This window comes from Cydia amplana, chromosome 2 (genome assembly GCF_948474715.1).
Source record: "Cydia amplana chromosome 2, ilCydAmpl1.1, whole genome shotgun sequence".
NCBI lineage: Eukaryota > Metazoa > Arthropoda > Insecta > Lepidoptera > Tortricidae > Cydia > Cydia amplana.
This window is the reverse complement of record NC_086070.1, coordinates 15,486,534-15,603,929: the sequence shown is the minus strand read 5'-3', so window position 1 is coordinate 15,603,929 and position 117,396 is coordinate 15,486,534. Positions and strand designations below refer to the sequence as shown.

Genomic DNA, 117,396 nt, shown 5'->3' with positions numbered 1-117,396 from the left:
TCGTTCCATGTACAGTACATAAATTATCGAAATTTTGGCCTTGAAAAGCGCACCAATAATCATGGTGAAACTTAAGTAAAATGTATGCGGTTTTTAGTAATAAAAAATGCTTTTACTGGTGTTATTACAACTTATTTTTCTTTACTCTAAAACTTAAATGTACAGAACACGTAAGATAAGATTCATAAGTTTTGCAACACAAACCTACTTAGATAGTTACCCAAGCATTCATAATTTTAGCCTTTTTTTGTGTGATTCTCTTGAGCTTTGCTGACCAACAAATGCAACAATACATCACATAATAAAAATTGCGACAAGGTGGATATTTACTGATCTTTATATTCCTACAATATCAATTAACAAGACCGAAGTGATCCCATAAGTGTTCCGTGAACAAAGTTTTGTACGGAACACTAAAAAAATTAGATGTGGGTATGTAATGTCTATCTATATTACTTAACTTCTGCTTAATTTGCTTTCGGTTTTGTGTAATTTTTAATACATGTATGTACAGACATGAAATAAATGTAATTAATTATGTACAAATAGTTGTTTACAACTGTAATAGGTATATTATTTTAATTTTGATTTCATAGAAAATGTAAACAATTGCTTTTTATGTCTTATTAATAAATAATAAAATTCTATTGAAATTATCATCTTTATTTGATTTTACCTATAGTCTAATTCGTCTAATTAATAACAAGAAAATTTTACTCCCCCTTTTTTTTGCTTGTTAGTACTAGCGTAATTACAGTATACATAATTCTCTCTGTCTATAGTTGGTCAAACCAAATTGTCAGTAAATAAGAACAATTAAAACTATACTCATCCTTTTCTTTTGGGTGCTAGTACTATAAGTAGTTCGTTTTTTTAGCATTAGAAATAAGGTAATCAATCTTGATGTGTCTTTTAATTGAAAAACACATTTTAAAAATAAGTTACGGCAAATATGTAACAATTATGAATCTAATACGATCATTTATATTCTTCTGCTTTCATAAGTAATAGTTTTTGATTTTTAAAAAGCGTTTTTCAATTAAAAGACATGTCAAGATCGCATACCTTCTTGCAAGTTCTTTCTAATGCTAAAAAAACGAATTATAGTGTAAGACAAAGACAGTATGATTCTCTCTGTCTATGTTTGAAATGAGACAGTCCTTTGACAAACTATATGTTTCAAATTGACAGTTCTCTGCCAACTATAGTACAGCGATGGACGCAAATATATATGACACGTTCTTATTTTTAGGACCATAAGAGTGTGTCACATATTATTGCAGGTGACTGTAATGTTATTATTGTATATATATCTTGTCAGTAAAAAAAGGCGCCATATCTGTAATTTTCTGTACAAAACAGTCTGCCGATTTTTGCGGGGGAGGGGAACGTCAAATGTATGCGTAACGTAAAAATAGCCATGTCAGATAAACGTCAGTCCATACATTGTGTATGACCGTTGGCCGCCTATTTTCGACAGAGGGGAAAGCCTGTTAATGGCTACTCCGTTTAGTTGTATCCTCCAAGACTAATAGGCGCGAATGGTTAGCCCCCATTTCACGAGAGCTTTTTCAACGCGCGTTAGAAAAGCGCTTGAATCTGTCCGCACTCTAAATTCGATTTAACGACCAAGGCTTAAAGTCGAAAATCCAACAACGTTTGATGAAAAGCGCCACCGCTGTCGTGTGAATAAATACATTATATTCTTTGATAAATACACATGTATCCATTTGTGTCATTCAAACGCTTTTTTAACGCGCGTTGTAAAAGCGCCCGTGAGAATGGGGGCTTATCGTCCCATAGAAAATTTAAATTTCGCGCCTATTTCTACTAAACAAAGTTTGACCGGCTATATTTACCCTCCCTTTTGCATCAGTCGGGTAAAAATCGTATTTTTTCTGGCAACATTTATATTTAACTGTCAAGCAAAATGATTGTATGCTATGTTGCTATGAACGCTCTAGTTACACTATTTTACTGATAGATTGAAGATGATAACGCTCCTATTCCATTGATATACGAGTTATTTTAGTTTACATTAATGGATGGCTGTTAATTGAAGTAAGCGTTTGATTTCTGCTTCTGCCAATTTAATCTTGAGTTGAGTGTAGCGTCTACGAATGTACGGTACGAATTCATAACAAATGCAACGCTATAAGTTCTTTACGTGTAATTTAATAAGTTATGTGAAATATTAGGTGTCTTTACAAATATCAAACTAACTTCTATGTGTAATTTGAAATGTTTATTTAAGAGCAAACAAAGTGCTATCTCTTCCAAACATAACCTATAACGAGACTCTACAGCAAAAATGTTTTCTATTTGCCGACAAACGCATCCTGCCACGGGGATAGAACATGCCGTCAGCTGTTGTTTCTTCAACAATGATGAGACCTGTTTGGTTACGGCGGGCGCTAACATTATCAAAGTCTTCAGGTTGCTACCAGAAGGACCTAGCAGGGAGGTTAACGCCGGTAAGAGTTTTTACCTTTCGCGGACAAATTTCTGGTCAGACTGTACGAAAGGGGGGGCTGGGACTGGGGCGGCAGCGGCCGGCGAAGCGCCAGAACCGACGTTTTTAGGGTTCCGTAGCCAAATGGCAAAAAACGGAACCCTTATAGATTCGTCATGTCTGTCTGTCTGTCTGTCCATCTGTCCGTCTGTCTGTCCGTCCGTATGTCACAGCCACTTTTCTCCGAAACTATAAGAACTATACTGTTGAAACTTGGTAAGTAGATGTATTCTGTGAACCGCATTAAGATTTTCACACAAAAATAGAAAAAAAACAATAAATTTTTGGGGTTCCCCATACTTCGAACTGAAACTCAAAAATTTTTTTTTCATCAAACCCATACGTGTGGGGTATCTATGGATAGGTCTTCAAAAATGATATTGAGGTTTCTAATATCATTTTTTTCTAAACTGAATAGTTTGCGCGAGAGACACTTCCAAAGTGGTAAAATGTGTGTCCCCCCCCCTGTAACTTCTAAAATAAGAGAATGATAAAACTAAAAAAAATATATGATGTAGATTACCATGTAAACTTCCACCAAAAATTGGTTTGAGCGAGATCTAGTAAGTAGTTTTTTTTTTATACGTCATAAATCGCCTAAATACGGAACCCTTCATGGGCGAGTCCGACTCGCACTTGGCCGCTTTTTATAATAATACAATTTTACAAGTCCCAGCTCCCTTTAAAAACATCAATCTTTGGAGGCGTCTAACTCGGCCATTTTATTTTAGAGAAAAGTTTTTCCAATAAAAGATGCTTATTTTGACGTGATATACACATTACAATCATTTAAAAATAGTGTCATAATGACACCACTTTGTCAAAAAAAAATCTTAAGTCCCAGCCCCCCCCGTTTGCTACAGTCCAACCAAATTTCTGCCACTATTGTATTTCATGCTTAATATTAAATAAAGTATCATCATCGCTTAAGTCTACTAGCGTTAATTTAAAGCAAAAGCCTGCTGTACTATTAGGGATCATAATCTAATAGAAGGACATACTCTATAGTATTCTATTCAGTTATACCCACTGACAATCCAACCTCTAGACTGAGCTTAGGCCAATTCTTTCATGAAACCGTTGCTGCCAAAAATACGGGGGTGCGGGGGGACGAGGTGAGCGAATCCCGTGCCGTGATTGGTCCGTTCAAAGACACGGACCAATCACGGCACGGAATTGACTCGAAGATGGAGTAACGCTACCGTATGTGTGGCAGAGGGGGTAGCGTGACTATACTATGTCTAGAGGTTGGATTGTCTGTGGTTATACCTACTAAGGCTTTTTTACATTTAAATAAACAATGGTACATGGAAATTATTATTATTATTATTATTTCATTTTAGACAGGCAGCTGATGCTGGTGCGTCTAAATCATAGTTCACTTAGCACGATTTCACTGTTTTGATAGTTTGTCTAGTTTGTCGAGTCTATTTTTAAATTGATTCACACTTGTAGAGTTCACAACTTCAGAGGGTAATTTGTTCCAAGCATTTACTATACGATTTGTAATAAATTGGTTTAATAAATTGGATACTTTATTTGCAAACTTGTACCTATGTCTCTAGTGTACAGAAGTTATTATGTTACATACAGAACAATTGAAGGGATGTTTACAAAAACAACATAACTGACTACACTGGTTGGTTAACAATGTTCTTAAAAAAGTGTCAACCGCTCTAAGCAGTTATGTTGTTTTTGTAAACATACCTTCAATTATTTTTAAATCCATAATTTAGTTCAAAAAAGTTAACTGTCACTTGGTGCTCCTGTTGGTGGTCCTATTATAGTTATAGGTAAATTTTTTGAACCTTGTGTGGAATAGTTCATTAATGGTTCTTTAAGACCTGATAGACCTCAATGAATATAATGATTAATAGTACTATAACTAGATAACCATTAAAAAAAGGATCCAGCATACATATTAAGACTAAAATTCATACCATTTTTACAGCTGGCCAGCCAATACCCCCAAAAATGAAGCTAGAATGTCTTGCAACGTACACACTGTGGGGAAATGTGATGTCTTTGGCCTCAGTAAAAAACCCCAGCTCTGGACGGGATTTACTGCTTGTATCTTTCAGGGAGGCTAAGCTATCGGTTTTGCAGTATGATCCTCAGACTAATAACTTGATTACCCTGAGCATGCACTATTTTGAGGAAGAAGATATGAAGGTAGGCCATATTTGCTTATGTGTGATAAGATTGACCCATTTGATTTTGAATAAATAAGTATATTAAATCCTTAAGGGACTTACTGTACAAATTCATATTTATTATTGTAAAAAATGCAGAATGGTTGGACAACTCACCCACATATCCCCTGGATCCGAGTAGATCCAGAGGGCAGATGCGCTGTCATGCTACTGTATGGCAAAAAGCTGGCAGTACTGCCATTTCGGAAGGATGTCACTTCGGAGGAAGGTGACCCTTTGGAAGCCAAGCCACTTGCTGACTTGAAGAAGAATGTAAGTATCTATGACTTTTGTAGAGTGCTTTAGGTAGGCCACCTTACCACTTTTCTGCTTTTAATCTATTTTATTAACCACAAACAACCACACGGAAAAATACTTAAAAGCTTTTGGTATAAAAATACCATGGCTTTAAATGTAGTTAAATTATGTAGCTACAACAGTTATGATGTTATGTGAACAGACAGAGCTCTGTCTGTTTACATTTTTATGACTAAACTATTGAACCAATTTTTATGAAATTTGAAGTTTACATTTCTTGGAATATAGGCCAATTAAAACCTTACCTTGAGGGAAGGAACTAACAGTGAACAGACCAAATGCCATGCAGACAGAGCTGTAGTGTTAATTAATGTTTTCATGTCACAGGCACCAACAACCCCTGTAGTCCGGGCACCAACACTGGCGTCTTACGTAATAGTCCTAAAAGACCTGGACGAGAAGATTGACAACATACTGGACATACAGTTCTTGCATGGTTACTATGAACCTACACTACTGTTGTTGTATGAACCTGTGAGGACTTTTGCTGGGTGAGTATACTTTTTAGATAATTTCGTAAATCTTGCAGTACAGTAAGGTTTTAGGATGATGTTTAACGAAAGCAAATGTGATTGAAATGTACGCTGTTTATAGGGCGTTTCTCGTCTAGTATTAAACGCAGATCATAACTAAAGCTCAATGTATCAATATGTGAACATCCGACCTTTCGTGGCGACCCTGCCAAGGCTACTTTTACACTTTTTCTCTTTTATGCACCGTATGATTACAATAAGAGATCACACTAACTATCGCAAGGTAAGTCTCGTAATCGTCAAGCATCTACTGTTAATATGTATAAAATTTGACGTTTTCTCATGACCAGGCACTAAGATTTTGTATATAGACAAAGTACCTAAAACAATACTTATTTCAATGTTATTCTTGAACATTAAAAATGTGTATTTACCACCCTGTTTGAACATCCACAGTCGTACAGCAGTCCGCAACGACACCTGCGCCATGGCGGGGGTGAGTTTGAACATGAGCGCGCGCGTGCACCCCGTGATTTGGGCGACGTCCGGGTTGCCCTTTGACTGTCTGCGCGCCGTGCCCATTCAGCGCCCACTGGGTAAGTCATAATCATAATCATAATTCTTTATTGCAACCATGGTATTACAAGGTGTTCTTATGTTAGTTAGTACATTCATGGACCCTACTAGGGCGTGGCAACATTAATAACTATTTAATCTAAGTATAACTAATATACTAGTCTATTCAAGCCCTGGTTTTGACGGCCTTCATGTAAGGCCTTTCAGCACGCACGACGGTTGACACGTCTCTTGAAGACCTCGTTCTTCGGGTGTACGTAAGGCCCATAAGGGTGTTGATGTCACGCTGATTTTCCTATCGATTTCTCGGATTCGGCGTCAACAAATGAGTTGAGATCTTAAATATAAGATGATGATGATTATGAAAACACAATTTTCTTTATTAATTGTATGAAGAGAGACAACAAAGAACAGAACTGGGTAGAGGTACTACACGTCGAGTCGTGTATATGTCTATAGACATTTGACGGTCTGTCAGTGTCCTTTTATAAGTCTTATCTCCATCCTTATTTTACTTTTTATACAGAGAAGTAAAATAAGGATGGAGAGAAGATTTCAACCATTCATCATTCATTATCTTCGCACTATTACTTTTTGTGGTAATTTTTAAATTTGTTTTTGCGGATTGCTTTTTCGAATTTCAGGTGGTTGTTTGATAATGGCTGTGAACTCCCTGATCTACCTCAACCAATCAGTGCCGCCGTACGGCGTGTCTCTTAACAGTGTTGCCACGCACACAACTAACTTTCCTCTCAGTAAGTATCAATCATCTCTACTCCGCAAATATATGAAAGTTTCTGGTATGGTTGGTGGGTAGTTGTATTTCATGTAATCTGCGTACATCATTTTACGGCTGAAACTATGTTTTCTTTATTTTTCTTGCATTGTAAGCTTTTAATGTGCTATTTCGAACAAGCTTGACCTATTGTGACGGTCCTTCAACGCCCATTACTAAGTCCAATTTGATATAAGGAATTCCAGATTTTTGGGGCAATAATGTGTCATTGTCATAATATTAGATGTTAGAACAATGGAACTTCAACCATCTTTTTTTTTTCTCTTTTTATCTGCAATCGGCTGTTTTAGCCATAATCAGATGTTATGTCTTTTTTGAGGGTTTTGAGAGGTATTCCATTAAATACTCTCTCTTGACTTTGATAGTATTTATGTAACCATCGTAATGTATTTTTTTATAGGAATTCAAGAAGGCGTGTGTATCACGCTAGACGGGGCCTGCGTGGCCCCGCTAGGCGAGGGCCGGTTGGCGCTGTCGCTGAAGGGTGGTCAACTGTACGTGCTGACACTGCTGGCGGACTCGGTGCGCAGCGTGCGTAGCGCGCATCTCGACCGTGCAGCGGCCTCCGTGCTTACTACGACTGTGCGTATATGAGTTTCTACATAAAAAGAGACCGGCTGTCTGAGTGTTATTTAATTTCGTATTTGACCTTTCTGAAGTTACAATAGGATAGAGTCGGACCAAGCCAAGACATAGCATAGTCGCGCTACCCCGTCTGCCACACATACGGTAGCGTTACTCCATCTTCGAGTCAATACCGTGCCGTGATTGGTCCGTGTCTTTGAACGGACCAATCACGGCACGGGATTCGCTCACCTCGTCCCCCCGCACCCCCGTATTTTTGGCAGCATCGGTTTCATGAAAGAATTGGCCTAAGCTCAGTCTAGAGGTTGGATTGTCAGTGTACTGGGTCAACCAAATCTTGTCAGTAGAAAAAGGCGGCTAATTTGAAAAATGTAGGCGCGAAGGTATATCGTCCCATAGAAAATTTGAAATTCGCGTCTTTTTTTTACTGACAAGATTTGGTTGACCATCTATAAATAAGTTTTTGGCAAAAATGTCATTTTTGGTACAAGCTTTTATCGCTGACTGTACTTTTCTTACGACAGACAACTGATACTCATCGAGACAATTCTAAAAAACCCTAACACAATTAGGTTGCGTTGTTTTATTGCAGAGTTCCTATGGCCGCCTCCCGTCTCCATCATCAGATCAGCTCGATGGTGCCATAATATTGCATTGTCACCCGACTTACATGTGTATGCAAAGTTTCAGCTCAATCGGAAACCGGGAAGTGGATCAAATTTAACTTGCAAGATTCCATTACATAGTTACATACAGGTCGACCTAATAAAAGCGTGTTAAAATACCGGCTGTCTGATTGTTATTTAATTTTGTATTTAATATTTCTGAAGTTACAATAGGATAGAGTCGGACCAAGCTAACTCTGCACAGATGCAGTTTAGTCGATTTGCAGTGAAAAAATGTGGTAATGTCACCCTAAAAGTCAAATTACTATGAAAATATGACGTTTATAATGACAATTCCATACTATCTCACTTTAAAGCCGGTGCATAGTTATCTTAGACAATACCAACGTTTGCAGAAGCCGCCAATATAGTTATACTTGGTCAACCAAATCTTGACAGTAGAAAAAGGCGGGAAATTTGAAAAATGTAGGCGCGAAGGGATATCGTCCCATAGAAAATTTAAATTTCGCGCCTTTCTTTACTGACAAGATTTGGTTGACCAGCTATATTATTGTATTGGTTTCAGATGTGTGTAATAGAGGAAGACTTCCTGTTTCTCGGCTCACGGCTCGGTAATTCGCTGTTACTGAGAGTGACAGAGAGAGAGAATCGAATGTTGTTCTCTGTGGACAAACCCTTGGAAGCCACCGTCGATTTGACTATTGAGAATGGTATGTGAATCGTCTGTATTGCAAACGCAATGTTACTTGTGTAGAAAATTACTTACAGACACAGACAAGACATCCTCTAGACTGAGCATAGTAACGCTACCCCCTCTGCCACTCATACGGTAATTTTACTCCATCTTCGAGTCAATCCCGTGCCGTGATTGGTCCGTGTCTTTGAACGGACCAATCACGGCACGGGATTCGCTCATCTCGTCCCCCCGCACCCCCGTATTTTTGGCAGCATCGGTTTCATGAAATAATTGCTCTAAATTCAGTCTAGAGGATTCCTAGTCTATGCTTACAGATGTAGCGAATAATCCTTTACCATCGTATTTTTACGGAAACGCACGAACGTGTTATGCTATTTCAGTCAGTCTCAGTACAAAAAGTACTGAGGTTGACTAACCTCTAGCCGCCCAGAGACCTATAAAAAGGTCTCCTGTTCCATTCTAATTTGAACTTTGTGTTTACAAAATAAACTTTCATTTTGCTTGGCAAGGTTTGACGTATGGGCGGCTAGAGGCTAAAGTAGCATGACAACACCAACGTTTCCGAGAAAATACGATGGCAAAAGATAGTTCGCTACATCTGTACACAAAATTTGCCATCTAAATAATCAGGTTTCACAATTTATTTATTCAAATATCAAAATAGTATGTGGGGGTAGGGTTTGCGATCCGGTCCCGGAATTTATGAAATTATCCGGATCCGCGGATCTTCCCATACATTTCGGATCCGTCGTGCAAACCTTAGTCAGGGGTTTGTAAATGTATTTTTTTTATTATATTACAGAGCAAGAATATGAAAATCAAACCCAACAAAAAGATAAAGACAATGATCCCGCGGCGAAAAAACGTCGCCTGGACAGTCTGTCTGACTGCATTGCCACTAATGTCATCGAGATTAGCGACAAAGACGAGTTGGAAGTGTACGGTAGCGACATTAGGACGTCTACTCAGCTGACCAGCTATGTGTTTGAGGTACGTGAATGTGGTTGGTTTTTCAGGTCATATTAGGAGTATGCAATGTTGAGTTGCTTCACGGTAAAAGTAAAATCCAGTCATGGCCCGATAAATAGGAACAAGATTTTTTCCCATACATACATGGCTTAACTTGAGTAAGTTAAGTGTAGTTTTAAATTGGATAAACGCCCTTGATGATTTCGTACAACATTGACAATTTTGGTAAGTCATAAGTATATTGTAGGCAGTTATTGAATAAAATATCGTTCTTAATTATCGGGCACAACTGCCGCCTCAGTGCGTTCTACGTTAGGGATTCAAGTATTAAAGTTGAGCTCTGGATTTAACTTTTGATAACATTTATAGAAAAAAAAATATGTCGGTTGCACCGCACGGCCTGTTAAATCGTTCGCAAAATGTTATGTATTAGTAATTTCATAGTTCACTTTTCACTTGCTGTTTGCCGCAGATCATCTAAGGCAGTGGTTCCTAACCTTTTCAGTCCGGTCACCCCTATGACTACCTAGGGAACCGGTAATGATAATAAAAAATAAAACGTGTACGTTTGTTGTATTGTTATATTAGGTTAGCTTATTACCCCCGTAAAATACCAGTTTTACCCCCACGGGGGTAATTACCCCCAGGTTAGGAACCACTGATCTAAGGCCAACTGGCCCTCTCTAGTATGGAAAGTATGAACATTTAACGAACGTGACCTAATGATGTTATCGAATGGTTCCCAGGTATGCGACTCACTCCTCAACATCTGTCCGATCGGCGATGTGTCCATGGGCGAGCCGCAGCTACTCTCCGAGGAGTACAGTCGGACGGCGGAGATGCCCGCGGTGGAGCTGGTGGCCTGCAGCGGCCGCGGCAAGAACGGCGCGCTGACTGTACTGCAGCGCAGCGTGCGGCCGCAGCTCATCACCGCTTTTAATTTACCGGGTAATGTATTTACAAACGGGTAAAGTTAAAGAAACTTGCACCTTTTATACAGCAGTTGCGTATCATATTAAATTGCTTGGGATCAGTCAAGCCGTACGCTTACTATCCATCATCATAGATTTACCCCCTTTATTCATAAACGTCTGCTAAGTTAATCAGCTGATGATCGTCGTTTCTCCCTCTCTTTGACGTAACGACAGATACTCATACTCATTTATTTATAATTCTTTTTATTTGTATTCAAGCTTAAGTTAGGTTATTTTATAATATGGATATAAAAATAAAATACAAAAACACTTATTAAAACACTTACATATGACACGTCACAATTTTATTTACATAAGATAGATTACTACGGTTTATAGTTACAGATTAGATTATTATTACAGTTTCGGTTAGTGTCAAATAGTTAAATATGTCAGTTAATTTTACAATAGTACGCATTATATACTTAAATAAAATTAAATTTGATACATTAAATGTTATGTTGAATGTAAATTGAATCATAATAATAAATTGTAGAATTCATTCAGGCTATAAAAAGCGTGGGAGAGGAGCCATTTTTTTAATTCCCGCGTAAATGAGTTCGACGATTCTATCAAAGTAATGTCTATGGGCAATTTGTTAAATACTTTTGGGCCCAGTACCAAAGGATAGGGACAAACGACGATCAGCACCCGTTTATGAATAACCCCATTAGACTTAGTGTAAGGCCTGAGTGGACGCTCGAGTTGGGCGTGCAGCGGGGCGGGGCGTGCGGCGTGCATGTTAAACAAATGCAAGCGTGTAGGAGCGGCCTTAGTGCACGCTGCTCAAATTACTTGTGAGCCCGACGCCACGCTGCACGCCCCGCCGAACGCTCCGCTTCGAGCGTCCACTAATTTTTTACTATAGTGACATTTTGACGTTTTTAATTTAATTCTATTTGCTTTGTTTTGATTTGTATGTACTAATTTTATTTAACTTTATATGTTGATATTCAGTTCTATTCTTATTATTATTCTAAAAAAAAAAAAACGATCATCATACGACAAGTAGTACAAGCTGAAATGTATGTATATTTTACATGTATGAAAATTGTATATTGAGATAAATAAACTAAACTAAACTAAACTAAACACTCAGGCCTTACACTTATGGTAAACCCGACTGTTCCAGGCTGCATAGACATGTGGACGGTGATGGGGGAACCGGCGGAGATGAGCCGCGACGCGCACCGGGACATGGAGGGCTCGCACGCGTACATGATACTCACGCAGGAGGACTCCAGCATGGTGAGATACCATTACATACAACATTCCCCATTTTTAGGGTTCCGTAGCCAAATGGCAAAAAACGGAACCCTTATAGATTCGTCATGTCTGTCTGTCTGTCTGTCCGTCTGTCTGTCCGTCCGTATGTCACAGCCACTTTTCTCCGAAACTATAAGAACTATACTGTTGAAACTTGGTAAGTAGATGTATTCTGTAAACCGCATTAAGATTTTCCCACAAAAATAGAAAAAAAAAACAATAAATTTTTGGGGTTCCCCATACTTCGAACTGAAACTCAAAAATTTTTTTTTCATCAAACCCATACGTGTGGGGTATCTATGGATAGGTCTTCAAAAATGATATTGAGGTTTCTAATATCCCCCCCCCCCTGTAACTTCTAAAATAAGAGAATGATAAAACTAAAAAAAATATATGATGTACATTACCATGTAAACTTCCACCGAAAATTGGTTTGAACGAGATCTAGTAAGTAGTTTTTTTTTATACGTCATAAATCGCCTAAATACGGAACCCTTCATGGGCGAGTCCGACTCGCACTTGGCCGCTTTTTTGATACTTTGACGAGGAAACTTTTGCATCCAATACTATTTTTGGAAAGAAGTTCCTTATCGGACGGTTGGCGGATGGGAGCTAGGCGTAGAGCAGAACCTAAGGTTGTAATTTTATTTAATTTTTTTTTTTTTATGGACTTGAGGGCGGTGATTGTAAATCTTCTTTCAATGATGGTTATTTGCACCCATAGATTAGGAATTCTGTAGACGGAGTTTAGAGCAATTATTTCATGAAACCGATGCTGACAAAAATACGGTGGTGCGGGGGGACGAGGTGAGCGAATCCCTTGCCGTGATTGGTCCGTTCAAAGATACGGACCAATCACGGCACGGGATTCTGACACTGACTCGAAGATGGAGTAAAACTACCGTATATAGTGGCAGAGGGGGTAGCGTTACTATGCTCAGTCTAGATTTGCACCTCCATAAAACCAATTTGTTAGAATGCAACCTCAGTAATCCTCTGAACCTCTATGATTGACACAACGATTTTTTGAACCTCGTTAATTGGCACGACCTGCTTAAATGAAAAACCTGGTTAATTGACAAAAAATTGCCGGTCCCTTGAGATTTCAATTATCCAGATTTCAATGTATTGCGAAATATATAAGAGACTAATGAGAATGAAAATGAGGATGAGGATGACGGACACGGACACGGAAAACAACATAACATAACATATCATGAGCATGAACATGAACACGTCACCAGCCTTTCTTAACTTCGTTCCAACCGAGTGTTCCACAACACTCACCATTTTTTTATTACGAAGGTAAAGCGGTATTTGTTACATTCACAGAAATTGAAATTGAATGATTCTATCTAGAAATTATCAATGAGTTAACAAATTATAAAACAAATGAAGAATATATTAATTACGCTTTCTTCAGATCCTACAAACCGGACAGGAGATCAACGAGGTGGACAACAGCGGGTTCATGACGGGCGCGCCGACCGTGTTCGCCGGCAACCTCGGCAACAACAAGTTCATGGTGCAGGTCACCACCACGGCCATCCGGCTCATCAAGAGTGAGTACACGGTGCCTACAGCCCACATACACATAACCTGGCTTGTCGCATGTTGCAAACCGAGGTGGACAACAGGACCGTGTTCGCCGGCAACCTCGGCAACAACAAGTTCATGGTGCAGGTCACCACCACGGCCATCCGGCTCATCAAGAGTGAGTACACGGTGCCTACAGCCCACATACACACAACCTGGCTTGTCGCATGTTGCGAACCGAGGCGGACAACAGGACCGTGGTGCCGGCAACCTCGGCAACAACAAGTTCATGGTGCAGGTCACCACCACGGCCATCCGGCTCATCAAGAGTGAGTACACGGTGCCTACAGCCCACATACACACAACCTGGCTTGTCACATGTTGCGAACCGAGGTGGACAACAGGACCGTGGTGCCGGCAACCTCGGCAACAACAAGTTCATGGTGCAGGTCACCACCACGGCCATCCGGCTCATCAAGAGTGAGTACACGGTGCCTACAGCCCACATACACAAACTGGCTTGTCACATGTTGCGAACCGAGGTGGACAACAGGACCGTGGTGCCGGCAACCTCGGCAACAACAAGTTCATGGTGCAGGTCACCACCACGGCCATCCGGCTCATCAAGAGTGAGTACACGGTGCCTACAGCCCACATACACACAACCTGGCTTGTCGCATGTTGCGAACCGAGGCGGACAACAGGACCGTGGTGCCGGCAACCTCGGCAACAACAAGTTCATGGTGCAGGTCACCACCACGGCCATCCGGCTCATAAAGAGTGAGTACACGGTGCCTTCAGCCCACATACATAACCTGGCTTGTCGCATGTTGCGAACCGAGGCGGACAACAGGACCGTGGTGCTGGCAACCTCGGCAACAACAAGTTCATGGTGCAGGTCACCACCACGGCCATCCGGCTCATCAAGAGTGAGTACACGGTGCCTTCTGCCCACGTACACAAACTGGCTTGTCACATGTTGCGAACCGAGGTGGACAACAGGACCGTGGTGCCGGCAACCTCGGCAACAACAAGTTCATGGTGCAGGTCACCACCACGGCCATCCGGCTCATCAAGAGTGAGCACACGGTGCCTACAGCCCACATACACAACCTGGCTTGTCACATGTTGCGAACCGAGGTGGACAACAGGACCGTGTTCGCCGGCAACCTCGGCAACAACAAGTTCATGGTGCAGGTCACCACCACGGCCATCCGGCTCATCAAGAGTGAGTACACGGTGCCTTCTGCCCTCATACACAACCTGGCTTGTAACATGTTGCGAACCGAGGTGGACAACAGGGCATTGGTCGATGGCAACCTCGGCAACCAGCAACAACAAGTTCATGGTGCAGGTCACCACCACGGCCATCCGGCTCATCAAGAGTGAGTACACGGTGCCTACACCCCACATACACAAACTGGCTTGTCACATGTTGCGAACCGAGGTGGACAACAGGACCGTGGTGCCGGCAACCTCGGCAACAACAAGTTCATGGTGCAGGTCACCACCACGGCCATCCGGCTCATCAAGAGTGAGTACACGGTGCCTACAGCCCACATACACACAACCTGGCTTGTCGCATGTTGCGAACCGAGGTGGACAACAGGACCGTGGTGCCGGCAACCTCGGCAACAACAAGTTCATGGTGCAGGTCACCACCACGGCCATCCGGCTCATCAAGAGTGAGTACACGGTGCCTACAGCCCACATACACACAACCTGGCTTGTCGCATGTTGCGAACCGAGGTGGACAACAGGACCGTGGTGCCGGCAACCTCGGCAACAACAAGTTCATGGTGCAGGTCACCACCACGGCCATCCGGCTCATCAAGAGTGAGTACACGGTGCCTACAGCCCACATACACACAACCTGGCTTGTCGCATGTTGCGAACCGAGGTGGACAACAGGACCGTGGTGCCGGCAACCTGGGCAACAACAAGTTCATGGTGCAGGTCACCACCACGGCCATCCGGCTCATCAAGAGTGAGTACACGGTGCCTACAGCCCACATACACACAACCTGGCTTGTCGCATGTTGCGAACCGAGGTGGACAACAGGACCGTGGTGCCGGCAACCTCGGCAACAACAAGTTCATGGTGCAGGTCACCACCACGGCCATCCGGCTCATCAAGAGTGAGTACACGGTGCCTACAGCCCACATACACACAACCTGGCTTGTCGCATGTTGCGAACCGAGGTGGACAACAGGACCGTGGTGCCGGCAACCTCGGCAACAACAAGTTCATGGTGCAGGTCACCACCACGGCCATCCGGCTCATCAAGAGTGAGTACACGGTGCCTACAGCCCACATACACACAACCTGGCTTGTCGCATGTTGCGAACCGAGGTGGACAACAGGACCGTGGTGCCGGCAACCTGGGCAACAACAAGTTCATGGTGCAGGTCACCACCACGGCCATCCGGCTCATCAAGAGTGGGTACACGGTGCCCTCAGCCCACATACACATAACCTGGCGTATCACATTTTCATCACATGGGACTTATTTAATCGTGGCTGTATGTCGAATGGGTATATTTGTTTTCTATGCCTCACGTCACAAATTAACAAAATTTTGTATGGTTTTTTTATGTTACTACCAACATTTGGATCGTTAACAATTTAGGTAATCTTCTTCAGTCGGTCCGTCAATGCTGAGGATCGTGAGTTCGTGACATCATGTCCTTCTGTTGTAGACCAGGTTCCTCCATAAGCTTCTATTAGGTAATATCTCTCATATATGATTTTCTCGCGTGATTTTAACGCAGACTGAGATCCGCAAGACTTCGTCATTTGTTGTCACGTATAGTTGCGTCACTTTCGTTCATGGAAAGAGCAACCTATATATATGAGTAAATACGGTCAGGTTTCTTGTCATTAAAAGCAGGGATATTGCGAATATCCGCATCCGCAACCGCGGAACTTCCGCATTATTTTCAACATCCGCATCCGCATCCGCATAAAATCGATGCGGATTTAATGCGGATGCGGATGTGGAACAGGTCGGTACAGGAACGTCTTAGCATCGGCGTAAGTGCTAGACTGCCAGGTAATTTAGTCATTAACCAAAAAACCTATTAGAAATGAGCCGGAACCCTTGGAACGCGAGTCCGACTCGCACTTGGCCGGTTTTTTGAAATAAAAATTACTAAAATGTAATATTTGACGTTTTTTATGTACCTATCTTGACATCCGCGCCCGCGGATGTGAGCCTTTAAAAATCCGCATCCGCTTCCGCGGATGTCAAAAAATCGGTATCCGCAACATCCCTGATTAAAAGTACTCGCTGAATATTTGCAGATGGTGTTCAACTGCAGTCGTTCCAGTTGGAGTGGACGGCGCAGTACGCGGCCACGGCGGACCCCTACGTGTGCGTCGTGTCAACCTGCGGCCGCGCGCTCGTGCTCGCGCTCCGCGAGTTCCGCACCAACCAGGCCATGGTAACTTTCATTGTGAATTGACAAACACATCACTTTCTTACACAACATTTATTGAAATAACAGGTTTCGAATCTGAGTTCTTAGCGGCGGTCAATCTCTGAGTAGAAAAAAAAATTATACAACGCAAGGCCAACGCAACGTAAGGTAAGGTACATTTCGACGAGGCACAAAAGCGTAATAGTGAATGGCGCTACACGATGTAAGTGCTCAATGGCTAAGGGCCCGTAACAATTCAAGTTCCAAAACTATCTTTATATTGAATACGAGAATAAAACTTAAAACGTGAGCTCTCAGGCCGGGCAAACAAAGTCTTGGCCCGGCCTGAGAGCTCACGTGAGTCACGCAGTGAGTTCATTTGCCCCAGGCCCAAGAAAGAGCGACATACACTGCTTTATGCGTAAAGCTTTAAGTATGCAACAGCAGGACATATCAACGATGTTCAATCCCTTCTTCATATTCACTCGATTCAATACAAATGTTGTCACATTAGTATAAAATGGAGACCGAGCTTTGCTAGGAAAACATATATAAACTCATCTAGATCGATTTTTCGCCCCCGAAAACCCCCATATAGCAAATCTTACGCCGGTTCTCATTAATTAAAGTCCTGCTTGATATCAATGTATATACTGTGCGTTAACAATTTTTTTTATTGTTTACAGTCCGCCCGCCTGGCGCCGACCAGACAGCCAGTGCCACACAGACCAGCGCTCGTCAAAGCGGTCCCATACAGGGATCTCAGCGGGCTGTTTACGTCCGCGGACTTGGATAGCGTTCAGGTGAGATTGGTTCAAATATCTCTACTAACATCACTTTGAAAAATATATCCGTCATAATGTATAATTGTATACCCCTGGGTTTTGGGTGCGACAATGTTTTACACTAGCCAAAAAATTAGTTGGTAAAAATTGTAAAATCATAAAGTAAGTACCTAGGTACTTAAAAGTAGGTTTCATAGTTTGATCAATATTTTACAGTAATCATAGTAGGGTCGTTCTACAAAAATCTCATTCCCCTGGCCATACCTATTCGCAAATTCCCAAGAAATTTCGCTTTATTAGCATCTCATTTTTGGTGACTGTGTAACTCGTGCCAAGTTTCACCTACGACCTTGTATTTGTATTTGTATAGCCAGGGGAATGAGATTCCAGGGGAATGGGAGTAGAATGACCAAGTTATGAATATACGAAGTCTTTCCTGCAGCCAAAACCCCGGGGTATGGTCACAATATGGCGCAGTATTTTGAATAAGTTTAATCTCAACTTGATCTCAACAAAATAAAATAAGGTACATATCTTATTTATTATTATTATGGCCTTATACTTAAAAATAATAATACATACATATATTATTTATCTTTTTAACATATTTAAGTTTTTAACCGGCTATGTTGTAATTTAGAGTGGCAAAACAACTGAAAAAGAGTTTTAAGCATATTAGATAATATCAAAATTTTAATGCGATGTAATTTTTTTTATAAATAAGTAAACATTCAAATGTTATACTTAGTAGCGCCTTTGCTATGAAGCGGATTTATACCGCAATTCGCCGTATCTACCTTGCTAGCTCTACACTTGTTTACAGGGTGCATCAAAAGATGGCGCCACAAGCAACGCGTACAATGTTTTTCTCAGTTTTCTCAAATATCTTCTAATGTATCGCAAATTGTGACCCAAAAATTACATTATGATGAATTGATTAGGTTTATTAGTAATCTTGACATGCTTTTACTTAATATTATTAAAAAAAAATACAATTTTCATACAAAATTTTACCCGTGTTCTACAACGCGCTTTAGACATTTTTACGATCACTGAGTATATATACCGTGGCGGTGCAATATCTGTCGGAGGTGTGTTCTTTAGTGTGATGCCACTACTGTCCGTATAGATCACTACTAGTTAGAAGATCTACAACAGCTCGTGACGTCACGCGCTCGTTGCCTGGCTTCGCTCCTTGTAACGTGCGCTGCGGACGGTCGCCCGCGCGGCTGCGACGTCTTAGCGGCGCATGTTCCTCGGGCGGCCTTAAGTCACGCGGTATTAGTTACACGTTAGCTTAGCTCCGGTTAAATTTCGAGCACTTCCATAACTATGGCGGCGAGGATACTCGATTGCCAGCTTTTTGCCAAATTTATAGTACCTATTACGATTTATTACAGACTATTTGGTGCAACCTTAGTTTTGTTTTATCTAATTAGATTGTTACTTGTCGTTAATACTCGATTGCCAAATTTATAGTACCTATTACGATTTATTACAGACTATTTGGTGCAACCTTAGTTTTGTTTTATCTAATTAGATTGTTACTTGTCGTTAAAGTGACTATTAACCCGTCAGAAATTGATAAGTTGATAACCTACTCCTTTTGTGAAGTCGGTTATAAATAAGTCACATGGTCATTTATAATTCAATAGGTATGTAAGTGCTCGCTTGTAATTTGGATTGTTAGGTGCGCCTTGTCCGTGTCGAGGAGAAAAAGACAGAAGTTGATTTTTCATTGTTCGAAATTCAAAGACGTCAGTGACTTTTTTGATGTATCATTTGATAATACATATTTATATTGAGCTTGCTGACACGTCCATGGCACGGCCGCAGTCATGATACGGGCATGACATCCCGGTCCACGGTGAGAAAATAAAGGCAACCTGCAAAGTCCGTGCTTCACGGTGAACGGCCAAGCTTCCGACGGTCTAAGGCCACCCTGACTGGTCACGAGTCATGGCGCAATACAAATTGACAGCAAACCACCGTTTACGCGGTTGGAAACCAGGTAGCTGTGTAAAACGCAATCACTCCCAACCCGAGCTACGCTTGTACCCGATAACGTGTATTTCCGCTTTGTAGTGAAAATCGTCTAAAAACAAAGAACCCGTCGTGCGCCGAGCGGATCGCTGGCGGTGAATGTATGTGTTAACATTTCGATTTAGACTGACATACATTTTTGTTCAGTCTTTTATTTGCCATACTTTAACAAATTTATGAAGTCCTATATTATGGAAGGACTACCCAAAAAAAGGTAAATATATGATGGTACGGAACCCTAAGTCCGTCCGTCTGTCAAAGGTTTATAGTAACCCTGAAATTACAAGTACTTTCTACGATGAACTAACGTTGGCGAGATGTAACTTGCTCACAGCGCCATCTACCGAGTTATTGGAACATCTATTTTTAACCCTCCCTACGAATATTGCGAAATGTGAAAGTAACTCTTGTCGACGAATTAATGAACTAGTGGATATGAAATGACAACTCACATATTCATAGTTAAGTTACAACACGGCATACAATTACAAAAATGTTTTGATTGGTAACTTTCGATACTAATAGGGTGTTACCGGTTGATTTGATCGCTTTTTTTATACAAATTTTTATCAAGCAGAAACATCTGCGAGCGATACTACCATAGTTATTTTCGAATTTCCTCTTTTTCGCACTTGTATCGAAATAGTTATTTTCGATACAAGTGCGAAAAAGAGGAAATTCGATACGAGTGGCGATAAATTAAAACACGACCGAAGGGAGTGTTTTAAATCGACACGAGTTGCGAATTACCTATTCGCACGTGTATCGAACAACGTTTTACAGTACATATGGCACTTTAAAGTTTCGACATACGCACGAAAAGTGCAATTTTACGCACTAGTGCGGAAAAGTAGCCCCATATGTACTGTAAATAACTATTACAGTACATATGGTGCTACTTTTACGCACTAGTGCGTAAAATAGCACTTTTCGTTCGTATGTCGTAACAAATTTATGAAGTCCTATCTTATGGAAGGACTACCCAAAAAAAGGTAAATATATGATGGTACGGAACCCTAAGTCCGTCCGTCTGTCAAAGGTTCATAGTAACCCTGAATTTACAAGTACTTTCTACGATGAACTAACGTTGGCGAGATGTAACTTGCTCACAGCGCCATCTACCGAGTTATTGGAACATCTATTTTTAACCCTCCCTACGAATATTGCGAAATGTGAAAGTAACTCTTGTCGACGAATTAATGAACTAGTGGATATGAAATGACAACTCACATATTCATAGTTAAGTTACAACACGGCATACAATTACAAAAATGTTTTGACTGGTAACTTTCCATACTAATAGGGTGTTACCGGTTGATTTGATCGCTTTTTTTATACAAATTTTTATCAAGCAGAAACATCTGCGAGCGATACTACCAAATGTTTTACAGTACATATGGGGCTACTTTTCCGCACTAGTGCGTAAAATAGCACTTTTCGTGCGTATGTCGAAACTTTAAAGTGCCATATGTACTGTAAAACGTTGTTCGATACACGTGCGAATAGGTAATTCGCAACTCGTGTCGATTTAAAACACTCCCTTCGGTCGTGTTTTAATTTTTCGCCACTCGTTTCGAATTTCCTCTTTTTCGCACTTGTATCGAAAATAACTATTACAGTACATATGGTGCTCTTTTCGTTCGTATGTCGTAACAAATTTATGAAGTCCTATCTTATGGAAGGACTACCCAAAAAAAGGTAAATATATGATGTACGGAACCCTAAGTCCGTCCGTTTGTCAAAGGTTCATAGTAACCCTGAAATTACAAGTACTTTCTACGATGAACTAACGTTGGCGATATGTAACTTGCTCACAGCGCCATCTACCGAGTTATTGGAACATCTATTTTTAACCCTCCCTACGAATATTGCGAAATGTGAAAGTAACTCTTGTCGACGAATTAATGAACTAGTGGATATGAAATGACAACTCACATATTCATAGTTAAGTTACAACACGGCATACAATTACAAAAATGTTTTGATTGGTAACTTTCCATACTAATAGGGTGTTACCGGTTGATTTGATCGCTTTTTAGGGTTCCGTAGCCAAATGGCAAAAACGGAACCCTTATAGATTCGTCATGTCTGTCTGTCTGTCTGTCTGTCTGTCCGTCTGTCTGTCCGTCCGTATGTCACAGCCACTTTTCTCCGAAACTATAAGAACTATACTGTTGAAACTTGGTAAGTAGATGTATTCTGTGAACCGCATTAAGATTTTCACACAAAAATAGAAAAAAAACAATAAATTTTTGGGGTTCCCCATACTTCGAACTGAAACTCAAAATTTTTTTTTTCATCAAACCCATACGTGTGGGGTATCTATGGATAGGTCTTCAAAAATGATATTGAGGTTTCTAATATCATTTTTTTCTAAACTGAATAGTTTGCGCGAGAGACACTTCCAAAGTGGTAAAATGTGTGTCCCCCCCCCCCTAACTTCTAAAATAAGAGAATGATAAAACTAAAAAAAATATATGATGTACATTACCATGTAAACTTCCACCGAAAATTGGTTTGAACGAGATCTAGCAAGTAGTTTTTTTTTAATACGTCATAAATCGCCTAAATACGGAACCCTTCATGGGCGAGTCCGACTCGCACTTGGCCGCTTTTTTATACAAATTTTTATCAAGCAGAAACATCTGCGAGCGATACTACCAAATGTTTTACAGTACATATGGTGCTACTTTTCCGCACTAGTGCGTAAAATAGCACTTTTCGTTCGTATGTCGAAACTTTAAAGTGCCATATGTACTGTAAAACGTTGTTCGATAGACGTGCGAATAGGTAATTCGCAACTCGTGTCGATTTAAAACACTCCCTTCGGTCGTGTTTTAATTTATCGCCACTCGTTTCGAATTTCCTCTTTTTCGCACTTGTATCGAAAATAACTATTACAGTACATATGGTGCTACTTTTCCGCACTAGTGTGGGAATGAGCACTTTCCGTGCCTATGTCGAAAGGGCCATATGTACCTAAAGATTTGCACGCTTCGTAGCTTATTTGGTAGTAAGGTCGTGGTGAATTTTTCTTTTTTCCTTCACTACATAGTATAAAACAAAGTCGCTTCCCTGTCTGTCTGTATGTATGCTTAGATCTTAAAAACTACGCAACGGATTTTGATGCGTTTTTTTTTAAATAGATAGAGTGATTCAAGAGGAAGGTAACTTAATAAGTAGACCATTCTATAACTTGGACGAATACTTTGGTAAGATATTTGATTAACATAGACCTTGAACACACTCATTTACTTTAAATTTTAATTGTTTTAGACTTATTATTATTATTTGTAGAATTTTCTGATGTCTTGTATTAATCTGTGTAACGTCATAAACTAATTATGTGTTATTTATTACTCATATTTTTGACATGTTCTGTTTAAATTGGTCTGATACTGTGTATCCACTACTGCATGGACTCTTCCTTATTTGCAATAAAGAATTTGAGTGTTTGAGTATAATTTGTTAACCCGTGCGAAGCCGGGGCGGGTCGCTAGTTACCTAATATAAAAAGCGGCCAAGTGCGAGTCGGACTCGCCCATGAAGGGTTCCGTATTTAGGCGATTTAAGACGTATAAAAAAAAACTACTTACTAGATCTCGTTCAAACCAATTTTCGGTGGAAGTTTACATGGTAATGTACATCATATATTTTTTTTAGTTTTATCATTCTCTTATTTTAGAAGTTACAGGGGGGGGGACACACATTTTACCACTTTGGAAGTGTCTCTCGCGCAAACTATTCAGTTTAGAAAAAAATGATATTAGAAACCTTAATATCATTTTTGAAGACCTATCCATAGATACCCCACACGTATGGGTTTGATGAAAAAAAAATTTTCGAGTTTCAGTTCGAAGTATGGGGAACCCCAAAAATTTATTGTTTTTTTTTTTATTTTTGTATGAAAATGTTAATGCGGTTCACAGAATACATCTACTTACCAAGTTTCAACAGTATAGTTCTTATAGTTTCGGAGAAAAGTGGCTGTGACATACGGACGGACAGACAGACGGACAGACAGACAGACATGACGAATCTATAAGGGTTCCGTTTTTTGCCATTTGGCTACGGAACCCTAAAAATGAGATCGCTTCTGATGTTCCAGGTGAAAGGCGAGTTCACGGGCAAGATGAAAGGCAAGAAGAACGTGAAGGCCGAGGGCTTCCAGCCGGGCGCGGTGTACGAGCTGAACGACGAGGACGAGCTGCTGTACGGCGGCGACCAGACGCCCGCCTCCATGGCTAGCGTAAGTCTGCTTTCTACATTTACCTGTTTATGTTCACGGGCCAGATGAAAGGCAAGATGAACGTGAAGGCCGAGGGCTTCCAGCCGGGCGCGGTGTACGAGCTGAACGACGAGGACGAGCTGCTGTACGGCGGCGACCAGACGCCCGCCTCCATGGCTAGCGTAAGTCTGCTTTCTACATTTACCTGTTTATGTTCACGGGCAAGATGAAAGGCAAGATGAACGTGAAGGCCGAGGGCTTCCAGCCGGGCGCGGTGTACGAGCTGAACGACGAGGACGAGCTGCTGTACGGCGGCGACCAGACGCCCGCCTCCATGGCTAGCGTAAGTCTGCTTTCTACATTTACCTGTTTATGTTCACGGGCAAGATGAAAGGCAAGATGAACGTGAAGGCCGAGGGCTTCCAGCCGGGCGCGGTGTACGAGCTGAACGACGAGGACGAGCTGCTGTACGGCGGCGACCAGACGCCCGCCTCCATGGCTAGCGTAAGTCTGCTTTCTACATTTACCTGTTTATGTTCACGGGCAAGATGAAAGGCAAGATGAACGTGAAGGCCGAGGGCTTCCAGCCGGGCGCGGTGTACGAGCTGAACGACGAGGACGAGCTGCTGTACGGCGGCGACCAGACGCCCGCCTCCATGGCTAGCGTAAGTCTGCTTTCTACATTTACCTGTTTATGTTCACGGGCAAGATGAAAGGCAAGATGAACGTGAAGGCCGAGGGCTTCCAGCCGGGCGCGGTGTACGAGCTGAACGACGAGGACGAGCTGCTGTACGGCGGCGACCAGACGCCCGCCTCCATGGCTAGCGTAAGTCTGCTTTCTACATTTACCTGTTTATGTTCACGGGCAAGATGAAAGGCAAGATGAACGTGAAGGCCGAGGGCTTCCAGCCGGGCGCGGTGTACGAGCTGAACGACGAGGACGAGCTGCTGTACGGCGGCGACCAGACGCCCGCCTCCATGGCTAGCGTAAGTCTGCTTTCTACATTTACCTGTTTATGTTCACGGGCAAGATGAAAGGCAAGATGAACGTGAAGGCCGAGGGCTTCCAGCCGGGCGCGGTGTACGAGCTGAACGACGAGGACGAGCTGCTGTACGGCGGCGACCAGACGCCCGCCTCCATGGCTAGCGTAAGTCTGCTTTCTACATTTACCTGTTTATGTTCACGGGCAAGATGAAAGGCAAGATGAACGTGAAGGCCGAGGGCTTCCAGCCGGGCGCGGTGTACGAGCTGAACGACGAGGACGAGCTGCTGTACGGCGGCGACCAGACGCCCGCCTCCATGGCTAGCGTACGTTTGCTTTATACATTTACCTATTTTTTCTACTCCAGGGTCGTGCACACATCTTTGAAACCCTACCTTATAGTTGTCAAGACAAGTCTTTAGGCTGGTTTTAGTGTCACGCGGACTGTCCGTGCGGATCGCTCCGCACCGCCAAATTGTATGAGAAAGCTTTCCACGCGGACCCGTCAGCATGACTCTAAAACGCTCCCTGAACGTACACAATATTGTTCCGGTGCGGAGCGATCCGCACGGACGGTCCGCGTGACACTAAAACCAGCCTTAGTCTATTCCCCAAAAAAGCATTAAGTGCTTACACGCAGTATCTTTTTGGAACTTTTTCGATACTTCGTGTAATGGCCACTTAAAAAATATTGTATGAAATTCATTGTTGCCAACCTTATTTTAAATGTCATCTCTGACAAATAAGTGAACCATAGACATGTTTTTAAATTTCATTCATCATTTTAGGTAGATACCGTGGGTAGAAGTCCACTAGATGACATGAAAAATATTTGTTAAATTTACAATTTTATTTCAAAGTAAGTGCTTGGTCGTAGAAAAAGTATTACACTTATTTTCACAATTATTTCATCAAAAAACAACGCGAGTTAAATACTTCCTTATTAAAAATACAAATAATGTACCTATTGTATGCAAGTTAGTGTTATAAATGATAATTTGTTGTAATTCCGAGAGAAGGCGTTAACCTTTATGATATTCAGTATTTTACCGAAATACCTGCCCAACTCACGACTTGTGCGATTCTATGCGACTTTTTATTTTAATTGTAAGTTTATAATTTTTATGAATACATAGTGAACATTATTGTCGCTGGGCTTCAGAGCCTCGTTCTTAACACGTGTGTAGTTACGACGTCAAGTGTTTTAAAAATACTTCATTTGTCGGACGTCGCTGTATCTCTCCACGTACCGCTTACAGATAATGTTGGCGGAGCAGTCAAAGAACCCGGGCGTGCCGCGGCGCGTGTCGCGCTGGTGGAAGCGCCACCTGGCGGAGCTGAAGCCCACCTACTGGCTGTTCGTGGTGCGCAACAACGGCAACCTCGAGATATACTCGCTGCCCGAGATGCGGCTCAGCTTCCTGGTGCGCGACGTGTGCGCCGGCGAGAGGGTTAGTTCATACGATACCACTGTTTCTGCTTCTCAAAGTTATCTGTGCTTCGGCGCGTTGAATGAATAACATTGCAATGAGGTTTTAAGAGTGCTATTACATTTCGGGGATGAGCGAGTTTAGGTATTTTACGCGCTGCGGCAGGCCCCGCGATCTCAGGTCGCCGAACCCTTCCACCGCATTTTCCCTCGGTCGCACTACAATGATGGATTAAACATTCTTGATCCGATCGTGAAGCACATTGAAATCAATCATAACAACACTAACTGTACTTTAATATCAAAGTCCTAAAAATGTTATTTGGTACGAAAATACTAAATCCAGTGCAAATATACATACTTATGTAGGTCATTATTACTAGAAACAAATTATACGTACTTACTTAGGTACTCGCTTATTTTCATTTTTAGTCATTGCATATGGTATAGGTTGTATAGTGAAACTATTTTAGCTATATAATAAAACCTTTAATTTGTATCTTAAGTTTAGAAACGAGCTGATACTAAGCATCTGATGATGAAGCCTGATGATGATGATGAAGGTGGTCACGGATACCAATCAACCATGTAGTAACATGATTAGGCTCGTTTGATTCGTCTCAACAAGATCTTTGGCACTAGGTGACACTCAGGGTCTGATAATGGAGCTGGAAGGTGGCAGCTGGTACCAGTCAACTATGCAATTAAACCACTTCGTGTTTGAGCTCGTTTGATTCGTCTCAACAAGACCTTTGGCACCAGGTGATACTCAGGGTCTGATGATGGAGCTGGAAGGTGGTCACCGGTACCAGTAAACCATGCAACTAAACCACTTCGTGTTTGGGCTAGTTTTATTCATTTCAACAAGATCTTTGACACAAGATAGGACTCAGGGTCTGATGATGAAGCTGGAAGGTGGTCACCGGTACCAGTCAACCATGCAACTAAACCACTTCGTGTTTGAGCTCGTTTGATTCGTCTCAACAAGATCTTAGACTCTAGGTGATACTCAGGGTCTGATGATGGAGCTGGAAGGTGGTCACCGGTACCAGTCAACTATGCAACTAAACCACTTCGTGTTTTAGCTCGTTTGATTCGTCTCAACAAGATCTTTGACACAAGATAGTACTGAGGGTCTGATGATGAAGCTGGAAGGTGGTCACCGGTACCAGTCAACCATGCAACTAAACCACTTCGTGTTTGAGCTCGTTTGATTCGTCTCAACAAGATCTTTGACACTAGGTGATACTCAGGGTCTGATGATGGAGCTGGAAGGTGGTCACCGGTACCAGTCAACCATGCAACTAAACCACTTCGTGTTTGTGCTCGTTTGATTCGTCTCAACAAGATCTTGGACACTAGGTGATACTCAGGGTCTGATGATGGAGCTGAATGGTGGTCACCGGTACCAGTCAACCATGCAACTAAATTACTTCGTGTCTGGGATGACAACCTTCCAGCTGCACATAAGACCCTGTGAGTACTATGTTGTGTCAAAGATCTTGTTGAGACAAATCAAACGAACCCAAACACGAAGTGGTTTAGTTGCATGATTGACTGGTACCAGTGACCACCTTCCAACTCCATCATCAGACCCTCAGTACTATCTTGTGTCAAAGATCTCGTTGAGAGGAATCAAACGAGCCCAAACACGAAGTGGTTTAGTTGCATGGTTGACTGGTACTGGTGACCACCGTCCAGCTCCATCATCAGACCCTCAGTACTATCTTGTGTCAAAGATCTTGTTGAGACGAATCAAACGAGCCCAAACACGAAGTGGTTTAGGTGCATGGTTGACTGGTACCGTTGACCACGTTCCAGCTTCATCGTCAGACCCTGAGTTCTATCTTGTGTCAAAGATCTCGTTGAGTGGAATAAAACGAGCCCAAACACGAAGTGGTTTAGTTGCGTGGTTGACTGGTACCGGTGCCAACCTTCCAGCTCCATTATCAGACCCTCAGTACTATCTTGTGTCAAAGATCTTGTTGAGACGAATCAAACGAGCCGAAACACGAAGTGGTTTAGTTGCATGGTTGACTGGTACCGTTGACCACCTTCCAGCTCCATCATCAGACCATGAGTCCTATCTTGTGACAAAGATCTTGTGGAGACGAATCAAACGAGCCGAAACACGAAGTGGTTTAGTTGCATGGTTGACTGGTACCGTTGACCACCTTCCAGCTCCATCATCAGACCCTCAGTACTATCTTGTGTCAAAGATCTCGTTGAGAGGAATCAAACGAGCCCAAACACTAAGTGGTTTAGTTGCATGGTTGACTGGTACTGGTGACCACCGTCCAGCTCCATCATCAGACCCTCAGTACTATCTTGTGTCAAAGATCTTGTTGAGACGAATCAAACGAGCCCAAACACGAAGTGGTTTAGGTGCATGGTTGACTGGTACCGTTGACCACGTTCCAGCTTCATCGTCAGACCCTGAGTTCTATCTTGTGTCAAAGATCTCGTTGAGAGGAATAAAACGAGCCCAAACACGAAGTGGTTTAGTTGCGTGGTTGACTGGTACCGGTGCCAACCTTCCAGCTCCATCATCAGACCCTCAGTACTATCTTGTGTCAAAGATCTTGTTGAGACGAATCAAACGAGCCGAAACACGAAGTGGTTTAGTTGCATGGTTGACTGGTACCGTTGACCACCTTCCAGCTTCATCATCAGACCCTGAGTTCCATCTTGTGTCAAAGATCTCGTTGAGAGGAATCAAACGAGCCCAAACACGAAGTGGTTTAGTTGCGTGGTTGACTGGTACCGGTGACCACCTTCCAGCTCCATCATCAGACCCTGAGTCCTATCTTGTGTCAAAGATCTTGTTGAGACGAATCAAACGAGCCGAAACACGAAGTGGTTTAGTGGCATGGTTGACTGGTACCGTTGACCACCTTCCAGCTTCATCATCAGACCCTGAGTTCTATCTTGTGTCAAAGATCTCGTTGAGAGAAATCAAACGAGCCCAAACACGAAGTGGATTAGTTGCATGGTTGACTGGTACTGGTGACCACCTTCCAGCTTCATCATCAGACCCTGAGTTCTATCTTGTGTCAAAGATCTTGTTGAGACGAATCAAACGAGCCCAAACACGAAGTGGTTTAGTTGCGTGGTTGACTGGTACCGTTGACCACGTTCCAGCTTCATCGTCAGACCCTGAGTTCTATCTTGTGTCAAAGATCTCGTTGAGAGGAATAAAACGAGCCTAAACACGAAGTGGTTTAGTTGCGTGGTTGACTGGTACCGTTGACCACCTTCCAGCTCCATCATCAGACCCTGAGTCCTATCTTGTGACAAAGATCTTGTTGAGACGAATCAAACGAGCCGAAACACGAAGTGGTTTAGTTGCATGGTTGACTGGTACCGTTGACCACCTTCCAGCTTCATCATCAGACCCTGAGTTCTATCTTGTGTCAAAGATCTCGTTGAGAGGAATCAAACGAGCCCAAACACGAAGTGGTTTAGTTGCGTGGTTGACTGGTACCGGTGACCACCTTCCAGCTCCATCATCAGACCCTGAGTCCTATCTTGTGTCAAAGATCTTGTTGAGACGAATCAAACGAGCCGAAACACGAAGTGGTTTAGTGGCATGGTTGACTGGTACCGTTGACCACCTTCCAGCTTCATCATCAGACCCTGAGTTCTATCTTGTGTCAAAGATCTCGTTGAGAGAAATCAAACGAGCCCAAACACGAAGTGGATTAGTTGCATGGTTGACTGGTACTGGTGACCACCTTCCAGCTTCATCATCAGACCCTGAGTTCTATCTTGTGTCAAAGATCTTGTTGAGACGAATCAAACGAGCCCAAACACGAAGTGGTTTAGTTGCGTGGTTGACTGGTACCGTTGACCACGTTCCAGCTTCATCGTCAGACCCTGAGTTCTATCTTGTGTCAAAGATCTCGTTGAGAGGAATAAAACGAGCCTAAACACGAAGTGGTTTAGTTGCGTGGTTGACTGGTACCGTTGACCACCTTCCAGCTCCATCATCAGACCCTGAGTCCTATCTTGTGACAAAGATCTTGTTGAGACGAATCAAACGAGCCGAAACACGAAGTGGTTTAGTTGCATGGTTGACTGGTACCGTTGACCACCTTCCAGCTTCATCATCAGACCCTGAGTTCTATCTTGTGTCAAAGATCTCGTTGAGAGGAATCAAACGAGCCCAAACACGAAGTGGTTTAGTTGCGTGGTTGACTGGTACCGGTGACCACCTTCCAGCTCCATCATCAGACCCTGAGTCCTATCTTGTGTCAAAGATCTTGTTGAGACGAATCAAACGAGCCCAAACACGAAGTGGTTTAGTTGCGTGGTTGACTGGTACCGGTGACCACCTTCCAGCTCCATCATCAGACCCTGAGTCCTATCTTGTGTCAAAGATCTTGTTGAGACGAATCAAACGAGCCGAAACACGAAGTGGTTTAGTTGCATGGTTGATTGGTACCGGTGACCACCTCCCAGCTCCATCATCAGACCTATATATTCTGATTCTGACATGTCATCAAAAGCATTTGTATTCAGCCATTTTTTAATTTAGTACCTATAAAATATCAGATCATTTCAAATATCTTTAATGCTGTCCGGTAGTTACATACTATACTACAAAACCAAATCCACAGTACTAGGATCAAAGTTTCTCAGTCGCCGTTTACACGCACTGTCACGCACACAGTATAGCATTTTACACGGCGCCTGCCGCACACAATGATAAAAAACCTCGTCGTCGCCGTTGAAAACGTGCGGAGCCGACCGACACACGTCCTACCTCTACAAGCTCTGCCGCGGCACTGAGCTCACGACCGCGCGTCATCGGTAATATTAGAGTCGTTTTCAAAAAATTGCCAAAAAATTATAGTAGAATTTCATAAACACTAATGTATACCATCAGTATAAGCAAACGCTGCAGATTACTTGAGTATGAAAATGACTTCGATATTAAGTAGAATTTCGTAGGAATTGACACTTGTTTCGGAGAGAAAAATGAGTTTGTTTTTCTTCGATTTTCTCTTTCTCAAAGGTATTTAGGAAAAATGTCAAAAGTAATTCCTAATGTACAGGGTATTAGTAATACAAAATAGCCAGCTTTACCAGAGTAAACTTCTCAACATTTACAAATACGAGCTCACAATTTAGTGCTTCACGTGGTTTTTCGGAAACAACCATCAGAAAAAAAATCATTACTAATTTAATAAGCCCTTTTTCCAATATTTAAAAAGTAATTCCTAAAGATAAGAAGACGCTTTTACCGTAACAAGTACTCATTGTTTCTAATAATGACCCTAAAGTACTGAATGTCATCGAGGAATATCATCAATTTTGCATTATTTTGACTTTTCTTGTTGGAGCGCTCTTAAACCCACAGATTATAATGCTTCCAACTAGAACCTTAGATATGTACCGACATATAACTAGTGATGTGCCGCCGAGAAATTACGCACTTACCGTAATTCTCATCAGTGAAAATTACCGTAAATTACCGAGAATTTACGGTAACTTACCCATGTAGTATATTAAATTAGGCTTGAATTTTGCTTACAAGTTTTGTGGTTTTAAAGTACTTAAATGTTTTTTACATTATTATTATTCTGTGTTATTATTATTTTTATGTTATCTGACACGTGGTTGATTGGTATAATAATTTCTAGTCTTATTTCTCCTTATATTAGTCCCAGCTCTATCTGGGCTTCTGTGTACGGCGGCGGAGCCAAACCGCTTTATTCTGGGTTACCAATGTTACCATAGGGTTTAGGTTCTGGGCTTTCATCTCCCTCTTGATATTGAACTACCATGTGCCGGGAGGTCTTCGTCTTCCCAGGAATGTTGTGAGGATATTGTATTGTAGCACGGGCAGATTTCCGTAACTCGACGACGGGCGCCTTTTTTTCATGACGGGGGGTGGGGGCTAGTCCAGCCAACCCAACCCCTCAAGAGGAAGGGTCACCCTTCCTCCTGCTGGATCCTGAAAGAGCGACTTCGTGAGTCTTTTATTGATACCAGGCATGGCCTTTCGGCCTCCAGCCTGGTTTAGCCAGTGTGTTGTTTCTTTGTACGTTCTAGCAGCAGTGAGCGTACCTTGCTAAAGTGGATAGGGAGAATCGTTTCCGGGCCAATCGCTTCCGCACCTGATGCGTTTTGATATAAATATATGGCTCAGGGCGATTAAGAGTGCTCTACTGTCGGATAGCATTTGGATGGAGGATCCTACTACCCTCCTTGCAGTGATGGCAGCCGCCGTATTGATGACGCCCATGCACTCAGCTTGGAATATGAGTTATGGGCTCCTAGCGGAGTGGTAATGGACTCGTTCAGGTCTTCTGAGAAGGTTCCAGAGCCCGACTCACTGTCTGTTTTGGACCCATCAGTGAAGATTTTCAGTTCACGGGTATTAAGTCCTTCGTGATTGTAGTCCTCGTATAATTGTATTTTGTACCTTTTGTCAAAGATAGTTTGTTTATGAATCCGATCCGTGCCTGGTCTGAGCATTGGAAAGTCATCGTAAACCTTTTCCAGGCATATTGTGTACCGAGCTCCGAGGTTAGACCATATGTTGAGGTCGTTGAGGTGTGGCAACCTTAACCGCTGAGGGGGATGGCCTCTTGCTGTATGTGTAGGTGAAGCGATGGAAGGTTTAGTATGCCCTGAAGGGCATGAATGGATACTCTGTGTGGACTTCGTGTTTTGTAGGGATGTTTAAGAGATTTAACTGGCAAACTATCAAACGTTTCATGTGGCCGGACCGGACCATCCTATGCCTTCTTTTAGTTTGTCATAAATAAAGGACCACTCTGAAAGATCCTCTCACGTGCTCATTGCGCTATCGAGACAAGTAACAGGACATAGAAGTCGAGCGCTATAAATGCAGGATCTTGAGGGCCATCAGGAACTATTTTAATCCGTTAGTACCCACACAGTACAAAAATGCACTTTCCACGTGTTTTTTACTGCGGTAACTGGGTACATTGTAAACCCAGCTGATAAGCGTTTACCTGTTTACAATATAACAGCCTACTTAAAATAAACACGCGACGTAATAAAATTGTATCTTAAAACACACTTGTTGTAATGGCCGTCATTACAAATCAAACTTTACCTTACACATCAATGCTTGCTTACATATGATATTGAAATATAATATCTGGGAGACCGAGCAGCTTTGCTCGGAAAACATATAAAAGCTCGATTTTTCGCCCCTGAAAACCCCCATATAGCAAATTTCATCGAAATCGTTAGAGCCGTTTCCGAGATCCCCGAAATATATATAAATAGATATATATACAAGAATTGCTCGTTTAAAGGTATAAGATATGTTTTTTTAGATTACACATTTTGAATTATTTAAAACCACTGTCTTATTTATGAGATGGATTTTATACATTTGAGCTAAAATAATAAAGATTCACTTTATTTTTCGTTAGGCAAGTTTGATTCAACCTACTTTCATTAAAAACACTTAAATCTCACATCAAATGAAACTTATTAAACATTAGTAAAATAATTTAGTATTATTGTGTATTTAATCTCTAACATCTAATTCCATACATCATTGATAAAAGTTAAAATTTCTCTTAGAAAAATTACCCGAGAACATTCGCGGGGAAGGTTGCCCGTAATTTACGGCGGTAATTTACGGTAATTTTGGTAATAAACTAGTTCCTCTTGACAGATTATTTTGAAAATTTCTATACAGATTGTATTACCTAAATAAGAATCAATTCTGTAAAAAAAAGTTAAAAAAAATGTAAACTTAGACCACTTTCTCGATAATTACCCGTACGGAGAACGTTACCGCGAAAGTTACCCGACGATTCTCTCTGTTCTCGTAATTTACGGTAACGGCACATCACTACATATAACACACGGAGCGAAAGGCATGTCATATACTACAGAGTCTATGATATACCTTTCGCAACACGTTGTACACAGCTGCAAAAGTGTATACCAACTTTGTTAATGAAAAGCATTCATAAGTGGGTGTGCACTTATGCAGCTCGTTGTACAAATTTTCAGAGATTTTTATAGCCGTGAGCTATAAATTTCACAATTAATTAATCTTTTTTTTTTCTTTTTTATGATTGCGGCGACATCTGAACTTAGTTTTGCATGTTTATTCTCCTCAATAATAATAATAAAATGGGGCATTATCAATGAAAAGGGACTTTATTGTCGATGGCGCTTACGCCGCACAGCGTCGCGCAGCCACAGATTAATAAATAGTTACAGATGCATCATTCCCATACAAAAGCGAAAATACCTACGCTATAATAGCCTACAAAATCTTAATTATAATACCTGCTGCTCAGGACGAGAAGAAATGTACCATAAGTACGCGCACAAAGAGTCGAGACTGTGTTGCCCGCCGTGGGAGTCACGTGCCAACGCGTCATCGTAAGAATGCGCTAGGGTTGTAGGTACCTATTGTACCTAATACGATGATTATTGTAATAAAACGAATGTTGCGAATCAACCATATTTTTTATTAGTCAGTGAAATATGTTTTACTTTTATATAATGATTTATAATATTTTATCCTTCTCGGAATTCTCTGTTATTAAATTTTATAGTTGAAAATATCCTAAATCGCGTAAATAATTTTAATAAATACTCATACGGAAAACAGGAGCAAAGCGAAGTTTTTTAAAAGTTGTAATACGGTGCTACCAGGCCGATTCATTATGACTTTGTCAAAATTATTTAAAAATTACGTGGTTTGGTGGTGGTGGTTTACAATAATTACGTGTTTTCGGCATTTCGAAGCGTAAGCGCGGAAAACGTGCGGCGCAGTGCGGTGCGAGCGCTCAGGCGGGCGTTCGCCGGCCCTCTGTCGGTTGTATCGTCGACGATACGCCGAGCGGTAGGCATATAGCGCGTGGCCGTGAGCGAGTGACGGAGGCCTGGCGCAGCATTGTATTTATATCGGAGCATCGTTAATAATGGCGTAACCGCCATCGACAATAAGGTCCCTTTTCATAGATAACGTCACAAATAAAGAGCCATTTATCCCCAGATATTAGCCGACAGCCTCGAGTCCGTCCCGCAGCCGTCCCAAGCCGAGGACGACGAGATGACCGTCCCTCAGAACACGGAAGTGGACAAGCTGAAGGAGATGCTCGTGGTCGGCGTCGGGCACAAGGGCTCGCGCGTGCTGCTGCTCATGCGGTGCGACGGAGACACGCTCATGATATACCAGGTGAGCTTATATCAATAAAATAATGATATATCCCCAGATATTAGCCGACAGCCTCGAGTCCGTCCCAAGCCGAGGACGAGATGACCGTCCCTCAGAACACGGAAGTGGACAAACTGAAGGAGATGCTCGTGGTCGGCGTCGGGCACAAGGGCTCGCGCGTGCTGCTGCTCATGCGGTGCGACGGAGACACGCTCATGATATACCAGGTGGGCTTATATCAATAAAATAATGATATATCCCCAGATATTAGCCGACAGCCTCGAGTCCGAGTAAAAATGAGCGTTTTCCCAGAGAGATAAGACCTAAAGTCTATTTTTTTATTCGGTTGACTAAAATGACATTTCATAGTATGAAATGACACATGATGTTCATACTATGAAATGTCATTTTAGTCTACCGAATAAAAAAATAGACTTTAGCTAGATCGATTTTTCGCCCCCCAATACCCCCATATGGCAAAAAGAATTGCTCGTTTAAAGGTATAAGAATAAGATATTTATAAGCGCTTTCTTCACTTTTTATTCAATTAAAATATGACATACTAATAAGGTCACCACATAAAGACGATACTTTAAGGTAATTTTTGTCTATGAGCGTTTCTTATAGAAATAAAATGGATATTTTGCATATATACAGTATAATGGTCGCCAAACTTATTATTGGCATTTGATTTTACTCTCCAAACAATCTTTTGGTCATGGAATCAAATGGAGAAAATGGTATAAAATAATGTTTTGTCAAAACTAGCCTTTTTCTTACAAACAATGTTAACTGAATTGTAAGTAGATGGTATTTATAATTACAGGCTTACAAATACCCTCGCGGCAACCTAAAGCTACGTTTCTCGCGGATCAACGTGTCGTTCCCGTTCGGTTACCAGAGCGCCACGGTCACATCCAGCGAAGACAGCTATGAGGCGTCTATCCTACGCGACAATGTCCGGCAGATGAGGTATTTCGGTATGTAGACATGATTTTTAAATCTACGGTACTCCAAAAGAACAGATCAAATGTAAATGTTTTAATAAAGTTGAGCAACAAACCGATTTTATAAACAGTTTTAACATTATTAATTTGTACAACGGGACTTAATCGCGTATGTAAGTTCTACATACTTACATAAGTTTTAGTTTTCATCAGCAGTTCCCTTTCTAAATATTCCTCCGAAAACGGTGCCATCATATGACGGCCGTCATATAGCGGCCGCAAAAGACGGCCGTCTTTACGGTGGCGACATGTGGAAAGTACCACGGCGTCATAACACACCGCGGCAAAGCGGCAAATTTGAAAAATGTAGGCGCGATGGGATAACGTCCCATAGAAAATTTGAATTTCGCGCCTTTTCCTACTGACAAGATTTGCTTGATCATCTATAATTTACTTGGAGGATGAAATATCATCAGAAGAAGAAAATAATCGTAGTACGGAATCATTTATTCAAATCTCGTGTCATTTAATCAAAATGGCGTCACCGCTATCTAATAAAACGTTCACGAAACTATCGACACCGTCATGACGGCCGTCATCTTACGTTACGTTGGCAATCAACGTAACGTAACGCCGTCTAGGAAACCGCGCCATCTTGTTTACATAGACAACGTTCTAGTGACGTCAGTCAACGCTATATAGCGGCCGTAATATGACGGCACCGTTTTCGGAGGAATCCAAAGCTACACTTATTGAAATGAGTTGTCACTTGGTTTGTCACATGGCAGGCAACGTGGGTGGCTACAACGGCGTGTTCCTGTGCGGGCGCACGCCGCACCTGCTCGTGCTGACGGCGCGCGGCGAGTTGCGCGTGCACCCGCTGTGCCCCGAGGAGGCGCCTGTGTCGACGTTCGCACCCTTCAACAACACCAACTGCCCGCAGGGCCTGCTCTACTTCAATGCTAAGGTAATTTACACGGTTAACTCATTCAACGAACCATAATACTGCCCTCCTAAGCCAAGTAGCGCTATCTCAAAAACAAATTATTTTGAAAATGGAATTCTCAGCTATAGAAACTAAAGTATAAGTTAGCAATGAATTTTCTTTTGAGATAGCGCTTTTCGGCTTAGCAGGGCAGAATAGGCTACATGACAAATTTTCATTTATGGTATCAATCAATCAGGTTTGTTTTTAGGATCAAATGTCTATATGGGACCCATTGCATTAAAGCAATACCAAAGTCAGAAATGATAGTCAAAGTCCGACAGTCGTACTTCACTCGCGAAACGTCCCTAACAAATCGCTATATGAACGTGACGTCAAGGTCACTGAGAGCGCATCTTGAAGTATGAACAAAACAAGAAAATTGCATTTTTGTCGGTGAAATATTGCGTTATGTATATAGTTGCTATACAATCTTTTTTTAGTTAAAATGTGAGGAATCGAATGGTATCCCTACTTAATTCGTTTTATAAAGTTAAAAAAAAAACATAATTTTGAAACTTTCAGGTGTTGTATTTTTGTATTATTCCCATATATTTTTTTAATACTTATCTACAATATTGTGATAAATTGCTCATTTGCTATCTATTTTACTAGATTTTATTATAAAATTCAACATGTGTCATCATCCCTATTCGGAACGAAAATTAAACGCATGGTTTTGCCCGACACTACGAGTATATGTGAGTTGGAACTCTATTGTAAATTAGACGCTCGGCAAGCAGTAGAACCCAGTACCAAGAGTACCGCACTCAGTGTGCGTGGGAAACTAGTAGCGTGCCCTGATGAATTGACATGAATTTCGCCAAACTACGAAATAGTTTGACAAATGAAATAAATGCGTACGTCGGATGCACCGCGATCCTGCTTCCATGAATCGGAGTCTTATTAAAATCGCATTTGTACATATGTAAACAAAATTTCATGATTTTTTTTAAAGTAATATGAAAGGAAACACGTGTTTTGAGTTTTAGACTGAACCATTTAGTTTTTTTTTTCCACCAAAGTTGCCACCACCGATTGGAGCCGTCAACTGTTAGTACAAAATTGAAATACAATGTTTTTTGTTCCGTCCAGTCCGAGCTCCGGATCTGCGCGTTGCCGACTCACTTGTCATACGACGCGCCGTGGCCGGTGCGAAAGGTCCCGATCAGAATGTCGCCGCATTTCGTCACCTACCACATGGAGTCCAAGACCTACTGTCTGGTGGCCAGCACGGCTCAGTCCACGCAGACGTATTACAAGTTCAATGGCGAGGATAAGGAGCAATCTCAGGAGAATAAGGGAGACAGGTAATACTTGGTCAACCAGATCTTGACTGTAGAAAAAGGCGGCAAATTTGAAAAATGTAGGCGCGAAGGGATATAGTCCCATAGAAAATTTGAATTTCGCGCCTTTTTTACTGACAAGATTTGGTTGACCAGCTATATATTATTAATTCGAAGACGATCTAATTTCAGTGTTGTGTCCATATTTTTTGTTTCCAGGTAGTTTCTCCGATTTTTAAGCTAGATGTCGCTAGTAGTAGTAGACCATAGTTTTCTTTAGTTTATTTACTTGCTAAAATTTATAAATGATATAAAATTTAGCATTAGGTACCAGGGATGTTGCGGATGCAGATTTTTTGACATCCGCGGACGCGGATGCGGATGTCAAGATTAGGTACTTAGAAAACGTCAAATATTACATTTTTAGTATTGTTTTATTAAAAAAAAACGAAACGTTTAGTATTTGAGCAAGAATATAGGTGCGTTATATTTAATAAACAGTAACTTCGCCGACTTTTCTGGATCTAGACGATTTCGTTATAGGTAATGACGAAGTTACCTAGCACTTATGCCGCCGCTAAGACTTTCCTGTACCGACTTGTTCGACATCCGCATCCGCATAAGCTCCGCATCGATTTTATGCGGATGCGATTGCAGATGCAGATATTGAAAATAATGCGAAAGTTCCGCGGTTGCGGATGCGGATGCGGATGTTCGCAACATCCGTGTTAGGTACGTGACCTAATGCTAAATTTTATAATTATAACGTGTCGGTACTCGATTCTCTATTTATTATAATTTATAATTACACTTGCTTTTGTATGAAAAAAAAGTGCGTCTGTATAGTTGACCTACTCGCCACAAGATGTCGCTAGTAGTCACCGTTAACTAAATGTTTCAGGTTCCCGTATCCGATGTTAGAGCGTTTCAGCGTGTGTCTGTTCTCGCCTGTGTCGTGGGAGATCATCCCCAACACCAACATCGAGCTAGACGAGTGGGAGCATGTTACTTGCCTTAAAAATGTGGCGCTGTCTTACGAAGGAACCAGGTAAATCAATCAAATATGTACCTTCGGAAAGCTTAGCAAAAAAATATATTTCTATGAAATGATATAGAAACCGTGCGTGTTGGAGATCCCCAACACCAACATAGAGCTGGACGAGTGGGAGCATGTTACTTGCCTTAAAAATGTGGCGCTGTCTTACGAAGGAACCAGGTACACCAATCAAATATGTACCTTCGGAAAGCTTAGTAAAAAAAATATATTTCTATGAAATGATATACAAACCGTGGGTGTTGAAGGGTCTGCCATCTCGTGACCTGAATCGAAAGCGAAAACAGTTCATGCTTCTAAGTAGGTGACGGTGCCTCTATTTCGCATAGGAGGATCGGCCGTCTGGTGGCTTAAATCTAATAATTTATGACGTATTAAAAGAAAACTACTTATCTCGTTCAAACCAATTTTCGGTGGAAGTTTGCATGGTAATGTACATCATATATTTTTTTAGTTTTATCATTCTCTTATTTTAGAAGTTACAGGGGGGGGGGGGGGACTATTCAGTATAGAAAAAAATTATATTGGAAACCTCAATATCATTTTTGAAGACCTATCCATAGATACCCCACACACAGGTATGAGTTTGATGAAAAAAAAAAATTGAGTTTCAGTTCTAAGTATGGCGAACCCCCAAAATTTATTGTTTTTTTTTTCTATTTTTGTGTGAAAATCTTAATGCGGTTCACAGAATAAAACTTACCAAGTTTCAACAGTATAGTTCTTATAGTTTCGGAAAAAAGTGGCTGTGACATACGTAAGGGCAGACAGACAGACATGACAAATCCATAAGGGTTCCGTTTTTTGCCATTTGGCTACGGAACCCTAAAAATGGAAACTTGACATAATGCGTCCCACTAATGAATAGGGAGCTTCTGTGCTGTCTACAGTTCATGCACGCTCCCTATTGTAGTGTACCTATCCGCCATCGGATGGCGTTAGTTGTTCCTTAGTAGGTTCAAAGGATTTCATTTTTCATCATGAATTATTGACAAAATTATACTACGTGGTGTTACATTCTATCTAAGTAATATGCCCAATAAGGGTTGTATATTTATGCTAAATTTGTTACAAGCAGAAAACTGTCCATTATTCGTATAAATAATAATGTCAGCTGGCTGACTAGATGGCGCTAGTGGTGTCCATGATTTAGTATCTTTACATGGTATTAATTTGTTGATTTCGTATTTACTACCGTTTAAATAATTTTAGGTCGGGCTTGCGCGGGTACATAGCAATAGGAACAAATTACAACTACAGTGAAGATATTACGTCACGAGGAAGGGTAAGTACATCTATTATAGGATATAACATGTTTATTCTTGTTTTTTTTTGTCGAGTTAAGAACACTGGATACACTCTCACCAGTGGCAGTCTTTATTGCCATGACAGGCACTCGTAATCCCTGCTAACAAAGATAACTACCAAAATTAAAAATGTAGATACTCCATCTTAGATCCCAAGTACAGTCATCGAATTTAAACTAACATTGAATAATTTTACGGTTTAGACTCACTTGTTTTAAGTCACTCGCGCGACAACAACAACAACAACAACAAACAAACAAAACAAGTGAGTCTAAACCGTAAAATTATTCAATCCAAGTACAGTCGCCATCAGATATATCGGAGCGGCCAAGGTGTTCACAAATATCTGAACACGCACTCTAACGCCTTGATAATAGAGGTGTGTTCAGATATTTGTGAGCACTTTAGGCGCTCCGATATATCTGATATATTGAATGATTGTTTCAGATAATAATCTACGATATTATCGACGTGGTGCCCGAGCCGGGGCAGCCCCTGACCAAGAATCGTTTCAAGGAGCTGTACGCCAAAGAACAGAAGGGCCCTGTGACAGCCCTCACACAAGTGCTGGGCTACCTCATATCTGCCGTTGGACAAAAGGTTATACGCAAAAGGGATAATATTTGTTCTTGTCTCTTGAGCTCATAAACATACCCCGGATTTTTGGGTGCGACCTTTGTTTATTGTAAAATAGTTACCAAACTATGAATAATAATTAGTAAGCTTAGTAGGCTTAGAAATGTTCAATCAGTTTCTTTTGTACCTAGTTTTTGGCTAGTGTAAAACATTCATGCACCCAAAAATCCGGGGTATGCTATAAATGAGCAGCGTAAAAATCTTCCCAGCCTAAAATGAAATCAGTTGCACCTGTTAAGTATGCTTCTTGTTTTTTCCACTTGTAACATAACCGTTACAATTTTTTTTTTGGACCGTTACCTCTTCTTTTTATATACTTATTTTAAATCTCCCCCCCCCACCCAGTTATTTACCGTTTTGCCTTTTCCATATAAATATTACACTTGCTACTTTTGTAGGTATACTCAAGGAAATTTTTTTCGTTAGAAACATTCCTTTTTTGTTATCAGATTTCCTTACACAAAAAAGGAATGTACTTAGAAACTTTCTGGGACATTTTGGGAAATATGGTGGAAGTTGTTCGGCTTCATGTACTTTACCAGCATTCCAATTTTTATAGAAATCCAAGATGTGATCGAAATGTACAAACTTTTTGAGAATTGCTTGCATATTTCTTCTTGCAAGGATGTACAATACGGTTATGTTTACACAGATCTACATCTGGCAACTAAAGGACAACGACCTAGTGGGCGTGGCGTTCATCGACACGCAGATATACGTACACCGCATGTTGGCCGTGAAGAACCTGGTGCTGGTGGCAGATGTGTACAAGTCCGTGTCGCTGCTGCGGTACCAGGCCCAGCATCGCACGCTCAGCTTAGTTTCCAGAGATCTCAGGACTGCTCAGGTATACCCACAGACAAGACATCCTCCACTGAGCATAGTAGCGCTACCCCCTCTGCCACAAATATACGGTAGTTTTACTCCATTTTCGAGTCATAGTGTCTTTGTGTGACGTCCGGGCTCGCTCGCCTCGTTCCTCGCACCCCAGTATTTTTGGCAGCATCGGTTTCATTAAATAATTGCTCTAAACTCCGTCTAGAGGATTCCTAGTCTATGGGTATGCCATAACACGTAAATACAGCGAAATTTGACTGATTCTATTGTCTCCTAAACATGTCGCGCGAGTGACTTAAAACAAGTGAGTCTAAACCGTAAAATTATTCAATGTTAGCATGTCTCACAACAGTTTAAATTCGATGATATTCTATTATTACTAGCTTTGTGGCCACGCGACCCCCCATGGCTCCGTTATTATGAAAAGTTTCCGAAACTGAACGTACAAAATACATATTCGATCTCGATACACTCGTACATTATCGATCTTGCTTACAAAATTTCATGAGAATCGGGTGAGAAATGCGACCTGTAGATGAGAACAGTTGGACTGCTGGACAGACATACGAAAGCATTTTCCCAAGCGGGAATGGAGACGCCTCGCTCGCTCAAATTATTCTTATGTCATGGCACAGTAATTACCAGGCTACGGAGTGTTTGTATCACGGTAAAACTAAATTCAAGTACCTATGGAGTCGATGTTTACGTTAAAATTAAAGTCGTACTGATACAGTAATTACACACCAGTTTTATGTTGAGTAGTTTTGCTACTCACCGCTAGGTGGCGCGAGTAGGTGTGAAAACAGCTCTATGGTTGGTTCCGAATAAAAAAGTTACACAAGTACTAAAAACTAGCACAGTGTTGGCGGACTAAAATAACAGTCTGAAGTCTTGTATCTCCCCTTTAGGGTCGGTTGCACCAAACCGCCTGTCACCGTTAAAGCGTTTGCTAAATTTGATTGTATGGGAATTTTCATAGTTCTCTTCCGAGTGATGTTGATCAGTCTGTCAAATGTGGTTGGTGCAACTGGCCCTTAGTCTGTTTGTTAACCGAACGTTATAGTAAAATACCCATCTTGTCGTTAGATTTTATATATCTTTCTATACAAGGCATATTGGTTTCAGATTTATGAGATGGAGTTTATGGTGGACAACACTAACCTGGGTTTCCTCGTGTCCGAGGCGGAAGGCAACTTCGTCATCTTCATGTACCAGCCGCAAGCGCGCGAGAGCTACGGAGGTACTAAATGACAAAGTCAAAAACCTTAAGATAAAACATTTATTTATTTGACGACTGGTCTGGCCTAGTGGGTAGTGACCCTGCCTGTTAAGCCGCGGTCCTGGGTTCGAATCCTGGTAAGGGCATTTATTTGTGTGATTAACACAGATATTTGTTCCTGAGTCTTGGGTGTTTTCTATGTATTTATGTATTTGTATATTATATATATCGTTGTCTGAGTACCCACAACACAAGCCATCTTGAGCTTACTGTGGGACTTAGTCAATCTGTGTAAAACAGTCCTATAATATTTATTTATTTATCTTCATCAGATAGCATTAGAAATAAGGTACCTAAACAATCTTGATGTGTCTTTTAATTGAAAAACACGTTTTAAAAATAAGTTACGGTAAATATGTAACAATTATGAATCTAATACGATCTTTTATAGTCTTCTGCTTTCATAAGTAATAGTTATTGGTTTTTTAAAAGTGTTTTTCAATTAAAAGACATGTCAAAATTGCTTACCTTCTTTCAAGTTCTTTCTAATGCCAAAAAAAATGAACTATAGCGCCACCGCTACATAATCGTGATTATTTAAATTTAACGAAAGATATTTTAAAAAAGGAGGCCGCTACGTACTGTATCTTGTATTAAAGTACCTTTTGAATACATCAAACTAGTTTCTATGTTCCTGGATTCGCCGATCTATGAACTCAAAACAAAAACGGCCGTTTTAACTTTGGACGCATAGATTGACGAATCCAGCAACATAAAAGCTAGTTTGATGTATTGAAAAGGTACTTTAATATAAGATACAGTACGTAGCGGCCTCCTTTTTTAAATATCTTTCTTTAAATTTAAATAATCACGATTATTTAGCAGTGGCGCTAGTGTGCACGTTGAAGACCTCTTAACAAATAAAAATAGAGCACGTATTAACTCACATATATAGACGGGACGGTATTTTTTTGCTGGGACATCAGTTAGCCGCGACCACGACCAGTGAAACCTGTGTCGAAACGTCGGTAAATAAAGGTAATAAAATAAATTTCGCGATAGACCCGTCTATAAATGTGAGTTAATATGTGTTCAGAACGCGAAAGTTTTAAATATTAAAAATAGAGCCAACATTTTAGGAAAACCGCTAAAAAACAATATAAAAATAATTCTGACGAATCGTTATTGACATTTCGCAAAGAACCCTATTTGAGGTCTAAACTTTGGGACAGCTAATTTGTTGACATAGAGAATAGAGATATAGTCACAAGAAAAATTACTGTATTATTTTATCGCAAACCAAAAACTGTGCTAAGACACATTGTGTCCACAATTATTTTAGTTTTACGTTAAAGAAAACATGAAAATCTTCTTCCTAAATTAAATGTAGGCCTATTTTGTAAAGTCACTAATGTCACAGTACTATAGGAAATAAATCAAATAATGGTTTAACGGAATATAATAACAATGATGGTAACTCTTCTACTATTAATTATGCATATCTGGCGGTCTAGCATGAGTAGGAGTCGCGCGCGAGAACGCAACTCATGCTAGACCGCCTGGGAGACATACAAAAACATACAAAAACTCAAAAATCCGCGTTTTCCCAGAGGTAAGACCTAGCTAGATCGGCTTTTCGCCCCCGAAAACCACCATATAGCAAATTTCATCGTAATCGTTAGAGCCGTTTCCGAGATCCTCAAAATATATTTATATATACATATCTAATACCTTTAAACGAGCAATTCTTGCATATTTATATATATTTCAGTGATCTAAGAAACGGCTCTAACGATTTCGATGAAATTTGGTATATGGGGGTTTTCGGGGGCGAAAAACCGATCTAGCTAGGTCTTATCTCTGGGAAAACGCTAATTCTTGAGATTTTATATGTTATCCGAGCAAAGCTCGGTCTCCCAGAGATTAAATAAATATACAAGAATTGCTCGTTTAAAGGTATAAGATAAGATCGTCATGTGACAAGCAAAAGTCACTAATTACTATAAAATATTTAAACAAAAATCAACCTTCTTTTCGTACTAATATGGTTCACTATGGCTAGGAACTTGTGGCGGTACTTGGTGACCTTTGTTTGTCACCTGACGAGATAGATAAGATTTCAGATTTCTAAAGTCCTGGTATATTAGGACTTTCCAAAAAAATGCTTAAATACGGAACCCTAATTCCGTCTGTCTGTCAAAGTGAAGTGACTACATTAAAACTACTAGTACTTTCCGTGATAACCAATCGTTTGCGACATGTAATTTGATCCCAGCGCCATCTACCGGGTTTTTGGAAAAACTTTGACTTCTCATTGCGTTGTAGCATTACATTTGTCCTTTATTTAATAGATCCAATGACTTGAAATCGTGTGGGAATAAAATGGGGCATTATCTATGAAAAGGGACCTTATTGTCGATGGCGCTTACGCCGCACAGCGTCGCGCGGCATTGTATATATCGGAGCATCGTTAATAACGGCGTCCGCCATCGACAATAAGGTCCCTTTTCATAGATAACGTCACAAATAATGTTTCATGGGTCAACATCTTCATACTATCCGACAGATGTCAACTGTCAGATAATTTGTCCCATATTTCTACAGGGTGTAATCTAAAACGTGATACAAGATAATCAAACCTGAATCTTTTCATGATTTTGAACAACTTTTACTATGGGGTCAACTTTGTAAATTAACAATAAAAAACTCTCCTTGACCATTTCTATGGAACAGCTCAATTTTTTTTTAGTATTACAAAATTGACCCCATAGTAAAAGTTGTTCAAAATCATGAAAAGATTCAGGTTTGATTATCTTGTATCACGTTTTAGATTACACCCTGTATATCTGTTTGTAGGTCAGCGGCTGATCAGGAAATGCGACTACCACCTCGGGCAGCAGGTGCACGCCATGTTCCGGATCAACGCGCGCTCCATCCCCAACAGCGTGCACCGGCGACACGTCACCATGTACAGTGAGTACCTTACCTATTTAAACTATAGTTCGTTTTTTTTTTGCATCAGAAAAAACAATACACTCTTTTTGTTTGGGCAGTCGTGTAATAAGGTAAACCATCTTGATGTGTCTTTGAAAAACACATTTTAAAAATAAGTTACGGCAAATATGTAACAATTATGAATCTAATACGATCATTTATATTCTTCTGCTTTCATAAGTAATAGTTACTAGATCGCTTACCTTCTTTCAAGTTCTTTCTAACGCTAAAAAAAAAACGAACTGACTGATTTTGACATGTCTTTTAATTGAAAAACACTTTTTAAAAATCAATAACTATTACTTATGAAAGCAGAAGACTATAAAAGATCGTATTAGGTTCATAATTGTTACATATTTACCGTAACTTATTTTTAAAATGTGTTTTTCAATTAAAAGACACATCAAGATTGTTTACCTTATTTCTAATGCTAAAAAAACGAACTATTGCCATAAGCCGCGCGTGGCGTTGTCGCCACCTAGCGGCCATATCTGTGCTGATCGTAACAGACGCGTTTTGTTAGAGAGTGAGTCTTCTGTACCTAGTACTATTATTTATTCTGTGCTAGGGTACACCTAAGCTAACTCTGCACCCCTAGCACATGATTGGCGCGACAGTATCTCGCGGCGACATAGACTACCCGTCTTTTTATAACTGTGTTAATAATAAAAGAAGGACGGGTGACGGGTACTGACGCGAGATACTGTCGCGCCAATCATGTGCTAGCCCGGGTCACAGACAATCCAACCTCTAGACATAGCATAGTCGCGCTACCCCCTCTGCCACACATACGGTAGCGTTATGCTTTGGTTTCCTCCGAAAGCGGTGCCGTCATATAGCGGCCGTCTCCATACAAATACGACGACATGCATATTTAGCCATATTATTTAGTATGGAGACGGGCGCTATATGACGGCACCGCTATCCTAGGAAAACCGATCTTCACTCCATCTTCGAGTCAATCCCGTGCTGTGATTGGTCCGTGTCTTTGAACGGACCAATCACGGCACGGGATTCGCTCACCTCGTCCCCCCGCACCCCCGTATTTTTGGCAGCATCGGTTTCATGAAATAATTGGCCTAAGCTCAGTCTTGGTTGGATTGTCAGTGGCCCGGGTGCTCAGATTTTGATGTGACAAAGAGTGAATAAATGTTATACTCTCATATAAATTTGACGTTATGATGACACTTCTGCACTTTAGTATTTACCTACTATGATGAAAACTTATTTTACTATGATTTGATGAAATTACAGTAAAAACATTTTATAGGTAATAAAGATATATGTATTTGTATTTAGGCTTTTGTATATCTGAGGTTTACCTTTGGGTTAAAAGAAGATGGCGATGCATTATAATAAACTTGCATCTAAAACTGGCATTTAGTTGTTTCTAAAACCCCGGATCCCTTGTTTATATTAGATTTTTTTTACGATGATTTACGATTTTTATTTGTTTTCACACAGCCACACTAGATGGCGGCGTCGGATATGTGCTGCCGTTGTCGGAGAAAATGTACAGACGGCTTCTCATGTTGCAAAACGTTATGAACAACTACTGCTGCCATCTGGCGGGGCTCAACCCGCGCGCTTTCAGGTAAGGATATCGATAAATTAGAGTTGTTTTGTGTATGACCGACATGACCGTACCTATAGTTTGGCAAGAGTCGCCTTGGAGTGAAGCACAATGATATTGTATAACCATAGATAGGTTATACTCGTACTTGAGGAGCACAAAAAATACTTCCATATTTATTTCTGTGCCTACGAAGAAATCTGTTATTTTTGATTAATTTCCTCATTCCATCCATCTTTGTCACACTCGTTGTTAAACATAAGGTCGTCTCTTTCTCTTTCGGTGTGCCGGAGCTCGTTAGCACGTGCACATTTCTCGCTTGTCCAGCCGCGACTAAAGGCAACTTGTCCAATTTGTCACAAGTTACGCGCTTCAATTTTGGAACGCCTATAACCTATCTTGAGTTATAAATCATTGGTGGAGCATAGGAAAAGAGAATCATACTGTATTTTTCTTTTTATGCTAGTATTGTGACACCAAAAAATTATGAATATAGTTTTTTTTCTACCGTTACTGAGAGAGCTTGTTTAGCAGAGTACAGCAATAAAATACAGGACGGTTACCGCTAATGAAAAAAAAAAGCCACGTGCAGATTTTTTTCGTATTTTGTAGAGTCGTTTTATAGATTATCGCTGTGGTCGGTTGTATAATGTAAGGCCTGAGTGGACGCTCATGTTGGGCGTGCAGCGGGGCGGGGCGTGCGGCTTGCATGTTAAACAAATGCAAGCGTATAAGCGTAGCGTACGCTTGCATTTGTTTAACATGCAAGCCGCGCGCCCCGCCCCGCTGCACGCCCAACATGAGCGTCCACTCAGGCTATACACTTATTGAGTGGCATGTGTTGTGTGTACAGGACGTACAAGTCAGCGCGCAAGCCGGCGGGCGGCGGCGCGGCGCGCGGCGTGCTGGACGGGGACCTGGTGGCGCTCTACACCGGCCTGCCGCAGGCCGACAAGCACGACGTGAGTACCCCTAGCACAGAACAGATACAGTACAGAAATCAATCTACATACAAAGTGCGCTCGAGCGACGCACACATAGACACTGCTCACGGACACGATATCTCGGACCGGTTGAGACCAGTCCGAGCGCGAGTGCCATCCGCTTGAGACACGCGTCTGTGAACTTTTTTGTGCAATAATGGAGAAACAAAAAAAAAGTTATTATAACTGTTCAGTGGACGGTTGTTTAAATTCAACATTAAACGGTGAATTGTCGTTTTTTAAGCTACTAGTGGTTTCAGAGAGGTAAGTAGGTATCTGCTTGTATTTTGATTGTTTTAACGTTAAACAGAACAGTTAGGTAGGTAGGTAAGCACCCCGCCCCGGCCACTACTAGATACGAGTGCCACTACCACGATAGTTTTTTGTGCATAAGTCATAGTTAACAACCCTAGAGCGACCGCCGAGCGTAGGTATGAAAAGTGAAGTACATACATGTGATTGACTTCTGTACTGTATCTGTTTTGTGCCCCTAGTCGCTTCATGTCAGCCAAGGCAGGCGTGTCTCACTCCGCGATCGCGCTTTGCTACAGGTACCTAAAAGTACATCCGTTCGGCCCCAATTTTGGGGAAAGCCATAAGCCGCGCGTGGCGCTGTCGCCACCTAGCGGCCATATCTGTGCTGATCGTAACAGACGCGTTTTGCTAGAGAGTGAGTCTTTGTACTTAGTACTATTATTTATTCTGTGAGCACTAATAGATTTTTTTTTTGGATTTTATGGCCTGGTTACGCGGCCTTTAAGCCAAAGAGCATTACTAGTGAGCGGCGATTGGGTTGACATGTCAACTGCAATGTATTTTTTTATCGTATTCAATATTTTTTTGGGTATTTTATCGTAAAAAACTTTTTTACTCTTCCTAAATTGTGATTTGTCCCTGTTTTGATTAAGCTTGTTATTATAATAAAACATTTTATTTAGTACTAGATACTTCTTAGAAAACCAAAACTTCAGCGTAGGATGTAATTCAATTTAGTATTGTTTTTAATCTGACTCCGCAAGACAGGCATAACCTAGTGTGGCAGTCATAGGTTAAGAAAACCTAGTACACTTTTTGACAAATAAAACTATTTTATTTTTAACCGTTTATTTGATTATTAATAATTTGTTTCAGATTGCGAAGAAAATCGGCACCAAAGTTGAAGAGATAATGTCCGACCTCTTCGAGATTGACAGACTGACGGCTCACTTCTAACTACTACTGTACATAGCTTTAGCAATAAACTAATAAGTAGTATTATTACCTATCCGTTGGTTTAATGTTCGAACAACCTCTTATTTTCTTGAGGTCTTTTCTGCAACCCAAAATGAAATTGTCGGTGATTTTATGTAATTTGTAATTTATAGTTTGTCAAAGGACTGTCTCATTTCAAACATAGACAGAGATAATCATACTATCTTTGTCTTACACTAGTGCTAGCGCCCAAAAGAAAAGGATGAGTATAGTTTTCCTGGTTCTTACTGACTGACAAATTGGTTTGACCAACTATACTTATTTGCTAGAATCGTGGTTAACACAGATGTTACATCGAAATATAAGTCCAGCACAATTCTGCCGACTTACGGCGTGCAAATTTTACTAAATACATCATTCCTAACAATTAATATGCATTTACTCTATATTTACATTTCATATTTATAAATTGTTAATTACCAAAATTATTATAAGTAATTATATTAACGGATGTCCTACAGAATACTTGCATTAATTAATTGTATATTATACACCGTGTGGTTTTCAAACTCCGTTAACTTCAAGGATGCATTCTTGAGCTTAAATAACTTTCTCAAAGACACCGGTATTCTAATTAACTCCATTCTGGAGATAATCAATAATTAATTATTTTCTCATAAGGCCCCTTCGAGCAGGCACACTTGCCTTGTGCCTGTTTACATATTGTTTAGTGTTTAGTATGAGTTACTACATCCTCAGACGATCGATGTTCGAAATTATATGTCGAAGTTTTTAGTTACCTATGCATGTTAGTTAGCATGTACTTTTTTATGAAAAATATTTATTTTATTTTATTAACTAGGTACCTACGCCATTTAATTTTAGTCCTTAAATGTAAGTACATATATTGGGACTTTCCAAAAAAAATGTATCTACGGAACCTTAATTCCGTCCGTCTGTCAAGTGAAGTGACTACATTTAAACTACTAGTACTTTCCGTGATAACCAATCGTTTGCGGCATGTAATTTGATCCCAGCGCCACCTACCGGGTTTTTGGAAAAACTTTGACTTCTCATTGTGTTGTATCATTACATTTGTCAGTAGCTAAGTAGCTATACCCCGAAGTTAACGGAGATTAAAAAAAGCGGCCAAGTGCGAGTCGGACTCGCCCATGAAGGGTTCCGTATTTAGGCGATTTATGACGTATAAAAAAAAAACTACTTACTAGATCTCGTTCAAACCAATTTTCGGTGGAAGTTTACATGGTAATGTACATCATATATTTTTTTTAGTTTTATCATTCTCTTATTTTAGAAGTTACAGGGGGGGGGGACACACATTTTACCACTTTGGAAGTGTCTCTCGCGCAAACTATTCAGTTTAGAAAAAAATGATATTAGAAACCTCAATATCATTTTTGAAGACCTATCCATAGATACCCCACACGTATGGGTTTGATGAAAAAAAAAATTTTGAGTTTCAGTTCGAAGTATGGGGAACCCCAAAAATTTATTGTTTTTTTTCTATTTTTGTGTGAAAATCTTAATGCGGTTCACAGAATACATCTACTTACCAAGTTTCAACAGTATAGTTCTTATAGTTTCGGAGAAAAGTGGCTGTGACATACGGACGGACAGACGGACAGACGGACAGACGGACAGACGGACAGACAGACAGACATGACGAATCTATAAGGGTTCCGTTTTTTGCCATTTGGCTACGGAACCCTAAAAAGCACAGTGTATGGATCGAATCCTAAATTCAATTAGACATTTAATATTTGAGAACAGGTTTTTTTGTATGTAGTCCTTTCTACTGCGAAATCCTACGTGTAGTTTGCTTGTTTACCGAAAAATTGTAGATGATTTTGAAGTATTTGGATTTACCTATAACACCATACTGTAATTTCACAGGTAAATGTATACCTAGGTTTAAATATAAACTGAGACCTGTTAAAAGTGAAATCTAAATTTAAGTATTTTTTTAGTTTAGTTTAGTTCCTTTATTGGTAAAAAATATTTTACAAGTCACACATTGAAATAAGATAGTTATTTTACACAAATACAATTAGTCGTATTGTAACGTTCTTTTACCCGACAGCGCATCACAAAGAAGGGTATTATCAGTCTATGTATGTATGTGTTTATTTTATGTATGTTTGTATATATGTATGAAATAATTTAAATATTGTGAGATGGCACGAAACTCTCGAGGCGCAAGTCCGACTCCGACTCGTAAGTACTTGGGCGGTTTTTAGGGTTCCGTAGGCAAATGGCAAAAAACGGAACCCTTATGGATTCGTCATGTCTGTCTGTCTGTCTGACTGTCCGTCTGTCCGTCCGTATGTCACAGCCACTTTTCTCCGAAACTATAAGAACTATACTGTTGAAACTTGGTAAGTAGATGTATTCTGTGAACCGCATTAAGATTTTTACACAAAAATAGAAAAAAAACAATAAATTTTGGGGGTTCCCCATACTTAGAACTGAAACTCAAAAGATGTTTTTTCACCAAACCCATACGTGTGGGGTATCTATGGATAGGTCTTCAAAAATGATATTGAGGTTTCTAATATATTTTTTTTCTAAACTGAATAGTTTGCGCGAGAGACACTTCCAAAGTGGTAAAATGTGTGCCCCCCCCCTGTAATAATAAATAAGATAAGTAATGATAAAACTAAAAAAAAATATATGATGTACATTACCATGCAAACTTCCACCGAAAATTGGTTTGAACGAGATCTAGTAAATCCCCTAAATACGGAACCCTTCATGGGCGAGTCCGACTCGCACTTGGCCGCTTTTTTCATTTAGTTTCCGCTTTGTATCAACGCTATAAGACCCTATTGTCTTAACACAATTAATTAGTTGGCTATACATTCAGGCTTGTATTAGACGGTAGTTCATTGAATGGAACGGGCCATGAATGCCTATAGTAAGGTAGGTATTGTGGGTAGGGACCTGTCGGGGCGGGCACGGGCGTGCTATAATCAACTACAAAGAAACCTGCCTCTATTCATAACTCTTGTTTTCTGTAAACAGTGTAGACACATTGCTGTATAATAATATAAGCGAGATAGTAGGTTAGCGTGTAGGCGTCTAAGTAGTGGCTATGAAATAATTTACGTAGACATACTCGTCTAGGTAAATCTTTTACTGATTTTATTTACATTGTGTATATAAAGCTATTGTACGCATTAAGAGGACTGTGGATGGCCACGTCTCCATAAAAACGTCAAAAAAACAAACTTAAATGCTCCTATCTCTGATAATAAAATGAAAAATAGAACGAATGGGCATATTAAATTTGTGGTTAAATACTTGACACACTAGAGCTACACGAGCTTATTCCAGCGTCCCCATTCTACCATCGGAGTTTTAGACGCACGGCCGGTTTCCATCCTTACTTAGTAGATATTCCACCAATTCGCACGAAGCGCTTTGCTTCCTCTTGTCTTATGCGCACTGCCAAGGAATGGAATTCCTTGCCGGCGTCTATATTTCTGAGCTCATATAACCCGACAACCTTCAAATCAAGGGTGAAAAGGCACCTTCTGGGCAGGCTCGCTCCATCGTAGGCCACTTCGCCTCGGCTAGTCTGTGGCCATGAGTAAGCCCATTTATAATAAAAATAAAAACCGGCCAAGTGCGAGTCGGACTCGCGCACGGAGGGTTCCGCACCATCAACAAAAAATAGAGCAAAACAAGCAAAAAAACGGTCACCCATCCAAGTACTGACCCCGCCCGACGTTGCTTAACTTCGGTCAAAAATCACGTTTGTTGTATGGAAGCCCCACTTAAATCTTTATTTTATTCTGTTTTTAGTATTTGTTGTTATAGGCGTTATAGCGGCAACAGAAATACATCATTTGTGAAAATTTCAACTGTCTAGCTATCACGGTTCGTGAGATACAGCCTGGTGACGGACGGACGGACGGACGGACGGACGGGCGGACGGACGGACGGACGGACAGCGGAGTCTTAGTAATAGGGTCCTGTTTTTACCCTTTGGGTACGGGACCCTAAAAAAGATCAAAATGGTGTAATAATATTTTGTATGATGTTCATAACCAGAGAGGAAAATGGGCCTACATTTGTATGGAAAAGCCGATCTCGCGCCGCCGTCTTCCCCTTTCGTCTTGTGTGCCCTCGCACAATAAGTTTTTGTTTTGTGCAAGGAGTAAAAAACTCCTATCGTATTGCCACCTTTTGTTGTCAGAAATGTGCTGAATGCAGCTAGAGGCTATAGATATAAAGTCTGCGATCTAGCGCGGGGGTGTGAGGGGCAAGCGAGGCAGTCTTATAATTCATCGGAGCTAGTGAGCAAGGGCCCGATTCGGATTTAGAACTAGATATCTGTTAGATATTTATTAGACATCACCAAGATACGAGACAACATTTTTAAGATCTAGCCTGTCAAACTTGACATTTCCGCGATTCTGGAGATACTCTTGAACGATTTCCACAATGTCTATAACGTCTCGTTATGTATTTTTAAACCTCAATACGATTTCGAAATGATCTTAATACGATAATTTAACGTAAAACAAACATTGGTTGCCCGAATTGAGCTGCAAAATATATCTAGTTGAAATCTAAACTACCAGGTATCTAGTACATATCGTTATGTACATATCGTATCGTTCTCTTCTCTAGAACGGATCTTGTTTTCCGAATACCGCTGCAAGACTGTATCTATATTAGGTTACGTTACGTAACGTTTATTTAGGCATAGTACGATTTATCGACCACATACCACGTGCCAATAAAATTTTAACTTTATAGCATGCCGATTTAAGGTTCTAATTAGATTGCACTTTCGGGAAATGTGACTTGTCCTTTAATTAATCATCAAAGCTGGATTAATTTAATAACATATTATGTATTTGGATTTTTTGGGAAAACCTAGCAGATTGGTGCGGCCTGAAAAAGGGTTCATTAACGATTAAATAGGCAGAGCTGCTGAGCAGGGGTTTTAGATCTTTAAAATTAAACATTAATACTAATGTTTAGTTTGAATGGCACTTATCTAAAATAAAAGGCGATTTTATATAAAAATATAAACCTTTATTTAATGAAAATATGTAGGTACAAAACTCTGACCTTAAAACTACAATTAATAGTACATACACAGGTGACATTAACAAAATCATTTTGAATACGATCCTTGAATGCCATCAGCCCACTTAACGTCTACTAAGTAACGCTATTGAAAAATCTTACCATACAATTCTTGAAGAGAAGCGTAATAGCGAAATGCGAGTAATTTTTCACTCAAAAGCAATTCGACGTAACGCAATGCATTCAAATTATACCAGATTTCAGAAGTAGATAGAAACGATTTAGACGTTAGGTAGAAAGTTCTAGCTCGATTTATCTAAATTCTAAATAATTTACATAGTATTCGAAATAACGATCCTGTTAAGACATAAGGTATTATACTTACTCTACATAAACACAAACAACGTGTGTTGTTTATGTACAATCGATAGCAATGAAAATGGGTCATTTTCATGGAAATGTCTATTGAAAGTGACCCGTATTTACTGCTCTTGATTATTACGAATACTAGTACCTAAGTATAATCATATTCCAATAATTTTTAATTGCCGTAACTTAAAATACATTCGACAAGTCATAGCTGTCATACTTATAATTTTCTTTAAGATATCGATATTTATACTTACTAAGAGATATATTAACGTCACTATTTACAACTATCTAAAATCACAGGATAGACGAGTATATGCCTTAACAATACATTGAGCAAATCTAAATAGATCTTATACACGTTTCCGTTACATAAAACAACATTAAAGTAATACAAAATGTTTTTCATAAGTATAAGAGTATATCTTCTATAGAGATGGTAGTAATAAACTGAATGAGAGACATAACCTATTACTTTTCATGAAAAGAGATAGGTACTAATTGCTAAAGTCTTGGCAAGCTTACTAAGGAGCCACAAATGTTTGAGCGAAGACATTTAAACATAAGCATCTATTACGTAAAAATAAATACGATTTACTTATATGTTCACGTAAATAATAAAACGCCTGGAAATAAATCGGTGATGTTTTTAAATCCTCTCTTTGTATCGTCGCATTATTGGCCTAAATATAAGGTAAATGTCAAACTTGAGCTACAAACGACGAGAAGGGAAAGGCCATTTCATGAAAGTACACATTTTATAAATCATGTCTATCAGTAAAATAACGTTTAAAAATATGTTCATTTTGTAAAGTTTCTCGTGATGTATTTAGAATATTCTAAACTTACTTTTATTTCACTTAGATAAACTCTTAAAAACTTAATTTCACCCAGTAAAATCTACTCAGACTTAAATATGCGTGGACACAGTGGAGACGGACACAGTGGACTGTCCGGGCTTCACCTGGCCGTTGCCGTTGGCTTCTTGCTCCTTCCTGGGTCTCCTCTTGGGGCCCAGAAGGAACTTCTGCAAGGCGCAGGCGGGCGCCTCCACGAACAGGTACAGGGGAAGGGACCAGAGGTACGTGGTGGTCACGATGCCGGCGTATAACATGATCTGATGACGTCACACGATCGTTACATTATGAAAGCTAAAGATTGCAACTTTGCTGAAGTTAAAATAAGTGCCTATTGTTCGTGATGTGGCGAGTAACAATTAATAGTAATCAGGATTTGGTTGAAAGTAGGCTTTAATTTTGATTAGCAACGAGATATTATTATACCGCAATGAAAACGGCATTCGAAAGTACCGTCAGCATAAGAGTAATTAAAACTATCCATGACGTTTTTATTATTGAAATATGTATATTCATTAGTCGGTCAAAGATATCTATACAGTCATAATTATTTCAAGCGCCGATACTTATAGTCGGGCTATTTTATTTGCATTTATGTAAGTCATATTTACTCACAATCATAAGCTCTTCGATCGAAATAGGAGAAAAAAGGGTTCCAGGAATACGTTGGTGGTTCGAGCAATTGATTTTCCGTGGTCTTTTTTTTAACAAAACGTATCTCTGGAAAACTATTTTCATTTATTTGCATACTCTACCACGGTAATGTAATTTCATGTAATTGTTCATTATCTGTGCTAAATCCCATTCTAATCGCGGTTTAATAATTGATACTCATAATGGCCTGTTAATGGTAGTGGTTGGTAACCGAGAGCATCTCATATCACTGAGGTATGATTTTATTTGTAATACTAAATTTTGGAAAGTTATGTCCACTAATATTAATAAGTTTTGAGTAAACCATTATCAAGAACAGATGATAATGGCCGGTGGGATACTTACGGCAGTATAGTCGGTGGCGTAGAAGGAGCGTCTCATCTGACCGCCGTAGGTCCGCAGCACGGTGGCGTGCAGCAACATCGCGCAGTAGGACATGCGGCCGAGCGGCTGCAGCGGACCCCATTCCACGGCACCGACGTACAGCTCTGTAAACAACGGTCCATGTCAAGACAAGCGCATTTTGAAATTTTTGAAGTCCTAAAGGCACCCACGGGAAAAAGATCCATAAAAATCCATAAATACTCGGTAGTTACTGTTAGGTACTAGTTACACTTGTAATGATGCACCACGTAAGAGAGAAAAAGTTGAAATCCAACCTCGCGGTCGTGCAGGGCCATGGCCATGAGCACGGCATGCCAACATTAAAGAATAGAATCAACACAATACTCACTGTTACACCTGTAGAAGCAACCGATGACGAAAATACACAGGGCAAATGCGAAGAAGTTCTGGTTTAACGCGTTGAAGACAGCGGCCTCGAAGGCGGAGGCCTCGCGGTGGTGCAGGTCCCAGCCCATTAGCACGGCGCCGCACGCCACCGGGATCGACACCAGCATCATTAGGCGCAGGAGCTGTAATCATTCAAAGTTGGTAAGTTTTATCATTTACCTATTTTAATGTAACCGCTAAGCAATGATTTATAACTCAAGATAGGTTATAGGCATTCCAAAATTGAAGCGCTTAACTTGTGACAAATTGGACAAGTTGCCTTTAGACGCGGCTGGACAAGCGAGAAATGTGCACGTGCTAACGAGCTCCCGCTCACCGAAAGAGAAAGAGACGACCTTATGTTTAACAACGAGTGTAACAAATATGGATGGAATGAGAAAATTAATCAAAAATAACAGGTTTCTTCGTAGACACAGAAATAAATATGGAAGTATTTTTTGTGCTCTTCAAGTATGAGTATAACCTATCTATGGTTATATAATATCATTGCCGCTAATCTTAGCGGCAATGATATTATTAAACAACGAGGGATGGCAACTGGCGACCTTAGGTAATTGGCAACAACGCGACACCACTTACATACAATGCTTACAAAGAAAGTACGGTTCTAACTTAGTTAAGTACTTAGTACTAGGTATCATTATGACGGGATTATTTTTGTGAAAAGATTTTTCTTATATTTTCACTTGTAGGTTTGCGGTCATATTTTTCTTTTAAGCAATATTTTGTGCTTATGGCTTAATATAAATATGGCGAACTATTAAAAAAAAGATGTGGCGAAAGATATTCTGAGTAAGATTATGTCATGGCAGGTACAGAAACCTCTAAATCACACGTACATATCTATCTGGTGCATAGATAGTATGTCTCAAATATCGAGTAGGCTATAATAATAAACTTTGAAACCTATTATTCTAAAAAAAATATTTATTCAAGTTCAGTGTTCTTTTTATTCCTGGAAAATGGAAAACAGAACGGTCTAATCCTTCTGTCCAAGCGCTTCTCTTATATTAAAGTCTGAAATCCCGAATCTCGAACAGGAATCTTGAGTATCTCGAAATGAGATCGTCAGGACAATAGGACGACTTGAAATTGCAAATTGGTACAGTTTCTTTAATAAGACGGGGGCCGGGGCGATTAGAATTAAGCGCAAAATGTTAACTGCCTAGAGTTTGAGAAATTGGGGCGTTTCGATTCACTTATAGTTAGTTATAAGTGCAGCTCGTGATTCAATAGGTACTTAAATTAATCTCTATTCATAAAACTGTACAAGCTTTATTTCGTTAATATATGTTTTATCCCTTTCTCACAAATACAATACAAATGATTAATAGCTAATAGAGGCTTGTAGCGCGTTTATGAATAAACACTTAGCTATATAATTATCAGGGATCATTAATTTTCCAGCAATTTTGGTGCAGCATTGTTGGTTAAAAGCATCTGTATGCCCTACTCTAGGTGGAATAGATAATTAGGGTTAATAACAGTAATATAAACCTTAACCAATCCTCTCCCTATAAAAATATTGAAGAAAATCCTTTATTTTTACTATGCTGCACCAAAATTTCTGGAAAATTAACGATCACTGATAATTATAAACTTGTTTTAGGTATATTAAAATCCAGCAAAACAAAACAGACGCGACACTGATCTCCTTATTTATATTTGATTAAAACGGATAAGCTGATATTTCTTAGCCGTTCAGTTTTAGCAGGATGTGGAAATAGGATAGGAATCGATAGAAAAACGAAAAGCAGGATTATCCAACCTGACAAAACATTTTAGATTTAAATTGATACCAAGTTCAGAATATAAAATGTTTTACCTGACTTATCTACTCTACGTTTAATAAATTGATTATATTGCTTCGCTATGGAGTAGATAAGTAGGTACGGATAACTTGGGCGTATGGTTGTCATAACTGGAGTTTCTATGCTAATAACTGATTATGAAAACTTGGCTTGCTTCAAAATTTACTGCTTGTCTTTGTTACCATATTATAAGTTCATAAGTTAGGGTATGTAGTGTTTGATACTAGTAGTACCTACACTCAGATCATAGAAGTAAGGAGATTTATAACGAAGCATAATTTCAACGAGACTCGGTGTCTCCAACTGTGCCCCACCACATCACTGAGGGCGTGGCCAGACAACCAACTCACGCGCTGTGATTGGCCGAACCACGTGGGGTAAAGGACAAGAGCGGCGACGCTAGAGAGTAGGACAAGTCGATAAATTTACAACAGCTATCGATATTTTGTATTATGTTCTAAACGTGACTTTATTGTTTTGGCATTAAAATGTTTTAAGTAAGTAATAATTGCCATTGACTTAATTTATATACCTACCTTTAAACATTTGACCTTATTTGCGAGCTAAGATTTTTAAGGTACGATTAAGGTAAGTACCTATATTATTCAATCCATAAAGTTCTGTCACAAAGGTTTCTACTGATAGAATGTAATACAAAGCTTTTAATAAAAAAATAGCAATGATTCGAAAGCTTGTTATATGTTTATCAAAACGTACCTAACATAATTGGTATAAAATTTAGTAACGATTTTATTTACTGTTTGTTTAATATTGTTTACTTTGGGATTGTCGTTAGACGCGAGTAGGATTTTCACGACGGATCCGATATGTATGAGAAGATCCGCGGATCGGGATCCAGATCCGGATAATTTCATACTTACATTTCGGATCCGGATTGCAAACCCTACTTATAGGTATAAACTACAATGTAATAAATAATATTTAAAACAGTTTTTTTCTTTGACGTACCTACCTACTGAATTTTTATTAACAATTAATAGGTATACTACTACAAAATAATAGTAAAATTTTAATTGAAAAATAATTACTTCCATACACACTATATCCAGATATTTTTATCGATAACGCTTAAACCTCAATTATGCACGAGCGCCACTCTAGTTCCTTGCGGAAAGAAGGGAACCGGCTAGCGGCCGTACCAAGAAACAATAATGCCGTTGTGGATATCGTTAGCGGCTTAATGCATTGCGCCGTTGCCTAGCACACTACAAATAGTTTTCCATGCTAAGCCGTCAATGTAGAATGCATATTCAAATTGACACGCGTTTGTTTGGCAAAATGGTCCGACTGAGTAAAATCATACGTCACTGGATTTATTTGTTAAAATGTGTTGTTTTATTGACTAATACGTAAAAAAATGTACTCACATGTGGTATGTAACTCCATGATCCCTATAGTTTTTGCTAGCACTCCTATTTCTACACGAAACAACGCTACAAACCGGCATTTTACGTAAATTGACGAGCACATTTTTCTACGACAGCTAAATTGCGACTGTCTTACCGGTCTTACGGCGGAAAGAAAAATGGTCCGCCTGACCATGTTGCGGCGACACGCGCCACGCCTCCGTCAGATATCTAGTACCTTCTATGATCTGAGTACCTACATGTATAGTGTAAGGGCGCGAGTACACGGTGCTGCCTCCGCGCCCACAACGCACCATGTACACGAGCCCGTGCGGCGGCGGAGCGGTATCGGCGCGGAGACGGCACCGTGTACACACGCCCTAACAAAACTCAGAAAGAAGGCCCCCTCCAGTAATCGACACCAGTTAACCCTCGGGTAAAGCTGCTAAATAAATTTTGAGAGTGCTATTAACGGAGGTCTATTAGGACTTAAAATATCATCTTGATTTGCAAAAAAAATGGCGGCGGTTTCTTGAATTTTGACTTTTTTCTATGGCATAGTATTTTTTTTTATAATTTCGTAGTTGATCTCATAAGTAATTCCGTACACTGATTAGCATGTTGTTATATCTGTGCAGATAAAACTAGGTACTGAAATATTGTACGAGTGTGTTGTAGATAGATACACAGAATCTCAATAACATAACATATTACTCATATTAGTATAGAATTTATCAGGTTCGAAACTAAAATAATTGGCACACTGTTAGATTACAAAATACTTATCGACCATTAATTCCTATCGTTCTAATCCAGTAATTTTCAAATGATCATACCTAATAGCACGAAATTTGCATTGCCTATCTGATATGCAATGCGTATAAATGTATCCGTTCAATTAATCGAGGATTTAATTCAAATACATAATTTTCACATTAAGCATTGCATTAATGATTTTAAGGGAATAATGGATTATGATCGTGTAACTATTTAGTGCCCGAATGGGTTATATTTGGCTTACATTAGCTAAAATGTGTAAAATAAGGTGCTACATTTCTCTTAAATAAGGGCCCGTAGGTTCGTGTTCTTCTCTCACTCTCACTGAGCGTAAACGTGAGCGAGATATATGTGCGTGCTTGGAACCGTGGATATCATGTCGCAATTTTATTTTGGATCGAACTCATCGATTACTTAAAATTTTATTTGTTAAAGTTTGCAAACAGCCATTTCGCTAACGCTTACGCTCAGTGAGAGAATAACTTGAACCCACGGGGGTTAAACATAAATGGGCTAGCTAATCTACGTGGCTGGCTGAGCTACCGAAGTTTCATAGCACGACTTGCCGATTGTTAAGTAACTAATACCTACGTCTGGAAAGGCAGCAGAGAATATGGCTCTTACCGATCTGGGTATAAGACTCAAAATGTTTTGCTTACCATAGATTCCCTGAGATTCCACTTCTCAGTCTGCGCGCGGTGGTAGAAGTAGGCAGTGATGACTCCGAGGTGGTAGCCGGCCCAGTTTCCTTGGGCCGAGACGTACGCGTGGTAGAACGTGTCGTTGTACCCGAATATGTCTCTTATTGATCTAAAAATAAAGTTTAACATCAATTTAAAAATTAAAGTCAGGTTTTTGAAGACAATATTGTACATATTTTTTTAATAGGCAGAAAAAGAGCAACAATACAAACAGACATAACGATGGTATCAGCAGCACGACTTCAATACAAGGTCCCCAGAAACGTTTAATACTCACTCAGGGAATAAGCTGACTCTGATAGGCATCAGCTTCATGAAGTAGCTTTGCAGGAAGGGGATGAGCAGCGATACGACCATGACGACGGACAGCACGGGCACGCCGGAGCGCGGCCAGCGCCAGATTATTAGCATGACCACTAGCGTTACAAGGAAGAGCTGCGTGTCAGTACCCAGGTACCTGAAATGACGTAGTGTTTAGAAAAACCAGAGGAACGATTTTTTTTATTGTTTGAGCCTTTTAAAGAATGAGGGCTGTTTTGGGTGCCTAGACGCTCCCTAGGCTTCGTTATGTTAGGTCGTGGCTGCTAACAGTTGTAGGAGCACATAGTTGTAGTTACGCAGCGTTGGGTAGCAACCAGAAATTAAGTTCTTCAGATAGTCTCGCCGCATAACATTTGTCAGACGCGGGCCCCTCGAGAATACACTGGCTGCTTTGAGTTTAGTGAAAGATGTGACTAGCAGTTATTTCACCATGCGGCCACTGCACCCTATTCTGATAGCTATGTTAGCAATTATGGTAAGAGTACCATGAAAGAGATCAGAGGATCTGATGGATTACTTCATTTAGCATTATCCTTGAAATTTCTAAGCAAAGTTCTTTACAGAAGACGTAATACATATATCAATTTGCTACTCACCACGCTTGCGGCAGGCACAGATGCTCGAAGGGGAACAGATTGGGGCTCAGGATGACGAGCTGCCACCAGTTGGAGCGGCACATGTCTCGCTCGCGCTTGACCACGGCGTCCCACATGGGGCCAGACCCCAGATGGGGAACCCAGGTCATTGCCAAACCCATCACTACTAGCACAGCCGGCATTAGTCTGAAAACGGGTCAATTAAGTCTAGTAATTATTTTTGAAAATACTTAAGCACTTATGCAGTTTATGTATATGTGGCGTTTAATGAACGTCCTAGGCGTCTAATTACCTGGCTAATTTAACCAAATGGCTGCGACATACTTATATAATATTATGTATATTAGCAAATAATAACGCAATAGGTATTACTGAATCGCGATTAGAAAGGGATTGAGATAGCTGTCAATCCATATTGATTTTGACGTAAGTGTATGGAAATCTGTTATTTCTAATCCCTTTCTGATCGCGGCATGATAATATCGAATAATGTAATCAAGTCTAATCTGACTTGATTCAATAAATAATTAAGGCGAAAATGGACTTGGAGGACGTCACGTGACTGCTTCTCCAGATAAAAGTAGTCCTCATTTTTCTCTCCGGATACCAATATTATAGAAACATAAAAAAAAAATCATAAGCCATATAGCGTAAAATTTTGTTGGATGAGCCGAAGCTTTTCCTTCGAGACCTATAAAATAAATTGCTCAATTGCTTCAAAATGAGGAAGTCGTTGGGAATCGATTATTAGAAATATTACGCTACAGACGCCTTTACCTGATAAATATCGTTTATTTTTGTAATTAGAAGGTGCTCTAGGGGTAATGGTGTCAGTTGGGAATGCTGATGAAGACCCTGATTCGAATACAGCCTCGGTCACGGTAGGCCTTGGTATCTATAGTTTATTATAAACTAGCGACCCGCTCCGACTTCGCACGGGTTAACAAATTATACATAAACCTTCCTCTTGAATCACTCTATCTATTAAAAACCGCATCAAAATCCGTTGCGTAGTTTTAAAGATCTAAGCATACATAGGGTCAGCGGGAGGCGACTTTGGTTTATACTATGTAGTGAAGTTACCTGAACCATCTGTTGACGAGAGCCATAGGGATAGTCTTAAGCGAAAAGGGGTGCGTCTCCGCGTAGACCAGCATCTTGTAGGCCATCAGGAACCCGCCCATCACGAAGAAGATCTGCACGATCACCCGCGCGTTGAACAGCAGGGCTTTGAAGAAGTCGCTGTATGACTGCAAAGAACAAACACAATCATAAAATACTTACTTACTTGATACTTACTCGTACACTACGTCAAATTCTATGTATATAAGTATGTATTTATCTATGTAAGTATGTATATCGTCGCATAGCTATGGCTATAGTAAAAGCTTTGCTTAGTTTGGGGCTAGGTTGATCTGTGTAAGATGTCCCCTAATATTTATTTATTAAATATGGCGTCGAAACATGCCGGTATTCCCGGTACATAAACCAAAATAATACAGTAGTAGGTAGGTAAAAAAAAACCTGGTCTTCAACAGAAGGACATGATGTCACGATCCTCAGTATTGAGGGACCGACTGAAGAAGAAGAAGGTAAAGAAAATAGCTCTACCTACGTAAAATACGACATAAGTACTACATACTTACCAAACGACATACTTAGGCGGAATATTTCCGATTTGGCGAACTTTAGCGTGCAACTAACATTGACATCACGTACTCTGAACGACCCTTTATCAAATTTTCTGGGCCCATTTATTAACCGACTTCAAAATAAGGATGTTATCAATTTGACCGTTTTTTGGATGTTTGTTACCTTAGATTCGAACTCCGTCATTTCTGAATCGATTTGAAAAAAATAATAATAATGTAGGTATATAATTCCAAATTGATCTTATTTTTGTCAAATTCCAGGTCCTATGATGCGATCCATGAGGAATTAATAGAAATCCTCAAATGTTATAGGCATAGATATAGCAATTTTTGTATTTACATCAACAAATCAAGCATTTGCATTTAAAAAAAGCCATCTGATGAAATGGAACTGCTGATGAAGACCAGAATGGAATTCTACAACGACGCGAATTCCACGTTAATCGCCATATGTGTCTTCTTCGTTAAGTTTGATAAGCAAGTAAGGTTTTTAAAGAACATTTTTGTCAACGTCCAGCTCTAATCATAGGTTCTACGAGGAACTGCCCTCAATTTTGACACACCAGTTTGGACACTGTCAGTGACTCATGGCATAGAGAAATATAGTAAGACAAGAGTGCTCACTCCATACCTACATCAGTTTTGGTACCAAAAAGACTATTAATTTTAGTGTCTACATCTAGCATGCTCAACAACATACGACTTTCCGGTCGGTGCTACATCTATTGTCAAGTAGCAGTACTGATAGTTCCGCTACTCGATGATAGATGTAGATTGTCTTTTTGGTATCAAAACTGATGTATGAAGTGAGCAATCTATGTATTTTTTTCTCTATGCTCATGGTACGGGTACTTGTAATTACATTACCAACTAAACCAATTACGTTAATAATGATATTAAGTATAGGTATATCTCGTCTTGGCGATAGAGATATAAATATATAAAAGTCTAGCTACGTTTATGCCATATTAAGTCTATTTCAGGATAAATGTTTCGATCTGCTGGAAAAAGGTTACGGTTTCTGAAAGAGGCTTCTGGGAAAATTCAGCGACTAACCAAATTGGAAGTTACGAGTATGAATGGCTTCTCTGCCTTTTGTAGTATTCCCGTTGTCTTGGCGGCCCACGCGACATGAAATCATACAAGTAACACCACAACATAGGTATATGATAGACGTTACTACTTATGATGGTTATGCTAATATGTTGTAGACTTTCGTTTACAACATATAGTTCCTGGGCCCCGTATCGTAAATCAATCTACATATTTTATACTTATCTCATTAAAAATGTTATGTAGGTACCTACACGTTGTCCGACTCACAATTCTTATGTTTAAATATATTTAAATATGCATTTATCAGAGCGTTCCTGTACCTACCTAATAAGACCTAATAACATCCGTGTAACCTTGTCTTTATTAACTTCTTGAACTTCTTCTGAATATAATATGATTGCTTCCAAAAGATAATTATTATTTGTAATATGTAATATGTATTTAAATATTATTGTGTACGTACGGTAATAAACTTCCACAGGCATAATTGTTTTAAATTGTTCGTTAATGCGTGTTCGCCGTGAGGAAATGTGCAACCGCCGCGCCTCGGGTTGCCGGCCGATAGGTATTTGTTCCATGCGCCGAGTGGCGCCGACTTCACCTGTACGGTTACCATCAGTTTGTCACTGACATAAACGCCGTCGAGAACGTAATTTACTTTCTATACATCCCGTTTGCACTAATATGCGAGTGCGAGCGAGATGTATAGAAAGTAAATTACGTTCTCGACGGCGTTTATGTCAGTGACAAACTGATGGTAACCGTACTGGTTTACCTACATACCCCGAACGGCAGACGTCTACGGAAACACTGTTCAAAATAATTTCATATATTTTTTTAAATTGTTTTAGAATGTTCAACTCAAACTCTTAGTTAGGTCATCTTAATAGGTACTTGGCTTAGTAACTGGACTTTGAAATATCCCCCCCCCCTCTGTACCCCACCATACGGGTTCCCTAAAACCTTTTTCGTGCGGAACTTTTAAGAGAAGCGTTACTAACCGACGCAATTTGTCAACCTCAGTTTTCGGTTTTGTTTAGGCAGATGGTTAGAAATATTTCTTTTTCACTTAACTCAGTCGTGAGAATGACCTTCGCAGTCACGTGTTGCACAACATAGTCATATTTGGTCAATGTACAAGTTTGACAACTTACTCTATCGACAGATGGTTATTGTTTGCTATTGACTTTAAAACCTGATGTGGTGTTGGAAGATGCTTTTAGAGGGTTCCTTTGACGATCAATCAATAGTATATAGGACATAATTATATGGCTGTAATATATATCTATTAGTAAACTTATTATTTTTTGTGCTAATAATATTACTTACTTATTTAAATCAGTATTTCTCATCAAAGGGGCCCATAGGGGGGGGGGGGGGGGGACGGGACGATATCGGCCTGTCAGTTGTTCGGAGCTGTCAACTTTTTGTTCTAACTGACAGGCCGATATCGTCCGGCGGACTGGTAATCAGTGGACCCTTAAAACTGATCGATTTACCAATACCTACACGATTGAAAATAAATATGTATAGGTTACGTATAAGTTTTTTTTTTATAAAATGACGGAGCTATAACACCCTGTAGCAGAATCTGGGTTGCATCTTTATTGCAAAGTATTTTGTTGCCGAAACCACGAGATAAACTATAATTATTCGCAAAAAGTTGTAAATCCTAGATTATGTAGGTAATTATTTCCAATGTAGAGGTCGTCTGCGGTTGTGAGATTGATATTGCAAAATATTATGTCGAAACCCTTATTTTTATTTTTAAATTTTATTTACTATTCTCGGAGAAAAACTGGCTAAAGTTGACGTCAACATCTTCTAGCTGCGCGAGTTTTTAGAATTAAGTACCCTTTCTTGGTCTTCTTTATCAACTTGAACTTTTTGCACATCCCTGTCAGTCGGGATTAAGTCCCGATAAACTAAATAATAATGTGTGAAAATCGTGAATGTTTAAGTACATCATAAATTTTAGATGATTTTAACATCGATTATATGAGTCTGAAATGCGTGATAATTTTCCAATAACCCTTAAATTTAATTGTTATGTATCAACAGACATATGATGTATGTACAGAATGGTCTGCACCTAAGAACCCTAAATTAACAGAGTCATCGGCCGCGCATTCCGGTCAAGGACGCCATTATTCTCAATAACGGGCTCCACTTGTTTCGACATCACGATTTTGTGTGCATGATTCGGTTTGGTAGTTTATATATCCATAAAGCTAAAGACCACAAGGTGACCGAGAGCGTGAACTTTAAAACAATACCTACCATGCATATACCGACACAGGAGCAGCCGATGCAACGGAGCCACGCCGTTTTATCGACTAAATAACTAGTGTTTCGTTTTACTAACAATTATGGATCGTATGGATTTGAAATAAATAAATAATTGAAATTGAATTGAAATTTAAGTTTATAAAATACATAATGTATGTTAGTCTGTAAGGTATTTGTAATATGGGCCTTGTTGCCTGAATTAAATTTCTAAATTAATAAATATACTTGTTAATTCATATGGAAAAAGAAGAAAGTAACTAGACGCAGAAATTAAAGTAGTTAAAAATCTCAAGCTATTGTTGTTTGACCTATTTTAATGGAGTTAGTGTTCTAAGTAGCGAAGGTTGTCTACCTTGTTTTATATTGGATGGTGCCAAATGGTTATGAAACCTACTTAATTAAAAACAATTATACAACGAAGATAAATAATAAAGGTCTACTCTCGTACATATGTTACATTAAATAAGTAATAAAATAATTGTGTCAAAGTCAATGCAGTCGAAAAGTTAAAAGGCCATCTAAACTAGACTATCAAGGGACGAATTGTTTTCCTCGTGGAACGTTTTAGTTACTTTTAACAGAAAATATTGCTTGTTTTATCGTTTGTTAGTCATATTTAAAAATGGCTTATTATTAACCGGGCAACTAAAATATTAAACAGGAACTTTCATTGGGCATATAATAATATAATTTGGCTGTGCATTAATATTTTGGCGCCAAAAAAATAATTTATCCTCGAATATAAGCATCATATTATTAAAAAAACTAACAGCAAAATCAAGCCACCTAAAAAAATTATAGGGAACTTAAAGTGATAGGTTGGCATCTAAAATAATAAATTGGCAACTAATATTGTAAAGCGATCATAAAATTTAGCTGTCATCTAGTTGTTCACACCTAAGTAAACTAATCATAACTGAGCATATCGTTTTCAGCTAGGTAGTATTTTAACACGAAAGTAGTTAAATTTAATGCATATTGGTCACTTTTTACACAAAACACCTCAAATTAATTTACCAATACGCAATGGTCAGTATACTTATAGTCGAAATTTGTAATCATGAAACGCCTAATGGCCATTATACCATTAGATCTTTAAATTTCAATAGTTACCACTGTGTTCTGCTAGAGTCAACAGATAGGTGCGACGACGAGCGAAGCGAGGAGGAGCGTGTTACGTTGACCGTGTAATGTAATGACCAAACAAAATATTTTAAAAGAACTTCATTTTTGAATTAATAGATAGCCGTTTTCTTTTTAAAATATGCTTCATAAATGGTCTCCAATATATTAATTCAGTTGCTCAATAAATACTTGGTACCTGCCTAAAAATATTCAAACGCTGTAACGGCTTTAAAATACAACTCATATTGATATATGTATTTTAAGACTCCGTTTTTGTTGCCAAACTATTAATTTTAGAAGCCATTTCTATTTTTTTAAACTACCCAAAATCGATTAATTAGTTGACCGGTTAAATACGTGCCTTTAAAAATTGCCTTATTGAAGTTGTAGAAGCAATAAAAATATGTTAATTACAAAGTTTGGAGTAGCAGGAAGTTCGCGGCGCGGGTACTGTACTGTAGGAGAGCAATTTGTTCAACAGACCATTATCATGCTGCCGCAATATTTTTATAAACAGTACCTTAATGTGATCTATTACATATTTGACGACGGTCCTTTAAATCAGGGGACTCCAAACTATAACTTGCGAGCCCAGCCAGGCGCGGGCGGAGCCCTTTCAATCCACTCAGCAGAAGGACAGCAAGAGTCACTCGAAAGTGAAATAATGTATGGAAATAATTGCGTGACATTTCATTGCATCTGTCATCCCGATCCCGAATTTTTTCTTAAAACGATCGACATTTGTCGATGTAAGATTGTCATCTTGGCTAAGCCCCCTGGTTCGACAGCGGCTAAAACAGCTAAAGCAGGAATTTATTGGCACTCGGGCCAAAACGTTTGGAAATGTTGTTATTTACCTAACCATCTTTTCACACCCTTTTTTGACGGACGATTCAATTAAGATGTATCACGCACGGTCTAAGTAGGTATAATATAAATTTAGAAAGGATAGTTTCCCGAAATCCGGAATTAGGAAACTTCCTGTGAAGCATTGTATATTTAGATATTTGTAATTTAGGTATCTTCCTCCTCCTTTTCACTTCTAAAATAAAATAATTAAAATTACATTTTGGTTAAAAAAAAAGTAAGTAAATAAGCCTAGCGGCTATAATAATTGTAGTTCTAAGCTAAGTTCTAAATCTGGATTTACTAAATAAGAGAAAATCAATAAACTTCTTATAATATTTATATTGTGTTGTTTCTGTAGTTAAACTTCTTGTATACTTTAGTACTAAGTTAATTTAAAGTAACAGCATCTATAAATGTATAATACCTACATTGTATTTAATTTTGTTCAAGACTCTTCGACTTTTACCCTTTGTAGCCTTAACTTAGTTTGTAAATAGGGCATAAGATAAAATTATTTTCTTAGTATAATATTTGTTGTAAGAAGAAGAAGCTTAAGTATTTGTTGTGTGATGTACCTTAATTACATTACAACTTAATAGAGTCGGGAAATAAGAGTTTAGCTGTCGAGTGCCGTATAGAAGGCCGAGCGCAAGCGAGCATGACTACCTATTTTGTTGACTGCAATAAATGATAGATGATGATACTTGTGCAATAAACCAGCCATTACAACCATTACCTACTACCAACCTAAAGTGAAGAATACATTGAGCAATTCGAATGGGACAGTGAGGAAGAATTTGAAACCGTATTTTGCTCCTGTGAGGATCACTAGGACACCAAGCTTATAACGGGGACATTGCGCGGTGTACGGGGACGTATGGCAACCCTTTACTAAGTCAGCAATTTGTTTACGAATAGGTAATATGTTACTCAGTGAATAATATTATGTATTGTGTAATATTATGTACCTACACTAACGTAAATAGTTTATTCATCCTAAACGAAAATTCACTAGGAATGGAGCGGCAGAAAATCGTCAATGATTACGAAAATGAAATAATGTAAATGGCATTTCGTTTCGACCACAGTGTCCACACCGATTAGCGCGTCGGGCCACAACGACAGCGACTAGGCTAAGTGCTTAGTGTGTGGTGGAAATACAAGCGAGGGTAACGCACAGCGTGGGATAAATGTGAACTATCATAGGACGACATCTTTATACTATTCGACAACAAACTGTCAACTGTCTCAAACAGGGATGTTGCGGATGCAGATTTTTTGACATCCGCGGATGCGGATGCGGATGCGGATTTTTAAAGGCTCACATCCGCGGATGCGGATGCGGATGCGGATGTCAAGATTAGGTACTTAGAAAACGTCAAATATTACATTTTTAGTATTTTTTTATTTAAAAAAACCAAACGTTTAGTATATGAGCAAGAATATAGGTGCGTTATATTTAATAAACAGTAACTTCGCCGACTTTTCTGGATCTAGACGATTTCGTTATAGGTAATGACGAAATTACCTAGCACTTACGCCGCCGCTAAGACGTTCCTGTACCGACTTGTTCGACATCCGCATCCGCATAAGCTCCGCATCGATTTTATGCGGATGCGGATGCGGATGCGGATGTTGAAAATAATGCGGATGTTCCGCGGTTGCGGATGCGTATGCGGATGTTCGCAACATCCCTGGTCTCAAACTTGAAAACTAGTTTTAGTTTAGTTTTACTTTAGAATAGTTTTTAGTTTGTATTTAGTTTAATTGTAATTTTAAGTTGTTTTTATTTATTGTTTTTTTTTGTGTCATGTTTGTTATGTTTTTGTTCAATAAATTTAAATTATAAATATTATAATGCTCTTCTGCAATTGGCTATGGTAAGTTCTTAAATTGAGTGTTTAAAAGTTTAAGTGGACAGTATGGCCAATGTCAATAAAATAAGCGTAACTTTTAATACCTATTTACCTACTACACTACACTAGGTATTAAAAGTAGCGAGCGGGGCGCATTGATATGGTTCTACAACTAACAAGATATGTGACGTCATCTATGAAAAGGGACCTTATTGTCGATGGATGGTTACGCCATTATTAGCGATGCTCCGATATAAATATAATGCCGCGCGACGCTGTGCGGCGTAAGCGCCATCGACATGAAGGTCCCTTTTCATAGATAATGCCCCATATTATAACATTTTTAGGGTTCCGTAGCCAAATGGCAAAAAACGGAACCCTTATAGATTCGTCATGTCTGTCTGTCTGTCTGTCTGTCCATCTGTCTGTCCGTCTGTCTGTCCGTCCGTATGTCACAGCCACTTTTCTCCGAAACTATAAGAACTATACTGTTGAAACTTGGTAAGTAGATGTATTCTGTGAACCGCATTAAGATTTTCACACAAAAATAGAAAAAAAACAATAAATTTTTGGGGTTCGAACTGAAACTCAAAATTTTTTTTTTCATCAAACCCATACGTGTGGGGTATCTATGGATAGGTCTTCAAAAATGATATTGAGGTTTCTAATATCATTTTTTTCTAAACTGAATAGTTTGCGCGAGAGACACTTCCAAAGTGGTAAAATGTGTGTCCCCCCCCCCTAACTTCTAAAATAAGAGAATGATAAAACTAAAAAAAATATATGATGTAAACTTCCACCGAAAATTGGTTTGAACGAGATCTAGCAAGTAGTTTTTTTTTAATACGTCATAAATCGCCTAAATACGGAACCCTTCATGGGCGAGTCCGACTCGCACTTGGCCGCTTTTCGTGTCTAACCACTCGCTGCGTGGCCGCAAGGGCAGTATGTCGCTAACCGGTCCAGTGGCCGCGCGAGCGCCCACCGCGCTCTTACGCCATTTTACTTGCCTTTTCCTTCGACTTGCTGCGGCATTGCTCAAAGATTGTACATTGTACCTCATTAACTATATTTTTAAAACAGTCTGTAGACAATGTGTATTTAGATAATTTGGGCCCAAGTGTACATAGTTGCAACTGAACCATGTCACACTGTGAAACGGACGAGTCAAATATTGTATATTTGGATATATGGGATAATAACCTTATGGATAATAATTAATAACCCTCATGTTTTCTAATTATAAATTTAAATTATGCGCTATACCTATTAGGTATACTCATATCCTGGTACATTTTACTAATTAAATAACCTTCTCATAAATATAATATCGGTACGGTACGGGGTTATTGCTCTTAAATAAGTTAAATATGTATAATGAATGCTAATATTAGATGTTCATACAATCAGCCTAACAAATATCCCAATTGTTGTGATTTCGTCTGTCTGTTCCTAATGAAGTAATAACGTTAAGAGGGGGCGAAACTTGCGACGGAAGACTTGGCGATCGCGCACGTTTTTAGCCAAATCCCTCGACTATATCAATAACCATTTTATACAAATATTTTATTGCTATTGTACGCAAGGTAACGGTATAGAACAGAAAATAAATTAAAAATAGGCATGTTTTCGTGATTGGGCGTTTTTTTTGTTGTCCCCTACACTTTTTTTCAAATTTGGGATTTTTTATGTTATTTCTACTCAGAATCACAAGCTCTTTCTATCCTAATATGAGAAAAAAAGGGTCCCAAAATTTCCATACATTTTTCGATCTTTCCATTCCGCGACCGCCATACAAAGTCTATGAAAAATGGTGACGTAATGGAAATAAAAACCTTAGGACACTTTTTAGGGTTCCGTACCCAAAGGGTAAAAACGGGACCCTATTACTAAGACTCCGTTGTCCGTCCGTCCGTCCGTCCGTCCGTCCGTCCGTCCGTCTGTCACCAGGCTGTATCTCACGAACCGTGATAGCTAGACAGTTGAAATTTTCACAGATGATGTATTTCTGTTGCCGCTATAACAACAAATACTAAAAACAGAATAAAATAAAGACTGAAGTGGGGCTCCCATACGACAAACGTGATTTTTGACCGAAGTTAAGCAACGTCGGGCGGGGTCAGTACTTGGATGGGTGACCGTTTTTTTGCTTGTTTTGCTCTATTTTTTGTTGATGGTGCGGAACCCTCCGTGCGCGAGTTCAGAAAGAGCTCGTGATTCTGAGTAGAAATAACATAAAAAATCCCAAATTTGAAAAAAAAGTGTAGGGACAACAAAAAAAACGCCCGATTATTATCTATCAAGCCAACTTTGACTTTTTACGGTTTTGCTTAAAGTTTGCTCTAGCAACTAAAGTCTAATTTTTATGTGTTTTTTTTCTTTTATGAGTAAAAGTTCAATATAAAAACTACAATTTTGCTCTTAAGATGACTTGCTGTGAAAATCGGCAAATACTTACGGCCACAGATTAAATAATGGCACGTATACATTTGGCATTTAACCGACCAGCTATTAAGGTGACGGTAGAGGTGGGTAAATTTTCAGATTCTGTCAATTTACCCCATTTCACACACAAGCGCACTTCACGCACACTACCTCACTTTACTGGGACAGGTCATTGACCCATCAAGTTTTTTTAAGATTGCGTTTTGAGTATAGTGTTAACCACTGACCTCTTTTGAGGAACAGAAACTGTAAAAACGTTCCATTGAAAGAAGAAAGAGAAACAATACATTAAATCTTGCTCTCCTTGTCTGTTCATGTCACACGTGACGTATTTAAATTCTAATTTAATTCATTTGATTGTTAACTATTTTCTGCATATTATGGCTTTGTCGAGATGCGCGTTTTGTAAAGTTAAACCGAATAAACCCAGATGTCATTAAGTCAGATGTAAAATGTTATTTACTACTCTATACGGTTATTCATAAGGCGAAAAATCAATTCAATTAAAAATTTAAATAAATAAAGTTTCGGCAGGGTGGAAATTTAATTAAGGCCGACAAAATAAAATTTAATAATATATGTCGGCTGATGTACCCCTAAGATCTCAGATTTACTTGTACGAGTATCCTATATTCGCTATTTATTTTGCTATTAAATTTATAAAATTAAAATAAATAATTAAATATTATACTGGCATTCCACCGCTATTATTTCAGTGCTGAACTGATTATCTTCGATCGTAGCCTTGATGATGTAGTTGTACTTACACTTACGGCGGTAGAAGCGGCAATGAACCCCGCGCAGCGTAGAACGAGAGGTGCGTTGGGATAAGTGCATATACATATAATTCTTCGTGCGTCTGTCTGTCTGTCCGTCCGTCTGTCACAGTCTATTTTCTCCGAAACTACTGGACCAATTCAGTTGAAATTTGGCACACATATGTAAATTTGGCATACAAATGTAAATTTGTGACCCAAAGATGGACGTGTAACGTAAATAAAATGTATTTTAGAGAATTTGAAATACGGTAACCATTTTTGGGGGGGGGGTAAATGAAAAAATTAAAAAATATGTTTTTTAAACTATATAGTGTTACATATCAAATAAAAGAGCTCATTGTAAGAATCTCAAACATAACTTTTTTTATAATTTTAGGATTAATAGTTCAGCAGTTATTCATGAAAATAGGCAAAAAATGATCATTCTCCGCCCACTTTCTCCGAAACAACTGGATCTAAAATTTTGAAAAAAAATACACAAAGTAGTTCTTTACCTATATATGTCAGGAAAATCTATAAGAAATGTGCAGTCAAGCGTGAGACGGACTTAATATACGGAACCCTTAGAATGCGAGTCCGACTCGCACTTGTTTTTGTTTAGCTCTTATTAGGTTTAAGGAGTTTTATGAGTGAAAAAAGAAGTTTTTTGTTTTATGTGCCCGCGTTATTGCCGATCGATTGTGTTTTAAACGATAATTAGACAAAAAAACTTGTTTTTCACCCAACGAATATAGATCCCCATGACACATCTTCCAAGTCGCCTTTGGATAGGCTTAATTTTAAAAATACTTGAAATAATGTTCTATATCATTCATACTTGCAAAAAAAGACTAAAAATAATTTACGTGACCAATGCTTATTATTAGTAAATGTCTTACAATTTAATATCTGATATATCACACGATACAAAAAAATGGCCGCAAAGTTAAAAGTTTATTTATTTACGTTACTAGTCCATCTTTGGATCACCGACTCTTTGTCATATGTGAAAAATGTGTACCAAATTTCAATTGAATTAGTCTATTAGGGGCAGACACACGAGTGATCTTAAAAGGGATTTTTTTCTTGAATGATTTGTATGTACTTACCCCAACGCACCTCACGTTCCACGCGGCGCAGCGTAATCAGTAAGTACCTAATAATTAGTGTCCGACCGAAACACAAATTTCTGTATATATAAATATTGTTGTCCTACTTGCTCGCCAACTTTTGGTCTTTGTCACATAGTTTAGTTTCATAATACGAAGTACTATTTCGTATGTTTCGGCCAGGCCGAAAGATTCGGCCGTTTTTTGGCCGAAACCGAAACTACGGCCGAAACATGACTTTATGGCCGAAACCGAAACCGAAACCGAATCTTCGGTCGGACACTACGAATAATCACAATGGTCTTAAGTACCACAGACCCTACTGTCGCTTAAGTCCTTTATGACAATCTCTGCCTATTAGAACTTATAAAAAAAAAAAGAAACCGAGTAATTATATCCAACTACCGAACCTGCTTACAAATTTTCTCGAGATATTTGAGAAATGTGATATGCAAAGGAGAACATTCGAACAAACGAAAGTATTTTTGCCCAAGCTGAAACGGAGACCTTCGCCTACGCTCGGTCAGTGAAGGTTTAGGTACAGTCAGCTGCAGGTCACCCCTGCATAGAAGATTGTATGCAGGGGTGGTACCTTTTCTCTGCAGCTGACTGTACACCTATAAAAAATTGTTGTACCTGCTGCAATTTTATACCGGTACCGTACTTTATATTTCAACAGGTATAGTACCTTCAAAACGAAGCGGTATTGATAAATAATAACGGTACCGTACCGCTTATAAATAATAATAATAATTCAGCCTATATACAGGGTGGTCCAAACCTTGACGTCCAAAAATTTTTTTTTAGATTCCTCACGTCGTGGGCTATCAGAATATACCCCATGTATGTTAGCCGATTTTTCGTAGTTATCGAGTTATGATTTTTTTTTACTTTTAACTTTTCATATGAAATTCCGGGGTTCCCATACAGAGTGGCTAAAAAATAACTGCATTTCCGTTGCCAGGGAGGTTTTGGGATTATACTGAGCAACTTTTACAATGGGGCCAACCCCGAAACCGCGAAAAAAAATTACCCTTCCATAGAAAATGGACTAGCCAAAATGTATAAAAAGCCAATTTTTTTTTCGCGATTTCGGGGTTGGTCCCATAATAAAAGTTGCTCAGTATAATCCCAACACCTCCCTGGCAACGGAATGCAGTTATTTTTCAGCCACTCTGTATGGGAACCCCGGAATTTCATAGGAATAAGAATAAGAATAGAATAAGAATAAGAATTGTTTATTGCCACATACATGAACATAAAATAGAGTTAGAATTACTTACATAATAAAATAAAACAGTTGTTATCATATACAAAACAAAAGTGAGAAGATCTTTGTATTAGGCAAAGGGTTCCAGTCTCAGCGTGTGCCGGGCCTAGGTGCCCGGCGCTGGTTTTCAGACCGGTCCCAGACTAAGGACGGTCGGAGAATATTACCTACATAGGAAAAGTTAAAAGCTTAAAAAATCATAACTTGAAAACTACGAAAAATCGGCTAACAAACATATGGGGTACATTATAATAGCCCACGATTTTTGGACGTCACGGTTTGGACCAGGGATGTTGCGAACATCCGCATCCGCATCCGCAATCGCGGAACTTCCGCATTATTTTCAACATCCGCATCCGCATCCGCATCCGCATAAAATCGATGCGGAGCTTATGCGGATGCGGATGTCGAACAAGTCGGTACAGGAACGTCTTTTATTATTATTCTCTTTATTTATTTTTCCTCTTAAGTTAGGTTATTTATAATATGAATATAAAAGTAAAATATAAAAACACTTACAAAACAATAAAAAATACATATAAACACATTATAAAAAACCTAACCTAGAATGCCGCCGGCAGCGGGGCAGGGCCCAAGCCACCGGTGGTCAGGGCCGCAGAGAGAGGAACCGGCGGACTATCCGCGCCGTGTCCAAGATCACCGCCTTCTGCATCTGGCCCTTGATCCAACCACCTAGCGAGAGTCTCTCAAGATGTTGGTCGAGACTCTTCGCTATTAGACCGTTCGCTGAAACAACTATCGGGACAATGATCGTCGAATCAACATCCCACATGGCGGTTATCTCGTGAGCCAAGTCTAGGTACTTACTGGACTTGTCCTTCTCGGCTTTCACGAGATTCTCATCATGGGGGATGGTAATGTCAACGAGCACGGCCCGGCGTTGCGCTCGATCTATTATCACAATATCAGGCTTATTGGCTACAATAGTCCTGTCAGTGATAATAGATCGATCCCAATAGAGCGTGGCACATTATTATTATTATTATTATTGGGGTGGTATCGGGCCTTTGAGTGTCACGTCGACCAAGTATTGATCTATTGTGACGGCCCTTTAAAGTTCATTACTAATGCCCGTTGCATCCAGAAAATTACAGATGCTTTGGGCCGTAACGTTCTGTACCTCATAGGGTTGCAATACATGCCGCCCTAAGTAGGTACTTCTTTTTGACATTAGTGGTCCACAGGAACAGAGAATGTGCATTGCAGTCTCCTCTGACTCCTGGCAGAACCTGCATGTCGCATCTTGTTTCTTGCCAATTTGAAACATGTGCTTGTTCAACTTACAGTGTCCAGTCAGTATTCTAGTCACCGCGCAAGTTTTGTGCCTTTTGAGCCCCAGAAGCTCCTTAGCGATTTTGCTGTTGAACCCTTTGATTAGAGCTTTCGAGTGTACTTGTCCTTTAGCGAACTTCCACCAATCGATTGCTCTCTTTTTTTCTAAGTCGCTGAGCAGAGAATATGCATCCCGTTTTGTGATTCCACAGAACGGTTCTGGGCCGACCAGGGGTGTGTCTGCGCCCTTTCTTGCAAGTTCGTCTGCTTCTTCGTTTCCGTTAATGTCGGAGTGCCCTGGTACCCATCTAAGTGTGACTTTGTTGGAGTTAGCCAGTGCATTTAGGTTTGTTTTACAGTTCTGGACTAGTTTTGAGTTTGACTCAAGGGATTCTAGTGCCAGCAGAGCAGCCTGGCTGTCTGAGTTGATGTAGATATGTTGGTGTCTTAGGTTTCTGTCCAGGTTAATCTCCGCACATTTGTTGATGGCGAAGACTTCTGCCTGGAAGATTGAGGCCTTTGTGCCCATGCTGACGCTAGCTCTGAGCTTAGGTCTCTCACCATAGATCCCACATCCTACATCATTTCCTTTCTTTGAACCATCCGTGTACCAGATGTGGCTTCCCTCTTCAACGTACATTTGGTTGTTAGTCCATTTGTCTCTAGGAGGTATTTCTACTGTGTACAGTTTGGTGAAATGACATTCGGTGTGCGTGTCATCAGTGGGCATGTTAAGGGTTTTATTTGCAAAAACCCAGGCCTTTAGTTTGGCTAATGCTTGGGAGCGCCATTTTGGCCTATTTAGCGTGCATATTCTGTAGACGCACTGCTTGGCCTCCTTTTGCACCTGCAGATGGAGTGGTATAATGTCCAGCAGTGCATCTAGGGCCGCCCCCGGAGTCGAGGAGAAGGCGCCTGTCGCTGTTAAACAAGCCGTGCGTTGCAGGCTGTTTAGAGTTTCTATTGCCGTCTTTTGGTTGGTTTTGTTACACCAGACTGCGGAGGCGTAGGTGATAATTGGCCTCACTACCGCTGTGTATAACCACATAGCAATATTGGGTCTTATGCCCCATCTTGCTCCTGCCATTCGACAGCAAGACCACATGGCCATTTTCGCTTTTTGTATAATATTTCTCAGGTGAGGGTTCCAAGTTAACTTTTGGTCGAAAATAACCCCTAGATACTTGACCTCTTCTGAGAATGGTATTATTTGTCCATTAAGTCTTGGTTCTTTAAGCTTTTCGAGCTTTCGTTTCCTTGTGAATGGTACTAGTACAGTCTTGCTCGGATTAATGGACAATTCATTTTCTCTACACCATTTGAATATTGTGTTTAGAGCTCCTTGCATTAAGTTGGATATTGTGTGGAGGCAAGGGCCTTTGACGATGACTACAAGGTCGTCGGCATATCCTTGTGTGTCAAAGTCTTGGCCTGACATAATTGCAAGAAGTTGGTCCACTACTAGGGTCCATAATAGTGGGGATAAAACTCCTCCTTGTGGGCACCCTTTTGTGGTATAAAATTCATGTTCTGTAGTATGGAGGGTCAGAGTGGCTACTCTGTTAGAGAGCATGCTATGTACCCATCTGGTGGTGGTTTCGTCTACTCCCTTTGACTTCATACCGTTGAGTATGGTCTCTGTGGGCGTATTGTCGAAAGCACCTTCAACATCAAGGAACGCACATAGAGCGGTTTGCTTTTCCTCTAGGGTTTTCTGCACCTTGTCAACCAGGTCAAGTAGGGCAGTCTCCGTAGATTTACCCTTTTGGTAAGCATGTTGGTTTACACTAAGTGGTCTTTCCACCAGGTATTTCGCTCTAATGTGCTGGTCAATGATTCTTTCAGGAACGTCTTAGCGGCGGCGTAAGTGCTAGGTAATTTCGTCATTTACCTATAACGAAATCGTCTAGATCCAGAAAAGTCGGCGAAGTTACTGTTTATTAAATATAACGCACCTATATTCTTGCTCAAATACTAAAAGTTTCGTTTTTATTTAATAAAAATATACTAAAAATAAGCAGCAAAGCGGTGGTGGCCGAGTGGATATGACGTCCGACTTTCAATCCGGAGGTCGCGGGTTCAAATCCTGGCTCGTACCAATGAGTTTTTCGGAACTTATGTACGAAATATCATTTGATATTTACCACTAGCTTGTCGGTGAAGGAAAACATCGTGAGGAAACCTGCATACATCTGCGAAGAAATTCAAAGGTGTATGTAAAGTCCCCAATCCGCATTGGGCTAGCGTGGGGACTATAGCCCAAGCCCTCTCGCGCATGAGAGGAGGCCTGTGCCCAGCAGTGGGACGTATAATAGGCTCAAATTATTATTATTATTATTTATACTAAAAATGTAATATTTGACGTTTTCTAAGTACCTAATCTTGACATCCGCATCCGCATACGCGGATGTGAGCCTTTAAATATCCGCATCCGCATCCGCATCCGCGGATGTCAAAAAATCTGCATCCGCAACATCCCTGGTTTGGACCACCCTGTATAGACAATAATCTCAACGCTAGCCCAATGCGGATTGGGGACTTCACACACAGCTTTGAATTTCTTCGCAAATGTATGCACTACGAGTATGCAGGTTTCCTCACGATGTTTCCTCCTTCACCGAAAAGCTAGTGGTAAATATCAAATGATATTTCGTACATAAGTTCCGAAAAACTCATTGGTACGAGCCAGGATACCAATGAGTTTTTCCTTACCGCTTATACCGTAAAGAAATAATGCAGTCTCTGCTTTGCACGATTATTGTGTGGACATAATTCTTATAATCACCGAAACATACATACCTCTACGCACAGAATGTCATTGAAATAAAACATTGTTTTTTATAGTAAATTAATATAACATTCGATTTATACACATAACAATAAGCAGGCCAGGCCGCAGCGATATTGGCCTGTAAGCTTCATCTCGGTCTCCAAATCCGCAAAACTCGCTGGTACTAAATGCTGGTCTTGCCGTTATTAATTATCTTGATTCTTGAAGATTATCAGAACAGCACGTTACGTAATCGCATACATAGACGGAACGAACGTCAACAAAGTAGGTGTAGACACTGCAAGTCTTTAGGTATTAAACGAATTACGCTTCGTATTAATAGATGAGTAATATTTAAATGAACATATAATATTCTCTAACATAAATACAAGATTACAATTAATTGACATCAAAAGTCATTGACGTACAGAAGTCATATACATTTTTATAATGACGCAAAATTGATACCAGCATAATGGAAATCAATCCCAATCAGTAAAACGAGTCTTTAAACTTTTTTCATTTTAAGCGGGTTTTGAAGGAACAAGTTACTTAAATTCGATTGTAATCGTATTGTTTTAGGATAATTTACTGCTGTTTTCGACCGTTACGACCCGTAAATAACAACAACTCACATTTAAAATTTGACTGGAGCTCGACGTGATTATATTTATTTACCCTATTTTATGAAATACAATTTATCTACTGGTATACATTTTCGTATGCGTATATGATGAAATGTCTTTATTAATGTCAAAAACGAGCTATGACGATGTACACGTCTGCTTCGATGCAAGGCCAACGGCCATCTGACTCGAAGAAGAGTTTTGAGTGATGTCGTCAATGTATGGAAATTATACGAAAGTTTACATTTGGGATTGAATTTCTGTGTTGTATTTGTGAGTAAAAATATAAGTAGATAATAATCTGGTAGTTTAGTTATCTAGCCTTCAAAATCCCACAACAACTCAATTACTGTCAAAGACAAAACTGTAATGCGTCTTGCTCAAACGGAACTCCATATTTTGATTTTTGGACACTTTTAGTGTCGATTTGTAGAGAATTACAGGAAATAAAAAAAAATATGGCGTGAAGAGCCGGTACACGGCTTCTTCGTGAACAGATTTGCGTATAATTTAATGCAGTTATTAATCATTCATTGAACAAATTGATTGCACAAAGTGTGGTCTAAATCGAAAACGTCATATACCGTCCCCTTAAGTGACCGAATTCGGGCATAGAAATGGATACTAAAATTAATAATCCTTTGTTTACATTGTTTAAGTCATTATTTTAGGGGCCAATTTGTAATCTAAAGTTTTAGTTAACTTTTTTAGGCTTTAATTATTAGCCAACATTTGGTGTTTATCTTGGCGTTGAAATATTAATTCACGGAAAATTATAGTATTAGGTATTTGCCTAAATAAATGCTGCTGTTTCAAATTCTAGACATAGCCGAAAAATGACAATATTTATTTATTATTTATTTAGATTTGCCACTGTCGTTTCCATTTTCGTAGTCGGTATATTATTGTTTCATTTAAATTTCCCTTCGTATCGTTAACTATCCTTACTCTTAGTTGATATGCAGATTAACTGACTTCATAATTAAATCGATTGGCTTATCGCACGACGGACGCGCGCTCATCGAGAGTGGTCCGCACAGATATAATGAATCGGGAACATATTTTTCGAGGGTGTGGCGTATCTGCTTTTATAATCTGCTGCTACTGCTGACCGGCGTTAAAATAAAACAGCGCAGCAATTATCGTGCGAACACGCTGCATCGAGAGGAAGCTCCATGATTAATTGTTAGCAATTTCCAATCGTTTCCTGGATTTCCGGGCACGACGGGTAATTTATGGCTTTTTCAACCGAACGTTTGTATTTTATTGTATTCTGTACTTTAGGAGTAGGAGTACACTTTGTAATGGACATCCGAAGCGTTATTATTCGCCTGTTTTATTTTCTAACCGTATTATTGCGCTTTTATTCTTTTGTGACTTCTAGTACACAAGTGATACGACTAGCTATTATGAGTTTGTTTGCATGTTCAGGTGAAATTTTATAGCCCATTTATACCTCATTGTCTGCTTTCAATTGCTCATTGTTAACTAAACCTGTGGTATGGTATATAATATGTACGTCACAACCTTTAATTAAAAACGATGTGTAGGTACTTTAACTACTTACATCAATAACTGCTACGTAGACATACGTGGACCATTTTATTTAAAGTCCCCTACACTTCTTTTTCAAAATTGGGATTCTTTATGTTATTTCTACTCTGAATCATGAGCTCTTTTGATCCTTATAGGAAAAAAAAGTGTCCCAAAATTTCCATACATTTTTCGATCTTTCCATTCCGTGACCGCCATACAAAGTCTATGAAAAATGGTAACGGAATGGGAAAAAAACCTTGGAACACTTTTTTCTCCTATTAGGATAGAAAGAGCTCGTGATTCTGAGAAGAAATAACATACTCGTAGAAATTCACAAATTAAAAAAAAAGTGTAGGTAACAACTTTAAATAAAATGGCCCACGTTTGTATTAAAAATATTTTTTATTAAAAAAACTGACTTCGCAAAAGAGTTTGAAATGCCAATAAAATAATTTACGACCATATACACCGTAATAGTGCATCTCAAAACAATTATACATAATTAGCCCCACTTAGACGTAAAATACTTGTCGTGGAAGACTTCCATTCTGGTCTTCATCAGCAGTTCAATTTCACCAAATAGCACTGTTTATGCAAATGCTTGGTTCTTAGATAATAAATAGGTACACGAAACAAAATCATACTCATTATTATTGAAAATCGCAATGATGCTCAATTGAATCATTTACCCGAGTTTGAAGTTAAGCGACATAATTATGCATTACAAATTACCAGTGATTGGCGTGTTGGTTACCACTCGGGGTGAATAACCTCAATAACGGCTTATTTAATGTCGTAAGTACTTATATTTTAAAAGTATGTTGTCTACACAAAAAAGCGTTTTTTTAGCAGTTTAAAATGCATCGCGAGCTTAAAGGCGTATCTATATCACTATTTTAACTTGATATACCGCGGTGTGGCATCCAAAACCCCGATCTCTGCAAATTACAATGAACCTCCATACTAAAAAAAATATGGTCTACAAATTGTCGAAAGGCTCGCTACCTCTACGTATTGGCTTCTATTCGGTTCCGTCCGGAACAACATTGCTCCGTAAACGGAAATGAATTAATATTGTAAGATAGCAATATCTAAAACGATATATCCAAATGAAACTTACTTGTTCAATGAACTCCGGGTTCGCGGTGTAGCCGTATCCGATGAAGATCATGGAGTGCAGCCCCAAGATCATCACCATCGTGTAGAATCTGAAACAAGATACTATTTAAATCACACAATGCAATATGACAGTTAATAAATGCCTATCTGATTGTTACCATAGATTAGTATATGTTATATTGTTACATCGATTCGAAATTATATCACTAGTTACTATAAATTCTAACTTTAACTAGAACTGGGAGCCTAGTCAAGATGCCAATCGTTTGCGCCGTAGAAAACGAAACGCTATATGAATACTTTTTTTTTCGAAGTCGAAACCCACGCAGCATTAATATATGCATACGTACATTACATTTTATTTTATTTTACAGATTATTTAAATAATAGAAACATTTTCAAAAAGTACTTAAAGTAAATAAATTAAATTTGTACGTATGTTCTGCTATTAATTTAATATCCACTTTTGCAAACACTATACAAATCACTCCTACATGATTGATAATCGATATCGAACATTTTGAAATGTTGCAGTATGAGATAATTTCTGCACTAAATACATATATCACCAATAATTACTGTAGTATGTTACTATTAATTACAAACTAAATACGCTAAATCAGTAACTAGTGAGAAGCGTTTGACTGGCTATTAACCTAATTAAAGCAAATTTCGCAGACGTAATCCAAAGAGAAACTAGGGCTTTGATTCCTGCTAATTTAATAAGGGTCGTGTCAGCTAAATTATCTACAAATGTAAGTACTGAAAGTTAAAATTAATCAGTTTGAATGTCTCGACTGATTACTAGTTATGTATGTATTACTATATTTTCTAACACTCAATACCTAACTATTTATAGCGTAAACTTACACATTTTAATTTTAAATGTTTAAAGCCCTACTATAAACATATTACCTACCAATAATATTATACATTGGCAATTACGTTAAAATAAAAATAATAATAAAAAGCAACAAGTTTTCTGGGTACCTAAGTTAATTGTCTCGGTTCCGATGGGAAAAATAGATAAAAGTGCAAGAACGCTCGAGGGGTAGAATTGGTGCGTAAACTGCAGAATCACTTTGAAAAAGAAATTTGCATTTTGTATTTTATTTACGCTTCTGATTGGGACCAGTTAGACTCACAGTTCCAATGTTTTTTAAAAAGTGTTAATGTTGATATCACCGGTGAATTGTCTCTTGTACACGCTTTTACTGGTTTTATTCCGCAAATCCAAATATGCGCTACCGTAAAAATCCGTTTAAGTGAAAACATTTTTTCCCTGGTTTAACCTAGTTCCCCGAAACGCGTTGGTGGTAGTTATAAGGTGCGTTATCACAATTTGAACTATACAATGTGGATTTGCATCGAAAAACATTGCTTATGCAAACTCAGGAATGCGGGTGGATATTTGGATATAGATATGTATTTATAGAATGTGAGTGCTCAGATTCTGAAGCAGGTACTTACACATTGATTAATAAATTAAACACCTAGGGGAAGTCCGGGCATAGTGAACACCTTTACCTTTGACTTCACATAACAGAAAAATTTAACGAGGATGAAATGAAAAAAGTATCAATAATAAGTCTTCATTTAGTAATCTTTTAATTTAAAACAACACTAACCTCCAATCTTTAATAGTTGCTGCAATTTTGAACAAAACGTAAAAAAATATATTTTATTCGCTTTGCCCAGGGTGCCGGGCAAAGTGAAACATGCCCCCGGGCAAAGCAAATATTACTCATAAAATCTTAGTGAACTTAATAACTAAGTGAAAATTAATTAAGATAAGATCATTTCAATAATATTAATTAGAAAAAGCTGTCACAAGTAACTTTTGATATATTTTTACTGATTTCATACTAAAATATATTTATTTCAAGAAATATAAACAACATAAAGTAACCTAAATAAAATTAAAACTACCTACAAAACTAAAACTACTACTTAAAAAAGGAAAACTAAAAATCTATATCTAAAGAGGGCCCCTGGGGCATAGTACCAAAGATACTGGCAGCATTTCCTCGCTGAATTGCAACGCTTATTCGTTGAGCGAGGAATCTGCCAGCTCTTTTGTCCCCAGTGACCTCAACCAGCCGTTTGGCCAAATATGTAAATAGATTTTGAGCTCCCGGACCCCACGGACCGAGGGTCTCAACACCGAAAGGAATAAAGTTGTAATTGGCGTCGAGACCCCCGTATTTCCGCCTCTTGAGGGTCTCGGCAGCTTCGGCAGCAGCACCCGCTTTCTTGGTAGTACCGTGAAGGTGAGACGGTGCCAGTGTGTCCACGCAGGTCGCGTCCCACACCAACACTCGTCCCATCCTCCACGGAATCAGCGACATACCATCAGGGGCCTTATTCGACATGCCACTTTTGACGTCGCATGTTGAAGTTCATTTGAATCTGAACAATCATGGGTTGTCGAATAGGTAAAGTGTGTCACCTGTCAGTGAATCTCATGTAAACAAATCATTTCATCGCTAGACTTGGTTGTCTATTGGTATGGCCGCCATGTTTGGATTTATGACATTTAAAAGGGGATTCTATGGCATAGAGTAAACTGCATTTCTATTTTCTATAGTTTTTTGATTCCCCTACTCGACGCAAGATGGAGTTAACAGTCAAATTTCGATCTTGGCGTTATAAAAATAAACCGCAAGAACATGACATGCAGTTGCGTTGGTGTAGATCTATCATGAAAACGAATATATGACAATTGTCCAGAATTAAAAAAAACTTGACAATAAACATACAGCAATACATATACCACTAAATGTCAAAAAGAAAACAGATTTAGTATAATTACTAGGTAACAAATTATATATAAAGTTTAAATTTTAAACCAATCGTCGTGGGTCCTAACCCCGGCTCTTAGCAATGAACTTCTTGTAACTTGTGTGAAAAATATCATTTGATATTACACCAATTACTTTATGGTGAAGTAAAATATCATGAGTCATGAGGAAGACGGAGTAGCCAGTAGCCACAATAAGCTATATTTTTGTCCTCTGGGTTAGATGGCAGTGAAATAGGGAGAGATAGTGAAGAATGCGGCAAAATAAGCATTTATTGTGTTGTTAGTAGTTAGTAGACTAGTTTTTTTTTCTAAAAATGAAAATTGACGCAACAGCAAGCTCATAGCCCCCTATGAGCCAGTCTGTTAGGTGCAGGCTTAAGGGCTAATCCCGGGGGAAGCGGAGCGTCGGCGACTAGCTGGTGCATCTGCTTATTAACCTCTTCTCACTTTTACCTCAGGTCCTTTGATTAATAAATTAAGGTAAAATTCGTAAGGACTAGTGCCTGTGTCATATTCTAAATTGGACGCTATGCCTAATTAGTTGTTATAAATTAAATACAATAATTATTTATTTAATTAAATTTATAACAACGCAACGTGGGGTTATTCATGATGAATTTTAATGGCTTATATAAGACAGCGGTCGTACGAGGGGCGTTCAAAATATTCTCGGTATTGATATCTTACAACCTCTTCTAAAATTTCTTTCGTTACTGGCCGCTAAGGTTTATTCATTGACATTAAAAAAAAGTATAATTCGAACCGAGATGTTCTTTTGTTTTTCTGCAATTGCTGAACAAACATGAACATCATGTGGGAATTGACAATGTTAACTAAATTAGAACATCGATGCGTGATAAAATTCTTGACAAAACAGGGTAAAAATCAAAAAACCATAAAAGAGGAAATGGATTGTGTTTACCGTGAGTCTGCTCCTTCTTTATCTACCATTCAAAAGTGGTCAAGCGAGTTTAAACGTGGAAGGGAGAGTGTTGAAGACGACCCTAGACCTGGCCGGCCTGTAGTAGCTACTTCACAAGAAAATATTGATAAAGTGGAAAAACTTATATTGGAAGATGGTCGAGTGAAGGTAAAATCTATAGCACAAGTAACCAATCTCTCTATTGGTACCGTACATGATATTATCCATGACCATCTTAATATGTCAAAAGTAAGTGCAAGATGGGTTCCGCGAATGCTGACTCGGCTTCAAAAAGACATGCGTGTAGCTTGTTGTTCCGATTTTATTGACCTGTGCGGTGAAAATCCTGATGAGGTGCTGCAAAGAATAGTTACTGGAGATGAAACCTGGGTTCATCATTATGACCCAGAGAGTAAACAAGAGTCCATGCAGTGGCACATTAAGGGTTCAGCTCATCCCAAGAAGTTCAAGGTCATCCCATCAGCTGGCAAGGTCATGGCCACGATATTTTGGGATTGTGAAGGAGTATTACTGATCGATTATAAAGAAAAAGATGTAAATATCACAGGACAGTACTACGCTAACATTCTACGTCAATTAAAGGATGCAATCAAAGAAAAGAGGCGAGGAAAGTTAACCAAAGGTGTTATGCTTCTGCATGACAACGCCCCCGTCCATACTGCTCATATTGCCAAGGCAGCTATTGTTGAATGTGGGTTTGAAACTGTTACTCACCCACCGTATAGTCCGGACTTAGCCCCCAGCGACTTCTTTTTGTTCCCCAATCTTAAAAAGGATCTGCGTGGAAATAAATTTTCCGATGATGAAGCATTGAAAGCGGCAGTGGAGGAGCATTTTTACACCAAAGATAAAAAATATTTTTATGCAGGATTAAAAAAAATAATTGATCGATCTTTTAAGTGTATGAACATAGGGGGGGAGTATATTGAAAAATAAAAATATCAAACTTTTCGTACTTGTTTGTTTTCATTCTCATACCGAGAATATTTTGAACACCCCTCGTATATTGCCTCAGAAATTTGGATTTTGTCAGTTTGAATGAACAGCAAACTGGAGACATTGAGATTAATTTTAAACTTATTATTTTAGGTGTTCGTAAGAAATAAGGTATTGACAGACATTGACGGAAAATCGCGAAAACCCGGCCAGGTGCGTCGGACCACGCAAAACGGAGGAGGATTCCATACTTACTTCTTCTACCATGTATCCATATGCCAAAATAGCAACAAAAAAGCCGAACAAAAATACCGTTTCTTCGCAGCACTAGATTTCAGTCCTTTTTTTAGAAAAGTAATATGTTTAGGTACATAATATATATATGTAAGTAATTTTGTTATGTGAAACTTATATGTTGTGTTACGAGACTTACGAGTAGGTAACTTTAAACTTTAACAGCCTAACAGATCCCAATAAGGCCTAGTTTACCCTCTGGGTTGGAAGGTCAGATGGCAGTTGCTTTCGGAAAAACTAGTGCCTACGCCAATCCTTGGGATTAATTGTCAAGCTAACAATAGGTTCTCATGATCCGTGGCAAAATCGAGATAACGCGAGGAAGAATAACTTTGTCACAAGAATATTTGGCCAAATATAAATCCTTACTCTCGTGTATTTGACCTACCTACTCGTATTGAGTCGTATTTTGCCACCTAGTAGCCTCGAATTGGTTGTTATATGTGGCTTTCCATAAATTAAGGGTCCTTATGCTTCAATAAGGACGTTTTCATGGGGTCCCGTTGTTTCCCATAAAGTTTTAAGTCATAATGTATTGTTTGTCATATTATCATTACTCATAAAACTGAAACCGTTAACATTTCAAGATTTTAGTTAGGTTATCCTATAGATAGGTCAGGTTAGGTTAGATTTGTTTTATGGCAATCCTGAAAAGTGACGCGTTTCTGAACTAAATGAATTATGACTAACGAAAATTCGAGCAAACAATACATTATGGCTTAAAACTATTTGGGAAACAATAGAGACCCCGTTTTCATCTGAAGTTGCAATAGAAATTGAAAAAGCCACATTTTTTCAAGCTTTTACTTAGTTTTATCTGTCCCGTTGGTTGTCTGTCTGTTCCAATGTCGTTCCAATCAAATCATGCAAATTAAATCCCAACAAAAACATAAATGTGAAATGAGAGCCAAGTTCAATATTGAGAATACGTGTCGTTGTTGACTCGCCGACAAAAGAATTGAGATCTATATGGGTGCCAAGTTCTGTGCTGTGTAGAAAATCCTGAAATTATAAAGGATTTGTCTTGGCTAGTTTTTAACAACAAACCAAGTTTTTGAAAAACTAACAGAAAAATATATATTACCTATATGCCTATACGTAAAAACTAGCCAAGACAAATCCTTTATAATTTCAGGATTTTCTACACAGCACAGAACTTGGCACCCATATAGATCTCAATTCTTTTGTCGGCGAGTCAACAACGACACATATTCTCAATATTGAACTTGGCTCTCATTTCACATTTATATTTTTGTTGGGATATCATTACTTTTTGTACAGAAATTACTATAGTATTCATCATGAAAGCAGTTTGCCTAAGCTGAAAAGGAGACCCTCGCTAACGCGCGGTTAATTGTCAAAAAGTGTATACGCCTTATAGTCTACTTTCATTCCAAATATCAAGTTTCTAAGTAATCTAGAAGTGGGTTAGGTTTTTGGTCTATAAGTATGTTTTTTTCCATCGATATATCAATAATTTCCAGTTTTCAGATTTTTCCCTCTATATGCACCTAATATTCTACCTTGATGCCAAATATCAAGTTTCTAAGTCATCTAGAAGTGGGTTAGGTTTTTGGTCTATAAGTATTAATTATTTTTTTTTCCATCGAAATATCAATAATTTCCAGTTTTCACATTTTTCCTTCTATATGCACCTAATAGTCCACCTTGCCAAATATCAAGTTTCTAAGTAATCTAGAAGTGGGTTAGGTTTTTGGTCTATAAGTATTAATTATTTTTTTCCATCAAAATATCAATCATTTCCAATTTTCACATTTTTCCTTCTATATACACCTAATAGTCTACCTTGATGCCAAATTTCAAGTTTCTAGGTCACCTGGAAGTGGGTTAGGTTTTTGATCTATATGTCAGTCAGTCACAAAAATGCCGGTTCTTAAACGTTAATTTATCAATAACTGTTTGAGCTATGTTTATGAAATAGTGTATTTTGAACAAGCTAAGGGACTTGAATACATGTGCCAAATTTCATGTGTGTAGGTTAAGTAGGTTTCAAGTTGTGAAGGGGTCAAAAGTAGCTCGAAATGGTTCGTGTAATATTACACACGGTTGCTGCGTCGCCAGTTCCTTTTTCTTTGAACTTGGCTGGACACGCTACCGCGTGTCTAGATTTGACCCACTTCTCGGGTGTTCAATGAAGCTGAAAATTTACATAAGTACATAATATGTAATATGGGTGACAATACAATATTTTTATGGTTACCATCGAGTTGATCTGATGGTGATGATACAGACAGTGGTCTTTTAAGTCTTTTTAACTTTGTGATAAAACAACGCAACTTAATTATATTTGAAAATATTTAAAGAAAAATACAGTCAGAAATTAGAAATATTGTTATCTAACCTCTCTATCACTCTTGCATATTCGAGCGATAAAGAGGCAAATAGCTGAGTTTCGATTTTCGCACTTCCCGATAGGCCCCTTTGTAAACAAACCGCCTTGATGTGTCTATGTCAAATTATTAATTGTCTGTGAAAACTTGTTAAAAAAAGTTTAAAGCAAAGGCGTAGGCAAAGAGTAGTATAATATGTATATAGCTGGTCAACCAAATCTTGTCAGTAAAAAAAGGCACGAAATTCAAATCTTCCATGGGACGATATCCCTTCGCGCCTACATTTTTCAAAATTGCCGACTTTTTCTACTGTCAAGATCTGGTTGACCAAGTATACCTATATAGCGCTGGCGGTACACCGAGAAATTCAGTAAAATGATGCAAATGATGTTAAAGGTATGAAAATCGGTACGATTGATCTTTAGAACATTTGAAACAATTTGACCCGAAGCACCAACAAATAAAAAAAAAAGAGAGGAGTTATGACGTCATCTTTTTTTGTAAGGAATAAAAAAATATTGTTTAAAAACCTATCGTGTTTGGTATTAAACGAAAGGGCTTTCTGAGCCGATTCCAAACATATATCACATCATTACATTTCAGTATTTTTTTTAAATTATAATATAAATAATTTTCAAAACATACCAATTAAGTTTGGGATTCTCCAGATACAATACGGTAATTTTTTTTTGTAAAATATACCTCTAATCTTATACCTAATATCCTCATATCTAACCCTAATAAAGCAATTTTGAAATTATATACATTTAGGTTTTTTTTTATTTTTCAATTTTACATAGTGTGATCTATGAATCTCTCAATTAAATATTTAAAAAGAAAGCATAAAATTAATATATAACGGTTTTTTTCAGAAAGTCGCTTATATCTCGGAATCTATAAGTCGTAGTAAAAATTGTCTATGTAATAATTAAGAAAGAATTAACCGAAAAAACTCACCTTTAACGTCCCCCCTTTCCCGAGTTCTCCACCCCCCACTCATCAGAACTTTTTCTTACTTAAAGCTTAGATATTACCAAAGGAACATGTAATAGTATTTTATGCAACTGTTGTTTAAGAGAGGTCAAAAAAGGCGAGTGGCGTGAGTAACAATAACAACAAACAACAACCGAAAATTGTTAATAAAGACGCCACTAGTATTTTTTGACTCGGTTAAACAACGTTGCATACAATACTTTTTCTACGACCAAGCTCTTACTTTGAAATGCAATGAAATAATAATAAAAATGGATGATGATGATTGTTTCATGTCCTAATGTGATAGGTTGTTCAGTGCGTGGGTTTCTTAAGGGGAACGAAAATTTTATTATTTTTGCGCTACGACGCACGGTTTAGGAGATACAGCCCTATAAATATTTTTCTTCCTCTTTTTCTTTTTTTTTCTTTTTTTTTCTTTTTTTTTTCTTTTTTTGTGTTTTTTAAATCTTACTTAGGGGTTTCTTAAAGGGGAACGAAAATTTGATTATTTTTGCGCTACGACGCACGGTTTAGGAGATACAGCATTATAAAGTTTTTTGTTTTTTTTTAATCTCTTTTTTGTTTTTTTTTTTAATATTAATTAGGGTTTCTTACAGAGGAATGAAAATTTTAATATTTTTGCGCTACGACGCACGGTTTAAGAGATACAACCCTATAAAAAAAAATCTTAATTTTTTTTTGTTTTTCGTGTTTTCTAAATATTACTTAGGGGTTTCAAAGGGGAACGAAAATTTGATTATTTTTGTGCTACGACGCACGGTTTAGGAGATACAGCCCTATAAAGATGAAAATAATCTTACCATTAACCAAAACATGTCTATGGTTTACTCATCTGTCAGAAATGACAATTAAAATTAGGTTGGAAACAATGTATTCCATACAATATTTTTTAAATGGTGATTACACGAAGTATCGTAAAAGTGCCAAAAAGATACTGCGTGTATGCACAAATATTTTTTTGGGGAATAGACTCAAGACTTGTGTTGATAACTATAAGTTAGGGGTTTAAAGGTGTGTGCACGACCCTTTAAATGACAAATAAAAGTACGGGAGTAGAAAAAGCAAGTTTCAATACTCTTATTTTACCCGAATGACATTATTACTCGTATTGAGTAATTCGGCAGGGCTATTATTACACTTTGTAAAATTGAAAAATTAAAAAAAAAACCTAAATGTAAATAATTTCAAAATTGCTTTATCAGGGTTAGATATGAGGATATTAGGGATAATTTGAGGTATATTTTACAAAAAAAAAATTATGGTATTGTATCTGGAGAAGCCCAAACTTGGTATGTTTTGAAAACTATTTTTATTATAATTTAAACAAAATGACTGAAATGTAACTATGTGATATATTTTTAGCATTGGCTCAGAAAGCCCTTTCGTTTAATACCATACACGATAGGTTTCTAAACATTTTTTTTTTATTTCATACAAAAAAACATGACGTCATAACTCCTCTCGTTTTTTTTTATTTGTTGGCGCTTCGGGTCAAATTGTTTCAAATGTCCTAAAGATCAATCGTACCGATTTTCAGACCTTTAACACCATTTGCAGCATTTTACTGATTTTCGCGGTGTACCGTCAGCGCTAGAAGTGGGCAGCAAAGAGTAGTATAATATATATAGTCTGTCAAGCCGGATATGTCAGTAGCAATGTAAAGCAAACTAAAGTATGGTATCCCTAGGAAACGAACAAAAAGCAGCAATGTACATCGAACATCGATGAAATATGAACAAAACAGTTCCACAGATAAGATATAAATGACACGCGATTTTAGAATAATTCAAACGTAGTGTTGCTAACCCGCGATTTTTCAAATCTGCCGCCTTTTTCTACTGACAAGATTTGCTTGAACGAGTATAGAACAGTCGGCAGTCAACGTTTGTTCCTAATAAATATAACATTGATGAATCAAGGCGGTTTGTTTAAAGAGGGCCTGCCGCGAAACCAATTTCGTTATCTGCCACCATTAAATTTCGCTCGTATATGCAAGAGTGATAGAGAGGCAGATAACGAAATTTCCCCCACCCCCCTTTGGATGGTTCTTGTTTGAGTTATAATGTCACTGTATTGAGGACTCAACCTTTCCATTTTTAAAGTGTTTTTATATCGACATGACACTGGCTACTGTAGTACGTAAATGCCAAAAAAGAAAAAAAAACGCTGTCATAGTAACGAAAATAATAAACACGTCAATCGAAATAAACAACGTAATATCCAAGAAAAATTTGCAAAATAGTATATGATAAATATGTAAAACATCATTAATTATCGAATTAAGATTACATACAACTTTGTGTAAAAAAAATTGAGGCAATTATACAGCCCGATTATACGGGTTACATTTTGAAAAAGATGATTATCTTGGAAAGAAGAGTAAATATACATAGGTGAACATAATGGTGAACAAAGGTATAGTAAAATAGGTAGGGACATAATTCAGGGTTCGCTTGTCTGGTCCACGCATGCTGTACCTATCACGACCACGGCACGGCCGTCTCCTGCTAACTTTTCGCTATAATAGTAAAATCATAGGTCTAATACCTATGATTTTAATATTATAGCGAACAATATTTCATGTTCATGATCTCGAATTTAAGACTTTAGCTTAGATTTATGGCGTGCGGCCTAGCGCGCGTTGCCTCTATGAGGAGCTGTCAAAGCGCTTTATATCTGTATGCTTTTGATGATGCGGATCAGCATTCTTATCCAGCGGGGCAAGCGGCCAGCCTGCAGAAGGGCACCCTACCGCACTTGGTAGGTCACTACACTCACTACCAGGATTTAGGGCTAATAATTTATTTATAAGTTTTTAATACCTTTAAACGAGCAATTCTTGTATATTTATTTATTTATTTATATGTATAATATATTTCGGGGATCTCGGGAACGGCTCTAAACGGATTTAGATGAAATTTGCTATATGGAGGTTTACGGGGGCGCAAAATCGATCTAGCTAGGTTTTATCTCTGGGAAAACGCGCATTTTTGGGTTATTATATGTTTCCAGAGCAAAACTCGGTCTCCCAGACATTAAGTTTTTAATTTAAGTGTTTTTATCATGTTTCATATTTAAACTTACAGATGTGAATCACCAGCAGAGTTTTTGGAGAGGTGTGGTTTTCTTATTTCCTGTTACCAACCTGAAACACCATACCTACCTAAATATCAGAAAATAATAAAGTGAAGAAAATTAAATAAAGTTGAATGCTTAAAAACTTTAATGTTTTATTAAAATTAAACGAAAAAAAATGTGTAAACTGAAATAGATCAATTTTTTTTATTTGTAGTTGAATAACATATATGTATTTAATCTCCTTTAATTAAAAATCATCTCTGAGTAGATACATATTAAACAATAGGTACTATTAGGTCTTGGTAGTAATGTTAGGTCTTATGACCTACTGTATTTGACTATATTACTTACCAAGACCGGAGCCTGACCTGTCAGTCGCCAACTATTTTGATGCTCTTTGTAGGTAGCATCAAAATAGTTGGTGACTGACAAAGTTACCAAGTTACTAAGGTAGTAGGTACCTATATAGTAGGTAGCAGTAGCGCAATATTTAGTCAAAATATTTTGACTAATTTAGATTATTTTTATGCCAAAAAAGTAATACAAGCTATTCATGTTCCACTTAGTAATAAAATACGGACTTTTCTGAATATGTGGTTTACGAAATGTGTTAAGGTACAACTTGTGGTTTATTAACGTGGTTTAGAAATAGGCAGCTTGAGTTGAGAGAGGTGATGAGTAAATTGTTTCATTTTTTTACAATTTTGAGCGTTTATAGGAGAATGTGTGGAGCAAGCATTATTTGACGTGTAGGTGTGGGTTCAACAAAAAGATCGCTTGTCAATAAGGCATTCTTGCTGTTAAAATTCAATTATTAATAGCCTTTATCGACCATCAGCAATGTAGTCCCTTTTTGATTGATGGAAATTGTCACGTAAGTTCCACTACTCGCCGCCGCATCGCCTACAGCGCATTCGTTGGTCTATCGCTCACAAGATGTCATTAATTCATGTAAACTTACGTACTGAAAAAAAAAAGTTTTACTCTTTGCTATAAATTACCCTTTCGCACGTCAAAAACTCCAAGATGGTGCTGAAGGTCATAGAGAACCAAGTCTACCTTTGGAATCATTACTTGTCAAAATTTGACATTAGCAATCCACAGTTAGGTGACAACCAAACCAAACCATTATAAACCTTAAAGTAATAATAAAACAAAGTTGTTTTTTGTTAAATTATTGTTTGTACCAAATGAACTTCAGCACTTGATGAACTTCAAATGAACTTCAACAGTTGAATTTCAAATGACGCGAAATTTGACAGTTGCACATGTCGAATAGGGGCCCAGGTCTCTTGCCATCGTCCCGAGCTATTTTTTGATTTCATAAGCATAAGTCTTCACGGCATTTCTGAAGACATTTTAATACAGCGAATCCACGTTCTGATAGCCATTTCCATGACGTCTGTTAGCCAGGAGCCATTATCGATCTTTTTTTGATATTTATATACCATCTGTAACAAAATATTAACGTAAAAAAAATATACCTAATAAATTCAAAGTGAACACGCTATCCGCTTTGCCCATTCAGTCAGTTAAAGAATATACTTTAATAAGCAATAGAAGCATCTTGAATTAAAATTCGAGATAATTACTGTGACAAAATAACATACAATGTACTTACCTTTCAAAATCGAATATTTTGCACTAAAAACACATTTTGACTCGTCACCGACGACACTCACAGCGACCGCTCCCTGTGACGCTTGCCGCTCATAGAGCGAAGGATCCTGAACATCATATAGGCGCGTGGTGCGACAAGGTCGAATAGTTTAGGATTGGGAGCCCGAATTCGCTTTGCCTGGGTTGTTCGCTTTACCCGGACTTCCCCTACTTGATCTCGTATCCAGAACTAAAAAGAGTCGTTTGACATTTGCGAGATAGTATTTCATGAGATTAATACGTTATGTTAATCTTAAACCTTTTACGAATTAAAGTTAAATTATTTATTTACGTGGCTCCACGTATTTTCAATTATATTAACTACTAATTAATTGCAAGATTGCTATTCTTATATCTCTCTCTTTTATTATTATACTAAGTCTTATTGATATATATGTAAATAGGTATGTGTAATATTGTAATGTAAATGTAACCAAGCTCACCTCATGGCCTGGAAGCACTTGAACACGCCGCCGTCGGCGTTGCCTCCTTTTTTCAGCGCTTTCCAGTTCTTCTGCACGCAGAATGCCATCACGAATTTGTTATCTAGTAAAAGAAATCCATAATTTGCCTGATATCCATTTAAATACTTAACAATTGTATGACTACTAAGCTTTTACTCGTTTACCCCTACTTGAGACACACGTTCTTGTAGTCTGGAATACAGGTACCTTCTATAACAGTGTTGAAGAATAAAAAGAGCCTTTACGAGCTGGTGTGGTGAAATGAACTAATGAGATTTTTTAGAAAGCATCCTCTCTTAACGAGAACCTCTAGAATTAAGACAAACATTATTTAAACGAGGATAATTGTCACAAAATCGTCGGTACCTTAAGATTTCAATTACAGGTATAAGTTTCACTGTATTGCAATTTTTTCAATACTCACTTTCGAGTTGCTCGCTAGGCCAAAGGAAGTACCACGCGGTGCAGGCCAGGTTGATGAGGAGGACGACCAGCAGGATGGCACCGACCACCCAGTCCAGCACGTCAATGGGCAAGCTGTCGGATTGCGTCTTGCAGTAACGCACGGACAGGGTTTCCACCTGAGATATAAAACTTTTACTTAGATAATTTAAATTTAGTTTTTGCAGATTAAATTCAAAGCAGATCATGTTTGTTACCGGACGACATAAACGTAACGTAACGGAACGGTCGAGAGAACTGTAACGTTTTAGTTACATATTTATAGTAATTTGCCTTTGGTCAATAACCCCGATGTAAATAAAGATGGGTTCAGGCAGTCCCTCAGACAAGGAGCCCTATTTCTGAGGTTATCCTCACTAACCACTCTAGCAAGTGCTTTTTAGCGCAGGCCTACCTGCAGGCCTGCCTCTGTGAATGGAGACTCTCAGGGCTAGGGTTTGCACGACGGATCCGAAATGTATGGGAAGATCCGTGGATCCGGATCCAGATCCGGATAATTTCATACATTCCGGATTGCAAACCCTACTCATGGCTATTTGCTGGATTTTCCTCCCGGTCCACGGTGTCGATTAGTGCAGACCTACCTGCAGACCGTAGCCTCGGTGTATGGAGGCGTTAAGGCAGTCCCTCAGGGCCATTTCGGTGGACTCTCCTCCCGTGGCATGGGTGAGGTTGAGACCGCAATGCTGGTTCGCGCAGACACCGCGGTGGAGCTTCGAGTGCTTGTAGTGCTTTGCAATGTGCATTGAGAAGTTCTGGGGAAAAAGAAAAGCTTATTGTAGGATTTTTTACTTTGTTTTCTGACCAAATCTTAGTAAACTCTAAGGGCCACTTGCACCATCTCACTAACCATGTTAACTCCAGGTTTAACCGATTAACGCCGGGTTAGTGGAATGGTGCAAGTGGCGCTTATAATCATGTAGATTGTAAGTAATCATCAAATTAAGGCACTTCTCAATGGCACCTTTTTCCAGCAGCTCCGAAATAAAACACGTATATTGTACCTTGATGAACTGATAAAGCGGTGTCTCATCCTCCATCAGCTCCAGGTCGACGATACAGTACACCGCCTCAGGGTCCCGCAGGCAGAGGTCATAGTCGTCCAGCTCGGAGAGCACGGGCATGGAGTAGTAATCGAATTCGTGGGCGCCATCTGGTGAAGGCAACGTACGTTAATAGAGGTACATAATTACAGGTGATTGTAGTTAAGTAGCGTGAAGTTGCCACTCACAGGAACAAGGCAGAACGGCATTGTTTATACTTCGTTTTTTTAGCATTAGAAATAAGGTAAACAATCTTGATGTGTCTTTTAATTGAAAAACACATTTTAAAAATAAGTTTCGGTAAATATGTAAGAATTATGAATCTAATACGATCTTTTATAATCTTCTGCTTTCATAAGTAATAGTTATTGATTTTTAAAAAGTGTTTTTCAATTAAAAGACATGTCAAAATCGCTTACCTTCTTTGAAGTTCTTTCTAATGCTAAAAAAACGAACTATAGTGTAGGTTGAATACGCTATGGCGGGACAACTTCGTGACGCTTTTTATGTTTACTTCAATGGGATGTCAACCTAATTATTTCTTATTTTTTACCTTGCAATAAAGATTAATTGGCCGATAAACCCGTTTATATAATGTTCTCAAGCTTGCGTGGAAATATTGTCATTGCGTTGGTTTGTCATAATCGGCGACGTACTATTAAGTAGGTACTAGCTAGAGATGACATCAAATTACGTAGGAATGTAGGGTAGTCTTTTTACTTACGAAACAGTATTTTCTGAGCGTAATCTTAATGACGGTGATATTCAGTCTAAAGTACCTAGTTAAACCTTTTAAAGTTTAATTATAGTAGGTAAATTAGGAGAAATACAAAGATCACCCGTTTGCATGTCACAATCAATCCTGTTCCAATCGGCACTCCTTATTTTATTTGCACACACGAGTATGATATAAGCAAGTTAAACTGAGCCTACTGCGTAAGGTATTTTTGTACTTTCAACAGCGTAAGTAAACCTGCCATTTGAAACGCGTTTCAACACATCCTAAGTTAGTCTAATGCTTACCTAGTTGCTTCATAATCCTCACCAACATCCGATAGGGAAAAAATAGAATACTTAATTACAGACAAATTCGTGTAACGTTTGTAATATTTGGGTAATAATGACAGCGTTCTTTTTGTGATGTAGATTAAAAATGGCAGGATTGTGATTAAAGTTTTTCTTTTTATCATTTTTCAGTATTTTTCAGTATTTTTTTATTTTATTTATTTATTCAGGTAATTACAACACAATATCTAATCTTAATTACAAAAGTATCGGTAAACCAGTAAGGTTTGTCTCGATACTCCATCCGCGGTAGATTTTATACAACAATAGAATATCTTTTAACTTAAGAAACTACTTACATTCATAACATGCTCAACTTAATCTATCATTTAAATTACAACAACCGACACCACTGCACTGAGCGCTAAATAAATAACATTATTTACTTTTGTGAAGGTGTATAATAGGTAAGTATAGAGTGTTAATTCCCAGAACGATGCCTAATACATGCCACGACGGACGAAATGCCTAATCTATATATATAAATGCAAGTGTCCTGACTGACTGACTGACTGACTGACTGACTGACTGATTCATCAACGCACAGCCGAAACTACAAAAGCTAGAAAGTTGAAATTTGCACACTAGGTTGCATTTGTAAAGTGTACAAGAGATAAGAAGCGATTTTGAAAAATTCAACCCCTAAGGGGGTTAAAAAGGGGATGAAAGGTTGTATGGGGTTCAAGTTTTAGTTTAAGCTAGAAATTTGAAACTTTGTGAAAATGTATTATATTAAAAAACAAGAAAACTCATTTCAGCGTTTTCGAAAATTCATCCCCCAAGGTGGTGAAAAAGGGGTTGAAAGTTTGCATGGAGATCAAACATTTTTGTGAGTGTGTGACTTTAAACTTTGTATATGGGTATATTATTATAAGACAGGAAAAGTAATTTCAGCGTTTTTGAAAATTCATCCCCTAACAGGGTTAAAAGGGGGTTGAAAGTTTGAATCCATTACAAATGCTTTGAAACTTCTTAGAAAGGCATAATAGCCGATTACAAAAAAAGTGATTGCGACGTTTTAGGAAATTCAAGCCCTAAGGGGGTAAAAAAGGGGATGAAACTTTGTCTTGGGGTGCAAATTTTATTTTAAGCTAGGACCTTGAAACTTTGCAAAAAGGTATTAAATTAAAAAACAAGAAAACTAATTTCAGCGTTTTTAAAAATTCATCCCCCGAGGTGGTGAAAAGGGGGTTGAAAGTTTGTACGGAGATCAAATATTATTGAGAGTGCAGGACTTGAGTCTTTGTATAAAGCCATATTATTAAAACTCAAGAAAAGTAATTTCAGCGTTTTTAAAAATTCATCCCTTTAAAGGGTTAAAAAGGGGTTAAAAGTTTGAATCCATTACAAATGCTTTGAAACTTCTTAGAAAGGCATAATAGCCGATTACAAAAAAAAGTAATTGCGACATTTTAGGAAATTCAACCCCTAAGAGGGTAAAAAAGGGGACGAAACTTTGTCTTGGGGTGCAAATTTTATTTTAAGCTAGGACCTTGAAACTTTGCAAAAAGGTATGAAATTATTAAACAAGAAAACTAATTTCAGCGTTTTTAAAAAGTCATCCCCCGAGGTGGTGAAAAAGGGGTTGAAAGTTTGTACGGAGATCAAATATTATTGAGAGTGCGGGACTTGAGTCTTTGTATAAAGCCATATTATTAAAACTCAAGAAAAGTAATTTCAGCGTTTTTAAAAATTCATCCCTTAAAAGGGTTAAAAAGGGGATGAAAGGTTGTATGGGGTTCAAGATTTATTTTAAGCTAGGAATTTGAAACTTTGTAAAAATGTATTATATTAAAAAATAATAAAACTAATTTCAGCGTTTTCGAAAATTCATCCCCCAAGGTGGTGAAAAAGGGGTTGAAAGTTTGTATGGAGATCAAATATTTTTGTGAGTGTGTGACTTTAAACTTTGTATATGGGTATATTATTATAAGACAGGAAAAGTAATTTCAGCGTTTTTGAAAATTCATCCCCTAACAGGGTTAAAAAGGGGTTGAAAGTTTGAATCCATTACAAATGCTTTGAAACTTTTTAGAAAGGCATAATAGCCGATTGCAAAAAAAAGGAATTGCGACGTTTTAGGAAATTCAACCCCTAAGGGGGTAAAAAAGGGGATGAAATTTTGTCTTGGGGTGCAAATTTTATTTTAAGGTAAGACCTTGAAACATCGCAAAAAGGTATTAAATTAGAAAACAACAAAACAAATTTCAGTGTTTTTAAAAATTCATCCCCCGAGTTGGTGAAAAAGGGGTTTAAAAGTTTGTACGGAGATCAAATATTTTTTAGATTAACTCTCAAGAAAAGTAATTTCAGCGTGTTCAAAAATTCATCCCTTAAAAGGGTTAAAAAGGGGATGAAAGATTGTATAGGGTTTATATTTTATTTTAACCTACGAATTTGTAACTTCGTAAAAAGTATTTCATTAAAAGAGAAGAAAACTATTGTTAGCGTTTTTCAAAATTCAACATTTAAGGTGGTGAAAAAGGGGTTGAAAATTTGTATGGAGGTCAATATTTTTTGTAAGTACGGGACTTGAATCTTTGTATAATGACATATTATTACAATACGAGAAAAGTAATTTCAGCGTTTTTAAAAATTCATACCCTATAAGGGTCCAAAAGGGGTTGAAAGTTTGTATAGGGTTCAAATTTTATTTAAAGCTAGGAACTTGAAACTTCGTAAAAAGGTATTTTATTAAAAAACAAAAAAACCTATTCAGCGTTTTTAAAAATTCATCCCCCGAGGAGGTGAAAAAGGGGTTGAAAGTTTGTATGGAGATCAAATATTTTTGAGAGTGCGAGACTTAAATCTTTGTATAAAGCCATAGTATTAGAACACAAGAAAACTTATTTCAGCGTTTTTAAAAATTCATCCCATAACAGGGTTAAAAAGGGGTTGAAAGATTGAATAGGTTATAATTTTATTTAAAGCTAGGAACTTGAAGCTTCGTAAAAAGGTATTTTATTAAGAGAAAAGAAAACTAATTTCAGAGTTTTTGATAATTCATCCCCCAAGGTGGGGGGTCGAAAATTTGTATGGAACCCAAATATTTATCGGAGTGCGGGACTTGAATCGTTTATAAAGGCATATTATTACAATACAAGAAAAGTAATTTCAGCGTTTTTAAAAATTCATCCCCTAAAAGTTTAAACAGGGGTTGAGAGTTGGTAGAGGGTTCAAATTTTATTTAAAGCTAGGAACTTCAAACTTCGTAAATAGGTAGTTAGGTAGTAGGTTTTATTAAATAGTGGACTTGAAAATCTTCTGGGGGTTGAGAGAGATTATATCGAGATTATCGAGAACAATTTTATTCAGTTAGGGGCTTGAAACTTCGTAGCCAGGTTGTGAAAGACAAATCTCATGCGTTGTATAATAATTAACAAATGATTAACCGTCCCTACTGCTATCTTTTGCTGCATAATGTTCTAAGCTAATGTAGAATTTATAACCACCAATATACAAATCCACGCGTACGAAGTCGCGGGCAACAGCTAGTACATATAATATATATATATAAAGTCTAAATTTGAATAATGTTGATCGATGTTAGACCTACCTATATTAAGAGCCCATCAACGTGCACACTAGCGCTACTGCTAAATAGTCGTGATTATTTATATTTAACGAAAGATAATTGAAAAAAGGACCGCTACGTACTGTCTTATATTAAAGTACCTTTTGAATACATCAAGCTAGTTTTTATGCTCCTGGATTCGTCTATCTATGAACTCAAAACAAGAATTAGAATTAGAATTAGAATTAGAATTGTTTATTGCACTCATATTAGTATACAGATCTTAAAAACTACTTAGTACAGTTCCACATGAACCCTGTAAGGGTATAGCAATATACTTAACACTAACTTATGAGATAACATGCATCATAGGCTTAAGCCACAAACAAAAACGGCCATTTTAACTTTGGACGCATGGATTGACGAATCCAGCAACATAAAAACTAGTTTGATTTATTCAAAAGGTACTTTAATATAAGATACGTATAAGATACGTAGCGGCCTCCTTTTTTAAATATCTTTCGTTAATTTTAAATAATCATGATTATTTAGCTGTGGCGCTAGTGTGCACCAGGGATGTTGCGAACATCCGCATCCGCATCCGCAACCGCGGAACTTCCGCATTATTTTCAACATCCGCATCTGCATCCGCATCCGCATAAAATCGATGCGGAGCTTATGCGGATGCGGATGTCGAACAAGTCGGTACAGGAACGTCTTAGTGGCGGCGTAAGTGCTAAGTAATTTCGTCATTACCTATAACGAAATCGTCTAGATCCAGAAAAGTCGGCCAAGTTACTGTTTATTAAATATAACGCACCTATATTCTTGCTCAAATACTAAACGTTTCGTTTTTTTTTAATAACAAAATACTAAAAATGGAATATTTGACGTTTTCTAAGTACCTAATCTTGACATCCGCATCCGCATCCGCATCCGCGGATGTGAGCCTTTAAATATCCGCATCCGCATCCGCATCCGCGGATGCCAAAAAATCTGCATCCGCAACATCCCTGGTGTGCACGTTGATGGGCTCTTAATATGTTCCACAGTAGGTACATTATCTTCACAACATGAATTGCAATAAGAGGGGAATTATTGAATTGCATTACATACATCTCTATGTTAGTTTGATTTGATATTTACGGCTTAGTTGTATTTTATAATTATTGATGTGTTTTTTTTTTGCTGTATGTAAATTCCATATTGACGTGTAAAAGTGCCCTTGTGGCCTATTTGCTGAATAAATGTTGATATTTGATATTTGCATAGTTTTGAGTTCATGCAGGGCAACTTATAAGTAAGTAATTAATATTCATAGTAAAGTTATTTTTAAATAATTTAAAATTGTTGGGCTACGCGCAAGAACGGCAGACTGTTCTGTCCACCTCACACAACTATCGGTAAAAAGTAGATTTTACTACTGGAAATGCGTTTTCACCAACGCATAACGGGCAATTAGTGTTAAATATGAAAATATAGTCTGGCAAACACAACTTGTCAGTCAATAAGAACCAGGAAAATTATACTCATCCCTTTCTTTTGGGTGCTAGTACTAGCGTAAGACAAAGACAGTATGATTCTCTCTGTTTATGTTTGAAATGAGATAGTCCTGGGCCAAACTATACTTTTCAAATATCCATAAACAATAAATAAACACCTAGTTGTCAATACAAAAGTTCAACGCAGTTCATTCACTTTTATTGCACAAGGTTTGGTTACCGGAACCACATCATTGTTTCAACAACCTGTAAGCACGCCTTCAAGGAGGATGTAAGGTTATTTAGTACCTAAAGTCTATTTTTTTATTCGGTAGACTGAAATGTCAGTTAATAGTATGGAATGACATTTCATGTTCATACCATGTTCATACTATTAACTGTCATTTCAGTCTACCGAATAAAAAAATAGACTTTATTTACTAAACATTTAATTTAATAACTATAAAAAACACTTGATATTGATCAAGCCGCAAAAATATTAAAGTTAGCTTAGAAATAACAGTTTAAATGCTATAACTAAATTAATAAATAAACAATGTAAGACCTTAGTACAACGGAGCCTATGGCTGAAACAATCGGCATGCAATCGGTGAGCAACAGTCTCATACAAGCTGCAGTTGACACGCAGTTCTTTTTTTCTATCCTAATCTGTTGGGGTCATCCCTTGAGCTCATGCCAATCGTAAAATAAGGTGATAAAAGCTTTGATCTAAAACATGAAGATATCCTATAGGTGATATATATATATATATGTTAATCAAAAATTCTCAAATGAATTACTAATTATAATTTTAATAGGGGATATAATTGTGGGATGAGAGTTAAAAAAAATAAAACTGATTTTTGAATCACCCTAAATTAATACTAAATGTATTATACAATTTTCAGACGTGTTTTTTTTATAAGTTTCTTGATTGGCAGATACTGTTGTTATTAAAGTATAATTGATAATATAGTTTGTCAAAGGACTGTCTCATTTCAAACATAGACAGAGATAATCATACTAACTTTGTCTTACACTAGTACGTATCTAGACCCAAAAGAAAAGGATGAGTATAGTTTTTTTTTGTTCTTACTGACAATAATTTGGTTTGACCAATTATAGTTATTAATTTGTGGCATTAATAAATGAATGGGAATGCGGTGTGTGGCAAGCCGCGGCGGTCCGCGACGGCGCTTTCGCAAGGACCACTATCTGGCATTTACGCAAGTACAATTTTGCCGGCCTTGGCCGTGGTTCGAAATGTGATAATTTAGTAGATGATAGTATCTTTGGTGATTTTAAATTCAAAACAAGGACAGTACAAAATGTACCTAATCAAAAACACAGCATGCACCTAGTTACCTAAATATCATAACATTTAACGCATCGATATATCTTTTAGAAAAATGTTCTTGTGGTTCTGGCAGATGTCAAATCGGTAAAGGGTAATAAGAAGGTTACGTTAGTGGATCTGACGTCTGACATTAAATCCCGAGGTCTCAGGTTCAAATCCTGGCTCCTTCCAATGAGTTTTTCGGTACTTATGAACGGAATAAATATAATTTGATATTGATTACTAGCTTTTAGGTAAAGGAAATAATTGTGAGGAAACCTGCATATACCCGCGAAGAAATTCAAAGGTGTATGTTAAGTGCCCAACCCGCATTGGGCCAGCGTGGAGATTGCATATGCTCTCGCGCATGAGAGGAGACCTGTGCCCATCACATACATGGGACATATATAGGCTGATATATTTATTTACTTGTACAGTCGCCATTAGATTAGTTAAGCAGCCAAGATGTTCACAAAAATCCAAACAAAGCCTATCAAGATATTAAAGTGCATGTTTAGATATTTTTGAAAATCTCGCCGTTCCGATGTATTTATTGGCGACTGTAGGTACCTAAAACAAGCAACAACGGTTGTACTCCGGGAGTGCCGATAGAAGTGAAAACTCACCTCACTATGTTACCGACGCCCGTTAACACGATACAGTATACGTTTAGCGGAGGTATTCTATTTATTTATTATATATTATTATCATTCTCAAATAAGATCACACTTTTTCATTGACATGTTTATCTACATACTGCCATGACAACGACAAATTATTTGAACATAGGTAAAGAGTCTTGAAAAGGAGTCCGCAACATAAATGTCAAATAACATTGAGTTTTTCTTTATTGATTTAAATGCCATCAAAATTATGAGTGGCCACCTTACGGGGCTTGCGGTCACGTGATCGCCTTACGCCCCTTACGGTCACGTGATCGCCTTACGCTGTCTCGAGTTTATCATTTTTTCCCCACCTCAAAAAGTGCCCAGCGCCGCTAAAGAAGTTTTCACTTCAAAAATTAAGTTATAGAATCCCCGGGGCTCAAGTCCTCGCATTTAGCCGGTATTTTTTATTAATGATGTAGGTAACTAAGTAAGACAATGATTAATTAATAATTGGAGATAAATACGAGTAGTTGGCTCAGTTGTCACAAGTGAGCTCTTCCGAGAGCTTGGCAAGCACCTCAGGGAGAAGGGGAATGACCCTCGTTCTGAGTCATGGCAACAGGTCTCCATCGCCATAGAGCGGGGTAACGCTGCTAGTGTGATGGGGACCTTTGGACCCTGCAGCATGGCTCAGAACGGGTTTTAATAGGGATGATGACACATGTTGAATTTTATAACAAAATCTAGTAAAATAGATAGCAAACGAGCAATTTATCACAATAATGTGGATATTAAAATAAAATATTGAAAAATTACAAAAATACAGGACCTGAAAGTTTCAAAATTTAAGTTTTTTTTTACTTCCAAAAACGATAAAAGTAAGGGTACCATTCGATTCCTTACATTTCATTCAAAAAAATATTGTATAGCAACTATATACATAAACGCAATATTTCACCGACAAAAACGCAATTTTCTTGTTTTGTCCATACTACAAGATGGGCACCCAGAGACCTTGACGTCACGTTCCCTTGTCGTTTTGTATAGGGCGTTTCGCGAGTGAAGTGCGACTGTCGGCCTTTGACTAGAATTTCTGACTTTTGTGTTACTTTAATGCAATGGGATGGGTCCCATATAGACATTTGATCCTAAAAACAAACCCGATCGATTGATACCATAAATGAAAATTAGTCATGTGGCCTATTGTTTAAGTTTTGTACGTATTTAGACAAAGAAATGTCGTCACAATATTCTCTCAGATGGTAACAAATATTGTTACTTACCTATCCTAACCTAACACGCATTTCCTGCTCGTAGGATAGGGGAAACTGGGGAGGGTTGATCACCCCTTTTGTTTTTAGCATACATTTTCTTAACTATTTGTAGTGTTGAAAAACTTTATAGACCATACGACTCAGAATTTATCTCTTCATTAATAGTTTGAATTAGAACAGATTTGTGCAATAAATTAGATCATTATTTAATGAAAACCCATACTGTTGACTTTTACCATGTGTCCCCTATGTAAGGGAGACTTGTTTACCCCTGGTCGGGAGCCTTGATCCTAGGGGGATCATGTGACCCTGGTTCTTGGGACACATGGTAAACATATTTTTACCATGTCTCCCCATACCAGATTCTCATTGATTATATAACACGGATCGCTATTAGCAATGCATCTATAATTTGTAAAATACACAGCAAACATATATATATTGCATCTTCCATGCTTTGAAGTTGTATTTCCGGTAATCAGATGTCTAAGCCGAAGGGATCAAGTCTTCCAGATTTGGGGACACTTGGTAAAAAGATTTTAAGGGGCAATGTCATATTTCGAGGGTAGTATCTACATTAATTTATTCACTTTATCTACAGAAAATTAATATATGAAGATATCAAACACATATTAATTCATAATCTTATACTTTTAAAAAACAATGTAATCGTATTATCCATAAAACAACATAAAATAGGGAATCAATTTTTGTACAAAAAAAAAAAATCTAAGTTATTAACATAAAATTTCTTGTAACAAGCTAATTTTTTTAACGTTCTTATGAAGGTATTTTTAGCGTCAGATACCTACAGCAATTTTAATTTTTTTACCCATCACTGGTCGTTATTGTTTACTGTAATAAATAAGTTTAGAAATTTACTGCTCACGTTTCGAGGACGGTGTTTGAGCTGCATAATCCTAAAATCCTTTCTATGGACCGTCGGTTATATAGTACATAAGGTCGGAAAGCCATTGAAATAGCATTTCATCCATAAAAACAAATATCGTCGGTTGAAAACCAAATATCGTTATAAGTGTTTTTTGTCGACCGAGTAACATCCCCTGTGTGTAAAACGTTTAACTTGATAAAAAAGCGGCCAAGTGCGAGTCGGACTCGCCCATGAAGGGTTCCGTATTTAGGCGATTTATGACGTATAAAAAAAAAAACTACTTACTAGATCTCGTTCAAACCAATTTTCGGTGGAAGTTTACATGGTAATGTACATCATATATTTTTTTTAGTATTATCATTCTCTTATTTTAGAAGTTAAAGGGGGGGGGGACACACATTTTACCACTTTGGAAGTGTCTCTCGGGCAAACTATTCAGTTTAGAAAAAAATGATATTAGAAACCTCAATATCATTTTTGAAGACCTATCCATAGATACCCCACACGTATGGGTTTGATGAAAAAAAAATTTTTGAGTTTCAGTTCGAAGTATGGGGAACCCCAAAAATTTATTGTTTTTTTTCTATTTTTGTGTGAAAATCTTAATGCGGTTCACAGAATACATCTACTTACCAAGTTTCAACAGTATAGTTCTTATAGTTTCGGAGAAAAGTGGCTGTGACATACGGACGGACAGACAGACGGACAGACGGACAGACGGACAGACAGACAGACAGACATGACGAATCTATAAGGGTTCCGTTTTTTGCCATTTGGCTACGGAACCCTAAAAAGACCAAGTACGGGTAGTTCGTAAAATGTTGATGTCAACTTTAGTCAGTCTTTTCAAAGGCCACGGGGATAATTCCGTTTTCGAAGTCGGTTGTATAATTAAAAACTGAATTATACGCCATTAAATTCCGTTATAATAAACAATAATGAGTCAAAAACCTTGAAAGTTTAAATCAGTGTTTCTCTGGTCGTACTTTCGCGGCATGATTTACTAAAGAAAAGAAAATATTTATGATAGCTCTATGAATCATTTTGTAAGTAAATTTATTACAATGTATACTTGATCGCTTTGGGGGTGACATGATCCCGGAATCATATCTCCCCTGAAGAAAAAGACAAAGTCTCCCCATACATAGTAAGATTATAAAACGTGCCGTACTCGAAACATGTGTTCGCGTATATCAATGTAATCCAAGTTAATCATCACTTCAATAAACAACAAATAAAATAAGCACACTCACTAACATCATTTCCATCTCATATTATAAAATAAATCCAGTTAAAGCTTACCGAAAATTTAATATAGTACGCAGAAAATCTTTCACCGTCCGCCATTTTTGAACCACTGACTTTTCCGATACAGTGCCATGACAGAACATGAAGTTAGGAACGAATGAATGAGTGTTACTAGCGCAAAAAATTGTATCTCGTTTGGTTTGATTAAAAATGAAGTTTACCAAGTGTCCCCTAGGGATCGACCCTCCCCACCCTCACCTATAGTAGCTTTGTTTGAACTGCTGGGCATGTAATTTCTTATTTTTTCCTCAGAATTTCCTGAATCACACAACGAGAAGCTTCAGCTTGTTTGTTTATCTCATATAATTATATTTATAAGTGCGGTGAATGTAGCACGCTCAACGTCGAGGACGCGTCGAGCAAGTTCGGACAAGGTTATTATTTTTGGAACATTCGTCAATATTGAATGTCGTTACGAAACCCATACATGCAAATTGTAGGTTTCTATAATCTCCGATGGGGTAATCCAGCGGGAAAATTATAGACGAAAGGGATTTCGCTAAACTTAAGGAGCAGGGATGTTGCGGATGCCGATTTTTTGACATCCGCGGACGCGGATGCGGATGCGGATTTTTAAAGGCTCACACGCGGATGCGGATGCGGATACGGATGTCAAGATAGTACCATAAAAAAACGTCAAATATTACATTTTAGTAATTTTTATTTCAAAAAACCGCCAAGTGCGAGTCGGACTCGCGTTCCAAGGGTTCCGTACATTAAGTCCCACTCACGCTTGACTGCTCATTTCTAATAGGTTTTTTTGGTTAATGACTAAATTACCTAGCAGACTAGGACTTACGCCGATGCTAAGACGTTCCTGTACCAACCTGTTCCACATCCGCATCCGCATTAAATCCGCATCGATTTTATGCGGATGCGGATGCGGATGCGGATGTTGAAAATAATGCGGAAGTTCCGCGGTTGCGGATGCGGATGCGGATATTCGCAACATCCCTGTTAAGGAGCACTGCGGCGAACGCATGAAGGTAGGTTTAGACCTACTCGTACTCGTCTCGTAGGGACTAAATTTCATCCTAATATTTTAATACTAGCTTATAAAGTTATACGTGGTGGACTTTGTAATGGACCTATGCTGGATGCGTGTGTGTACATTCTGATGATCATTTATTGTTGTATTTCCCGAGGTACTGTAAATGTATTGATGATACGAAAATAGCATTCAATTTATTGTCAACATATATTACTTTATTGTCAGAGGTTACAATATGAATCTTGAAGAATGACATTGACATTACATACGCGGCAAATAAATCGTTTTAGTACGTGATTGGTTATTAATTACTGACCTCTGTTCACCTAAGCACTAAGCACGCCTTGAAGTGTAGAACGCATTAGAGTAAGTGAAGATGATCCTAAGCCACTGCAGTAAATGTAGCTAAGTAAAATTATAATTATAGGTAAGTGTATAATAACGATGATATCCTGGTGACAAAATGGTAGGTACTTATTCGATTTATTTAATGCTCATAGTGATTGGCACTGTTGTGATGGCGATGCCACAAAAGGGCTGTCAATTAAACTGTTCGAAACGGATTAGGTATGTATGTTAAAAAAACCTATTGAATGTTAAAATATTAAACAATTCTTTATTCGGTCAATTAGGTTCAACATTTTGTATCTATGGAACTATATCATTGTTCGAGCGTCACGAATAACCGAATCACGTGACTTGTTTGTTTACATTATTTTCTTTTCAAGCCCGAATGTAATACTATCAAGATGTTTGAATTCCGTAGTTTGGCCGCTATATCAATATTTTTATGTTTTTTTGTGCAGTTAAAATATATTAATATAGATTCGTGCTGTTTTATTTTATAATTTGATTGGTAGCCACAGCCCGACGTTTAATTGTGTTAACCCAGAGTGGCAGGATGCCGATGCCGGGAAACGATTGATTGAGTCAATTAATTCTGAAGGAAATTGACGGATACAACGGCGGCAACAACAGTAATGCAGCTGCTGTTGAAATTCGAACGTCATCTTTATAATCGATTAAGCTAACCCGATTTTCACACAGGATTTCTCGCCAATCTGCCTCTTCGTATACTGTAATGTCATGTTCGATACCAGGCCAAATAAAAAAAATAAGTGCGTGCGATTAGGTATGTACCTATTTGAAAATTTCGATTAATGTATGTCGGATGACAATGACAGTGTGCAAGATAGGTAATACCATCGAGTTGTCATATACAAAGAGTGATGTCTGTATTAAAACAACAAGACCGATGTGATCCCATAGTCGGTAGTAGATAGATGAGGGCTTTTAAATAAAAGAAGCAAATGATCAATACCTACGAGTACCTACAAGTTATTAAAAAAAAAATTGTGACTTTTTGTCCACAACATGGCCTTGTTGATTGCCTCTTGCTCTTTTTAACTATATTATGACGTCAATAAGATCATTATTTCTTCAATAACACTAAAATTTATTCGTGACCATATGAAATATATTATTGTGAATGGTAAATAGGTATCAAGGAACTAAAAAAAAATGTCGTAATCGGCATAATTTTAAACCTAGTGAAATATTCCACTCAATTGTCGATAGTTTTAGTATCATAGGAAAGTTAATTTAAAATAAACTTCTCCGCTTTGTTTGATTCAATTCATAAATAAGAAATAAATAAATATTTGGCGACAAACTTACACAGATCGACCTAGCCCCGAACTAAGCAAAGCTTGTACTATGGGTACGGTAAGATACACACACACATATATATTATATAGATAAATACATACTTCAATACATAGTAACATCCATAACTCAGGTAAGGTAACACACAAATAAATGCCCTTACCAGGATTCGAACCCGGGACCTCCTGCTTCGGAGGCAGGGTCACTAACGACTAGGCTAGGAGGCCGTTTGTGTAACTTCTAGTATCTCCATTCAGACTTAACAATTTGATATGGTTTTGATACTACCCTGACGATCGTCTTAGGGCGGGTTGCATCAACCATAGGTGACGGACTGACTAGTGAATAATGTCACTTAGCAGTGACCTATGAGGCTTCCCATACAATAAAATTTAGCGAACTCTTTAACAGTGACCGACGGTTTGGTGCAACGGACCCTTAGTGATTGTCACGCATCTCACACACTACTTTAACTTCATCTCGCATGTGCCCATCAGCGACAGCGAGGTTTTGTCAAAATCAGTTCACAAACAGAACAAATTGTTAATTCTAAATCGGTCTCCTGGTCAATTAATTGTGTGTTTGATTGAATTCGGTATTAAAAATATTTACATATATTTATGAATTAATGAAAACTTTATTTCAGGCAACTACCTAGTGGCCCATACATAAATACCTTGAAACTAGCATACATATTATTAAAATATATGTATTTTCAAACGAAACACTTTATGTAGACAGGAAAGCAATGGCCTTTATGTAGGTACGAGCATTCGGTTTTGAGTAGTTTAAGAAAAAATATTTAAATAATCATATATTCGATATATATTTTGTATTATTGTAAATAATTGAAATCATTTATCATCATTAATCATAAATAATGTATTATTATTAAAATAATCGCCGATTTGATTTTAATGTGGGTAAGACGCGATCTACGTGGCCGGGCCCAAGGACTAAGAGAGGCAAAGGACGCCCTAGAGATCGCTGGGTTAATGATATTAAAAAAACTGCCGGAGAAAACTGGATACAGAAAGCCCATTCAAGGTCAACTTGGAAACTGTTGGAGGAGGCCTTCACCCGTCAGGGGCCTTAATTACCACTAATATAATTTACAATTAATATTCATTATGTAATAGTTAAGGTAGATTAAGGATGAAAATAAAGGCTTTATTATTTTAAGACGCGAGCTAGATAAAAACACGTCGGTTAGCAGCCCGATCACGTTAACCGGGAATCTATCACGAGGTTGAATCATGGAAATATTCTCATTAAAATAAAGTGATGCGATGAACAGGTTAGAACGAGACGGATGCTGTTATCTCCGTGATAAACGTGACCCCCGTCATACGTTATGTGACTATAAGTGTAACGGATCTTCTGAAGGCAGGGGGTCGGTAGTTTGGGACATAATGTACGATTAGGGGTGCTATCCGTCCGGACCCCGGCATTCACAAAGCTAATAGGTCAGTTGGCTTTTAGCAGACCAACGTAAGCCTGATCTCCGATTGCTAGTAGTTGTTGGCAATTCTGGAATCAAGTTATAGGAGGAGCTCACAGTTGATATATATTTTGTTAACATTTGTCCTCGTTTACCAGAGCCGGGTATATCCGGGTGTTAAATAAAAATAAATACAAAAATACAAGAAATCTTGTTAGTGAAAATAATGAGCATGTTTAGTGACTAAATTAGACCATAATTTTGTAGGCAGATAATACAGAGGCATGGGTTCTAAATTGTGTCGGTCTTTGACAACTTTAAATTGCTTTATTGACTGGTTTAACTTCAGCAAAACCAGCAAACTACGTGCAACATGCTTGAACAAACGGCAAATTTAATAATAGCCCTTTAAAGCTCATTTGAATACTAAGCTACCAATTTATTCTATTCCAGAGTCAGTAAGTATCAAACTTTACATTTAACCAAGCTTAGAAATGACAGAAAACTTCTAATTGATGTCTTGGTCAGATGATAGTTCAGTCAACTAAAAAATAAGGCTTACCCTCATTAGTAATATTCTGGCCAACGACGAGATTCACTAAACAGAACACTGCTATGAACCACCGCATTTTGGCAAACTATCGACTGCCCGCGCTCGCAGCGACTGGCTGGCCGCGCGGCCTAGAGTCAGTCAGCGAAACGTTAGTAGGGTGGTGGAAACTTACGCATTTCCGAAACTTTACAAGGTCAAATGTCAATCTTTCATATGGATTGTAAACAATCAGGTGTATTATTAGACGCGCGATTATAGCGCATGACAAGACAGTCATGATACATACAGGTGATACAGGTAGCATGTATTATACGTACGGTCCAGACAGTTTTAGTCATGATATCAACTAAAATACATATTAACATTTACACCTACTATTGACAAAATCTGAAACGCCTTTAGAATTGTACGGTAAATGTCAGTCCGGCCCGCGGTGTCCAGCTGTGGTTCCAGACCAAGTTTGGCGACCGCGACTTGCCGAAGCCGACAAGTCGAGCGACGAGGAATGATCGCAGTACAGATTCAGTACCCTCACCATGAGTTTTACGCGGCATTAAACGCTAGCGACTGCATCAATTCCAACGCAGTGCATCT

At 38.6% G+C, this 117,396-nt stretch overlaps 2 protein-coding genes across 2 annotated transcripts; one reads left to right on the top strand and one right to left on the bottom strand.

Moving 5' to 3' along the window:
- The first annotated feature begins 2,206 nt into the window (after positions 1-2,206).
- LOC134658717 (cleavage and polyadenylation specificity factor subunit 1) lies at positions 2,207-50,642 on the top strand. The gene is made up of 29 exons (XM_063514371.1): positions 2,207-2,474; positions 4,464-4,684; positions 4,804-4,977; positions 5,350-5,513; positions 5,952-6,091; positions 6,716-6,826; positions 7,268-7,449; positions 8,644-8,788; positions 9,578-9,765; positions 10,491-10,692; positions 11,851-11,966; positions 13,408-13,546; positions 16,825-16,964; positions 17,627-17,743; positions 23,877-24,017; positions 26,239-26,430; positions 35,413-35,595; positions 36,401-36,554; positions 37,310-37,488; positions 38,602-38,816; positions 39,694-39,840; positions 41,059-41,131; positions 41,601-41,753; positions 42,442-42,636; positions 43,752-43,866; positions 46,702-46,818; positions 48,304-48,433; positions 49,266-49,374; positions 50,527-50,642. The coding sequence occupies exons 1-29, from the start codon at positions 2,312-2,314 to the stop codon at positions 50,605-50,607; spliced, it is 4,386 nt and encodes a 1,461-aa protein (XP_063370441.1). The 5' UTR covers positions 2,207-2,311; the 3' UTR covers positions 50,608-50,642.
- Positions 50,643-56,830: 6,188 nt separating this feature from the next.
- LOC134658139 (O-acyltransferase like protein-like) lies at positions 56,831-117,031 on the bottom strand. The gene is made up of 13 exons (XM_063513751.1): positions 116,812-117,031; positions 100,636-100,784; positions 100,216-100,386; positions 99,594-99,750; positions 99,149-99,251; positions 85,647-85,734; positions 64,976-65,142; positions 63,893-64,078; positions 63,253-63,432; positions 62,934-63,084; positions 58,261-58,441; positions 57,873-58,015; positions 56,831-57,133 (listed from the first exon to the last, which is right to left on the bottom strand). The coding sequence occupies exons 1-13, from the start codon at positions 116,876-116,878 to the stop codon at positions 56,927-56,929; spliced, it is 1,950 nt and encodes a 649-aa protein (XP_063369821.1). The 5' UTR covers positions 116,879-117,031; the 3' UTR covers positions 56,831-56,926.
- Between the last annotated feature and the right edge of the window lie 365 nt (positions 117,032-117,396).

What these genes read in the sequence shown, in the direction of transcription:
- LOC134658717 (XM_063514371.1), top strand. Translation starts at nt 2,312, where the DNA reads ATGTTTTCTATTTGCCGACAAACGCATCCTGCCACGGGGATAGAACAT. An exon ending in TGACCAGCTATGTGTTTGAG is followed by an intron (nt 9,766 to 10,490) that starts GTACGTGAATGT and finishes AATGGTTCCCAG; the next exon opens with GTATGCGACTCACTCCTCAA. An exon ending in CACCGCTTTTAATTTACCGG is followed by an intron (nt 10,693 to 11,850) that starts GTAATGTATTTA and finishes CGACTGTTCCAG; the next exon opens with GCTGCATAGACATGTGGACG.
- LOC134658139 (XM_063513751.1), bottom strand. Translation starts at nt 116,878, where the DNA reads ATGCGGTGGTTCATAGCAGTGTTCTGTTTAGTGAATCTCGTCGTTGGC. An exon ending in GCCTAGCGAGCAACTCGAAA is followed by an intron (nt 99,252 to 99,593) that starts GTGAGTATTGAA and finishes TTCTTTTACTAG; the next exon opens with ATAACAAATTCGTGATGGCA. An exon ending in AGAGTCAGCTTATTCCCTGA is followed by an intron (nt 63,085 to 63,252) that starts GTGAGTATTAAA and finishes CTTTATTTTTAG; the next exon opens with ATCAATAAGAGACATATTCG.